Source organism: Haemaphysalis longicornis, unplaced genomic scaffold, assembly GCF_048455015.1.
Source record: "Haemaphysalis longicornis isolate Haplotype H1 unplaced genomic scaffold, Haemaphysalis longicornis Haplotype H1 scaffold_7, whole genome shotgun sequence".
In the NCBI taxonomy this organism is placed as follows: domain Eukaryota; kingdom Metazoa; phylum Arthropoda; class Arachnida; order Ixodida; family Ixodidae; genus Haemaphysalis; species Haemaphysalis longicornis.
This window is the reverse complement of record NW_027526422.1, coordinates 15,184,699-15,328,877: the sequence shown is the minus strand read 5'-3', so window position 1 is coordinate 15,328,877 and position 144,179 is coordinate 15,184,699. Positions and strand designations below refer to the sequence as shown.

The following is a 144,179-nucleotide window of genomic DNA, read 5'->3' as shown; positions in this document are numbered from 1 at the left end:
CTCTCGGTCGTCATTTGCGCCCTCCCTTTTTTGAGATAGCCGGTGGTCCTTTTTCACGTTTCCCTCGCGTTAGCCTTAACGTGTCAAGCAGAGCAGTGGAGCGAAAAAATGGAGGAATAAGTTGAATTGCTTTGTTTTGTTTTTAAAGACGACAGTCTTTCTTGGGCTGTCTGTCTGGCTGTCTGTCTGTCCCTCGATTCAGCCAGACGGCCAAAGTAAACCAGATGCTGCGCAATAGTCTTATATACTCACAGCCAAATCTAAACATATAAGTCCGGTGGTAATGTTCATACTTGCCAACATTGTTGAACAGGACCAAGGCATTACGCAAATAAAAGGGAGAAAACCAATACATGAGTGATATTTATAGGGTTGCTTTATTAAAAAAATTACGGACGCTCGCTTTTTGCGATAGCAAATGAAATACTACATCAACTGCAGAAACCGTCTCCTCCTGTTTCTTGCGAAACCTCGCGGAATTAAAAAAAAAACACGAGTAAATGCAGAGCATTGGGGGTGGTCACGTGGTGTAGGTTGTGGTAGTTGGCGGTGGTAGTTGTAGTTGTTGTTGTCGTAGCGGATGGGTAGTTGGGTTGCGAGACGAGAGAGAGAGAGAGAGAGATAAAGAGAGAGACGAGAGACGAGAGACGTAAGTACGTAACGTGTTATTTATTGCCATCGTTTGCACCCCACCCTCTCTGCGGGGCAATCGGTTGGATCTTTATTATTATTCTTTTCTTTCTTATTATCCCTCTCGGGAGAGCAGTGCGCCATCGTCGAAGTTCATAAGCGATGGAAGCAACACCTTCAACCAGTACCGCGACGCGAGCCAACGTCAGCGTTGCAGTACCAGTTCAAGACATCGTGCCATCCTCTTCATCGACGGCGGCAGAACACAAGGCGGCGAGACGGCGCGCTGCCGACGCCGAACGCAAGCGTCTGAAGCGCGCTGCCGACGCCGAACTTCGCGCACGAGATGCCGCGGCCAAACGTCAACGTGGGGCCGCGGATCCTTCGCTCGGGCAACGAGTATATCCGTAGATCGCGCAGTAGAGGGAGAGGAGGTAGCACCTGCTGCTGCGACGCCTCTTTCAGCGCCGGAGCACGCGCATGCGCGCCTGCACCTGTTGTTGAGAGCGAGGAGGAGTGGGGGAGAGGGCGCAGCTGCCGTGGTGCGGACGCCGAGTTACGGACGCATAACATCGTGAGTTAAAGAAATGCTCTGCATTTAAAAATCAAACGGCAACAGCAACGAACGGTTCCGCTAGATAGGTTTCGCGTTCCTCTTGGAACGCTCGTGGAGTAGGGCAACGTGGTTCTATAAACGTTGTAGTCGGGTGCCTCGATTCGCTCGCGACTCTGCCGTACGGCAGCGCTAGCATCGAGGCACCCGACTTGGAGCGTGGAACACGGTAAATTATATTGACCTGAGCAAACCTCTCGGGTGTTATCTTGGAAGGAAAGAGACGGGAGAGGTACAGCATGAGAGGTGAGCGTGAAAGAGAAGGGATGCATTTACTTGCCAGGGGCAAAAGTCGACTATCGTCTTGCGTCGAAATTTGCAACAAAGGCAGCAGATACACGGCCGATGTTTCTTTTGCCCTAAGTTAGGGCTGCATGCGCGGAACCAAACATCAAGCGAGGCTTTATTGCCCTGTCACTTGAGCCAAAATATATCACGAGTTTTCTGAAATTTGCTACCGTGCTATCACGCGCCTTCCATGCCGTCGTTTTTATTCTAGTCGTCGAAAAAACTTCACTAGCCTCTTATTAGAATTTTTTTCCGTTTCGATTCATTCCAGTATTTCCTTCGCGCCTTTTCACGAGAAGATGACAGAAATGCGATAGAAGTTGCAGTAACGCAAACCCGTTCACCCGTTTTTCAACGACCTCTGCGTGCAGTTAAATGCTTTCCACGGCCCCGTCGACGGTAGAGGGCCCGAATTCCAGCCTGGCGGCAGAACTGCACAAACAGCGGGGAAAGCGCGCGCCCTTGCCAATGCCCTTGCCTTGCCTTGCCAATGCCAAGGCACTCCGCACCACTGCGGGCGCCACGTGTTGAAAATGGGAGGGCTGAAAGAAGACATCCCTCATCTCTTTCATATTGTCGGAGAATGGAGGTATTCGCCGCCTCGGGAGTCGCCTCAGCAACGTGTGCGTATGCGTCGCCGGCTTTTCAAATTTCCCCTTTGTGCTACGACTTCCCTAATATTTCATTTTTCCCGGGCTGTATTCGGGAGAAAGATTCCGCCAGTAAAAGGGCCGAAATGAATGCGGAAACGGGGATTGCCAGTTTTCTAGTCGACAGCGCGTATGATGAGCCCGCATCTGCTACGAACGAAGAATGGCGAGACATCTCAATGTTGCGCCATCGCTTTTACCATCACTTATGACGATAAAATCCCAACTGTCGAAAAAGTGAGTCTGTTAAAAGGACGTAAATGAAGGAAATGTATGGCATTCCTTCGCGAAGATGACCCACAGCCACCTTCCTAATCGGTCGTTTTCAAGTATACGTCCCGTCTGAGCGCCTCAACCCCACCTCCCTCCATCACGTCTATGGCCTTATTTCTCCTGCATCTGCGAACCATTATTTTGTGGCGTAAGCTACACTGGCAGAGGTTGAGCAGTTTCGCGTAGACCTTGAAGGGCCGTGCTGCGCAAGCGCGAGGAGCATTGGATTGGATTCGACTGGATTGGATTGTATTGTATTGGATTTGGATTGGGTTGCATTGGATTGCAAATCCAGTCCAATTGAAGTACGTGCGGGTAGAGAATTGGGTCTGCACATTCTCCGGTCTGCGCATTCCAGACGGGTGACGTCATAGCCGCAGCAGACGCACTGGCGCCGGCGCGTGCCCAGCTGTGCGCCTCCGTTGCGCAGTAGCCAAGTCTGACGCTGCGCCGGAGCCGCTTGAAAGCCATTTCGCGTGGCTGCTGGAGAGCAATGTACTGCGCATGCACGAGGAGCAGTCACTACTGGACTGGACTGGACTGGACTGGACTGGACTGGAATGGACTGGATTGGATGGGATTGGATTTGAAATCGTTTTTGCAGCAGTAGGCATGATAATCAACTAATCCTAAACAACCAGGAAACCTAAGAATAACCAGCTGAACGTTAGCTCACGCTACGTATATCCTGGCATAGACGAGCCAAGCCACTCCTAATTTTTTCGGAGACACACAGGACAAGATCAGAATAACCCCACTAACCGTTTTCGTAGCGCCTGCTTCCGAAGGGAGTGCATTTAATTTCTGCTATTGTCCCAGAAATAAGGCCAACCAACCAACATTGCTACAAGATGTAAAACGCATAACCATTGTGTAGTGGCGTTGTGAAGTAAAGGCTGCTACTGCTTGCGTAACCGCAAAGAGCATACATTACCATGTTCCGTAGAGGCGTTGAGACCTCGCTTTCGCTTCGTGCTTCGGCCGAGCGAAAGGGAAGAATTGCATGAATTTACACGAGTCGCGGCGTCCCAGGCGGCCGGAGTGCCCGAAGTGCCTGTGCAAGCACCACACGTCAGCGTGGATGACCACGGTTCGCTCCCTGTTATTTCCGTTTTGTTCCCGTGCCCTCGGGGCTGCAGCAGCGACTCGTGGAAGGATAAAGACCTCGATCGGCACAACGCCTCCCCGCGGGGATGTTTGCCTAAGACTGCGTCGACAACGCGTGCTTCCCTCGGATCGCTCTCCTCGGCTGGGAAGAGCAGCAGAGAACCGCCACCTGCACGTGTCCGCAAAATAAACAGCGCCTGCGAGGAGTTACATCACCGACGGGGCGCCGTGTGTCGACTACGTCATGAGCAGCTAAGAGTGCGATGCTGAGAGACCGACGACCGTTTACACGACCGAAATTACCATGGTGCGCCGTTATGCGAACATGTTTTAGTGACCTTACCGTTTCTTTGTGGTATGAAACAGTTAACTAGTGTGAATTCTTGGAACTTCGGCTATCTCTTGGTTTATCCGTAGCATCAGCAAGTTCATTCTGGAATTTTCTGCCTTCCTATATTTCCCCCTTCCCCCTGTATTTTCTGTCGCTTCGTGTGTTTCGTAGATAATTTTGGCAGAACGCGGTTAGTGTCGCAAAAACACTTGAAACCCAAATCCCAGCTATTGAATTTGGGTGGTTTCTTTCTTACCGCAAACAGATCCTTATCGTTAATTGCAACGACGCTTCAAGTTGCATTACCGCTAGCTCACGCTTATCATTGTCGCAGGCTGCAAGGCGTCTGCGCTTGCTCTGGTTGGACGGGTTGAGTGGCGTGACATGGAGGCGCCTGAAAGACTGCTGCCACCTGTGCGTAAGAAGAGGAGGAATCTAGGATGCTTAAATGCACCAGTAATACAGTTCATTCTCAGATAATGAATGGCAGCCTACCATTGTCCCTGAAGCAGGAAGTGTATGACAGCTGCATCTTACCGGTACTCACCTACAGGGCAGAAACTTGGAGGCTCACAAGAGGGTTCAACTTAAATTGAGAACGACTCCGCGGGCAACGCAACGGAAGATGACCGGATTAACATTAAGAAACAAGAAGAGAGCGGAGTGGGTCGGGGAACAAAGACGTGTTCAGGACATATTAGTAGAAATTAAGAAGAAGAAATGAACGTGGGCAGGGCATGTAATGCGAAGGCAAGATAACCGTTGTCATTAAGGGTAACAAGGTGGATCCCTAGAGAAGGCAAGCGTGGCAGGGGGTGGCAGAAAGTTATATGGGCAGATGAGATCAATATGTTCGCGGGGATACATTGGTCGCAGTTAGCACAGGACCGGGATAATTGTAGATAAATGGGAGAGGCCTTTGTCCTGCAGTTGGCGTAGATAGGCTGGTGATGATGATAAATACAGTTCGATGAAGTCACTTCAAAAGGTCTTTTAATCGCTGTTCTCGAAATTTTGTAAACATCTGATAAGACAATAATACCCTTAGTTTCGCATTTCAGCTTATATTCACGTGGTATAGAAGAAAGAATTTTGATAAGACGCATGGAACAGGACCGTATTCTATTTCCTAGACAAAACGTAAAGCGCTCCAGTTTTTAGAATACGTTGCCAAGCTGCATCGATTTTTACTAATCCCGCATTCACTTTCCACTCCTCAGCGATGCGCCATCGCTTTTTAAACATTCTTTTCTTTTCTTCCGCTTATTTTGGGGGCGGCAGGAATTTATAATTGTTTAAGAAACAGCTCTATTATGTTTTACGGAGAAAGTCCCAAGTTCCCAATCCTGCGAAAAACTGCTGTCGTAGTGGATTTCTTGAGTAGGTGCTGGTAAAACAGAAACATTGAAACATAAAGCCTCGCCGTAATTTAAACAGACGATAATTATGTTAACTTAACGGGAGTTGTGCGTCCTGTTGGTCGCGTGCTCTTTGAGAAGTCACTCTCAGAAACGCCCGAATTCAACACCTTGGAGACACAGGGCTCCATCCTGGGAGACCCCCAGATCTTAAGCGTAGGATATGGGGAGCCCAGTACCGGTCCCTTCTTGGATTTTTGCGTGAAACTGGTGCAATGTTGTACCTTTAAAACATCCTATTATGCCGTAGGGTAATCTCTCGCAATTAAAAAAAGAATTCACTATGGCTGAATGCAAGGTAGGGTTCCTGCAGGTTCTAAAACAGTGATAATTCTAGCTTATCGCGAAATATGTCTCAAATATAAAACACTCATAAGAAAACACTAACTCGCTCTGTACACCTTAGACCCCTTACTGTATTGCTTTTTGTGTTACTCTGTAGGTTTGGCATTTTTTCCTTGCACCTACCGCGTTGATGTCGCCATCTTGTAAACCTTATATTTTTTCAAACTGTTACTCTACAATTGTTTGAAAACCGCCCGGCTCACTATGCGGTATTTGCCTCATTTACTATTATTTTATTTTGGTATAAACGACTAATTTTCTCTTCAAGTGTTCTTCGAGCATAGGATGCGCTAAAAGCAGCTTTGCAGTTCTCTGTATTATTCAAGCCAGCTTGCCGATTTCGAAGGTTGGACGTCTGATGCATACGCTTCTAACACGAAAATGTTTTTTTTTTTTCGGGATTCACGAAGCTTTCACATACGTCATATCCGTCACGGAAATTACGCCAGTACTATGAAGCAAGCAGCCTGTAAAGGGTGCACCCCTGCACACATGTCTTCTAGCGGGGAAGCAACCTTTAGTGCTAAAGAGCCACAGAAGACCGCGGAAAGACAGCGCCAGAAGACAGCGCCACAGAAGACTGCGGAAAGCGAAATAAGGTTGAGCAACCTTGATTGGAAAAAAGCAGAGAAAAAGGTTTCCCCCCGGACAGCAGTGGGACCGGACGGAATACCAATGCAACTGATAAACCCGCTTGGACCTAAAAGTAATGAATCGTTTATGAGGGCAATAGATAAGGTGATACAAACCAAACAAATTCCAGAGGACTGGCTAGAAAGTAGGATGAACTTATTATATAAATGCAGAGGCAACAAAGCCAGTATTGGTTCATACTAGACCACTCACAGTAACGTCAATTCTGTATAAATGCGTAATGCAGGCGATAAAATCAGAAATCAAGCATGGATAGAAAGAAATGAAATACTTGGGGGACTGCAGAATGGATTTAGACAAGACAGGCGATTGGATGATAATTTGTTCGTGGTAATGCAATGCATTGAAATTGCGAAAGCGCTGAATAAGCCATTATGAATTACGTTCTTGGACATTCAAGGAGCACATGACAACGTAAAGAGAGAACTGCCGGGGGGAATGCTGAAACTCCAGGAATTAGATCGCGAGATAATACAGTTCCTTATAGTAATCTATAAAGACAATAGAGTGCACCTTACATGGGAAGGACAAAAATGCGCCCAGCAGGTCAACACCCATTGGAGACTGAAACAGGGATGCCCTTTGAGCCAAATACTGTTTATGCTTTACATGGCAGAGTTAGAAAAGAAACTGGAAAAAAGTCAAGTAGGGCTCAACCTAACCCATATGCTGCAAGGCGAAGGGGTACAACAGCGTATTCCGGGACTGTTATACGCAGACGACATTGTTCTTTTAGCTGATAACCAGACCGATATGCAACGGCTAATAAATATTAGCGGCCAGGAAGTCACCGACTTCGGGTTAAATTTTAGCGCAGAAAAAAAGGGAATAATGGTTTTCAATGACGCTACCACTGACGCAGGGTCTATCCAGCAAGGCGAATGACCCAGAGTGAAGGAATATAAATATTTGGGAGTGTGGATAAACGAAGGGGATAACTACTTAAGAACTCACGTGGAGCAACTTAAGGGTAAGGGAAAGCGAAACGCAGCGAAACGCAGCAACGAAAACTCTGAGGGTATAACAAATATGAAGTAGTGCGAGGTATGTGGAAAGGGGTAATGGTTCCGGGTCTCACATTTGCGAATGCTGTACTCTGCTTAAAATCAGACGTCCTATCAGGCTTTGAAGTGAACAAGAGAACGGTAGGCCGTTTGGCCTTAGGCGCGCATGGAAAAACAACTAACGAAGCAGTACAGAGAGATATGGGCTGGGCGTCATTTGAAGTTCGAGAAGCAGAGTAAAATATGTTTAGAGACGAGGTTGAGAGCAATGGATGAACGAAGGTGGGCAGGTAAGGTTTTTAAGTACCTATACTTGAAAAGCGTGGACACGCAGTGGTTATGGAAGACTAGAAGGCTAACGGTGAAATACGGAAAGAACAGTGAAGAATCCAAAACAGCCAAGGTAACCAAAAAAGAGGCAAGGCAGATTGAAACGAATAAATGGAGAGAAAAAATAGAAGCTAGAACGTCGTTAGAGATGTACAGGGCTGAGATATTGAACATCAGAAAGGAAAAGTTCTACGATTATTCTCAGGGTTGTGCTTTGCTTTTTGAGGCCAGAGCCGGTTGCTTGCGGACTAAGAGCTCTGTGGGGAAGTATTCACAAAATGATGGTGTATGCGTGGTCTGCGAAAAAGAAACAGAAACTATGCGGCACATAGTGTTATAATGCGAGGGTATCCATCGGAATTTACATGACGGAAATATTCGGCTTCCAGAAGCCCTAGGATTTAGGGGAGCACAGAGGAAGTTAACTTCAAGGCTATCGAGGCGACGAAAAGAAGATTAGAATGCTGGTGGATGAAAAGCAGAGAGGGGAATGTTGCCTAGGACAGTTACCACCTGTAACAAAAAAAAAGTATTTTCTGCCTGATAAGCTTTAGTGCCTGCCCTAAGCAGCGCTAGTATTAAAGCAGGAATAAAACATAGGTATATTAGTCCTTTTTGATAAAATGACATGCAATCACCCCTCTACAAAGGGGAACCAATAGCAATCATCATCATCATCATCAGTACGTTTTCCTTAGGGTTGATCGTTTTCGAGTTTTATATTTTAACACTATAGTGTTTTATGCCGCGACACACCAATATTTCACTGACGTCATATCCCTAACGGAAATGACGCCAGTACACCTTTGTCGAAGCGACCCGCCACTAGGATGTCGCTCACCAAGCACACCTACAAAACAGCCGCCGACCCGAAAATCATGCTCAGCTGCGGATTTGGCTGCCCAGTTCCCTTTCGTGATTTACCGATTCCTATGACAGAGGAATAAACCACAGTTTTTTTTTCTACTTCTATTTTCCAGAGCAAATACCTATTATTCGAGAGTTCTATAATCATTGTGGTGCTCTGAGCTTCCCCATGATAGTACTAGAACACTGAATGATTAGTACTGTTATCTGAGTAACCTGAATGATGGGTAGTGTAACCAGAACGCGCATATATGGGCGCACATAAAGTTGAGTGCCAGGATTTACATCTTTAGTGCATATCATTACGCAAGTCAACCCTTGCCTGTGTCAACTACAGGCACTCATCACGGCGCAAACTATACAAAATAACACGATTTCAGAAAGATAACTAATATTTTCTAACGGTTAGAGATGATAACGTAGCAAAAGCCAACTTGGAGAACCAACTCGGCAAAAAATTTGACATAAACAGGAATGAAATATTATAAGGAACGTCCGCCGCTTGCTTTTATTTTTGTTGATGGTGGAACCCTAGAAAGAACTTTTTAATAATTGCTACTTTACAATCTAGTAGTGAGGCTTGGCCGCTAAAACAGTTCTTGTTCCTTTCTGCAGAGTAATTCTCTCTTTGGTATCAAAATAAATATAGTTTTGCACACACGCGCACGCACACGCACACGCACGCACACACACACGCGCACACACGCACACCCGCACACACACACGCACACACGCACGCACACACAGACGTGCGCACGCGCGCACGCATGCACACGCACACGCACACGCGCACACACACCCGCACACACACACACCCACACCCACACACACACCCACACAAACACACACACACATGCGCGCACACGCACACGCGCACGGACGTGCACGCACACGCGCACGCACGCACGCACCCACACACGCGCACTCGCACTCGCACGCGCACGCACACATACCAGAATGTGTTTTAATGATGTACAAGAAGTGGCCCAAACAACAAAAAACGGAGGAATATTCACGAGCTTGTGTTGCCCAAAACAGGATTCTTGGTTCTCGATGGAGCACAGTGAATGAGAAAGAGATTCCAAAGTAGACAGTTGGCTCTTACAGAGCTGGTGTACAACAACGACGGCGGCGAATAGGCGAGCTCCACAACGGCCGCTTTCCCGAGTTTGTGCACGGTCACTCTCGGGCACTACTTGCGCGGTGCTTCTTCTTTCAGTCGCGGCTATTCTAAGAACCGAAAAACTTTTATACAACGGTAGTGGAAAAAGCTGGTAGTGGAAGTATACGGAGGTCCGCACAATTTCTGTTTTAGATATGACTGAGGGGACGACGGGTCCTTTGCCGATCACGCGCATGGTCTCGTATAAGCTTTATTTCGCATTCGATCTGAAATCGGTAGCCTTGTGACCGATAGGTTACCTATTTCCTTGCTCCTGCCTGGCTCCCTGTTTATTTTCTTGTCAGTGCAAAGTCCCGGAACGGAAGGAAGAAATATTATCACTAAAAAAAAAAGAGACGCGTAGCGCAAAAAAAAAAAGTCCCTTGCAATCGAGCAATTTGCGAGGAAATTGCAAAGAAATTTGTCTTTTTTGATGAGACCCTTCGGTCAATCCATCAAACCAATCCTAAGCGCTTTTGGAACGTTGTAAAGAGTAAAAACAATAACATTATTACCCTTGTTAACAGTTCCGGTGAGCAAGTTCCTAATCAGCACTCCGCATCCCTACTTAATGAAACATTTACTCGCTCATTCAACAATTCGTTAATTTCTTGTGAACCTTTTCCTTCCCAACCCAATTTCCCCCCCTTCCCCCCCATGGATTTTATTGTTGTTGACTACGCTATGATTATAACTATCTTTAAGGGACTTAAGTGGTCATCTTCCTGTGGCAATGATAGAATTATTTCTAAATTTCTTGAAAGCACTTCAGAAAACAGTTCAATAATACTGCATTGCATCTTCAACAAATCTCTTAGCGATGAATGCTTGCCTGCCGACTGGAAAACAGGCAAAGTAGTGCCGCTTCACAAATCAGGATACACGCAAAACCCATCTAACTACCGGCCAATCTCACTCGAATTAGGGCCATGCAAAATTCTTGAGCACATCATTTTTACGCACCTGGTTAACTTCCTTGAATCGAATAATTTATTCCATCCTTCTTAGCATGGATTTCGAAAACATTATTCTTGTGAAACGCAATTTCTCACATTCACTAACGATTTGAACTCATTTCTCGACTACGGATTCGAAACCGATTGTGTGTTTTTGGATTTTGCGAAAGCTTTCGACACAGTTAACCATCAATTTTTAATACTAAAACTCAGTCGGTTAAACATTGATACTCAAGTCTTGAAATGGATTATTGCCTTCCTAACTACCCGAACTCAGTATGTGCTCGCTAATGAAACAAACTCACCTTCAACTCCCGTCAGTTCTGGTGTGCCTCAAGGCTCTGTTTTAGCACGATTACTCTTCATAATCTACATCAATGACCTTTCTAGTAATATACCCAGTTCTATCTGTCGTTTCGGAGATGATTGTGTTGTGTATTGTAAGCAAACTACTAACTTAGATATTGTAGCACTACAGACTGACCTCGATATTATCACTGCTTGGTGTACGCTCTGGCATATGGATCTGAACATTTCCAAATGTAAATCAATGAGAATTTCGCGCAACCAATCATCCTGTCCAAACTGTTTTCCCTTAACTCCGTATTCCCCTCGACTCCGTAGCTTCATACAAATATCTTGGTATACATATATCTAATAATCTTTCCTGGAAATGGTATATCGAGTACATAGTTTCAAAATCGAACCATATGCTTGGATACCTGAAACCAAACTTCCACCTTGCACCGCCTTCACTCAAGAAGCAATTATATTTCACTTACGTTCGATCTAACCTTGAATATGCATCTTGTGTTTGGGACCCCGGTTACGTCACCTTAATTAATAGTTTAGAAAGTGTTCAGAACCACTCAGTCCACTTCATTCTTTCCGACTACCACCGCACAGCAAGCGTTACTAACATGAATGCCACACTTAACATTCCCTCTCTTGACTCTCACAGAATGCTTTCTGGACTATGCCTCTTTCACAAGATATGTTATCACAATCATCTGCTGCGATCACGTTTCATTGCATCCCCTTCCTATACTTCTACCTGTGTAGACCACCATCATAAACTTCGCATTCCATTTCAGCGCACTACAACATACAGTAACTCATTTCTTCCGAAGGCGTGCGCTGATTGGAATCATCTGGCTGCCTCATTGGTTACTATCACAGACACTCATTTTTTTCGCGTTGCACTTACAAACCTTATCTAAAACGGACAGCCCTACGCCTTATCTGGTCATCTTTTTTTCTTTTAATGTTGGTGACGTGAAAGCGCGCGCAGTATGAATTTTGGCACAGCGATCTATTTGTGAGTTCTTGATGCTATTGATGTTTGATGAATTGATGCTAAGAGTGTATTTTTCAGTTTTTGGTCATATTCACTTTATAGTTGTGATTGTACCGTAACATGCGTGTCTTGGCTCATGCCTTCTTGCTGTTGGTGTATTTCTTTGAGTTCCCTTCTTTTACGTGTTGCTGTCAAGTGCTACCGCGCATGTTAAAGCAAAAACTGCAGCTGTAAAGATGAAAAGTCACCCTGCTTGGGAGAGGTCACCGCGGCCGCCGCATTCTCACGAAGGCAATGTGTATGATTTGATACATGGCTACGAGTGTGCCACCTCCTTCCCAAGACGACTTGCTGAACCCGCCACCGCTGCCTCAAATCGATGACGAAGTGCTGGTGGAAGTTTACAATGCTAAGGATGACTTTGCATTCCCCACTCGCAGCGAAGACAACAACTTCTTCGATGCCTATGACGATGATTACAAGCACCGCAACTATGCAAATATCAAATTTAACTATGTGTTCGGAAAGGATCACGTACAACTGCTTCACCGTTCAAGTCGAGCGTGTGAGTGCAACCTTCCCTGCTGTAATTTTCAGTGCACATGGGTATGCCATTCCCACTTACACAATCACAAATATATATTGGCAGTGCCATGAATCCGAACACCCCGGACATATATATGTACACAATAGCGCAGTTCAATTGTTCGAATGCATTTTACGTATGCTTTCAACGATCTCTCACTGATATGGTTATTACACGCTATGTTTAAGAAACGAGTTGATAGCTATTTTGCATTCGAGACTCGTGAGAAGTGCCCAGGTGTCCTCGGATTGTTGTTCTCAGACATAGTAATTTCCCATCTCTGCGCTTTTGCTTCCTTTCTCCCTGTACTAAAGCAGAGTAGCTGACCAGAGAACTACCTGATGACGATCTCTCTGAGATTTTTTTTAAGTGAAGCTTGCTTCTTCTTTTTTTTGGGGGGTTTTATGAACTCTGCCCGGGCGACAGCAGGCATCCCGCCGTGCTTGGAAATATATGATCCAATTGACGAATGATGCAAAAGGATCTTGAGCCGAAATAAAAAGGAGGGTTATTTGCATAACCCTTCCTGCACAGAAAGGGATTATATTGGGGTGATTCTTATTCTACTTTTGTCCCTTTTGGTTTGACCACGTTCAAAATTTTCCTTCCCCGTACGGCGTTGATATGCACTTCAGTTCTTGAGGCCACCATCTTTTATGTCGCCCCGTTCAATGTCTGCCGGAGAGGCCCATCCGTGGGTCACACAGTATCCATTGCAGCAACGTATCATTGACTGGGTGCTCGCAGGGACGTATTGAAAAGCGAAAGAGCCTCAGTCGGTGTTTTGAATGGCCGCGCTATTTCCTGCTGCCTACTACTTTCCGTATTTTTCTCATGTCTGGAGGTATTAAAAAGGCACCAACAATCATAAACTGTAAAAAATAAAGAACCCTGCAGAAACACATATACCTAGAAATAGAAAAACTATAAAAAACAGTGGAGATGAAAACAGCACCCGGCATATTATCCCATTCAGCGGACGGCCACAAAGAATCTTATTCCATTCCCGAGGCAGTTTTACACAATGAATGTTAGAGGTGTTAAAATTGTCTCGACAGGACGGGCCGTAGCCGAAGGAGGCCGAATGCACGACGCGTGCAAGAAATTAGAGGAAAATGACGTAGTAGGCTGCGATGACACCTTGGAATAGAATCTGCTACACAGACTGTAACTCTGCAATGGGCATTTCGCCGCCCTAGCCGCACGAATATTTCGCTCGTTGCTACAGCCGGCATTGCGCTATTTCAAAAAAGCGCAGCCGACCACCAGACGGCTTGTAAAAAAGGAACCCGAAGCGCTTTTGGAAAATTAAACCGTCGGCCCGCAGGTGGTTTTGTAGGCCCCTTCGTGGAATATAAATATGTGAATTAATGCAGTGCACGTATTTTGAACCAACTCTTACAATAAAAACAACTAAATGCCGGATATTATAGCGTTTAAAAACGCCGTTCACGCCAGAAAAATAGATAGCAGTCACTTTTGCAAATATCGCTCAATGGCGGTCATGTATGTAACAAAGGAAGCCCATTAATGCGTAGCATTCTTTGCCGAGTACCCCCCAGACAGGACCGTGTAATGCCCTGAATTTCCACAAAAAATGCCGATATTATGGAAGTTCCACCTGTAGTCGCTATAATAGTGTACATGAAGATAACTGGTCGCACGAAATTTTGAAAAACTAAGAAATAAAAAATTAGGAAAATTTACTGAAAATGGGGAAATATGTAACGCCCTGCGTTTCCACAATAACGCAAATTTCGCGAAAATGAGACCTGTAATCGTTGTAATAGCGTAAATGCACGAAAATGGTAGAACCAAATTTTGAAAAACTAAAAGATAACAAAAATATAAAATAATAACTGAAACTGGCGAACCGTGCAACGCCCTGCATTTCCACAATAATGCAGATTTCGGGAATGTTCCACCTGTAGCCGTTATAACAGCGTGATTGGGGATTATTTGTCGAACGAAATTATGAAAAATAATAACAAAAATATGGAAAATACCGGAAAAGGTAATTCGTATAACGACCTTCATTTTCACAACAATGCAGATTTTGCGGAAGTTTTACCTATAATCGTGATATTAGCGTAGATGAGCTAATTCGTAGAAAGAAATTTTGAAACACCCAAAAATTTAAAAAAATATACAAAAAATACGGGAAATGGCGAACCGTGTAACGCCCTGCATTTCCACTATAATGCAGATTTCGCTAAAGTTCTAAATGTAATTGTTATAACAGCGTAAATGAAGATAATTGGTGGAACGAAATTTTGCAAAACTAAAAATAAGATAAATAATATCCAATTACGGAAAATGGCAAACCATATAACGCCCTGCATTTTAAGAATAATGCAGATTTCGCGAATGTTCCATTCCGAATCATTATAATAGCAGAAATGAAGATAATTTATAAACTTTACAAATAGAATTGGCCTCATCAACAGAAATAGATGCCTGCTGCCTGAGCGCCTAAAGCTCTTGTTATACCATTCCTTAATCTCCCCTCAGCTTGGTTATGCGCACCTAATTTGGGGAACAACCACAAAAAGAATACTAACGAGTTGTTACTTTTACAGAAAAGGGCAATGGGAATTGTAGCAAATGTTTCTTTTTATTCCCACATCCAGGAATTTTTTAATCGGCAGCTAGTAATGAAGGTAAATTACCGTTAGAACTACCGTTTGACATTGTCTTACTGCGTGGCAATAAGAACAATAACTTGTCTTATAATCATCTATCATTGCTACAGAAAAAATCTCACTGGCGCGGCACACGTTTCCCACGGAGAGACGGGGCCGGTTCCGACCCCGCGATAACTATGCTTTTCAATCTATAACCTATACACTGCCCCATCTATAAAATAAATTTACAGAGAACGCTATAGATATATGTCGTCTGCCAAACAACCGGTTGCAAAGTGTTTTTCTGTCGTCTGATTGTGTCATTTCTGATTGCTTGTGGTCCTTTCTATTGTTATTATTTGTGTTGGAGTATAGTTTTGAAATGAATTTGTCGGAGAAGTGTTTTTTTTTCTTCTTTCATGCCATAGTGTAAAACAAGGAACACGTATGTAACTGTGCGACTATCCCAGTGGTCAACAAGGATTCTTTCTTTCTTTCTTTTTCGTGTGTACAACAATGCTTTCTTTTTACGCCCTGTGTACAACAATACTTTTTCTCGTCTGGGACGATGCTTTTATAGTAGGTATTAGCGTTTCTTGGTGGTGTTCCTTGGTGTTTTCCTGGTGAATTCACGACTATAACTGTGTACAGTACTGCTATGTTCGTTGTTTGGGAGTCAGGGAAGTTGCTTCGATAGTATGTATTCCTTGGTGCGTTTTCCACTGCAGTCAATACAAAGGCATCCGCCTCGTCAAGCTATTTCTCACAGTAGCTTTTTACGGCTGCTCCGTACTTTTTGCTAAAAAGGAAAATAACGATTTCAGTTTGTTTGATTTGACAGGATTTAGAAAAACCAAAAAGTTTGGCTGTAAAAAACTCACACCCAAGACAAGCGTCATAAGAATGCTACGCATTTTTAGATAATTTTCTGAATTTCTGCAGAATTTTTAATTGAGGGGGTGTGATGGTGGGAATGAAAAAACAGACAATGTATCGACAATGCCGTTGTTCATACTGACTCTCATGAATGGTCATGGCATTGTTCTTCAGCGGCTGCGAGCCACTGTAGAATCATCGGTATTAAGGTCTTTCCTGGTGGTGCTGCTTCGTGGGCAACGACAACGACCGCACCAGATTACCTCAGGATGATTTTATTGTTAAGGTGATTTAAATGTTGTTGCCCATTGTGAAGAGCAGCGTAAATGGCAGTTCTGTTGTCACTACACGAATGCTTGTCGTAGAGAAAATTGACTGTGTCGTCATGACAGAAATGTGTGTCATAACAAGAGATGGCTTTGTCGTAACAACAGCATCTATTTTGTCACAACAATGTTATTTGTCGTACGACAGGAATTCTTGTTATGTATTTGAGGTATTCCTGTGGTGATTTTAGACTGGGAGGTACAAAAGTACAAACACAAAAAATGGCATTGTAATGTCCACGTTGGCACAATAGCAACCAATCTCCGCCAAGTTTAAAATCTATGGATTCGGGGGGGGGAATATGAAAAAAACCCTTATGTTCAGTCCCACATTGCAAAAAAGCGCTCTTTGAATTTTTGTGAAACTCTCCGAACTTATTGACGCTAAATTTACTTTGGTATGAAAACGAAACAGTTTGCAGCATTTTAGGATACTGGAGTGTGTACATCGCCCCATTCTCGGGAAATGTGCGCAGTTCTTAACAAAATCGAACGATGTTCTTCAGGTTCAGTTTTTGGAGCATCCCCGGGATTCTGTGAAGTGCGGACACTCTTCCTTTTGATATGCTGCTTTAACTGACCGAACTAATCTCTATATTAGGTCGAATATGATGCGACAAACAAACGGGTTCGTCTCCCCTACATGACACATGACAACAAAAACTTCAATTCGGGTGCGGACCTGTAAATCTAGCTTCGGTGTTAACACCTCACAGCGGCGTCACACACACGGAAAATGCGAGATGTTGGCACGAAGCGTTTGCGACCAAACGCCGAATATCGCCGACATTTTGGAGGATTTTTGTGCTTAGTGGGTGGTACATACGCTCGCGAGGTGTCCAGGACCCTTCCCCTATCATACCGTCAGTAGAACGTTCCAAATATTGCGAGTATGGGTGCAGAGTAAAACACCGGCACGGGCCACCAGTTAGCTTTGTGAGTTTGTGTCCAGCAGTTAAGACAGAAAAATAATAATACATTGGAGAGTTTGACTCCAACATAAAAAGGAGTAGCTACTTGAAATTAGGAATATTAAAAAGTACAGTGGCTGCCTTAATCACGGCCGATCGATGAGAGAGACCTCGTTTTCGTCGAGCAGCCGTGTCTTATTGAACAACAAGGTAAGATGATGTACATTGAAAGGGCAGCGGCAGAACGATCACATGTTCAACATTACACATGTAAGCATAAACGAGAAACCTAAACCCAGCGGTGTGCGGTAAAATGGGACGCCCAAAGAACACAGTACTCGGGTCTTTCAAAGGGGCGCCCCGCAAAGTAAACATCTTTCTCGTTGAACAAATTTTTTAGCTTAATGCTCAATTCGCTAAGATGGCTTTAAAAGACCAAGATCACGCTCTTTATCTAAGAAAAAAATCCAGGGCCATCTCGACTAACCTGAAACCTGGGCAGGGGCGAAACATGCAGTGTATAAGTGTATTCTTGGCGCCTCGGCGTTTTTGCACATGGAGCTGAAACCATGACGTGAAACCCGTGGAGGGGTGAAGGATGCAGTTTATACGTGTTTTCTTGGGGCCTTGGCGTTTTTGCCCACGGAGATGAAACTGTTGGGGGTTAGAGGTGTAAAGCTTTGCTGTAAGTCTTGTGTCTTTCAAGCACGAAACGTTCTAGCGCGAGGCGTTCGAAAACGAGTCTCCAGCTGCTTTATCATTGTGACTACAGGATACTTCGATGACATGAGACGACGATGACATGAGACGACGGCAGCCAGAGCCCCTGAGGGGCTTCACCCTTAAAAGTGCGGGCTGGTTCACACGTACAAAGACCCCGCACGGGGCACCTTGAGTAATCTTGGTGACGGTACTGGCGATACCGCGGACCCCGAGCCCCCAAACATAAGCTGGATCCAACCGTGGCGATGTGTTTATAGGTGGAGGGTTAGAAACCACGAACGGTGGCCGTCGGAGCCCAGGTCAAGCTCCGGCGGATGGGCTCCCTGTCTGTTTACCAGGCAGGGAGCTCCGGGACCTCTCAGGCTATCAGGGTAAGGTTTGAGAAGAAAGAACCCCCGTCCCCTGCTTCTATACTATGATGTATGGCATTCTCTAAACCCCCCCCCAAACGTGATCGGTCCCTGAAAAGGGGCCGCACCGAAGTATCTTTTCCATCCCTTCCAACAATCCACAGTCCGAAACCTGACAACTATCCTCGATTCTTGGTTATCGAGGCAGTTGACAAAACAAACCCTGCTTCATCCATGTCCGTATTCTTGATCACTAAGTTCCTGGAAGGCATCATCGGAAAATCGTTCGATGCTAAGAAACTCCGTACCGGTGAAGTCCTAGTCAATGTCAAGACGCAGCAACAAGCCACTAACCTCCTTTCGCAAACCTGCATGGCAGATCTGCCCATCACAGTCACTCCCCATCGTAGCCTCAACAGCTCTCAGGGTGTGATCTCGGAGACCGATTTGTTGAATGAGACCGAAGCTGATCTGTTGGAAGGCCTGAAAGATCAGGGTGTAACTGCAGTGAGGCGTATCACCATCAGACGAGACAATAAGGAAATCCCCACAAAGCATATAATCTTGACATTCAACAAATCAAAACTTCCTGAACACATCAATGCTGGCTTCATTAGGTGTGGTGTACGACCGTACATACCTAACCCGCGCCGCTGCTACAAGTGCCAGCGATTTGGGCACGCTACAACTTCTTGTCGCGGCAAAACGACTTGCGCGAAATGCGCCGCACATGACCACCCTACTGAAAACTGTAACTCCACTACCTTCACCTGTGCAAACTGTCAGGGGCCGCACGCAGCATGGTCCCGCAGCTGTGAAAAGTTTCACCAAGAAAAAAAGATCATCCACGTGAAAGTAACTGAGAACATCTCCTTCCCCGAGGCGCGAAAGAGGTTCGCCTCTTTCCCCTTGGGGAGGTACGCCGACGCAGCTCGCCGGGGGGCGGAGCGGCGTCTTGTTTCGGCGGGGACCCAGTACCACGAGTCGGACTTGGTCCCGCCTCCGCCCCCCCCTGGGTTGCCTCTGGCGACCCAACCCGCCAACGCACCGCCTGCTAAGTCAGCAGCGGCTGTGGTGGCATCCACGTCCGTTGGGGATGCTGCTGCACCCTCTGTTTCCTCCTCTCCACCGGCCCGAAGCACATGCGAGGGCCCGGAGGAGATGGAGCTGGAGGAAACCGCAGCAGTTCCCACCTCCGGCGCACCGCCTGTGCCACCTGGGGCGCTCCTGACGCCCTCGGCGGTCGCGGCCAGAACGAAGGGCACCGCAAAGGGTGCCAGGTCCGGGGGGTCCGGTACGCCGGGTACCCCTTCCAAATCAGATGATGACTTGGATGTGGGACCCTTCCTGTCTGCTTCGCAGCGGAAGGAACGGGTCCCTCCATCTAAACCTCCAGAGGAGGTAAAGAAACCCCGTCCAAGAGTCCAAGCCCCGAAAGACCCTACATAAATAGTCACACTCCAGTAGCTCTAATACATAATAATGGGAAGAGAAAATATCGTTCAATGGAACTGCAGAGGCCTTCTAAGTAATCTTGACGACGTCTATGAGATCCTGCATGCTAATCAGCCGAGTGTAATGTGTGCTCAGGAAACACACCTGAATTCCAAGAACACAAATTTCTTGAATAGTTACCTGGTATACAGAAAGGACAGGGTTGGCTGCACACACTCTTCTGGCGGTGTGGCCATAATCGCCCGCAAATCCTTAGCATGCCACCCTGTCACCTTGAACACAATCCTTGAGGCTGTAGCAATACGCTTGATAATATTTAATAGGTTGATAACGGTATGCTCCATATACATTCCTCCTGATGTTTCACTTTTAAGTTCTGACTTCGAGGCGCTGGTTGACCAGCTGCCCGAACCATACATCCTGACAGGCGACCTTAATGCTCACAATACTCTTTGGGGCTCTTCTCGCACAGATGCCCGAGGTCGCCTTATAGAGAAATTCCTTACATCTTCAGGAGCATGCCTTTTCAACAATAAACAGCCTACATACCATAGCATAGGACACAACACATACTCATGTCTTGACTTGGCGATTGGCTCCGCAGTTCTCTTTCCTCTCCTCGAGTGGGCTGTGGGCACTGACCTATACGGTAGTGACCACTTCCCCACCTCACTCACATACATAGGTAAAGGCCCATGCAGTCCATCTTCCCATAATAGGTTCAATGAAGCACGAGCTAACTGGAATACATTTACAGAGACATCCAAACTACACCACACATCCATAGGACACCTACACGTTGAAGAAGCTACCCAACTGCTCACGGCGCACATCCTCGACGCCGCCGAAAAGTCCATTCCCCACGTCTCTGGTGCCCCGCGCAACCAGCGGAGGCCGTGGTGGAATGAGGACTGTAGGCGGGCGCGAGAGGCCCAGAACAAGGCGTGGGGTATCCTTCGTCGGTACCCCACGTCGGGAAACCTCCTCTTGTTCAAACGGGCCAAGGCATTAGGAAAACGTGTGCGCCGTGAGGCAAAACGAGAGAGTTGGCGTACATTCATAACATCAATAAACTCCTACACAGACACAAGGAAAGTATGGACACGAATACGTAAACTCAAGGGACAACAAACACACAGCCTGCCCCTGGTCAGTACAACAGGGGACACTCTGGAAGACCAGGCTGACACACTCGCGCAACACTTCCAACACGTGTCCAGTTCAGCACACTACACGAACACTTTCCTGAAACATAAAGCCTCTTGTGAAAAGAAGTCTATACACGACAACAACAAATCACAGACTTCGTACAACTCCCTGTTTTCACTACATGAGCTGAGGGCTGCTCTGAGCACGTGTAAACCCTCAGCTCCAGGCCCAGACAACATTACATATACAATGATACAGAACTTACACACAGACACTCTTGTAACACTCCTTCACCTTTTCAACAAGATATGGCTTTCGGGGCACATTCCAAAGTCTTGGAGGGATGCCATAGTTGTAGCATTCTTGAAAGAAGGGAAGGACCCTTCTTCTCCTGCTAGCTATCGACCCATTGCCCTGACCAGCTGCCTGTGCAAGCTTCTCGAGAAGATGATAAACCGGAGGCTCGTGTACTTTTTGGAGTATAACGGCCTTCTCGAGAGCTGCCAGGCAGGCTTCAGGGCGGGGCGATCCACGAATGATCAACTTGTGGCACTAGAGTCGTATATTAAGGATGCCTTCGTGCATAAACAGTTCTGTTTAACTGTGTTTTTCGACCTAGAAAAGGCCTATGACACCGCTTGGCGTTATGGGATCCTTACTGACCTGAAGTCATTCGGTGTTTCTGGAAATATGTTTAACACCCTTGCTAGCTATTTGTCGGAGAGAACCTTTCGCGTCAGAGTTGGTTCTGCACTGTCAAAGGTACACGTGCAAGAAAATGGCGTGCCGCAAGGCGGAGTTCTAAGCTGCACTCTCTTCATAGTAAAAATGAACTCCCTTGGGAAGGCACTGCCGCCTACAATTTCTTACTCCATGTATGTAGATGACGTGCAGATATCTTTTAAATCATGTAATATGTCCATCTGCGAACGTCAAGTCCAGCTCGGCGTCAAGAAGCTTGCCGGCTGGGCAGACAAGAATGGTTTTAAAATTAATCCCGGAAAGAGCTCTTGTGTTGTATTCTCCAGGAAGCGTGGGGTCCACCCGGACCCAGACATCACTCTTGCGAATGTGCCAATTCCTGTCAACAAGGAGCACAAGTTTTTAGGCATTTTATTCGATGAAAAACTTACATTCATTCCTCATGTCAAACAGCTCAAATGTAAATGCCTAAAGGCAATGAATATTCTTAAGGTTCTCTCACATCAATCTTATGGGGCCGACAAACAACTCCTGCTGCGCCTGTACACGGCGTTGGTGGGGTCCCGGCTCGACTACGGCAGTGTCGTGTATGGGTCGGCGACAAAGACCGCACTGAGAATGCTCGACCCAGTGCTGCATCTTGGCCTTCGCCTCTCATGCGGCGCTTTCCGCACTAGCCCTGTCGAAAGCCTTTATGTCGAGTGCGACAAGTGGTGTCTAGGGCATCAGCGGGAGTATGTTGACCTGCTGTATGCATCTAAGATTGTGTCTCTTACCAACCATCCTTTTAATCCCATCATGAACAATACATCAAACTTGCAACTCTTTTTAAACAGGCCATCCGTTTCCTTACCTTTCTCTCTCAGAGTTAGGGAGGAGGCTTCTGCACTCACGGTCCCTCTTTCAGACACGCACAAGACACCCATTCAAAATTTCATCGCACCATGGCATCTTCGTCCTGTATCATGCGACCTGTCATTCACTCTTGTAGAAAAAAATAGGGTACCCAAGAATACAATTCTGCAGCACTTCCTGTTCCTGCAGGACAAGTACAGGTGCGCAGAATTCTATAGCGACGCGTCGAAAACTGGTTCTACGGTATCTTGTGCAGCGCACGGACCAAATTTTAGAGTGATCAAAACAATGAATTTTCATAACAGTATTTACACGGCAGAAGCATATGGCATTTTACTCGTTTCAAACCACATCATCAAACATAAAATTCCCAAGTCCATTGTGTACACAGACTCTCAAAGCGTTGTACAGGCACTGTCATTAGGAAGGTCATCTAAAAACTATGTCATAAATGCTCTCTTCAAGGTACTAATGTCTGCTTATGCCTCAAATCTTGAAATAACTATATGCTGGGTACCAGGGCATTGTGGAATCCCTGGAAATGAGGCCGCCGACCAAATGGCTGGTGATGCTGCTCTCATGACTACAGTTGACGTTACAACAGTACCTTACACCGACCTAAAGACACACATCAGACGACAGCTTCGTAACACATGGCAATTACACTGGAGTCAACAAACAGACAACAAACTACACATAATAAAACCACAACTGGGACGCTACATAACTGACTCACACAACAGATACACTGAAGTCGCCCTGGCTAGGCTGCGGATAGGCCACACACATGCGACGCACTCCCACCTGCTCACTGGAACTTCGGGACCCATGTGTAGCAGGTGTGGAAAGGGCCTATCCGTAGTCCACATACTAATCACATGCAAGGCACTTGACACAACACGACACAAACATTTCCCTGAATTATACAGACAACACATTCCTTTGCACCCATCATACTTTTTAGCCGACGAACCAATGTTTTCTAGTCAACGTGTTTTTAAGTTTTTAGCTGAGGTAAACTTTCTGCAGCTCTTGTCATATCATGTGTAATCACCCTGGCCCTATACACCAGCCATCTCCATTGTCTTTTGTTTTGCATCACCTTTACTTTTAGTCACATGTTTTAGTACTTACAGTCTCATCATTATTCAGTAACTTCTTCTTTGGCGCTCTTTGCCCATAGTCGGCCTTGCGCCAATAAAACCCAACTATCATCATCATCACACGTACAAAGATGCAAATAGGAACCGTTCGTATTCGTTAAACGAAGAGGGATGGGCTACTTGCGTCGACCGATCGCATTAACCTTTGCTAATTTACAAGGAGACCGCGCTGAATTTATATAAAAATGGTTACACACATGAAGTATGACGGTGTAAGCCTCTTTGTTTACGATTACTTGGCGTCGTCGCAATCATCATATTATGCGGAAAGGGCGGCTTTTCGCGAACTTAAAGGGGCCCTGAAAGGCATTTTGAGCAAACTAAATGAACTAGCGCACTCGTTAGATTGGGTCGTCAACGTCAGCTGTGCCAAGTATTACTCTTTTACGCGCAGCGGAAAGCTCACACTTTTGTTGCAAAGTCTGTCGCTTTTTTCTCACCCTTCCCTTCGTATTTTTGGACGCCGCCATCTTCACATGTCTACATCACCAATTCCCAGATGTTCGTCATGAGCTAGACATCCTGCTATTTGGCGGCTTTTTCACGCACTTCCGGCAAAGAGATGAGTCGTCTGCTCAGCGTCGGCTCGCCGGCTGATCTGCCAGCGGAGTGCCGGAGTACTTGGGCATTTTACGACAAACGAAACAAGTGTAAACAAACGCTTAACCGTGTGTATTGAATGCAACACGGCCATAACACGACATGGATTTTATCTTACGTGAGTAAGCACCATAAAGAAAGCCCCGTGGCACTTCTTTCGTGCAATCGCAGACAACACCCTGAGCCGAATGTCCGGGTTTGACGCGTACATTTTATTCAACTTCAAAACAATCCAGAGATGCGTTTCGAACGAACGCAACGTCACAACATGCGTTGCAAGTCTGAACCGCGATTGACAGACGATGGGTTGCCTCCTCCTGCCCGTTTAAATTCGGCACTCACCTCACACCCGGTTTCCGGGACGAACAGCAAGCCACTGAACTCTGGCACGCAAGCGAGAAGGCTTTTAGCCAGGCACACTACACATACCCCATGCGAGGTTGAGTCGTACGTCGTTCGAGAAAGATAATCCAGACCATGGGAAGCACTATCCACCCGCAGTACAACGTCGCATTTCATCGCGAAACGAACGCGTCCACTACACACAGGAGGCGATGCACACACAGAGACACAGTTGGCTTCGGTAGAGTGTACTAGAAGTTTCTAATACACTCTAGCTTCGGTCGCTGCATTGGCTTAGCTGCAGGCTTCGTTCGGACAGTCAGCGATGCTACGACGATACAAAGCTGCGTGAGGGCGACGTGCTAACCACTTCACGTATTTAAAAACACAGGGGCAAAGAACTTGGTTCATCGGAAGCAAAAAATATTTCCTCCATTGTTGTGCCTGAAATATACTGGCTAGTGTGCCGAGCGCGGGCTCCAGGCGGGCGCCGGGAGCGATGTACGCGGCCGGCTGCCGCTTGGGACGCTGCCGTGCGGTAGTGTGCGCGTTCGCCCGGCCCGAGCAGATCGCGCGGTTGCCTCCGCGCTGCGTAGCAGACGGCAGCGGCAGAACTTTCCAATCCCGCTTGCGGCGAAAGCGAGCGAAAGCGACGGGAATTCTGTCGCGCGACGAAAATTTCTCCCGACCATTCGACAAACACGATCGTCGCGCGACAAAGTGACGGAATTCCCATCACTTTCGCTCGCTTTCGCCGCAAGTGCGAACGGGCCTTTATGCGCAATCTCCGCCCCACATAAAACAAGCTCTTGCTTGTCGCCTGAGCATACGGTTGATATCTGACTACGTTACACTGTGCTAGCCAGTGTATTTAAACGATGTCACTAGGTTTGAAACGTACGCGCTCGGCGTGCAGCTTTGTAAACGCAAGCGGTCTCACATACGCACGCTATTTTGCTGCTAATAGAGTTTTAGTACAGCGTTTGTGGCCTTTGCATACGCTAAACGCTAAATTTTTGCGTCCCGCTACGTAAACACCGCGAGGGGAGTTTGTTTTAGTAGAGCGTCTCATCAGTTTTGCGTAGCGACACACTAATGCATACGGCGCCATCTGTGAAATGTTTTCCGAAATGTCTCGCCGGCTGATCTGCTAGCGGAGTGCCGGAGTGTTTGGACATTTTACGACTATCCAAACAAGTGCAAACAAACGCTTTCCCATCAGTGTTGAATGCAACACATGGGTGCAGCTTGCCAGAACACGGGTTCTCGCTGATCGAGTGCGGCGTTGGTTTGCTCTGCGCCTTCCCGTTCATCGCCGCTGATAAAGCGGTCCGATCCGGCGCGTTTTGTGCACGGGTTCTGTGTCGGTTGAAAATGTCTTTTTTCACATGCCGCCGGTAGTAGGAATTACAACCGCCGCAAAATAACACCCGGCACCAGCGGGGCCACATCTGAGACCGCGCTTTTTGGATAAACAGTGCGCGGTGCACCAAAGGGAACGAGCGCACGATTCTCCCCGCGCGGCTGCGAGTTCGCCGCCGATACCAACTGCAGCTACGTACACCGCGAAAGGGCAAGGCCAGGCCGCACACATGCGGCCAGGTCTTTCGTTCGCTTTTCCAGCCTTTAGAGGAGTGTCCATGGTGTCTACAAAGATGAAAAAGCCGAAAGAGCTGGCGCGTAGCAGACGGCAGTCTGTGGGAACGCAATAGAGGAAGTACGTCACCGCTGAGGAGCGGAGCATCATGGGAGGGGAGGCCAACAGCGAAGAAACAGTTGAAAGGAGGAGGAAAACGGCGCGACGATTATGCGCGGTTTTTGATTTACGATTTCTCAGCTAATACTCATCGCTTTAACAAAATTCTTGCAGGAGGAGATTGCTAATACATTGCTTTATTTGGTTACATGTACATCCATGCATCGGCGGAAGGCATTTCAGGACCCCTTTAATGATACTCTCGGCACTAAAAGTTGTTGAGAGGGTGCTGGCTGGAATGCTGTACCCGGCGGCGGCGTTCTTCTTTCTCGCCGGGGGAGACAGTATTTAAAATTGCGAGCTCGTCTTCAAAAGACCAAACTTTTCGTTTTCTGGCAGCCGAACACATCACCTACGAACCGATGCCACAAACAGTAGTGGAGATGAGTGACTAAACGCGGACAGGCGGGCCTATTAGCACCTTTGACAAGGGAAGCGCACCGTAGTCTGCGGTGCGGGCTAAAATCGCTAAATTAGTGCATTTCTCCAGCCATTTTTTCAGAAGAAGGGCAAGAAACAATGCCTAATCGGCGTAGCCAATTCGTTACACCAAGGTTAACCGTCTCAACGCCTTCGTTACATAGAGGTCGTGAACGCATGTGTTTCAATGGGGCTGGCAATGGGGAATTGAAAAGCTTTGTCAAACCCAGGAATTCGGCTCATCCCCGAGACGGGCGACAAAGGGCTGCGCCCTAAAACAACAAGGAGTGGCGTGCATACGAAGCTTCATAAACATACAGCACGCCCATGTAACGCTTTCCACTGCGCTCCACGCTGCACCAAGCTACGCCCTCACTGCAATGTGATGGTTCCCTTGTGGAGACATTATAAATGTCTGCCCAGCCGGCGAAGGGAACGAGGGGTCGTTGTGAGGAAGCAGGCCTTTGCGTCGTAGCCGCCTGCGTCGTGCACGCCGAGATTGCTGTTGCAGGCGCGGGGCTGGCGCTTCTGGGGCGAAAGTGGACGTCGGCAGCACGAGTGAGCTGTCTGGCACCCTGTCAAAGCACTCCAGGGAAACAGCTGTTCCTTTCCTTCTTTCAGAGATAAAATGCATTTCGTGGTACCCAACCGATATTTACAGTCTTGTGCGTATGTGCGGGGACATTATCACCACGTCTTTGTAATTTGTAATATAACAAATTCACCGACGACAGCGGAGCTGCCCAATGCAAAGTTTCAGCGCTGCTTTTTAGGTGCTCTGATTTTTCTATATACTGAGGTGAATACTTTGACTGAGGCATGCATACTAACTTTTACGGAAAATATTACCATGAGTAATCTGCAAAAGTTTCAAACAATATGAAGAGTGAATGAGCCGGCGAGAGGCCTTCGTCTTGCAGTGGACCTAAATATGAGGTAATGATTTAGATGGGGATGATAAGCCTACCCTCTCCAAATGCAGTGCAGCCCCAAAGCACTCATTCGGTCAGAATCGACCCTTCCTTTCGGATCTCGACAAAGAGGTCTCACGAGGGAACGGTCATGAGACCGTCGGGGCCAGGCACAATAACTCCGTCGGGCTATTCAATCCAAATCACCGAATACTGCACGATGTAGAATTGCGTTGCTGCTTGTGGAGGCTCGGAGGTAAACCTCTGAATGAAGCGTTGCTCGTAACAACCAAGTGAAGGACGAATGTAAACTCAATGAGACGAAAAAAATATCTCAAAAGCACACTGAAATGAATTTGTCAAGCTCCCGTTTTTTCTTGCACTGCGTAGACTGGCTTAAATTAACAAACTTTTCATGGTTTATCCGGTCGATAAGTCAGTAATTATTTCATAAAGCCCGAAAGAAGAAAAATTACGCCCATCTTCCCGCGAGGGAACCCTGAAGTGATGCGACGCATCGGGGGGTTCAATTGGTCGTAACGTTGCCTTGAGCGCTTGCGCTGACGCTGGTATTGGATTGTGTCAGCCCACTCGCTGAAGGGACCGTCGCTTCCATCACGTCTTCATCGGAAGAATCAAGTCAAGCATGGAGTCGTCAAGCAAAGTCACGCGGAGTCGAACGAGAGCGAGCGCTGACTGAACCGCCGCAGCGCGCTACCCGCTTTATATTCACAGCGCTTGAAGGAGAGGAGACAACGGAGGAGAGTCGCGCATGCGCGCACTTGCACACACCGCGCGTCGCCGCGCGACGGGAGGAGCGAAGCGAGCGAAGCGCGCGCACGCAGCTGTTGTTTATGATAATGAGACGGAGTGAGAGTGTTGCGCACAGCTGTTGCGCGCAACTGTCGGAGAGAAAAACGGAGGAGGGATGCGGTCGGACGGCGCGACAAGCACGACGCAGGAGGGACATGCCTCAGAGCAAGAGATGCGTCGCATCTAAAAACTACCATGCGCGGTCTGCGGGGGCCACACCAACTAAAGGCTGCGACGTCGGGAGGAGGTGCAGCGTGATTGGACGATGTCCAAGATTAGCATTTAAACAAGTTTCGGTTTCGGTTCCGTAAAACTACATGCTTGACATCCGACGTTATCGTTGGATGGGCATTCCCGATATCTCAATAATCGCCATACCACGCTTCTGTCATGTCGGCTGTAAAATGCCTAAGATAAGCCTCCCAGGCCGGCTTGGAGTCGTAGCAATCACTATCTGAGGCGCACACAGTTGATGAACGCGCTCCGCGTCACCGCAGACGCTCAAATGCCATGCCCGTTTTTCCTATCCTTGGAGCTTGCCTCACTCATGCCTGAATCGCAAAAAGCGCGTTCGCACCAGGCCAAGGGTCTGCTAATTCTGGCCTGTGCCCACTACCCGCAAGCAGTCGGTGCTTATGGCCACAGCACGCCAACGAGAACTCGCTATCGCGTCAGTGTCAGTCTGCGGGCGTTCTGAGAACTCGCTCATGGAGCAGTGAACGTTACGGCCCAAAAATGGTGAACTCAATATGGAAAACATCGGCAGAAAACGAAAAATCAACTTACAAAAAAAGAAGAACGTACCCTCGGGATTCGAACTTCCGACTCTCAAACTAACATACCTAGAGCTCTATTCCTCTCGGACACTGGGCAGGGGTGCCGGTGTTTGAAGTATAAGGCATATAATGTATAACCAGTTTACACTTTTATTTAGTTATAGCATTTCAAGCAGCTTAGATGACTATTTGTCGTATAGCGGTCGTGCAGTAAGCGTCGTCCCCCAAATTTCCACAATATCTCACGTCTAGAAATTGCATTTCTTAGACGGAAAAGCGTTCGCAGATGAGTGGTCGTGCTGCTGTCCGCTGTGCTTGTTCACCCAGCTCAAAAAAGTGCTTTCTGCACCATAGTTTTACGCTGTACGGTAAAACTTTCAGCTGATTTTATTTTATCAGTAGCTATAATAACTTCGCCGACTCTTTTCCCTCCGTCCATTGGCTACGTACCAGTCAGCGAAGCGTCGCATGTGAGCTTGTGCAGCGCCTTTGTGAAGCAACCTGGACTTGGAGCTTGGTACAGTGTGCTAACAAAGCAAGGAAAGGCACGTTCTTCCATTCACAAAAGTGTCGTGGCTTAGTTTCAACTGAGCGAACGAATTGCGACGACCCGTCGACGGCCGGCGGACTAAACGCTGGGCCATCTAACTCTGTCGGAAGGTCGGCAAGCCGTGCAGTAGCGCAGTCAAGCCAATTGATTTCCTCCTGACGTCATACGAAAACGCCCCAGAAAATGGGCGGGGATGCAGAGACGAGGACATCATTTTGGAATTGATATTTATACTAAATAAATTCGCGTAAAAGCGCTCAGAGTGGTCGAAACATGGCCTATGGACTCTGGACTACAATTTGCGCTAGTAATCCCGCCTTGTTTACAAATCATTTCAGTGTGCCTTTAAGCCTTGCGTGGGAAGGTAGCAGTCGCTGCGGGGGAGAATGCACAGAGGAGACAACGTTACCATGCATCGGCACATCATTTGGCAAAAGCAGAACAAAAGCGCGTCAACACACTTATGTCAGCAGGGGCCAGTCGTACAGGCGTGCGTAAAGAGATCGTTATCGCCCAGGGATGGCTGTGCATCGTGGCGGAGTGGGCCCGCCTTTTTCAACGGCATCAGGCGGCAAAGTGAAGGTGGCCGCTGACGCCCACGAAATGAGAGCGCGTGATCCTCTTTACAAAGTCTTCGCATTGTTTGCGGAGTGCGGCCTCGAGTTTGCTGAGCAGAATTCTCACGAAATATATAAACTTCCGAAGGCATTAAAAATGGGGTGTCAGGGCTCTCCTTTGTGCCCTTCGCCTGTTTCGAAGTGGTGAAAGCCTTTGCGGAAAATGAGTTTAAACGGAAAAGGGAAAAGGGTTGTGGATTCAGTTTCAATACGGTCGATTTTTTTCCGCATAGGGAGCAACTCAGAAAATGAGTATTGCGTGAAGGACCAGGCTCAATAACGCGATCATAACCTTTGTGGTGCCAAGCGATCGAAGTGCGCAGAAAGAAAGCACGCTTGAATAAAATTGCACTTGCTTTCCTGCGCTTGCAGCTTAAATACGTACATGCGACTGCAAAATTTTTGTTCTTTATTTAGTTATTCGCTGGTTTATGTCTGCAGCCACTGAGGTAAATATTTGTGTTTCATTTTTCTACGATGCCATTTGATTCGACTGGCACGGTACACGCAACACGTTTTCGTAAAAATCACGTTAAACTGTACCTGATAGACGTCCAAGTTAGTTATCAGCGCTTCCTAAACCTCCAGACCTTTTCTGAGCAAGGACTCAAAGTTCGCTTCCAGGCACGTCCTTTTGTTAGACTGCTGAACCCAAGGACGCAGTATCAATTCCGGCCACGGAAGCCGCTTTTCTGTTGGAGGAGAAACACAGTAATTCGAGCCCCTTCTTAAGAGGAAGATAATTAAAACCTCACGCTTTCTTCCATATACGCAACCTGAGTCAATGTCACAGTGAAAAATCCAAAGTGCTTCGACCGCGTCGGAATGGCTGAATAGGATAAACGTCGGTTTAATGACGCGAGGGACCCAGGTTTGATCCCGACCGCGAAAATTTTTTCTTGAGGCGCTTGACGTGCCTTCGTTATCTTCATCATCGTTTTGTGAGGCTCGATGTGTAAAGTTGGCTTTCCTGCAGAGCGTTCTGGTGCGACATCGGGCGCCAGCGGTGAGGCGAAGGAAGCTTCGAGAGTTCATCCGCAGGTGGTTGGAAATATTCTGGAGACCTCCATTTTCCTTTTTTGTTTTTTTAAAGCGCAGCTTTCTCTGGCTGGCCTCCCGGGCTTCTGGGGTCTCCCAGTTCTGCTACTGCTGCTGCTGATTTCTGGCAGGGCGCGCCGCTGGGGTTTATCTATCACCAGATAAAGCTGGCCTCTGTGCACCGGCCCGAGTGCCGCAAAAGCGACTAGGGGGCGCTCGGTGTAGTTACACCTGCAGGTAACGCTGGTCTCCGAGTATCGCGCCCCTGGAGCATGGAAAGTTTCGGCAGCGGGGAAGCCCCTGCTCACGCGGGTATCATGTTCTCTGCGCGTGTAGCAGGTGGCGCCTGGACAGCATGGTGGCCAATATGAGCCTCTCCGCTGTGCAAAACCGAATGTAAACGGGACGGTTCAGGTGGACCACATGGTAACGGCCCTTTTGCGTGACCATTCAAATGACGAAGAAATCTGCGTCCACAGTAAAATGCAGGTGATGATGTCACTGAACAAGCACAAGTGTAAAGCTTTGTTTTTCGTCGATTCCCACCGGTGTGAGATCCACCACTTTTTTCTGTTTTAATGGCCTATGGCTGGTGGAATTAGATCGAGCTTTGGTATTTCGTTATTTTATTTGTAATTTTGACATTTTTGCCTTTTTTAAGTTTATAGGATGAATACTCTACATTTACACATTTTCGCACGGCTACAAACCATTACATTCTTCAACGCCAGAGCACTCGACAAACAATGCTTACCCATTAAAGCGTATGCATGGCGCTAAGTGCAGCTCCCCATTGTGCCCAATTTTTGCGCGCTCTGCTCGCTTTTTTCCTCTTCATTCGAACCATCGCCGTACGTTGCGCGAATAAGAGCGCACCGCTCAAATAGCACTGCTACAAAGAGGCCGTTCCGGGATGGCGCGCGCCATCGGAGGAAATATGCGTCGTCATTAGTTTGGCCTGCTGATAAGAGATAGGTATAGCACACTACAAGCGGATGCATCAGCAGCGTCGGGCATAAGCTATTGCGACGTCTGGTGCTTGCAGGCCACCCTAATGGAAGCTCTACAACGGCGTGTCGATGGAGGCGTGCTGCAGAAACGAAGAGGCGCCTCCGACGATCCTGGCAGAGGTGCCGGCACGCGGACCCTCGTAGCATTTATTAATGACCCACCTTTCCGCGGAATGTGAACTGCGGGTAAGAGGGTATTAGGCGACTCCTCCCGTTGACGCGGTAGTGCATCGTTACACGAACAAAGTGCGGGGGGCAGCGCGTTGCCCGTTTCGAGCTCTAGAGCTAAGCTGGCGAACATCACGAGAGCTTCTTTCTGCCGGTCGTGCCAGTTCATCACCGTGTCCACAGCACCAATGCCCGAAATACAAGGGAGCAAATGCGTTAGAACACCCGTCGCGCCTGTATAGATGCCGCTATAGCAGGTGCGTGGGGGGGACAAGAAAATAGTGGTTGATGCCTCTGTCATAGGAATCGGTAAAACACAAAACTGAAATGTGCAGCGAAATCTGCAGCTGATCATGATTTTCGGGTCGGTGGCTGTCGTGTGGGTGTGCTTGGCGAGTGACGTCCTGCTGGCGGGTCCCTTCGGAAGGTGTACTGGAGACATTTCCGTGACGGATATGACGTCAGTGAAATCTTGGTGTACTCTGGGATAAAACACTTTCGTGTTAAAATATAAAACCCGAAAACGAACAACCTTACGTATAACGTACTCTTTAGTTCTAAAGGTAAAGGTTGCTTCCCCACAAGAAGCCCTATGTGCAGGGCGCACCGTTTACAGGCCGCTTGCTTCGTTGTACTGGCGTCACTTCCGTAATGGATATGACGTCACTCAAATGTTACTGTACCCCGGAATAAAGCACTTTCGTGTTGAAAATGCAGGAGGAAGAGAAAAAGCAATAAACGAACGTAAGAAAAACACGAATTTAAACGAAGATCATAAACGCACAAATTTTTGGGACGCTGTGTTTGTGCCGCTCTCTTCTTATTTATACTTATTAGCCTTATTTTCTTCATTTTTCCTTTTTTCAGAGCCATTTAACATCAGCAGACTCCCTGTAGGGTCGGTACATCGTCCTACATTTATAGGCGAAGCTGTCGACTACGCGAGACCCGGCAGATTTCTTGCCGTTTAGTTTTTCTCGTCTCTTTTATGAAGCAATTTTTCAGTTCCCGGGGACCTTATATTACCTTTGGTAGAAGCATTTTGTACAGAATAAATCCATCAAGAAGTATGATTTAACCAAACTTGTGGCTGAGCTAGTGGGTACATACTTAAAGAAAGAAGAAAACGTGGCGCAAAGTAGACGTCAAGAAGTGCATATAGGCAACACCTTTCAAATCTACCAGCATTTTCGGTGTGGCTCCTACATGTCAACATTCCTTAGGGAAGAGGCTTGCCTCGGACATTCAAAACTTAAGTGCATAGGCGAAAATACGATTGTTCATTTAATTAAAGATGCATGGCGGATTAGCTCTTCCATAGGCCTCTAAAAAGACGCGGAACCAATACAAAGCGCAACACTCACGCTGTGTGCCCCAGGTGAGCAAAAAACGAAAAGAAAGAAAAATGGACGCCATTACGCATCCCGAAGGTGGACGTCCAGCGCAGGTGTTGTAAACCACTACACATGTTGAAAGTATGAAATGTTACTAGTTGTCTCGGCGGGCTTGTCGCTTGCACTCGGCTTCTCTGGCGGCAAATGTAGGGTCCTATTTGTTCATAACATCTACTGCAACCCTCCGCCAAAAAACCTGACTTCCAGACCGCGACAGAGGAAGAACTAACCCTCTTCGGAGAGCGTCCTTAGTTGATTCTCGGGGAATTGAACGCGCCTCATCAACTACGGGGCTGCAAGGCTGCAAGTACACCACCAAAAAAGGTTGAAGAGTTGTGTCCGCCGTCGAAAACACAACGTTACCGTACTGAATGACCCCCTTACCCCGACTAGAAAAGGGACTTGCACTTCCCGTGACATGTGTACAGACCTCTCTTTGTAAGTGGGCCATTTTGACGTCACATGGACTTCCCTGCTAATGAATCTGGGGTCGCATCATGACATCATCCATCTTCGCATTCGGAACATAACCTACAGGGCACACATAGGCTCTGCGCGGTTCACAAATTGGGATGCGTTTAGGAAAGCCTTCAACAATATCCTGTGTGACCCCAACCAGAAATTTGAAACATGGATAGATGCCATCCTTCATGAAGTCAAGGCCCAAAATCAAACCGTAGCCCCAAATAACCCGACTCAAAGTGTTTATGCTAAACTCCTCCACATGTGGGAGACGTGCCACAGCTTAACCCGCAGCTGGAGACGTCAGCGTCACAATCGTAAGAAGTAAAAAAAGGATAGCCCTTCTCACTCAACAGGGGCATAATTCGCGCAGTTGCTAAGCCAAGAGAATTGGCTTCAGATATGGGACACTTCGCAAGGGACATTAACCACCCGCCAGACATGGCACTTACTCCGCCACCACTTCGACCCCATCAAAAGCAACGGGGAGTCAAACAGAAACATGGCCGGCACCCTTCACGCATATCCCAGCACATCGCAGCAACTCGTCCAAGACCTACAAAACAAGCACAGTGAAACCTCGTTAAACCGTGCCTGACGGGGCGCGAAGAAAGTACGTGCTAACCGGCACTACGCATTATCCGAATGCACTCAGATAAAGGGGCACCGAGTCGGGGATTTGGCTTAACTACGTATACAAAAAGCAACTACGCTTTATGCGAATAAGGCTTAACGAGGTTCCACTGTATCTACGAACGTAAGTCATCGCACTTCCCCCTCCCAACACAGGAAATCTCAATGAGCACCTCGACCGTGACATTCAGTCATATGAACTCAAGGCATCACTGGAGTGTAAGAAACACAGCGCTCCTGGCGCGGATCACATAACTTACATGATACTTGTCATCCTTGTGGATGGTGCACTGGAGACCTTGCTGGCATATCTAAGCAAGTTTTGGTCAACCGGCCGGATACCTACCCAGTGTATGACGGCGGAGGTCTGCTTCTTTCCGAAACTAGGCAAATCCCCCCACATCGAAAACCTACGACCTATTTCCCTGACCTCATATATGCAGGGAAGATATTAGAACGAATTATTCTCAAAAGACTAAAGCAGCACCTCGGAGATACCAACCAAATTCCGGACATAATGTTCGGCTTTCGAAAACCTGAGCACCCAAAACGTCCTACTACAAATAACGGAAGAAATTGTGGCGCCTGCCACGTGTCAGTCCCCCGGACTATTCTCGCGCTATACCTAAAAGAGGCGTTTGATAACGAGACGCAAGCAGCGATTCCCGGCAACTTTAAAAAACTGGCTGTCGAAAACAGGCATACGGCTACATCGCCGACTTCCTCACGGGCCGACGGGCAATTTCCAAACTCGGCGACATCAAATGAAAACCAATCGAAATTTGCAGCACAGGAACGCCTCAAAGGTCGGTGTTATCGCTTCTTCTCTTCAACATCGCTTTACTGAGTCTGCTAGGAAAGAAAGAGGAGACAGCAGCCTACGGAACGCCTTATACGCATATTAAATCAACCTTTGGACGGGTACGGACTCAGTGGAGGCGCTTCAGGAGACACTGCAACTCGCGGAAAAAACAGCGAATGTGCTTGCACAATGGCTTACAGTGCTACCCCCAGAAATCCGAACTGATAGTAATCAGATAAAGGCCAAATCGACAAAAGGAAGATATTTCAGTAACTCTAGGCAGCTACACGATTCATTCCAGTGATTCATTAAAAATTCTCGGGCTCACTATCCAAGCTAATCCCAAGTCTGGCGATACAATGCGCAACCTCTGTAAAGTCACAGATTAAGTAACACAAACGATTCGCCGTATCACTAACAGGCATCGAGGCATGAAACAGAAGGACTCAATGCGCTTATTTCAAGCATTCGTTATATCCCTACCCACCTACGCCGCACCCTACCTTGTATTAGCCAAAGCAGGCATGGACAAAATCGACCACCTTATACGCAAAGACTTCAAGCTGGAACTTAGTTTACCTGTAAGCACGTCCACAACAAAACTGCTTCAAATGGGGCTTCATAATAGCATAGAAGAACATTTTAAAGGACATCTCTTGAGTTAAAGACTTCGTCCGGCGCAAACAAAAGATGGACGTACAGTACTTTACCACATCAAGTGGCCCTGCCCAGGACAGACTCATCTGCTCCCAATACATCTGGCGCCAGCACGATTTCAGTTGAGCCTCTTCCAAAAAAACATGCACCGGGACCTCCATCAAGGCCGACAGAAAGCCCGAAGCAACGCAGAAGAACGAATTTATCGCAGCCGTTCTGACATTGCCTATACTGACGCAGCCTGCTACGACGACAACCGGACCATGGTGGCTGTAGCAACAAACAAAAATGCCCACATAACCTGCTCGTCACTCCGGACGTCCTTTGCGAGGGAAACAGAAGAACTGGCCATCGCGATAGCCATCACCAAATGCCCTGCAAGGACTCCCAGACTCTCAAGCAACTTGCTGGGGGTTTTTGTCGGGACGGGTCTCTCCCGCGGCACTCCGGGAGCTCCAGAGACATTACCCAAAGCACCAAGTCAACACCGTGTGGACCTCGTCCTACTCCTCATTGACGGGTAACAATTTCGCCCATCAAAAGGCTCGCGATCTGGCCCACCGAGCTACAGAGTGTCCATAAGCCCCCACACGTCGCCTATGCCTATCACGAAACTACGCAGTATTACCGGACTACAAGACAGACACCCCTAAGCTATCACACATCATTTAGCAAAAGGGAGGATATTACACTATTACACTGATACTAATTCAAGCAGGCACTTTCATACACCCTGTAAGAATGCATTTATTTTTCCCTGCCGAATGCCAAGTCTATAATCAATTAGCTATTATCCGCCATACCATTGTGGACCGCAAGAAACACCCCGATGTACCGCACCTTCCAAATGCCTTTTCCCCAGAGCAGTGGGAAAGACTGTTGTCTAGCGGTGCCTAGAGGACTAAGCACTCCTTGTAACCCGGGCTACGACGGCGTGGTCGACGCATGGTTTCCTGAACTCCCCTCCTACCTTTGCAGCTCAATAAATATTTTTAGGGGCGAATCCCCTTAGGGTTAGGGGCTCGGGCTGTCGGCGTCTACGGTCGTTGCCATCGTTTCATGTAGTCACGGTACTAAAACACAGGGGCACGCGTTTTTCAACGCCTCGTACTAGAACGCTCCGTGCTTCAAATACACTAGACTTTTACAGCAAAGCTGTATACCCGTACCCTTACCCCGAATGGTTTCATCTCTATGGGCAAAGACGCCAAGGCGCCACGAATACACATAGACTGCATGCTTCGCCCCTCCCCAGGTTTCATGTTAGTGAGGATGGCCCGGTTTCCCCCCCCCCCTCTCTCTCTCTCTCTCTCTCTCTCTCATGCTCAGTTATACTCGCGTGCTTGTCCACTTCGCTGTGGAATGAGTAATAGCCGAGTGAAACTCGTGACTGTAAAACTGCAAGGCAGCTTTATCTGATGGGTTGCTGCTGCACGCCAGCTTCCAATGACCAGCGCGTCACTTGCACGTTCGTACCGGCATCCGGAGGAGGTGGTTGTAAAACGGAAATTTGCTCCGGCAGTGAGACAGGAGTGGCGGAAGAAAGTGGCCGGACTCTCGACTGCCGAGATTGAGATAAATCCTCGACAGCTAAAGAACGGGAGCAGAGATTGGCTGCCCTCCAGGTTGCGTCCTTCGGCCAACGGGCATTTCCGCGACAGCCACGTTTGTGCTGTCAGGGTCCAAGAGCCCGGAGCGCGAAATGTCGCTCGTTCTCGCTTTTTTGTTGGCGAGCGGTGACTGTTGCTTTGCCTTTCTCTTCTCTCCACGCGTGTGGATGTTTTGGATAGGATAGGGTCGGAAATGGGGGCGAAATTTCACAGCCCATTTGCAGTTTCTAGCTACCGGCAGCGCCGATACGGGCGGTGGGAAGTTATGTCAGGAGTGCGAAAAAGAGCACTGGGGGGTTTACAGCCTCCAGTTTTCATCACTGGCAGCCGCTTTTGAAGACCTCTGTCCATGGCGCCCCGGAAGTTATTCGTGCCTTGCTTGCTTGTGCCTGCATCCCCAGTACTGTGGATGGCTAGGTTAGGTGTGCGCTGTCCCCTTAAAAAACAGACGCCTCCTTGGCAATGGAAGAACACATCGGAATGTTGGAGCAAGGTGTGTCTGAGACGAAGGTGAATGACGCAGCGGGCAACAGCTTGCACAGCGAGCTGGCGATTGTGGCGGCGGTCTTCTATCGGCTTTTAGGGGTAAAACAGAGGACACAGCAGCAGTCCCGAAGGAAAACTTTCGCGAGAGACGTCGGGTGCCGTCGGTCTCCCCTCTTGGCAAAAAAAGCAGATTGCCATCGATTTTACGTTCAAGGGTGCGGATGGCTCATCTTCAGGAAAACGAAATGACCCATGCTTGGGATGCTATGCCAAGCGCGTATGCGCGCAAACCCGAAACTTCTCAGCGCATTTTTTTTATGTCTTTGCCTTATGCAAGATAACCGCCAGTGGCAGCGCCATACAGGCGAAAACGCTCCAAGGGCTGCAAAAAGGATACGTGACACGGCAGCAAATAACGCTTTCCCCGTGCAGATACTCTTCGTCAAACGGTGACACACGTCACCGCATGGTGAATTGTTTGAGAAGGAACGCAGAAAACATCAACCAAGCAGAGAATGCGTCTGCGATGCGCGAGCATGGCAACGTAAGAGCTTATTTTAGCTTGGGAGCTCTTCCCATGTTATTTAACGTCCGAAGATGCAGTTACTTGTATTCGATTAACCGAAACTCCGGCGTGCTCAGAGGAACACTATTCATTTGCCCTGCCATAGTTTTGGTCGGCACAAAGACAAACCTGCTGCTATTTTGGACGAGCATCTCAGTCCCGCCAAGAATTCTCGTGGCCCGCAAAGAAAAGCACTAATAAAAATGCCTCCATTTGCGCTCAGTGAAAAAGAGCGCTCCAGGTAAATTATCGACGATTTTTTTATTGATGCGTTTTGTATTGTAATGAGAATCGCTCCATTTTTTTTTTCAGGCATAAAACGCGCAGGCAATTGTGCACATTTGTAGTTTGAAGCCAAAAACTTGTAACACGCACATACATGTGGAATGCAGATCTAACACGAACCGTAGACACCTGAAGAAGACACCTTACGATGTCTGTAACAGTGCAGAACCCAGTAACCACGCAAATGCCAGATTTAACGCGAAATGATGAACGAAAAACGAAAGCGCTTGCTCTTATGGAAACTGAAAGCGCAAAATAGACACGGACAAAGAAAGGGGACAACAGGACGAGCGCTCGTCCTGTTGTCCCCTTTCTTTGTCCGTGTCTATTTTGCGCTTTCAGTTTCCATTATGCATCACCAACAGGCCCAAACCATGACCCTTTTGCGCTTGCTCTTAGAGAAAACATTTCCTGTGTTTTATTATTTATAGAATAGTACCCAGTTACCTTTTCATTGTTTTCTTTTAGGATTCACTAAAATGATGTATCTTTCTTTTGTAGAACTGCGGTTTTCAGTTGTTGCCACATCCTGATACGACGGTTTCGTGTTCAGCGGTACAGCTCAGCTTAGCCGTTACAATTCTTGTTACTTTGAAGTGTACTGACAAGTTTCATTACGCTGCTTCCGTGCTTCCGTAACTGTTTCCGTGAAGTGAAACGCGCCCTCACTTGGATTGTTTTAAGTAACCTTTGCAAGTAAACGGAATAAAGGTTCTTCTAATATTCACCATTAGTATTCAGCAGCCTCTGTTATTCATTCAATTATTGAGTGATGCAAGACTTTTGAACTGGATCCTCTGACAGGGTTGATCACCTAAATCCCGCCTTTACCTTTTTCTCTATAGATAGATTTGGAGGACCCCTCAGTGGCGCGTGTTTTACGAATGGGAAGAAACACTGACGCCATGAAAAAGAACAGGAGGTCCGAGTAGAAAACAGCGAGAGAGAGAGAGACAAACATTTATTGCAGTAATGATCAGGAGGATGTTCTTAGGACCTCCACCCAGTGAGAGGCATCCTTATTCCAAGATGCCTTGGAGCTGGCTGGCCGTCCGGGCCCGTTCCACCAGTTGGCGCTGGTCCGAGATCTCGGAGCTGGTCAGCTGCTCCACCCACTGCTCATATGTAGGGTTGGTATTTAAGGTTAGAGTAGGATTCCATTGGCACTCCCATACAACGTGGTATAGGGTGCCAGCAACAGGGCAAAAGTCACAGGTGGCAGGGTATTGGTTGGGGTACATAGCGTTTAGTAAGGTGCTATGGGGATACGAATTGGTTTGTAGGCACCCGAAAGTGGTTTCTTCGTCGCGTATTAATTGTGAATGAGGTGGCGGGTAGCGACGGCGGTCTTTCTTATACTGGGATAAGATTTCGGTGTATGTGTGGAGTGGTGCTGTCTTTGAGGCGGTTCGGTCGTTGTTTTTTCCTTCTGAGGTAACGGCCCGGTGTGTATGAGCACGGGCAGCGGCATGTGCCGCGACAAGCATGCTAATCAAGAATGGCGAGGAGGACCGTCATAAATCCTGACGGTCTTCTGTCTGGTGCATTCTGTGTTCTCACCCGTCGGCGGGCTAGTGTGGTTCCCACGGTGCCGCAGTCGGTGTTCTATCGCCAACTCGTTTTTGTAAGCCTCCAAAGTATACATGACCAAGAAAACTGAAACACTCGTAAACCCAACTTGGCTTGTGCACGGTCGTCCTGTGAGGTGCTCCGCGTCAACTCCGCGGCAATCAATGCAGCAGCCGCTGCCTTAATGCTTCCTTCAAGTCGCTTGTTCAGAAATGTTCTCCAAGCGGGAGGCGCACCGGACGAATTGGAAGCAGTTCAATTTATTTTTTCAGGTCTTGTTTCAGTCCCTTCCGAACTTGAATCCATTGATCCTAGGCCGGGCTCGAGCACATAAAGCTGAGGGCAGCGCACTTTGCTTCCGAAGTAGGAACTGCCAATGTTGACCCGTCAAGTGGAAGAGCCGTTCAATAGTGGCCTTCGACTATCACCGTAAATAGGAAAAGGATGACCCCGCGAATCAAGTTTAGGTCCCATTTTTCGCTCTCTATTAGAAATTACTACGCTCGAGCGACGAGTCGGGAAAAGAGAGCGCCCATTTCCCATCGATTCGTCCACCGCCTTACCGGGGCCTGTTTTTCCTGCCGTTGCGGGCGTCTCCAACCTCGGCCTGCGTATCACGGAAGCTGGTTGCGGAACATACAACTGCCTTCCGATTTCGGTGGTGGCATTCTTGTGAACGCTTCCCGTTCATTGCCGAAGAGACGCGTGAAGAAGACTGTTCTGATAAATGCCTGGAAAGCGCTTAGCCATTTTATCGGAGACATCCACCCCGGTTCCTGAACTTCCCTTTAGGCAACATTTGTCAAAACGGAAGGTTCCTGGTATTCTTAGGTTTTGCTGCCTTCTTTTATTTTTCATTTCGCACACTGCAGCTTTGGAAATTATACCTCCTTTACTTCGCATCAGTACACACACCCACTACCCTCTGTTTTCCCCAACTTATTTGGAGTCGTCAGAGACCTTAAAATCTATGACTGCATTTGGTAGCTTTTCTTATTCAATGTCCGCTCTGTCTTTCTTACTGTTTCTCCGTGTTGTTTGAACCTATTGGACGTTGCCGTTTGTAGATATTTTAAAAATCGCTGCGCACTCCACACATGCTACTTGTCCGTAGGGCATTTGTGTTCCTTTGTGACATTTTGGTGGATCCTAAAATAGGAAAATATGTTTTTCCTTTTTCGCTCTTGTGTTCCCCCTGGGGGATGCGATAGCCACGTAGTTTGGCACGCTCATGTTTTTAAAGTGTGTAAAAGTTTGTCAACAATTCCGACATACACATTTGACAATCGGAAACGATGAGTGCGGTGTTTGATTTGACACTCAGCGGCATGAGAACAGTCTGTTACGAACTTCGTTTACGGCCGCTGACTCAACAAGTGCCGCAGCAGTCACTAGCAATGCAGGGGGCTCCGCGCGCCGCACGGTGGAACCCATAATGCACACATGCGTTCGCCACTTTAGCATTTTTGTCTTTGCATCCAAAACTCGTAATAAGTATTTGGATGGCGTAGAACCATTTTTTTTGAAGGAGCTTCGTAAAACATCGTGGTTGCGCGACATCAGAGGACAATGGAAGTATGGACTGATCAGGACACATACAAAGAGAGCCGTCATTGCGAGCAGAGGCGTAGAAGCTTCCCCATTCAGAATGCTGATTCGTTCACAGTGCTTACAAGTACTAAAATGCATGCCGTTGAACTTGAAAAGAGAAATAATACTTCAACGCTAGGTTGAGCGGCCAAGTAATTTAGGGCTGAGGAAGTGCAGCTTTATTGCGCCGTTGGTGAGGCAGAAAAACGACTACCTGATTAGCTGCTGCACTTGGGTACACCCGGCACGACGGGTTGCTACAAGTGTGAGGGTGCGTTGATGCCATGGCCCGGTCCAGTACGTCGTCTTTGAAGCTTCGGTACGCGGTGTGATCCATGGGTGCGCTCAGAAGGTCCGCGAGGTATTCAGCAACCTCAGGAGGCAGATACGTGGCTGCGCTGTAGAACCGGGTCGTTTCCTAAGTTAGGCGGCAGAAATTAAACTGCGCCACGATTTGCGGGAACCGGATGTATGTGTACTTATTACAATATGCCGGGAATAACAGTTGAATAAGCGGCGACGTTCCATTGCTTGGAAGCGGAGCGAGAATGGACGTTATCGGTCATGCTGGATGCCGGGAACGTAGTATGTCAACGCAGGCCAAAAAGGAAACCTGAGCAGGGGCGAATCATCCAGTAAGTGTAATCTTGGGGCCTCGGAGTTTTTGCCTATGGAGACGAAACCATTGGGGGGTAGAGGCATGCAGCTTTGCTGTGAAACCCTCGTGTTTTTGAAGAACGAAGCGTTCTAGTGCGACGCGTTGGAAAACGAGTGTCCAGGTGTGTTCTTTTAGTATGCATTTTTGCCCACGGAAATGAAACGTTCTAGCGCGAGGCGTTGGAAAATGAGTGCCCGGTGTGTTCTTTTAGTAGGCGGTACGTTCTAGCGCGAGGCGTTGGAAAACTAGTGCCCCGGTGTTTTAGTACCGTGGCTACATATAAAACGACAGCGATGACGACAGCAGACGCCGACAACCCCAGCCCCTAAGGGGTCTCGCCCCTAAAACGGAGTCGTAAAAGCAGCCAGTTTACAAGGCTAGCTAAGGCTCGGAATTGCTGTTCATGTGAGCCCGAGGTGGTGGTACAAACCTCACCTTCTTTATTTTCGTGTTTTGACGTCCATGTGTGTGAGGCACCACCTGACAGAAAACGCGGCTACAACTTCTTCCACAGGGGACGCCCTCTCCTGCCGGGTTACCACAGTGGGTGTGTCAACACCTCCAATTGATGACATAGGCAGCACTCGTGGATGCACGAACTCAAGGCAAGCTACATGTAGTCCTGGACAGTCTCCGCCCTCTGCAACTTTAGTTCATTCCACACAATGGGCGCCAAGTTCTTTAGACTAGAACAAGACGACGCCTTTTCCGCGCCTCTACGTACCTCTTTATGGCACAGCCTCAGCCATGCCAGGAGGCGCGCAACGCAACGGCTAGCAAGCCAGCGCCACACGTGGGTCCACACGAACAATGAAGTTCGGTGTGGTCTCGGGCTTGTGTTAACTGGGTCGGAATATTTTCATTTTTCCTGTGAAGTTCGCTGCATTTTCTCCCCTCTTCATCGCACCACACCTCGTTACATTGCTCCAACTTGTTTATCGCGCCCTGGCACTGCTCCAATTTTTTAAAAATAAAATGAATGCTCAGGAAATTTTCAGTGTCCACCTAAAACCCCAAAATACATAAAGTAGATGCCAATCTTTTTCAAATGTTTACTTGACTCCAAATACAACAAAAAAAAAAGAAACAAATGCCCGAACATTATCTTTGTACTACCTCTTTTACGTGTGCACTCTGCGGAGGTTGTAACTAGCCGCGAAGAAGCCCACAGGCACTACAGCCTTAGAGAACGGAAACACCAGCAGACGACTGCGCGCCGCACGCGCGGAAATAAGAGAGGAAAATTTTTTTGCGAAAGAGCTTTTTCCAGAAAAACGGACGGTCCTTCCGGGAACCTATAAGTACGAGGCCGGCTCTAGTTCGGATCCCTGTCCCGCCGGTCAAACTCAAGACAAGCCTCCCTAATAGCGCTGGCGACGTCCTCTTTTTTTTCTTTCATGTTTCTGCCGTTTTTTATTTCTGTGTAGGCTTTTACTGCTCTGCCTCAACCTTCGTCCGCAAGGTAAGCCTGCTCAAGATCTAGGCTGTTTTCCGAAAGCCTCTTCGATTAGTGAAGTTCTGTTGGTCGAAAACAGCCCCGACCTTCTGACGCTGCGGTTAAGGTTTGGTGCTGAATTCTCATAGTCGGTTACTTGTTTAAAAGTTTGCGTAACGTCATGAAAGTAAGAAGATGGCTGTGGCGTATTTCATTTCTGCTTCATAGGCCATGTCTGTTTGATAAGCTATGACGATTTCGTGGGCTTAAACGATGGAAACGAAGAGGTCTGGAGAGATTTTTAAAGACAGCGCGCGAGGAAAAGGGGAAGACATTTCTCTAGACAACACAAAGAGAAGGGCGTTGTTTTCGGTGGCTGATCTGGCTGCCTGTGCACAAGAATTTATAGCAGCACAAGACCGGAACATGATGCGATTTGCGGATGTTGTTGCAACGCTGGCAAGACGGGGAAACATATTCTAATTGAATGTCACAGTACTCAACTAGCCCAACAAAAAATGACTCTCCACCTTCCTAAGGCCCTCGGTTTTACAGTTGACGGTATTTCTAATGACCTACAGTGAATACTTGGAACAGATGAATAGAGCGGTAAGGAAAGTACAGAAGATATCACTAAAACACCCGTAGTTTGAAAATGTACTGATAATTAAATTTTATTTTTACTTTTTTAAAGACGATAGTCTTTCTTGGGCTATTTAAACCCAGAAATTTTGGTCTGTCTGTATTTCTGTCTGTCTGTCTGTCCGTCTGTCTGTCTGTGACTCGATTCAGCCTCCCGGCCAAAGCAAAACAATGCCTGCGCAATAGTCTTATATAGTCACAGCTAAATCTACCCGTCTAAGTCCGGTGTAATGTTCATACTTGTCAATTTTGTTGAAGAGCAACAAGACATTACACATATATAAGACAACAAATTAATACAGAAGTGATATTTGCAGCGTTCCTTTATAAAAAATCGTACATGTTTGATTTTGGCGAGATTAAATACTTCATCAACTGAAGAAAAAAAAATATCACTCCGCCGTGGCCTGCTGTCACCCGCGCCATATAGCTTTTGGCGGCATTTGAAGAAATCAAGTGGCAAGAGTTACGAAAGGTTCCACTATAGATAGGTTCCGCGTTCTGCTTGGAACGCACGTGGACTGGGAAAACGCGGTTCTATAAACGTTGAAATAGGGCGCCTCGATTCACACGCGTCTTCCCCGTACGGCAGCGTTGGCATCGAGACACCCGATTTGGAGCAGTGTAACGCGGGAAATTTAAAATGATTTAAGCAAACCTTTGGCGTCTTTACCTTGGGAGGAGCGCGACGCACCAGGAACAACATGAGAGGTGAGCGGGAAAGCGAAGGGAGGCATTTACTTGGCAAAAGTCGATAAGGACTATTGTCTTTTAACGACATTTGCAACGAAAGGAGCAGATACGCGGCCAATTTTTTATTTACAAATACTTCAGGCCCTTCTCGGGCCCATGCTGGAGTGAACACAAAGAAATACACCGACATAAATGCAACATACAACTCGACAATACATCAGTGTTGCGTGACGTAAATTTGAAACGCAAAACACACATAGGTGGAGGCGTAAATATGCTGACACAAACGGGGGCGGACAAGTACACAGTGATAGTGTATACCAATTTTGAAACAACACTTCAACCAAAACATATACTATTACCAATACGTTGAGAAAACACTTCTAACGACACCGAGTTCACTGTTTCTTCAGGCAACACATTCCAGTAAGAAATAGCACGCGGAAAATGATTAATAACTGTATTTACCCTACGAGGCACCATGGCACACCCACCACCCCGATTCGAATACGAAGTTATCAGCATATTCATTCAGCATATTCAGCATATACGGAAGTATTTCTCTGATATACACGAGGTCCCAGTTGTCACCACCCCGAGTCAGCGCTGTGCTTTCCTCCACCGCGTTACGAACTATACAGGCTCAGGAGAGAGGGATGGCATTATGTGCTCTGTGACATGCGACAAGCTCTGGTTTATAAATTTCTGGCGGGAAGGAACTATGTGAGGATAAGAAACCACTTTTATTTGGAACTCTGGTTTTAGGGTGGGGGAGTGGCGCTGGCACAGAGGGCCGCCGCGACGTCGAGAGCCCAGCCGGTGACCAGTTCTTGGCAGTCGCGGTCCGACAACCCCCGAGCATGTTCCCAGATGGTGGGAGCCGGTAGAGGGGGGAAGGATTCACGCGGACATTGACTGGTTCAAATGCGGTTTTCAAGGTGCGCTGGTTATAGCGTCGGTGCAGGCGGCTTTGGATAATAAAATTCGCTCCACTTAAACTGATGAAGCAGCGCAAATGGCCCTTATTGGATATTTTTAAAATTTTCAACGCAGAATGGTCTCCTTTATAGTGGAGTGTTGAGTGACAACGTTCCGGCATATTGCTTAGAATGTTTCTTACTCTGGCCATCGTAACGGCTCAAAGGCTGCGCTTCCACGACAGGCCATTCGTCTGTCGGCTGCCGACCAACAGTGAATTTTTCTGCATGAGCTGCTCCGTTATGAGTGTGGCGCATAAAAAAAACTAATTTGAATTTGAGAAAAGAGAGAACTGTAAGAAAGGGCAGCTGCGCCGGCTCTCAACCTGCTGGTATGCTTCGCTTTCGGTTTTCGTTACACAAACATACTTCCTGACTCGACCGACGACGGCGTACAATATACGCATATGACCGGCTTGGGCGCCCTTGCTTAGCAGAACGACGGGGTTCTGTATACCGCTGGAAGGCCTAGCCCCAAGTAAGAATCGGAAGATCTTTCTCTAAAAGCAGTGGAAAGTGTAATTTTTCTCTTACGTTCTACAGCGCTGCTTGATATGGAACCAACGAACTAAATTGGCGAGATTTTTTCGCATTAAAAAGCTCGAACGTTATATCTCGTTTCTACACACGGACGAACATTTTTTCTTGCTTATTTATTCTCTTCGAACCATTACAACTAAAAATTAGTATGACACTTAAGCATTCCCATGTTGTTTGGAATACAAGATCATTAGTTTTCGATTGCAGAAAAGGATAGGTTCGTATTGAGTTTTTCGCCCTAGCGTCCTCGAAGCCTGGTAAGTGGTGCGCCTCAAGACGAGGCAGCGGCGATGTCGTGAAGCTCGGATCGGCGGGAGAGTCGAATTTACGTGTCCTCGCGTATTTGTCATTAATTTTGTTCCTATCTGTTTGTTTCTTCTCGCGTTACTGTGATAGAAAGCTAATTACAACCGACGATATGCCTATATACAGCTAGGCTTAACCTTATCAAGCCGCAACGTTAAGCGTAACCACATGGGGAGCAACGCCGAATAATTCTACGTAAAACTTCAGATACCGTTTGATAACGCCAGAGCTCAAAGCGGGACGTTAGGCTATACGTCAGGCCGGCACCTACCCGCGCGTGCATCGCCAAGCAAGGAAGGCATTCAGCGGGTACGTGGTTTTGCGTCTCGCCTAATTGCTAATTCTGTAATTAGCATGTAAAATTAATCAAGTAGAAATTATTATCCATACGCCTAAGACACATTTATAAATCGAAGACACCAACGCATTCAATGGGTCTACCCTTAGTCAGCTGGCGAAATCGAGCCGTCGTGGAGGGGGGATGTGTTCTAGCCTTGTATTGCGGAGGCCCTGGCATCGATTATAATCCCTAATCAAATTTCTCTTTTTTGTTTTACTTTTCCATTTTGCGCCGTCGCCAATATTTTTGCTACCTGTTTGCCAGGGACGCTGGATTTTTGACCCAGCGAGTCTTATCTAATGCTTTCGTGCGCAACCAGTCCACAACAACCGGTTCACCCAATTGGTCTATTGGACTGAGGCTCGAGAAGGGCCGTGGGGTTCTGCACCCGGTTGTCGTCTGCCTAAGGAGAGAGAAGCGACTGCGGAGTTTTGCGCCCGCTTATGCGCCGCGATGAACAGAGCGTGGGAGATAAAGAAGGCGGTTCGCCTCGGTGGAGAACCTGCATACCAGGCAAGGTCGATCGATTGCCGACCTCCATCCGCCCTTCCTCGCCTGTTGCTCCTCTCAAACACGTCAGCGGGGTCCGCTCTTTCGGAGCTGCGTCGTGGCGCACTCTCTGGCGCTTTCTCTCCGTTTACTCCCCGAACAGGGCTGAAGCTTCCGTGATCCGCGCGTTTTGGCGAGGCGCGCTCCAACTTAAGGCCTTTCCTTTAATGTGAAAGACTTAAATTTGACTACCATTAAGCGAAAATACGGTGTCGGCCTCAAGTCGGCGTTGCCGCTGGCACCTGAGTCGGAAGCCGAGAACGACTCCCGCGCTACTGGGAAGCGTTCCATAGAACGAGCTTCGTCCACATTAAAAAAAAAAAATAAAACCAGAGCCCCTTTCCTACGAGAAAGATGATTAAAACGCGAAGCTTTCTCCTATGCAGCTTGAAGCAGAGTCAGAGTCCAAATACAAACTGCCTCGTGGAAATGGCGTAATGAGATAGACGTCGGCTTCATAGCGCAAAGGAATCCACGTTTGATTCCCACCACGGGAAGCGTTTTAACAACAGAGCTGGTTAATCTTAAAGGGGTCCTGAAATACCTTCCGCCGATGCATGGATGTACATGTACCCAAATAAAGCAATGTATTTGCAATCTCCTCCCGCAAGAATTTTGTTAAAGCGATGAGTATTAGCTGAGAAATCGTAAATCAAAAACCGCGTATTATCGTCGCTCCGCGTTTCCTCCTCCTTTCGACTTACTCTCCGCTGTTGACGGCGCGCGAGCCTTGCCTCCCATGATGCTGCGCTCCGCAGCGGTGACGTACTTCCGCTATTGCGCTGCTCAGACTGTCGTCTACTACGGGCAAGCTTTGTTGACACCATGAATCCCGGATCCGCTCAAGGCTGGAAAAGCGAACGAAAAGTCTGGCCGCATGTATGCGGCGGCCTGGCCTTGCCCTTTCGCGGTGTACGTTGCTGGCGGCACATGACTTTTTATCGGCGGCGAACTCGCAGCCGCACGGGGAGGGGCTTGCGCTCGTTCCCTTGATGCACCGCGCACTGTTTATCCAAAAAGCGCCGTATCAGATGTGGCCCCGCTGGTGCCGGGTCTTATTTTGCGGCGGTGGTAATTCCTGCCGGCGGCATGTGAAAAAGTCATACTAAACCGATACAGAACCCGTGCACAAAACGCTTCAATCATGTGAGCAGTTCAGCTTGGGGCGACGCGTGGTGGAGAGCGGCAACGTTGGCAAAACATGCTCCGGCGCGGCTCTGAGCTTTCTAGCGCGGGAGTGAGCGCCATTTCTTTGACAATCTCAAACATCCGTTGCCTTGGCAACAAGGGACAAACCGCCCCAGAAGTCAGTTACGGTTGCGTGATCCCGGTTCAGCTTGGGGCCCCACCTCGCGACATATGGGCACTGCAGGCGTACCACTCACCCCCTTTTGGAAGTGTGAGATGCGTTTGGCATTACAGGAGGCGATGGTGTGTGTGTGTGTGTGTTGTGAACGCCTTTGTTTCGCGATGAAATGTGACGTTGTGCTTCGGCGGGTGGATACTGCTTCCCATGGTCTGGATTATCTTTCTCGAGCGACGTACGACTCAACCTCGCATGGGGTATGTGCAGTGTGCGTGGCTAAAAGCCATCTCGACTTGCGCGCCAGAGTTAAGTGACTTGCTGTTCGTCCCCACAAACCGCGCGCGAGGTGAGTGCCGAATTTACGACGGGCAGGAGGAGGCAACCCATCGTGTGTCAATCGCGGTTCAGACTTGCAACGCATGTTGTGATGTTGTGTTCGTTCGAAACGCATCTCTGGATTGTTTTGAAGTTAAATAAAATGTATCCGTCAAACCGGGGCATTCGGCTCAGGGCGTTCTCTGCGATTGCACGAAAGAAGTGCCACGGGGCTTCAACACTTTCTTTATGGAACGTACTCAGGTAAGAGAATATCCATGTCGTGTTATGGTCGTGTTGCATTCAATACAAACGGTTAAGCGTTTGTTTTACACTTGTTTCGATTGTCGTAAAATGCCCAAGCACTCCCGCACTCCGCTGGCAGATCAGCCGGCGAGCCGACGCTGAGCAGACGACTCATCTCTTTGCCGGAAGTGCGTGAAAAAGCCGCCCAATAGCAGGATGTCTAGCTCATGACGAACATCTGGGAATCGATGATGTAGACATGTGAAGATGGCGGCGTCCAAAAACACGAAGGGAAGGGTGAGAAAAAAACGACAAACTTTGCAACAAAAGTGTGAGCTTTCCGCTGCGCGTAAAAGAGTAATACTTGGCACAGAGGACGTTGACGACCCAATCTAACGGTTGCGCTAGTTCATTTAGTGTGCTCAAAATGCCTTTCAGGGCCCCTTTAACTGGCTTCACAGCTAGAGCGCCTCTCTGCAACCAAGACGGGACGCCGGATACTCAAGACCCTGGGTTGCAATCCCCGAGCAGCGGACCGGCAGTGGAGCGACATCGGCGAGGATGCACGGGCCCACATACGAGTGGACCCGATCCCCAAGAACTTCCACCCGGAATACAACGAGGAGCGGCGAGCGGCGCGGGCCAACACCCTCGTCGAGCAGCACGCCAAGGACAAACACGCCCGTCGCCTCGACGCGGCGGAGTACCAACGAGAAGGTTTCGTCGCGATGGCCGTCAAGGCTAGCACGGGTATCACGACAGCGGCAGCGAGCGCGCGGTGCACGGGCGCCAAGGACGCCGAGGAGGTCGCCATCGCTCTGGCGATCACCGAGGCCGAGTGTCGCACACTGCTCCGCGACTCAGGAACCACCATGCGCCAAGGGTCGAATGTGCGCCCAGGCGGCAGCCATCATCGGCAAGACCAAGTTTCAAGACAGAGAAGTCCGCATCAAGCGGTTCCCGGCGCATATGGGCGAGTGCGCAACTACATACAGCCACAACGAGACGGCTCACTCGGAAACGCGTGCACTTACCTTCCGCTCCCGCGAGGCCGACCGTTCGTGGTGATTCGAGACCAAAGACCGCCTAGCAAGCTACAGCGAAATCACCAAGGCCTACCGCCTGGCTTGACGGGTAATGCCCCCCCCCCCCCCTCCCCCCCTTCCACCAGGGACTGAGCCGGGAAGAGGGCGTGTTGCTACGGCAATTCCAAACCGGAGACATGCTGGCTCCGGGAACGCTGCACGGGCTACATCCAGGACTTTATTTCAGTGGTCGCGGCAAAGTGTGTAAAGTGGGTCTGGCAGACCAGTGGCACATCTCCTGGGACTGTGTCCAGTTTCCAGTCGAAGCGAAGTCAAGGGCTTATCCGCCGAAACTCCACGAAGAAGTGCGCAGTAACGAAAAGGACGTTCAACATTAAGCCATCGAGCAGGCCCGGGGTGCGCTCGAAAAACGCAGACCAGGCGACCCGGCAAAGGAATGCGTTGGCGTCGTGCAGAGTAACAGCAAACCCTAGGTCAACGCCAGGCCCGCGTTGCGGCGCGTAAATACCGTCGCATTGCAGGCACCAATAAAGTAATAGCAAACCTAACCTATGCTTGGTCCGGTGGCATTCGCAGAAAAATACCTGGAGAAAATACCGAGCGTACGTGACGTGTGCCTCGTGAGGAGCGCCCGGTTTCCGAGAAATCTCTGCCCAGTGTTCGTGGCTTGATCTCTCGCGGGCTCTGCATCTGGCCAGTTCACGAGCATTCGCGCTTAAAGCGGGAAGCACGGAAAAGCTTGGGCTACCGACGCCGAGTTCGCGAATCCGGTTGCTGACGGTTGTAGCGCGTACTAACGCGGTCAACTTGAGGGGAGATGTCAACGGCTGCGGACAAAACGATCCGGGTCTGCCAGCCATGGAGAAATTTCAGCGGTAAGTTCGGAAATCCAACAGCGGGGTCTCCGACGAAGGGAGAGGGGCCGCAAGCTCGGCAGTTTCTCCAGTTTTGCACCACTAGTGCAAGCTGCGCCAATTTTTTTGTAAATCTTGAGACGTTCATTGTGTGAGTTGGCTTCCCTGCATTTTGTTTGGGCGTAACGGTGGACGGCACTAGTGGGGGATAGAAAGCGTCGCTTTAAAAACTGCGGGGGATGGCGATAACTTTTAATAATGTGAATTCGAAAACCTGGTTGTACCTTCTGCTGAACATTGCGGCCGTGCGCGTCACCACTTGACCAGGACCCTCCGAAGCTCCATCGTTCCGCTCACTCGCCATCGCCAGGAGCCTCCCGTTCGTCCCCGTCCGTGCCTACACCTCTCCAGGCGGCTCGTACTGAAAGCAGCGGCCTATTCTGCTCCAGCACTGCCGTTTCCCTTCCCCGGAGTGCTCTCCTCAGCTCGCTTTCGTAGTTTTTGTACCTCTCAACGATATTTTGAACCTCAAAAAGAGTTTTATGAGAAAGATTGAAGTTCGCCCTTAAGGAAATACTGACACGTAATTTTCGTGTTACATTCTTTTTCCTGTTATGGGTGCTGCCCTCCCACTAATCATAGAATGGCACATTAGGCGGTCGAGCACAGCGTAAATAATTGTTTACGGCCCCATTTACTTACGTCAGTTTCGGTTTCGGCAAAACGAACACCGAGGCGGCCGCCATGGCAGGGCGGCGCTCGTGAAGTCATCGTTCTTGTCGCACCACGGCCGGTCTGGACGTGCGCGCGCACGCGCGTCCAGAGCTGCCGTCGTTTCCACCACCTCCACTCACCAGGCAGCATGGCGTCAGAAGTTTTCGAAGATTTTTGTCCTAACATCTGTCCCGTTGAAACACCAGTACAATAATTCCCCAGCCAAGCACATGAATGCCAGCGAAGAGGGGCATCTAGCAATCAGAATTAAATTTGCAGCCCACAGGCCCTTGGGAAACACAAAGCTCTCTCTTTGGCACTCCAGCCACGGCCGCTCGATGGACCAGAGTTTCCATCGAGCGGCCGGGCTCCAGCAATACTGAAAGCAAGCAACTGCCATCGGCAATGGCACAAGCTGTCTTCGTTACAAGGAATACCGAATCGTTCAACAAAAGTGCATTTTAAGATCAGTTACCCCAGGGCCTTCATTCCTCAACAAAGTTAATTAGTTCACTGTTGTTGTGGTCGCTGGGAAGTGCAGGCGTATATTGAAATATTATCTTAATTTTCTGGTGTTTCAGTTCACCACCTAAGCAAGGGACAGCAGCTGGGAACAAAACAGTGCGAGGAAGGAAAAGTTGGGCCTAGCTAACCGCCTGTCTGCAACGTGCGGCACTAATGGGGAAAATCGGTCGTCTGTCAAGTTTTGTTTATTTCACATACACTAGAATGTAGAGGCAGGCTTTAGTGAAAGCCGAATGAAAGCAGAAAGAAAATTTTCCTTGCTGTTATAGAGGGTTCAAGTTTCTGTTCACGTGTTCTATGACTACAATCTCCTCGTTATAAGAATAATTGCGATAAGTTTTGTACGTTTTCACAGTTGCGTCAGAAATGGAAGGAACAAGGGTGAAGACAAGTGTTGAATATCCTTTAGCTAGTTTGGAGGCACACGAGAAGAAAGCGGACTTTTGTAATATTTCACGTTTTGCGCAAACAAGTTCATAAGTATTACGGAATCGCCGAAACTGTAGTTGGAAAAGTCTTTCGGTAAAATGAGACAGGTTTCTTACACGGACGCAACCCTCCTCTTAAAAAATGCTTGTATAACCACATTCCGTGTTTGGCAAAAAAGAATCACGGTTGAACTTTTCAACGGTTCAAATTTATGTTATTTTTGAGGCATTTTATTTTTCTCTTTCCCTCATATTTCGTGGTTTGGTGGTGATCTATGCATTTATAGTCATGATCGGGTCAAAAAATGGGCCAGATGGCAATGTACGCCGTGTGTAGTGTTTTTCTTTTTTTCTTTTTTTTTTGCCGTGTCATGTTAAGCTAACTTAGTCAAACTCAAATTGGGACCTCAGATCCAAGTAATGTTGAAGTTGTTCGTCTTACACACAGCACTAGCCTTCCGGTTCCATGGGCAGAACGAAACGGAGCAGCGTCATGCACGCGATGCATGCACACGGAACGACGTGGTTGCCGCCTTAGTTGAGCGAGCAACACAGCATGGGGATTCAATTGCACTTTCGTAAAATGAGGGGAATACACAGCACATATCAGCAGCCATTTTTGTAGCACTCAACATAACCGTCTAATACTTAAAGTCGTGTATCACGTCGAGCATAGCTCAGATGCAGGGATGACAAGCAGTAGCAGTCCCTTCACGCACCAATAGAGCTAAATTGGAATGAAGAGCAAAAATGGCGTGCAATAAGTTGTGGAAGCAATGCTGGTCACTTTCCGCTTTTGATTTCGTAAGAACCTTGTTTTGCGGAAATATTGGCATTTCCCATCGATGTAAGGGTCTCAACACTGTACGCAACCGGGAGGGTTCGCTGAGTTCACATTAAAATTACGGGTATACTTTGCTCATCATGCTTGCGTCTCTGTTGTTTCGCGCTGTTTCTCAAGAGTTAGTTGTATTCTTCGTGAACTGTTCTTTTCCTGCGGAATGCGTGTGTGTATTTGTTTCATGAATTCGTAAGACAAGTTAACAGCCGCCCAATTTTATTTCAGCAAACAGCAGTGATCACCACTGAAGACTACCACATGCCTCTAACATTGCCAAAGAAATTGCCCGGAAGGCTTCCCACGTACTGATACCGCGCTTATATGCTGAGCAAGGGAAAATATCCGGCTCCGAGGGCGGTTGTGGAGAGGCACAAGAACACGAAATGGAGTATTTTTTGCAAAAATGCAGCGAACCTTGTAGCCCAGCCGCTGCACGCCGTTTTTATTCAGGGCATGCATATAGTGAAAAGTGAAGAAAGTGATACGGCTAAAACCTTCGTAGCGCAAGTCCAAATCATATTGGTTGGAGTTTACGAGTGGAGATATTTCTTGTGAGCCAGTAACACAACAAAAAAAAAGGAATTGATGAAATTAGGAATGCTATCTTGTTTGTGATAATAACAAAAATTTAAGGCATTGCGAAATCAGTTGGCAGTACAAACACAAAGCTAATTGAAAATCTCAACAAGGTTCGCAAGCCAAGATCTTGAGGAATTCCCGCCCGCGCATCAACGATGCAGCTGTCGCCAGAATGTCGACAAATGTTGCATCTTACATGATAAACCTCGTCGTCCACACCCGTCTTCTCCTCCGCTTTGAATATATTGGCCCCGCGCACCACTCGCTGCGGGCGTGTTCAACACCGGCTGGAGAACAAGACTTCATGCCCGTATTCCATTACCCACTCTACGTTGTCAGGAAATTCACTTGCATCACGAACTCTGGCCGACATGTGCTGAAGGTATTAAATCTCGCTTCTTCCCATATCAACTGAGCTGCATGCGAAGAAAGATGCTTTCTCAAAGCCGTGCTTGTACCTGGCGGCTATCGCCGCGATGCGGCAAAGCGTGCCACATCCCAGGCGAATTCGTATGGCCTCCGGGAAGGAATAGAAGCCCAACCTGCGCTCTGGGGAAAAGTCAGCTTTTCCTGATCTCGCCCTTCACTGACGCGTGAAAAGGCAGTGCGACTTGCGCGAAGGGGAGACTCTCGGATTTTAATGTCGCACTGAAAGCTTTGCCCAGGCTTTCTGTGACCCGTCCTTTGCGTTTAGGCAAGAGACGGCCCTAACGTATGAGGTTCAAGTGCTGAACAGCCTCCTGGACCTCTTTATGTTGGGTGGGAATAACCCGAACGATCCGATGTATAAAAATAGGCAGGCGCGACCGCCGGCTTTCCGTCTTATTATAGGATGTGATCAGTGGCTCACTCTGCGCATAAATTTCCGTTCGTACGTTGACGCATCGTCATCGATATCGCTATTATTGAATTCCCTGCTCTGACCAGCTCCTCACTTGCCTTAAAAACACAATTATGCGAGGGACTCCACCAATCATAAGAGATGTTGCAAGGGAATTTCCGATTCTCACGTAGTGACGAAAAAAAAACATTTTTGGTGAAATGCTGCTCCAAATTTTGTTTCATTCTTATTTTATTTAGGTGTGTCTGAAGGAGCACAGGCGGTGTATGAACTGCGCTCAAGCAATGTTGCGAGGGTCGTCTGCCTGTCGGGCCCTCGAGCCAGCGTTGTCCGAGGAAGCGGGTTTTAATTCGATTGGCTCGGCCCTCGCGTTTCCAGTTCTCCGCAACAGTTGCCAAACATAGGTTTCTTCTCAATTCAGAGAGGAATGTTTGATCAAGCAAGAAGCGCACTTTGGACCGCTGTGTAGTTGTTCAGAGAGAGCTGGTGTGACAACGAAGAAGTTGTGCAGCGCTGTCCTTGTGATTTTTCTTTCTTTATATTTTTCTCCCGTGCTATTCACTTATGTGTTCTAGCCCCGTAATGGGAAATTCTATGCATACTAGTGCACTAAAAGTCGACCCGTACAAAAACGAGCGCAAGGGAGGCAATTGCTTGCCTGTGACCATTTTTTGCCCTGACCTATGTTTGTATTACGCAAATACCAACTAGCCCGAACCTGCTGTTTTTACGTATTCTGATCAGTTAGAAAAGTCTTGTTGTAAGCCGTAAAGACGCGTTGGCAACCATACTAACAAGCGAAAATTCGAATGCGCTGACATGCAACTGAAATCTCCTCCAGGTCAGAATGTTATATTATCTATAGCGTTTTGAAAGGTTTACACAAACCAAGGTGCTCATAGAATAACTTTGCATTATAGATTGGGGCTGAGTTTCCACAGAATTAATTTAAATTACATAAAATGGGCTTGTAGTTTTTCTTGGGCTTCCAGAATTAGTTTGTTTACATACCCTTCTTTTTTGGCTAGAGACGTTGGCTAAAAATTGGTGCAGTTTGCACTAGTGGTGCAAGGTTGGAGAAGCAGCAGAGCTGGCGGCCCCTCTCCCTTCGACGGAGACCCGGATGTTGCATCTCACAATTATTTACGAACTTGCCGCTGAAAGTTCTCCATGACTGGCCGGCCCGGATCGTTTCGCCTGCGGGCTTTCACATGTCTTTCAAAGTGGACTGCGTTAGCACGCTCCAGAACCCGCGGCCACGTCCAAAGCCAACGTCTACGCGAAGAACCCAAAGAAAATGCTGTGCGCCCGGGATACGACGATAGCTCAGCCTAATAGACGCCGGTTTCATAACGTGAGGGTCCCAGGTTCGATTCCGACCACGGAAAGCGTTTTTTTAGGGCGGAGCCCTCTGGCAGCCGTTACTCGGGTTTCGCGGCGTTGGCGCCCCCGGCGCCTGCGGCGTTAGCTCCGGTTAACCGAGTGACCAAACGCAGCAGCGACGGCCAAAAAGAAAACGGAAAAGAGCGTCGGCGAAGGGCGAGGAAGAGGGCGGCAGGCGTGGCTATGGCGTCATCTTTCTCAATGTCTCCCCCTCACTTTTTATTTCACGAGTTACCGAACGTAGCAGCGACGGTAGAAAGAAAATGGAGAGGAGCGTCTGGCGAAGGGTGAGGAGGGCGGCACGTGCGGCTATGGCGTCCTCTTCTCACTGCCTCCCCCTCACTCTTGTTTCATGCGTCCTCCCCAAGAAACGCCCTAACCACCCTCCCCCTCCCCAGACGCTGTTCCGTTCGCCGCTAATCCAAACCACGTTACATTTGTGCGGGAGATTCAAACCCAATTTGTAACAACATGCTCGCTGCTTCCCCTTGTGTGACTAATCCGAACCACGTGACATTTAAGCGCGAGATTCAAACGAGGTCTTAGCGCTGTTAGAAGAATGCAACCGTACCTACTCGATCGACTTTCCGTTACTGCAACAATACGCTGGCCGGCGGCGGCTATGCGCTGCGAGATAAAAGCAGAGAAGCGCGCGCGGCCATGCGTTCTCTGATCATGCGATCACTTCCTGAGACGCAGCAGATATGAGCCGTGACCGAGAAATCGTCAGTGCATTTTTTACTCTTTTTCTTTCCGGTTGGTTACACATGTTATTGCTCCCCGCCGCCGCTAACCTTGTATCCTTCGGATCTTTCGGGTGGCCCAGTGGTTAGGTTACCGGTTTCACGGCATGAATGTCCCTGGTTCGATTCCCGGTAATAATAATAGTTGATGATACATGTGAAAAAAATTTAAACCAGTGTGTAGAACGGGTGAAAGAATGGTAATGGTAATGACGAATAATATGTTGGAGTATGCTGTGGTCTTGTATCTAGGCCAAGTTTGTAGCATAACAACAGAAAAAATATACGGCATTAAGACCCTTTTTAGATGCGACGCTGAGAGCATCTCTTGTCGGCGGCCCTGTCCTTCCTGCGTGCGTCCGTCGTCGTTGTTGCTGTCCGCACCGCTGCGCCCCTCCTCCTCTCGCCGTGATAGCGCGCCCTCTCCCCCAACTTATGTGGCGCGCGCAGTGCGGCGCGCTCTCTCACTCCGTCGGTGGGCGGCGCTGCGCGCGCTGTGCGCATGTGCAGCGCCCTCTCTCTCCGCGGTCTCCTCTCCGTCGGTCGCGCAGCGCATATAAGCGGAGTGCCGCGCTCCGGCCGGTCTCTCAGTCGACGGTCGTCCGCGCTACGCTTGCTCTCTCTCTCTCTCTCTCTCTCTCTCTCTCTCTCTCTCTCTCTCTCTCTCTCTCTCTCTCTCTCTCTCTCTCTCTCGCATTATCCGACGATTGCTCACGCAATTCGAGTAATCGACCCAACGGAAACGCACAATGGAACCCTTCAGCGTCGCATCACACCACGGTTCCTGCGAGGGCAGGTGGGTGTAATTTTTCTCCTAGTGCTTGAATCACACCAGTTTGCATGAGCTCAAAAACAGAATCCGCGTAACCGTATTGTGCGACTATAGCTATAAATCTGAACAGTAAAGAAATGTAAGATGTAAAAACTTTCTCCTTGTCTCATATTTGAATCTCATCACCTTACGTGATCTCACAAACACAATTTTTGCAATTATATTTAGAATAAATAAAGTCAACAGCCTTTCTTGGAGCCTTTTAAAGCAATTCAATATTATTTCCTCTATAGGGGTCCGAGACCATGCAGGCATACTGAAGTTTCTATCAAATTAAAGTAGGGTACAAAAGTCTAAATTTTGCTGGTGCATCGGTGAGTTTATACTTTATAAAACAGATTTCACGACAAGATGAGGAAACATTGGTTTTTATATGCGACTTCAACTCAAGTTGCTGGTTTATGCAATAGCTAAATAAGTACATTTCTGAGCTTCGGGCAACAGTTTTCCTGAAAAAGGGTGCAAAAAATGTGAGTGGATTCTTTTTGTCGACGATGTGAAGGGAGATTGGATCATCGGGTTTTAATCCCGTAACCCATTCATGACTCCAGGTGGGGATATTATCAGAAATGGGGAAATTTCCTGTATATAGCCCAATCTGGATGGGCTAATTTACAATCGAACCAATTCATTACAGAAAATTTAAAGAAAAGACCAAGGGCGCTACCATGGGGACCATTGAAAGCACGAGAAGAGTGTCAGCTCTAGTCACTCCAATCCGAAAAACAAGCAGCAACCCAGGCTACAAGAAAGGAGCGGGGAGGGTGGGAAGCAATTTGTGAATTAATTTTTTGAAATTAATTCGGCCAGACGGCTGGTACCACCAGTAAGTACAGGTGGTGGGTCTGACCTGCATCTGTGAGTGATTAAAAAAAAAATCTTCCATTCTCTCGTATGAATCCCTCCTGTGTTCAGGTATATGGCCACCATATGCAGACATGTGTACGGGCACCTCTTTTTAAAAACGCTGGGCCCGGTTTGAAGCCCGTGCTAATTTGCATACAAAATCTGTAATGTCGGAATCAGCATAATTAACTGTAAACAACTGTAAACAACTATGCAGCAAAGTGTTAAATGCGCCTAGTTAGGTTTTCTCTGATCGTTATTTACTAAATCAAACTATTGACCTGGATCGGAGCCTTCGTACAGTCGTCCAGAAAAGGTAATCTTGTTGTAGAACACTAGAACGATGTCAAAGCCGGCATCGCCACTAAAAAAAAAAAAATAAATAAAACACCGCGGCGCCGGTCGGTGGAACTATTCCTGTTTTTGCCAGTTACTGGCGGTTACAGCCAGATGGCTGGCTGTCGCAGTTCCACAGATGCGTAATGAAAAGATGAGCACGTAAATATGTGTTTAAGAAATGCGGACGTGACGTTAAGGTAATAACTATGCTGCCGCTATTTCCGTATGAAATTTTGTACCCTGCGTCGCAGAATTTAAAATACTAGCGCTCATTTCAGTTGATGAAAGAAGCGCTAACATTTGCCGCGAGAATGCAAATAGACAGCCCGTGCGCACCGTATCAGAATGCGATGCGCTGAACGGGAGCTTGTTTCTGCGTAATCATAGAGCGCTGCTACGTGGACGCATGTTACATTGCTTGGAGAGCGGTTATGCTTCAAAGAACAGTTTTGCCCCATCACATTCGGAAAAGCGGGAAATATAGATTTTGTGCCGTCGCTGCTTCATAACCCGACCTAGATTGACCCTGCCCGAGCCAAGCTGCACCTGCTGCACCATCGCAGGGCATGCACCAGTTTATGGGAAGGGCTCCAATGCGCTTGCGTCTACATAAACGTTACGGGTGCTGGCTGATTACGTCTAGCGATATCAACATTTCCGCCATGCTGAGGAAAATTAACTCAAATTTTCTTAAATTACCACAATAGTTGTTTGAGCGTAAACAAAAAGTACTATAAGGTCCGACGAACCAATCACAATATTTGATTCAAGTGACGTGTTTGGCCCGACACTGCTGTCGGGGTCCTGCTCCCGAATGCAAAAGAAAACGTCCGCCCGACGCGGCCTCGCGTGTCAGCCATGTCAGGTCCGACTTGCCGGACGAAAAAGAAAACCCGCTTTATATGCGGAACCCCTGAAAAATTTTCGCGGAAGGAATGACCAAAAAATTGAATCAAGACCTTCGGGGAGCTAAGCGTATGCGTGACGTGGACCCAGTAGAGGTAATAAATAGTTCGGCAGTGCAGCTGCCTGTGCCTGGCGTTTGCGATTTCCTGTGCGTTGCTGCAAGTTCGCCCGCTGCTCAACAAAGGTGGTTGATTTTGTCATGCTAATCGGCAAGCACACCTCGTAGCAAAAGGGGTATACGGCCTTCCACTGACGCTTGAGAAGAAGCGTGTGTTCAGCTACTTCCATTCACATTGTCATTCAAAAAACATAAGTTTTGGTTATGAAAGAGTGAAGCAGAATTAAGGATTTCTTAATGTGCAATCAAACAAAAAAGCGGTTACTTTATAATCGCTTAAAATATTATTTTATGCGGCCACTGTAAGGCTTAGCACCAGACAGTCTGTTTCTATTTCCTTTCTTGACCCGTCTTTTTTTCCTTGCGGAAGCCCTGAAATGGGTCCCGTCCTCTACTTTTCGGGCCACACGTTACGTGTTGCGTGTTTTGCGCTTTGTGGAAAGAAATAGAGAGAGAGAAATAAACTTTATTGAAGAAAAGGAATGTCAATGCGTAATCCTCTGGTGGAATTTCAGGGGTTCAGTTGCGGTTACATTTCATCCGTTCAAGGAAAACACCAGTGAAAAAACACGCTACACACGAGCAGAGGCAATACAAGGACAATCACTGCCTCAGCTCGTGTGTAACGTGTTTTTTCTCTGGTTTTTTTCCTTGAACCTCAACCAACAGGCCCAGACTTCCACATTGGTACATTTCATCAGTACAAGAACTAACGGAAATAGGAAGCTTAAATTAAGATACAACCGTGAACGGGGACAAAATAAAATTACTTTTTGAGATTAGCAAGGATTAAACTTTGCTGAACCCAAAATTCGTACTCTAAAGGAAGCTCCTACTGGGCCCACGGTTGTTTTTCGGTACATGGCTGCTTAAGTAGTACACTGGAAACTACGGTATTGCAAGGCCATGGCACCGAACATCGTCGCTTTCTCAAGAGGAACACCATACTCCCTGAATAACTTTTCGCTGGGAAGGTTCAAAATAGTCTGTCCGCGAATGAGCAGTCATTTCAACAAAGTAAACCAACCAGCCCAGCAAAATATACACCATCTTCCCGCGAGGGGAACAATGGGTAGATGCGACGCATCGGGGGGAGGGGGGGGGTACACGCTGCGTACAATGGAAACATAACAACCATGAACATGCTAACATAACGGAAACGCAACGGACACCCACATAGTCTCCATTCAAATCATCGGTGGTCATCGGATGTCATCGGCGGAGCGGCGCGGTGGAACGGCGGCGGAACGACTGAATGGAGCGGCGCAGTTACCGCGTTTATATGTAGTGGAATGAGAGAGAGCAGCGCATGCGCATGTGTTTAACCGAGCGCTAACGCGCGCTGACACACAGCTGGCACGGCGACGCGAGCGAGCGCCAGCGAGCGCTAAACGCAGATGGCGCTGCGGTGAGAGAGCGGCGTTAGCGCGCAGCTGGCGTGGCGAGGAGAATGGGGGAGAGACGTGCGGACTACGCCGACTACGGCGGACAAGGCGAGTTAAAGAGATGCGTCGCATCTAAAAACCAGAATGAACACCATAAAGGTCTTGTTTCGAACGACAAGATCACCTTACAAAACGATGAAATAGATTGAAACAAACAAGCACTCAGACGTTGCTCACACAACTGTCAGCTGGCGGCAAAATGTGTAGAGCGAAAAGAATGCCTACATCTGCCCTTGGCGGCGTAAGAGAAGAAACAGGCGATGAGGCCTCGTGAACAGGATGCGCCATCAAGAATTACGATGCCACCGAACAGTAGGCAGAAAAAAAATCGTGTGGCGGAGTGAACTTGAAACAAAAGACGGGAAGCGGGTAACATGCCTAGAGGCCAAGTAGGCACCGCGTTTCGGGACTGGGCGTCGGGTGCAAAAAAAAGAGCCGAGGGATTGCTTCCTTTAAATTTTGATTGATTGATTGATTGATTGATTGATTGATTGATTGGAGGGTTTAACGCGCCAACCCAACGCAGGTGATAAGGCACGCCGTAGTGGAGGGCTCCGGATTAATTCTGACCGCCTGAGGATCTTTAACAAGGGCCGAAATCCCGTACACACGGGCGATTTTGCCTTTCGCCTCCATCAGAAAAGCGGCCACCACGGCCGGGAATCGAACCCGCGACCTCGTGCCCAGCAGCATAACGCCTTAGCGACTGAGCCAACGCGGCGGGTTCCTTTAAATTTTGACCGGCAGGAGAGGGGGTTACCTGAGCCGCCGTCAGGTCTTCTCCCCTTTTCTTCGCGAAACTCTAGACATCACGAAGCAGCAGCGAGCGATAAAACCGGGGTGGAAGTGATTCTATGCAGAAAGTCATGAGTTAAATGAGCAGAGTAACAACCCCCCAAAAAAACTTCCCAAGAAGGCTGAGAGAGAGTGACAAAACATGTTTATTAAGAGCATTAAGGATGTTCTTGTAACCGTGATTTCCTTTTCATAGAAATCCATGGATTGTCTTAGTATCGACCACTTGCCCAATGAACCGGAGCTGATCCGAGAGGCAACGGCTGGACAGCAATGTCTTCGCTGCCCTTGGGGGCTTAGGTGCAGGGAAGGGGTGGTAGGGGTGTGTTTCTTCTACACTACATGGCAGTATGTCTGAGCGTACTTGGCTGTTGACAGTATTTACATTCTGGTGGAAATTAGCTGTTGTGGTCTATTTGGGTGAAGGAATGTGTCAATTTGTAGTAGTCCGAGTTATTTGTTGGGAGTGCATGACGTTTGGGTGAGGTAGCGTGAGTTTCTGGAGAATAAGCTTGTGTTAGTTCTTGGTATTTTACAAGTGGGATGGGCTTCTCCACGTCCTTCAAGGCCTGGTCAGTAAGCTATCGGTAAGCTACCCGTAGTAATTAAGCTATCAGTAAGTAAGCAAGCTATCAGTAATAAGCTATCAGTAGTAAGTAGTATCAGTAATAAACAGTACTAGTATCAGTAACCAGTAGTAACAGTAATCAGTAATAGTATCAGTAATAAGCTATCAGTAGTAAGCTATCAGTAATAAGCTATCAGTAAGCTACCCGATGTGGCAGCGATGGCGTAGAGATACAGTATCCGCCTCGCGTGCAGAAGGACCATGGTTCGAATCCCGCTGCCGGACAATTCCCACCGGATTAAAAAAAGAAAAAAAAATCCGCGTATTGATGGAATTGCACAAAAGGGGCTTGGGGTGAGGCCTGACCCCGGCGACCAGTGCCGGTAATGCACTCCCTCAGCAGAGCAGAGCAGGAGGGCAGGCGAAGCATTTATGGTGCTGAAAAATGGACACGTCCTATGTTACCAGGGTCTAGAGGACAGAAGAGAACTGGGAGTGGGACCTCTAGTCAATAAAAGCATAGCTGGCAACATAGAAGAATACTATAGCATTAACGAAAGGGCAGCAGGTCTTGAAATTAGGCTCAATAAGAGGTACAAGCTCAAGGTGGTGCAGGGCTACGCGCCCACATCCAGCCACGACGACCAAGTACTGGAACGCCTCTACGAAGATCTGGAATCGGCAATGGCTAAAGTAAAAACACTGTATACCATAGTTATGGGGGACTTCAATGCTAAAGTAGGCAAGAATCAGGCTGGAGACAAGGCAGATGGGAACTATGGTCTGGGCTGTAGAAATAGCAGGGGGGACCTACTAGTTGAGTTTGCAGAACGGAATAACCTACGCATAATGAATACTTTCTTCTGCAAACGGGAGAGTCGGAAGTGGACCTGGAGGAGCCCGTATGGGGAGCATAAAAATGAGATAGACCTTATATTATGCGATAACGCTGGCGTCGTGCAGGATGTGGAAGTGCTCGGAAGGGTAAGGTGTAGTGACCACCGTATGGTAGAACTCGAATTAGGCTAGATCTGAGGAGGTACCGCAACAAGCTAGTACGAAAGAAGCCGATAAATGAGCTAACAGTAAGACGTAAAGCAGAAGAATTCAAGATCGCGCTGCAGAACCGATATTCAGCTCTTAAAGGGACACTGAAGTGATATGTAAACATTGCGGGATTACTAGCGCAAATTGTAGTCCGGAGTCCCTATGCCATGTTTCGACCACTCTAGACGCGTTTACGCGATTTTATTTAGTAGAAAAGCTAATTCGCAAATGCTGTCCTCCTCTCTTTACGCTCGCCCATTTTCTGTGGCGTTTTCGTGTGACGTCAGGAGGGGATGAGCTAGCAATTGGCTGCGGCGCTACTGCACGGCTCCCCGGCCAACACAGTCAGTCGGCCCAGCGTTTCGTCCGCCGGCCGCCGGCGGGTCGTCGCAGTCCAGGAGGTTAAAAAAAATTGCTTGGTCGCAATTCGTTCGCTTAGTTGAAACGAAGCCAGGACACGTTTGTGAATGGAAGAATGTGCCTTTCTTTACTTGGTTTGTTTGTACACTGTATCTAGCTCCAAGTCAAGGTCGCTTCACACAAGCGCTGCACAAGCGCACATGCGACGCTTCGCTGACTGGTACGCCAGTATGAAAATATAAGGCCTCTTGAAGGCGGGAGAAGAGTCAGCGAAGTCAATATAGGTACTAAGGAAATAAAATCAACTGATATTTTTACCGTACAGCGTAAAACTAGGGCGCGGGAAGCACTTTTTTGCGCTGGGCGAACAAGCACAGCGGTCAGCAGCACGACTACGCATCTGCGAACGCTTTTCCGTCTACGAAATGCAATTGCTAGACGTGAGCTACTGTGGAAACTCGGGCGACGCTTACTGCACGAGCGCAGTACAACAAATAGTCACCTAAGCTGCTTGAAATGCCAAAACTAAATAAGTGTAAACCGGTTGTACAATATATACCTTATATTAGCCGTGCGTTCGCATCCCGCTCCGTGGCTCAGTTGTCTGAGGCGCTAGTTATGTCACCGCAAGTGTTTTGCAAGTCACGAGTTCAAATCCCCGCGGGTACGTGCTTTTTTTTTTGTAAGTTAACTTTTTTGTTTTCCGCCGATGTTTTCTATATTGAGTTCACCTTTTTTTTTGGGCCGCAACGTTCATGGCTACACACGGCCGGGCTGGAGGAGCGGCGGGCGCGCAGTTTCAAAGTGCGCGCTCGCCGCTGCTCCAGTCCGGCCGTGGGCTACACGAGCTAGTTCACAAAACGCGCGCAGGCTGGCACTGGCGCGCTAGCGAGTTCTCGTTGGCGTGCTGTTGCCATAAGCACCGACTGCTTGCATGCAGTGGGCACATGCCAGAATGAGCAGACCCTTGGCCTGGTGCGAACACGCTTTTTACGATACAGGCATGAGGGAGGCAAGCTCCAAATATGGGGGAAAAGCGCACGACATTTGGGCGTCTGCGGGTACGCGGAGGGCGTTCATGCACTGCGTAGGTCTCGGCTAGTGAATGCTACGACTACAAGCCGTCCTGGGAGGCTTATCTTGTGCATTTTACAGCCGACAACATGGCAGAAGCGCGGTACGATGATTACTGAGATATTGAGAATGCCCATCCAACAACGCCATTGGTTATGTTTTACAGAACCGAAACCGAAACCGAAACTTGTTTGATTGCTAACCTTGGGCATCGTACAATCACGGCGCCCCTCCTCCCAACGTCACAGCCTTAGTTGGTGCGGCCGCCGCAAACCGCGCATGGTAGTTTTTCTTCTTTCGCGCTTTGTAAAATAATTACCGATTTGTCAACCGGATAAACGATGAAAAGTGTGCTAATTTGAGCCAGTCTACGCAGTGCAAGCAAAAATGGGAGCTTGACAAATTCACTTCAGGGTCCCTTTAAAGATGAAGCCGAGCTTACGACACAGGAAGCCAGCGACAACCTTACACTCATTATCACGGAGTGTGCAGTAGAAGTCGGGGGCACTATGGCTAGACAGGATACTGGTAAAACTTCACAGGAGACGAAAGATCTAATTAGGAAACGGCAAACCATGACAATCTCTACCGCAGCTGACAGAATAGAAGCAGAGGAGCCTTCGAAGTTAATCAATAAGCGCAAGACAGCTGACATACGGAAGTATAATATGGAGAGGATCGAATACGCTGTAAAGAACGGAGGTAGCCTGAAAGCAGTGAAGAGGCGTCTTGGCGCGGGGAAAAATCAGATGTATGCACTTAAAGATAAGCAAGGCAATGTCATCACAAATAGGGATAAAATAGTCACAGTGGCTGAGGAGCTGTATAAGGACCTGTACAGTAGCCGGGACATCCAGGATAATGCCGGACGAGACAGTAGTTCAGAGGAGATAGACATCCCACCAGTAACGACTGAAGAAGTAAGGCAGGCTTTGAAAGTAATGAAAGGGGGCAAAGAACCTGGTGAGGATCAGATAATAGCAGACCTCTTGAAGGATGGCGGAGAAATTGTACTTGAAAAACTGGCAAACCTGTATACGCAATGCCTAATGACCGCAATGGTACCGGAATCTTGGAAGAACGCGAACATCATCATAATCCAAAAGAAAGGCGACATGAAGCACTTGAAAAATTACAGGCCGATCAGCTTACTGTCAGTCGTCTACAAGGTACTTACCAAGGTAATCTCCAACAGAATTTCTGCAACCTTATATTTAAGTCAACCTAAAGAACAAGCAGGCTTCCGTAAAGGTTATTCAACAATGGACCATATTCACACGATCAATCAGGTGATAGAGAAGTGCGCTGAGTATACTGAACCCCTATATATAGCCTTCATAGATTATGAGAAAGCATTTGACTCGGTCGAAACCCTAGTAGTCATTCAGGCATTACGGAACCATGGGGTAGATGATCATTATGAAAGAATACTAGAGGATATCTAGAGTGGGTCCACAGCTACCATCATCCTCCATAAGGAGAGCAGTAAAATACCTATAAGGAAGGGTGTCAGACAAGGAGACACAATCTCTCCAATGATATTCACAGCATGTTTACAAGAAGTATTCAGAACGTTGGATTGGGAACAGGTGGGAGTAAGGGTTAATGGAGAATACCTGAGTAACCTCAGATTTGCTGATGACATTGCCTCGCTAAGTAACTCGGGGGACAATTAGCAAAGCATGCTTTCCGCGCTGAACGAACAGAGTAGAACCGTGGCCTGAAAATTAATATGCAGAAAACTAAAGTAATGATCAATAACCTCGGGACAGCACAGCGGTTTGAGATAGGCGGCGAGGCAGTGGAAGTGATAAGCGAATATATCTACTTAGGCCAAATTGTGACCCCAGATCCCAACCATGAGGCAGAGATAATTTGGAGGATCAGAATGCATGTGGGGTGCATATGGCAGGCATTCTCAGATAATGAATAGCAGCCTACCATTGTCGCTGAAGAAGAAAGTGTATGACAGCTGCATCTTACCGGTACTCACCTACGGGGCAGAAACATGGAGGCTCACCAAGAGGGTTCAACTTAAATTGAGTTAAATTGAGAACGACTCAGCGTGCAATGGAGCGGAAAATGACAGGTGTAACACTAAGGGACAAGAAGAGAGCGGAGTGGGCCAGGGAACAAACACGTGTTAAGGACATATTAGTAGAGATTAAGAAAAAGAAATGGACGTGGGCAGGGCATGTAATGCGAAGGCAAGATAAACGCTGGTCATTAAGGGTAACAGAGTGGATCCCTAGAGAAGGCAAGCGTTGCAGGGGGCGGCAGAAAGTTAGATGGGCAGATGAGATCAAGAAGTTTGCGGGGATAAATTGGTCACAGTTGGCACAGGACCGAGGAAATTGGAGAATAATGGGAGAGGCCTTTGCCCTGCAGTGGGCGTAGTTAGGCTGATGATGATTATGATGATGATGAACCTACCCGAAAAGCAACAAATTTTAAAACCATGGTTTTAAAATTTGTTACTTTTCATCGAAGCATGTGCAGCAGTGCACACAAGTCTTACTCTTCTACCGGGGGTTTTGTGCGTTGCTCGTGCCCAAAAGAGCGCAGAACTCAGGAGACAGTCACATAGCCTTTATCCCTCTTTCATCCGCGTGGTAATTTTGTAAACCTCAAAGAATTTAAAGAAGTGACTATTCAAGAACAGCTGAAAAGGAAAAAAAAAACAGTTTATTTGTTTTCCCCATACCATAAATATACCAGTTGTTGTACAGGAAGTAAGATACAAAAGCGGTTGGGAGGAAGGGGGGGGGTCATCTTATGGTTGATTTTGTTTGTTTGCCTACAGTCGAGACCCAATTCCATTTTATAGCGACTGAAAAATATGTCTCCTTTCACTGCTACAAGCCCGTTAACCTGGACAACCTACGCCCAATCTCTGTAACGTAATGCACCGGCAAACTACTAGAGCACCTTGTCACACGCCGCCCAACTGCCCACCTCAACGATTCAGAACGACTCCCGCACACCATGTTTGGCTTTCGGGCGCATCTAGCAGCACAAGATATTCACCTACAACTGAAAGAAGATATCATCGATAAGCTCAGCAAGACGCACCCAAGCACCATATTGACATTGGATATTAAAGGAGCGTTCGACAACGTGTCCCACAACGCGATTCTCGATCAACTACAAACTACAGGCTGCGGCCAGTCCACCTATAACTACGTCCGCGCGTTCCTAACCGATCGTACTGCCCCGATAAGCATCGGCCCCCATCGGCCCGATCGCTTTAGCACCCCGTCCAAGGAACACCACAAGGGTCAGTCATCTCGCCCCTGCTATTTAATATTGCTATGGCCGGACTCCCACACTGCTCTCAAACATCCCAGATATCTCCCACACACGATATGCAGACGATATTACAATTTGGACCAACAATTTGGCGCCTCATCGCCATTTGCTGTCCAACAAGACAATCTGCAGCAAGCTACCGACACCGTCACTTCATATCTCCGCACATGTGAACTTACTGCGCATCAGCCAAGTCGGCACTCCTAATACTCTAAAGTAGAACGCGGGGCCACCCCCTACAACCAACACCAGACCCCGAAATATCAATCGATGGCCAACCAATGCAGACGATATTACAATTTGGACCGACAAAGGCTCCCCAGGCCTCCAACAAGACAATCTGCAGCAAGCTACCGACGCCATCACTTCATATCTCCGCACATGTGAACTTACTGCGCATCAGCCAAGTCGGCACTCCTAATACTCTAAAGTAGAACGCGGGGCCACCCCCTACAACCAACACCAGACCCCGAAATATCAATCGATGGCCAACCAATGCAGACGATATTACAATTTGGACCGACAAAGGCTCCCCAGGCCTCCAACAAGACAATCTGCAGCAAGCTACCGACGCCATCACTTCATATCTCCGCACATGTGAACTTACTGCGCATTAGCCAAGTCGGCACTCCTTATAAGTAGAACGCGGGGCCGCCCCCTACAACCCACACCAGACCCCGAAATATCAATCGATGGCCAACCAGTTCCTAAAGTACCCACACTACGCATCCTCGGAGTGCAATATCACCACGATGTATCGGGGCAGCATTCCGCCCCCGGCTGCAGAAAACGGTGGCTCAACTCACGCACCTATAATACAACGGGTATGCTCTCGCCGCCACGGCCTCAAAGCGGCAGACACGTGTCGCATACTCCAAGCCATGCTCACAAGTAGCATTACTTACGGAGCACCCTATCTGGCATTGAAACGACGAGAATGAGCAAAGATTGACATCCTCATACGCAAAGCATACAAGTCAGCGCTAGACCTACCGGACTACACATCCACAGATCGTCTCCTCCAGCTGGGGCTCCACAATAACTTGTCGGAACTGAGTGAAGACCACACTACCAGCCAGCTTCAACGACTTCAAATCACTGCTACTGGACGACACCTCCTGAAACGCCCGGGGCCACTTTACAGCTTCAACCCCCGAAAACTTCTGCAGCCTTTCTACACCAGCCCGAGATGCCACTCATGTCCTTCCACTATCCAAACATATGCACCCCGTCTACAACGTAGGTCGCCGCCAACATCACGCACGCCTACTCCTCAAAAAGTACGGCGCCGACCCCGATACCTACTACACTGACGCAGCCCCATACCGCACATACCCGGCCCATGCCACAGCAGTAATCCATTCAACGAACATCATCACAGCTTCTGCCACAATACCGACCACATCCATCGATACCGCAGAGGAGGCTGCAATGGCTTTGGCCATCACCAACGCACCTTCATCGGACATCACAGCGCTGACCGACTCCCAGTCTGCTTGCCGCTGCTACGCCACGGGACGCATCACTCGCATCAGCTCCAACATCCTAGCACGCCGATCATCGCTCCCAACGACCCGTATAGTGGGGATTCCTGGCGACACATGTCTTCCTGGGAACGAGGTGGCACATGCCACCGCCCGCGAACTCACTTACCGGGCATTCTCAGGAGAGTCCAACGAGGTACCGGCCCACGAAGACCTAACCCTCCACCCCATGCCCCCAACGTACCCCGACATCTTAGCCCACCACTGGAATTCCCGACGACTCTATCTCCCCCCCAACACCCCTCCCTCACGACCACCGACGCCCGCATATGGCGCCGCCTACAAACACAGACGTACCACAATCACGCTCGCCTTCACTATGTCTCCCCCACCCTCCACCCATTCAACTGTCCACACTGCAACTCTCCCAACACCACCAGCCACCTAGTTTGGACATGTCCATCCAATCCCCCCCTCCCCACCCCTTTCTCCCCCTCTCCTGAGCATTGGGAGGGCGCGCTGCTCTGTGCTGCAGCCAGCTCGAAGAACAGGAAGCCCTGATTCTCCGGGCGAAGACTGCAGCCACAGCCCGCGGCCTACAGGAATAGGATGGCCACCTATTGCTCCGATTTTTAACCCAACTCCCTTGCCTTCTTTTCTTAATAAACGTTTTCAACAAGAACAACAACAACAACTTTCACTGCTGCAGTAATTGCTCCATTCACCGCTGTTGCCACGGTATGCGTTCCTGGCAACTCGGCTACCCATCAATGGTAAGTGACGTTTTCCGCAAGGCCGGCAGTTTTGCCAACCATCACTGATGGCGCAATTGAGAGGCGACCAGGTCATTGGGCGTCGTTTCTCTCTCTAAAAAAAACAGTTTGCTCGCATCGCCTCAGAAAGTGAGAAATTAAGGATGTCGCTCTTCTCTTCCAATAATGTGGGATTCTTATACTAGCCTTCGACATTCTATTGTTACGAAGTCGGCCTTTTACCATATTTCTATCGTCCCTGAAATATTTCATCTCCCGTGCTGTGTCTTTGTGGGACAACAAATGCTGATAGACGGCGAAGTACCTTGGTAGAATAAGATGCTGGTTGAGTGCCATAGACCGCATTGTTCTTCCAGCGCTGATAATTTCATAAGCACCCCACACTTAAACAGCAACGAAGCGACACTAATAGCAGTAGCTTCCTTGAGGAATAAGTGCTGCGTGGTTCTAAACTTGCGAGGTAAGCTTCTAAGCTCTCCCGGCCCCTATGCTCGCCACTAATGCCAGCAAATTAGATTGTGGGGAATCCCTGGTCACACGCGGGTAAGAGTACAAAGTTTCCGAACAGCGGAAACTAAATGACTCAGCCGGCACGCCTTAAAGCTTTAAAGAGATTAGGTGCATTCGGTAAAATATTCTTGTTTTTCTTTTTTGTTCAAGAATTTTCTCGGACTTTTATTTTATTTTTCGGCGAAATGTCAAATTATTCCCGGTAAGCGTAGAACTACCGTCCCGACAAAGAACAGAGTTGCAAAACTTGATCTTTGAAACAGGGCATATTAGTTAGAAGAGAAATGACTCTTCCATAATCGGGTTGAGTGGAGAAAAGAAAGGTGTCAGAAAAGAAATGGCCACGGCGGAGAGGTCAAGCGGCAGAGTTGGCTGATGCTAAGCAAAACCCGGTGGCAACGGTGCAAGAAGAAGGCAACAAACAGCTACATGGTGCCGAGGCATATATTGTTTCTGTGTAATTAAGAAGCAGCTACAGAGCATGGTACCGATATCATAAAAAAATCTTTCAGGCGAAGGACATAGTCCCTTGCCAAGGTCTGCTTCGAATTCAACCTAAGCTAAAAACATCACCACAAGACGGAAATATTGTAGGCCGCACAAAACTCGCAGACAATCTTATCCTGCTGCTGAGCGAGCAGTTTAGGCCCAAGTATACGAAAGGTGTTTAGCGTGTAAGGATACTAAATTGTTTATCTCTTGCCCGCGTAGTAAAAAAATAGTTGTCCTGAACACTCTACAAAGCGCCCCCCCCCCCCCCTCTCCCGAACTCCACATAGTCTGCACCTCAGGCCACGCATCCCTCGAGGGGAATGAAGGGGCCCACGGCACTTCCCCCGAGCATACCTTCTGGGGCTTCCCCTGGTTGGCAGACCGAGATCGATGACCTCCAGTGACGACATTCCAAGAAGATACACGGATGTCCTCTCCCATTACCGACTGCAGTGCCGCATATCTACCCCCACCACACTCCAAGATGACAAAAGAGACGCTATTGCCCTCAGACAGCTGCAAACTTACACCTACCCCCCCCCCCCCCCCCCCCCCCCACGGAACACTACTCCATGCCATCTACCCAACAAAATACACATTCACTTGTCAACACTGCCCCACACCCAACCCTCTCTACCATATGGTCTGGGCATGCCGACAATCACCATCATTAACCCCCCTACCAAACACAACCCTGCAGTAATGGGAGGACCAGCTGACCAGCTCACGCCCTGAAGACAGCAACGACTGGTGGACAGGGCCCGCAGGGAAGCCAAGGACCAAGGCTTCCTGCAGCCGGAAATCGGTCCATGTGTCCCAGCTTCAGCTTCGCCCTGCGGCACAGCGAGCCACGCAGAAAAAGACGCCTGCGGGCGCTGCGGGGACGTGACACAGAGGCTGCGGGGTTCCCTATTTACGAGCTCCCATCCCCAGAACAACCTTGTATGGGCGAAATTAAAGTGAGTGACATAGGACAAAAAATGAACGGTTCCCATCTGTTTAATGCTTTACTTGAAAATGGTTTTACAGAAACAAAGAAAACATTTGAGCAAACGGAAAATTTTCATTTCAAGTACTTTGGGTACACTGTGATTGCGTTTAAGGATCCAGGGAACAAAAAGAAAACCTGGAAACCAAAGAAGCGCAACTACTCCGGAGAACTTCCTGGTGCACCGTAATTTCCCTCAAACTGCGTTCCGCTCTCCAAATTAAAAGTCATACCAGAAGCACAAAATTCTCAATTCCGGCGAAGGAAGGCCTGGTAAAAAAAAAGACTTTTAATGAAAGAGATTGCTTCTTTGTGCATTTCTATCTAACTTGGCCACGCGAAGTAGCCAGCAAATGCGAAACGAAATTGGGTGTACGGTAGGCACACGCTAACATGATATTACGCTTGTGCGCTAAGGAAGCAAGACTTAGGAATGCAGAAAAAACCAAGCATTTCTTTTACCGTTCCATTGCGTAGTGCCTGAACTGTTTGCACAAATGTTTTCTGAAAAGCATGATTGCGAACGCGCGCTACTTTTTTGACGCTTTCTCTTATGTACCGTAGCTGCGCAAGGCGTCTGTGTGGTAGGCCCTACCTGTACCGTTATATAACACGATGCAAAGCCATGACGCTGAATGAAAATTCTTGACGTAAATGGTAATTAAACAAGAAAGGCCTAGAAAGAGCTAAGAAAAAAACACCTCTGATTTCACCAGTGTAAGGTGTCTAGCAGTCCCTGCAGACGTCACATATCTTATTACCATAAATTCCGCAATATACAGGGTGTCCCAGCTATCATGCACCAAGATTTGAAAAAAGAGTAAAGGCGTAACTCGAAGGAAACGAGGTGCATAATGTTTGCAGTACCGTGAAGAAGCGGACAGTATTTTTTTCTTTAATTAGACCTAATTAACTAATCGTAATTAATTATCTAACTCGAGAAATACTGGACTAATCACTAAAGTGTCAATGAAGCACTTGTAGGTAACCACGAGGGGCATCTAACTGCGGTATTTTCAGCGATGAACTAATTGCGTACACATTTATTCTGACTGATAAAGGAAACCCGCGAAATATGAAAAATACCACGTGACGGCGCCTCCGAGCGCACCGTAAAGCAACGCCCTCAAACAGGCTGCCTCTGAGTTAGCCAGTATGAGATAAACAAAATAAAGAAAGAATAAATCGTGACTGAGTTTGTTCCTTATCTGCACACGCGTCCCGCGAACTTTGCTGCTGCTGCTCCTTCCATGCATGCTATTATCAAGGTGATGCGCTGTCTTTTCGGGCGGGTAACACGCGAAGCAGTTGCTTTCAATCAGCTTTGTTTGGGGACGCTGCTTTACAATGCGCGCGTAAGCGTCGTCACGTGGTATTTTTCATATTTCGCGGGTTTCCTTTATCAGTCAGAATAAATGAGTACGCAATTAGTTCATCGCTGAAAATACCGCAGTTAGATGCCCCTCGTGGTTAACTACAAGTGCCTCATTGACACTTTAGTGATTAGTCCAGTATTTCTCTAGTTAGATAATTAATTACGATTAATTAATTAGGTCTCATTAACGAAAAAATTACTCTCCGCTTCTTCCCAGTACTGCAAACATTATGCACTAGGTTTTCTTGGAGTTACGCTATTTCTCTTTTCTTGGTGCATGATAGCTGGGACACCCTGTATATTGGTCCCGTAATATATGGAATTGTTTTTTTCTGCTAAATATTGCCTGTACAAATCCGTAAGAACAAATTCAGCGATGTCACCCAAGGAGGGCTCTCAAATAGCGAGCGGGGATTTCAACAAGTACACCCCTGACAAATGAAAATTCCTACGGGGTAATAACAACACCTAATTAAACTTCTGCGCCTAAATACGTGAAGACTACATGGTATATTTCTGTCAAAGCGTAGGCGCTAATGAAGTTTCGTTACTTTTAATTCCACCCCTAAGGAAGTAAATGAAAAAGACTAAAATGTTTATGAATATTTGATTATCTCGTAGGGCTGGTCAGATCTCCAAGTGCTCTCTCTTGACAGGTGTAAGGCTTACCAATGCCTACAAAGTAATTTCAGGCTCTATTTCAAATGAGACTCAATGGGTCGAATCTGAATTCGGGGCCTAGTCATGCAACGAATCCGTCAATATGTGCTATTGTATTTTATATATAAACGCACCCGTCCACCTGCGGGTACTAGCTCAAGCAAGTCGCCAAAAATCACGTAACATTTGCACATAATCTGTGTCATCCGTGGAAAACGATTCGACAAATCTGATCTCTCTTCTTTAATCTGTTTTTTTCTGCACTGATATTGTGAAAGGTGCCTTTCATTATAACATCCCATTTCTTGACTACATTGAAAGTTATATGGTTTGATGAAACGGTGCTTTTCTTCTCGTCCTACTGGGAATTAGAAGGACGTTGGGGGGAGTTGTGACAACGGGCCATTTTGCCAGCGCCGTGTTTCATTAAAGCAACGCACCCACACACGCTCGTGGGAACGAAGAAAAAGCGGAAGGGCCTCGACAGGCGGTTCGAGCGCCCCGCTTATTCCGCTTACACCTGTCCTCGGCTCCTTTCGCGTTCTACCATAACGAAAAAACAACAATGCGAAAGCAAGGGGAACGGTAGGGGAGTACAAGAATACAAAAGAGAAAAAGAGCCGGTCAGAGAGAAACAAGAGGGGGACGAAAAAATGGCGCATGAATTGGATTTGAATGGCGAGGCGCGCTTTTCGCGATGCACGCAGGCAGACATTAAACTGTCAAAACTGCCTGCCCTCGGCAGAAAAAGGAAGACGTGTACGTAGGACACTCAACAAAGAAGCAGCGGATGCAAACGGGGCAAAATGGGCCTTTCGCCATCGTGCTCTCGGCACGGGCACACGTATGCTGCCTTTCCGCCGTTGTTCTGGAGCTGCATGGAAGTCCACAAAGCTGCCTCTCCAGGGGCCGAACCCGCGTGATCATTTTCGCTTTTTTGATGGCTACCGGTCCATCTGTCCACGGGCCGCACAATACTGCGCTCTTTTGGCGCACAGGTGTGAGTAACTAAGGCGGCCCCAATGGATCTTTCTGGTCAAGAGATTGCCGTAAAATGGGTGACGAATAGCACACAAAATGGGCGACGGTTGAAAATAAAAAAATGAGTCAAACCCTGCCGTAACCGGCATGTAGTAAGTGAAACGATCCTGACCAATCCCCCAAGTGGGTATGCGCCACAAACTGCGCAGGAGGCCGCCTGGTTCTTGCTGCGGCAGGAAACTAAACATCCCCCTCGCGAGGGGCACGATCAAATGCAGAGCATTTCCGGGGGGCGCACGATGTTAAGCAGTTTTTGTTACGTTAATGTTGTTGCACTTGTTGCTCTTGGTTGTTGTATTGGAATTAAATGAGGAGACGTAATTACGTGGCCACGCGACATCATTTATTAGCAGGTGGGTATGATTACTGTGGCGCAGTGGGAAGAGCACCATGTACCGCGCGTTCCGCCCACAGGTAGTGAATGCGTTGTATCAGCAGCTTCTTGACGTAGTTTGAATGAGTCAAGTATATAATGCGCGTTCGTAGCCTTCCATTTTGGGTCGGCTTTGTGACGCAGTGGGTAGAGCACCATGTACCTTGCGTTCCGCCCGCAGGGTCGTGGGATCGAAACCAGGCGCCGGTAAGTATTATTTTTTTTTATCTAGTGTAGGGGGAGGGGTGCGGACTACGATGGACAACTAGAACGGGTGAAATCGTGAGTTAAAGAAATGCTCTTCATTTAAAACTGGTGAAACATTGCCCCCCGTGACGCCACATTTATCAGGGAAGCTTCCCTGCATAAATGAAGTAGCTGTGTTCAACAAAAAACAATATTAATATACATCAGGGTTACTGAATTGTACCCCGGGCCTCCAGCACGAACATGCATCCTTAATACCATCACAGGTGAATGATTCTGGATGGCTAAAAGTGGACCTAGTAATTTTGTTGTGGCCTTCCTCGTTTAAATGTGTTTTAGTGACATGTTTTGATCCTCAAACGAGCAATTTAAGGACGCTAATTACAGAAGTAGCAATTAGGCAAACACCAAAATACATTCCCGCTAAATATCCTTTTTTCTTGGCAATGCGAACAGATATGTGCCACGTCATAGTAGCACAAAGAAGGAGAGCTAACGCAAAGGGAAAAGGCTGATGATGACAATAAGAGGAGACGTTCGACAATTGGGCACTAATGCTTTCGTAACAACAACGTATTAAGGAGTGCCTGGGTGTTTTCGTAGTTTAATTTTTTCTCCGTTTTAGAGGAGTCAACCACACTGCAGAATCGCCTTGAAATTGTTTTGAATTTTTGGGTAAAATATAGTTTATAAAGTGACTTTACTGGCAAAGTAGCATCAAAAGTCAGGAAAAAAAACAGTTAACAGAAGCTGCGCAACCAAATAGGGCTACTGACAAGGGGTACAGGCATGTATCTTAATAAAAGCTCTACCCTGATGAGATATGCAACAAACTCATGTTAAACCTCGTGTCCTTTCCTTGGTTGGGGCTTTGAGAAGTCAAGTCGCAAGAAATATTCCTTGGGTTTAGTTTTTGTGACCGCTCGTAGGATCAAACCTCATAGCAAGCCTTCTATTCGCGATCCCTGTTTAATCGCAGGGGGTAAAAAAGCGCGCGAAGCAGACGGCTCTTTATTCTTTTCCCCGTGGGCGACGCACCCATTTACGACCGACAGCGATATCATTGTAAAATGCTCGGTTCAGCGTAGTTTCTTAATAATCATCCCAGCTCGAAACGAGTTGCTTGCTTTAACGCAACGGCCATGGCGCGAAAGAATAGTTCCAGGCTACAGCTTTCCATGATAAACGAAGCCAGGTGTGAATCGTGAGGTAAGGTTCGGGCACCTTTTACCGCCCTCCCTATACCATGAACTTCTGGACTACTGCTCGCGGTACTATATTTGCATTACCTCTTCTTCAGCCCTAATGTTAGCCCTACCTCTGACATAACTTACCCATTAGGCATTTTTGTACGGGCTCGGGAACGAATATACTTACGTTTGCCTCTCGGCGAAATTCTGGAAGCCGACGTAAGGGTGCGCTGATTATTTCTTCACCTGCGACTCCTGTCGGCAGGCTCCCCTAACTGGTGTCTCGGTATGTCAAGTGGGAACGGGGATTCAGGGAAGTTGTCGGTGACCCATTAAGGATGACGTGAGGTACTTGGAAGGAGCGCCCGCTACAGCCTTGCAGAGGAAGAGAAAAAAATAATTTGCAAGAACTGAGGCAGCTAGTCTGTCGCGATCCTTCCGACTCGCGCGACTGCTCTCGAAGCGAGATACGACAAAGATAGCATACCAGAATAATTAGGCATTGCGAAGCTTTGCTGATTTTATCAAAACCCATTAGGCTCGAATAATATTCATGCCGGCCACGAAGAATATATTTATGATGGCATGGTCCAACGCACTGTTTAACCAAAGAGTCCGTTTTCAAATTCTTGGAAACGACAAGTCCACCCCCTCCCCCCACCCCCTTTCTCTCTACCGCGGTGGGCGGGACATACTCACGGGGAAGCACTTTTGGGGTTGAAGCTCCATATATGGAGGAGCTGTCAGTTCGAGAGCGGGGAAGGCGTCCCTCAGTCACGAGGGAGACTTTAGGAAACTGTTTGGGTTGGAAAGAATCTCCCGTTGTTTCCATGTGTGCTTCCGCGTTGCTCGATATCCCTTTGTGTACAGGGACCCACTGTGTAGTAATTGTGCCGCCGATCTGTCGTAGATCTCTTGCATTTGTGCGGATTCTTGTGATCGTTCGGCTTCGCGTGTTTTGCTTGCCGCTTTCTCGTACGGCATCGTTGTAGTCCGCATATACCACAGAAGTTATTAGTTCGAAGAGAAAAGAAACAACCGGAAGCCTAAAGCTCAAAGGATTTTGGCCCTGGCTACATGCGGGTGGTGCTTCTCCTAAACTGGTATGTGTAAATCTTTTGCCATCCGAATTTCATCCCCTTGTCTTTGTAACTCTCATGTGGGTCTGAAACTATGTGAAGAAAGTGCTCGAGTAGACTTGACAAATAGAATTTTTATATCGCCTCAAAGCAGTATGAGTCGTTCCTGGTTCACCAGGTTGCGAATGACGACTTCCCGCTTGTGTTATGACAGCCTCATCTTTCGAATACAGTTGTGCCATAACGGTGAAGGCGTACGAATCCTGGTCTGCTTTCTACAATATGTCTTTGTATTATCTTTCTACCTATGTTTTCATCCAAATGCCACGCCATTGATCAGCCTTGAGCTATCAAGAAAAAAATATTTTTAGCAGTCTTGTAGGTGCAGTTTATTGTACAAAATCAGTTTATCCTAGACTGCAGCCGAAGAAAAAGAAACTAAAACCATTCTGATATCCTGGCGCTGGGTATTTTATCTGCGTACAAAAGGGATGCAACTGAAAGCATGCAAGACTGCCCGAAGTGTTTGAGCCCTGGAACAGGAGATCTGCAGAAAGTCCCTTGAAAGAAACGGGGGAGGGCAGAATGCGCGTCGAGAGAGTTAGTATTACGGAAAAAGCCGGCGCCGGTGCCCGTTTCGCTACCCAAAAGACGCGTTCTCTTATCCCTGGGCTTCGCTTTGTCATCTTGGATGAATGCGTCCTAAGGGAAGTCGGTGGACGTCGCGTAAAAACAGCGCGTTTGGCGCGTTGACCGAACCCATCACAGGAAGCCAAGTGTGCGAAAACTCTGCTGGCTGCGAGCAATAGCTTCATCATTCCCGAGGCTTCGTACGTTTTCGCAGCATCTTCCATCTTTTGTTTACCCTTGTTTGTACTTTCAGTGTTCGATATTTTGTATGCTATTGGTTCTTTTTTTTTTTTTTTTCAGGCGGCGGCTGTATTGAAAGGGAGGCACTCTTTGACCAGCAGAACGCTTTTATTAAGGTTGTTAAAACAAACAAAATTTGGGTTAGGATGAACCACGCGCGACGACTCTGGACAAGGAGGCACAAGGTAAGAAACAATTGCAATGACATTGGTGCAGTCAAAGCAACAAGTGCGCTGTCGACAGGATCAAACGTAGCGGACTTGGAGGGATACATTTGCTCAGTGAAAGCGAAAGGGGGCCTCCAGACGCACAAAATGAAGATGAAGGTTATGTGTTTATTCGAATCAGAACAAACGAAGACATAACAAATTTGTTATGTGTTCGTTTGTTCTGATTCGAAGGAGCAATACAGAAAATACACCTTTGTTATTTGTGTAAATGTTACTGTCAGTATACCTTATATTTTAGCGCGAGAGAATAAGTTACCTATTAATGCGAAGCTTTCAACCGCTCACTGACGTCGTCTGTAGTCCACCCAAAACGCACCTCACGAAAGCCAACTTCCATGCAGGGGATGATGATGAATGTGGACGAAGTCAAGAAAAATTGAAACTCTTCCCGTGGTTGGAATAGAACCAGTGTCTCCCTGGGGAGGAAGCCGGCATCTATCTGATTGCGCCATTCCGTCACGGCTTTTTTTTCTAAGCAGTTTGGATTTGGTAAGGCGTGCATGAACATGCAAATTTAGACAGAAAATCCACCTCTCCATTTCACGAAGACGATGGTTGAACGCGAGGAAAAGTCATGGAATGCCGTATCTGTAAAGCACAAGAGAGCACAACTTTAGTGCAGTAAACCACCCGATAAGAAATCCCAAGAGAGCACAATCTCAGTGCAGTAAACCGCACTGATAAGTCGATAAGTCATATATTGTGTTCATGGTAAGGTGGTGTGATGTGAGTCCGCTCGCTGCTGGGTTGGGTCATTTGGTATTGGACTTGATTTTGGAAAGCTTCGCGTTTCCCCATCGGTGTCGTTTCGCCAGAGGGGTAGTTGATTTTGTTAATGTACAAATCCAGCGTCAATGGCAACCAAGATATGGCTGACTGCTCAAAGGATGAAAAACAAGTCAATGGATGCTCGGAATGACGCTACATTTGTCATGGAGGCTTCTATAAAAGCAGCAAATTCGGTAAATTTTACGTTAGGTGTGACTCGAACTAGAGCCATCTCGGGCGCTGCTAGAGAACAAAAGCCCTACGACACCCGTGCTTTTTCGAATTTTTACTGCGAGGCTGTATACCTCCTACAACCGAGGAAATTTTCGTGTCTCCGTCAGCAGAAAACTCCCAGGCTACTACTGGCTACACAAACGTACATCCCAGGCTGCTACTGGCTAGTACAGGCTACACCCTGGCTCCCCAAACGAACTGCTGACACCGCCAGGAATCGAACCTGACCCGCGTAGAGAAGAGGAGCGAGCGCCCGTCGTCTTGCTGGCTAAGCTACGCCCAGACGTGTAGAAGGAGGCGACAGACGGTTGTTTGGATTCAGCGCCTCGGTGGGGGAGGGCGCTCTCTGGCGGTGAAGCATGAAACAACAGTGAGGGGGAAGCAGTGAGAGAGATGAAGCCAAAGACGTAGTGCCGCTCTCTTCCTCACCCTTCAAAAGACGCCAGAAGCGGCCGCCAGAAACGGCGCGTTCCAAACTGCGCAGTTAGGTGCTTGCACGTGCAACATGAAAGCAAGAAAAAAAAAAAAAAGAACAGAACTCCCGCTCGAGCTGTTCAGGCAGGGGGTGCGCGAGCACTGCGAAGGCGGGAAATTCGAATGGCATTGTCCAAACCTCCCTTCAATTCATCAAGAGAGGAGTGAGACACGGACGCGAAGAGCGTGATGGGTGGTAGCAGTGAGCGGATGCGACGTGTGTGAATTCAAGTGACGCCGCATGGGTAATCGTTGTGGGTGTCGTTTATAGCTTCGCAGCGCAACCATGTCGACAGCGTAAATTGGACCATTTTTTTTTTGTAAACCTAACTTTTATGCGAAATTCCCGCCATCCCGCCCTGCGAAAGTGGATGTCCAGCGTAGCTGTTGTAAACCATTACACATGCTTAAGCCTGACACACGCGCTTGGCGTCTCGGGCGAGAACTGCTGCGTTTTGCCCACGACGCTGTTGAGCAAGACGATTTTTCTCCCCTGGTCGCTTGTTGTATACCCGCTACTCTTCGGGAGTATTTACATATTGTGGTCTATTAATGTCAGCAGTGTAATAAACGGAAATGGGTTGCTAGTTGCACTTCACAGGATGGCTTGGTATGACGTCAACCCCCATTTTCGAGAGCAGCCCCAAGCCGAATCTTTACCAGGAACACCGGGAGGGGAGGGGGGTTCCTGTTGTACGCCTGCTCTTTATCGTTTCTCACGCGGTTTTGATGCTTGTATTGTGGTCTTTTTAAAGCGAATTTCGAGCTCTGTACCGCATGCCTGATTGCACAGAAACATATGCCGTTTGCCTTCAATTGATAGCCAGAGGTTTTTGCTTACAACAACGACACCAGATTTCCCGAACAACGAGAGGCTAACAGCTTCGCTGTAAAAATGTGGGTGCAGAGACGCGTCGTGATTGCAGAAGTTTCAGAGAACGAAAAAAAAAACAATATATTTATACGTATACAGAACACTATGCATATTCGGCAATTATTTGAACCAAACTCAGCACGTTTTGCCAGGGAAGTGTAAATCAGTTGAGGGGTAATACCACCCAGTAACCAAAGATTACGCGGGGTTGTCGAAGGAATCACATTTATTGGAGCGAACTGCCTTCCCAAACTACCTTAGGAATACACAAGCGTCGATGAAGATGCACAGACGATCGTCGGCGAAGTGATCTCTCCGGGTAATTCTTTCTGTAACCATCGAATTATATTGATAACTCTGGGGAGTAAACAGGAGAATTGTAGTCTAGTGCCGAAATGGCGATTCACTCTCTCTATCAAATAATATAGCCTTCGCGTTAAACAAAAGAAATGGAAGGAAACACGTGCTTAGCTTCGAATACGGATAAGGCAGCCGGGGACGGTCAGATTCTGGCAACAAAACACAAGTGTAAACAAAACTGAAGGCATGGTTCGCGTCAATGCTAACAAACCCGCAGAAAGTAGGCGAGTTTGAGCTAGAAAGATTGGCGGATGGGCGACTGGGTTATTTGTGTACATTTTGAAGGGAACGGGAGAGGAGCAAAGGGAACGAGGACCATCGCTGCCCGTTGTTGCTGTTGTTGTTGAAGAACTTTATTTTGAGCCTGGTGATGTGGGAGTGGTCCCTCATTCCAGGAGACCATGGGCTCCAATACAGAAAGTTGTGTTACAGACATGTACTTAGTTCTGCAAAAAAAATGTGAGCAAGGTAATTGCGCAAGCAGCAATTATGTGGGCAGCAACGCACGTTCGCGCTAATAACGTATATGTATCCTGCCAACAAGAGGATTGGCGAGGGCTCTCAGTCATAATAACAGATTAGGGAGAAGACGTCGCAGAGAAAGAAAAGGATGATGATTATGATGACGATGTCGTCAGGGCAAATCCGTACAACTGGACACGTGCCACTGTATACGCACCACGTCATTACCGTGCCTAGAGTGAACCTTCCACGTGCCACTCGTTTTGCAAATTTTCTTGGTGCGGTGTATACGGCGACGGACTGTGAACCCTCTTCATACACACTAGCTGTGAAACATGACGGCTGCCACCATACCGGCATGTCGGTTTAACAATTCAGCACTAGTGCTTTCGCATTCACTTCAACATAAGGAGTGCTTAGTTGTCCTTGAATCTTTTGCTCATATTCTTAGTAGCATCCAATACCCTGTTCACTGGGTTCTGAAGAGGACCCTTTCACCAGGTAACTGAGGCGGACGGAGTGTGAGACAAGCATGCTGGATAATTCTAAAAAAGCAACGCTTGCAAACCATCCCCGAAGGCTCCAACCATGCCCACTCTGCCTGAAGAGTGGCCAGACGCTTTAACGCGCGTGCACGGCAGGACACCGCTTTAGCGGTCGAGCCTTCGCCACAGCGGGCTGATGGAACGGCCGCCAGGGGGGCCCGAACTTCGTTAACCGGCGCTCAACCCCCATGAGCACTGTTTGGACTCGAGCAGTGACAGCACCGATAGCGAGCCCGGCCATAGCGCCGTTTGAGCGCGAGCGTCATTAGAATGTCGGCAGCCCATGTGGGCCTGCGCGTACGCCTGACGCACAGGAGCAAGATGCCTTTTGCCGCTGTGGTTCGGCTCGCGGCCCCGTTTCAGGTTTTCGTTTGCAAAAAGTGCGTTTATCCTGGAAGTGCCGGGCCAAGGGAGTATCGATGTTCCTCGAATCAAGCGACTGATGGGAAAATGATTGTAGACACCAAACCGGACATTCGTTCGCTGCATCCTTCTGAACAAGGAAAGCCGTAGCGAGCAAAGAACTTTTTTTTGTACAGTTGCGCTTCAGCTATAGTTCCTGTTACTATTTTGGCATAGACATGCCTGATTTTGGGACAGCTTCATCGGAGAAGGTTTCTTGTGTATGATTGAACGCGGTTATTTATTTGCACTATTCTGTTATCTGAACTTATTCCACCTATTTGCATCCCCCCCCCCCCCCCCCCCCCAAAAAAATGCAAAAAAATATCATTGCCTCCCATCACCGCGAGAGGGTTAAACAGGAAAGAAATTCGTCTGCCGCTAAATGGGCTCGTAGACAACAAAATCTCAATGGCCCAGCTACTGCTTGTAACCCGACACGCATTTTACGCCGACAGCGTCACCATGTGATGCCGTGAACGATTCCTTAGCGTGCAAGAAACACGTCACGACCAGCTTTGAGCTTTAAACATAACTCACGCATCATGCAGGCTTGACTACCGCACCAGATAAGACCAAATGTATGGTGACCAATTATGTCAAGAAAAAGGCGACACTCACTGGTCCAGGTCATCGCCCTGCCGGCACAGGGTTGACGCAACGAATGAACGAATCTGGCCGTTAGCAGATTTTATGAGGGTTCACGGCAATTCTAGTCCACAGCGGCGTCTGCAGGTGTAGCTAAATGAAACGTGCTTTGTTTCATCCACTCTAACCTATTCGAGTGATTCTCCTTGTGAGAGGGTAGGCTCGGGAGTCAGTTCCGCATCTTGTGATTCCATGTAGATATGTTGAAGGTTATCTTCGCTGTCTCACGTAGATTTGGTTACGTAGAGAACTTAGCGGAAAACACGCCATCCCCATAAACAAGAGTTGACTTTTGGGCGCTCCCGTTGGGCCCCGTAAATAGGGCATCCACGCAGTCATAAGGGTGATTTTTAGGCAAAGCTAGAAATTCCTTAGCTTATACTGCAGCGCACTGAGGGCGTTGTAGGATGACTAACGAAGAGGCAATACTCATACTTTTCCATTACGTCATCGTGCATATAAGTGCGACTGAAAATGCCACCCGTTGAACCGAGCATAGCTTTCGTATTTGATGAGCGCAGTGTTAATCTTCATCGTCATAATCCGATTACTTCCGGAATTTCAAAAGCAAGGGTATAAATATGGTGCAAACGCCAAGCTTATGGAACGGTACTTAAGCATGAGCAGCCCAGTGTTGCCAGTTTTGCCTAAAGAGGCCTAAGCTTCTGGCGGAGTACAACGAATCCTGTGACACACCATCATTCCTCCCTGCGTGTGCGCTCTTGTCCAGAACGGGGGATGGCATAATAATGGCGCGCCTCCAATATTTTGAGACAGAGGGATGAAAAGTCATGAAATTCCTTTTATGCGGCCATGTATGTAGCCCACGGCCACGGACATTTCGCGCATGGCACCTAAATGCAACTTTTATATTACCCTACGCAAAGAATTCGGAGGTTATTGCACACCAATTATGCGGTTTTCAGTGCTGGCGTTAGCTCTGAGACGCGATAGTGCTTACTACAAGACGTTCTTCGGCATGCGCCGGTTATTGGGGTTAGCCCGCCAACCTTTCCCTAGTTTAATGCGACAGCATATACGTCTCATGAACAAACTATCTGGCGTCGTCGCTGCCAGATAGCCCCAGAAATTATCGACGGTGCAAAAAAAAAAAAAAAAAAAAAGAACGCGTCAAAAAAGCTAGAATTGACGTCAAATTTCTCAGAAAGATTCCTGTAAGCAAAATCAGTAGTGGCTTCAAAAGCATTAGGAATTTTTTTACACTTCGGTCTCGGTAGTAATCGATTCAGAGACTCATAATTTTGCGCGGGAGAAGCGTGCTTTCCAGGCGACATGTAGGCTCCCCGTGCTTGGCTAACAAAAGATGTGCGTATTGTTTGCGTCACTGAGCACGTGACGGCGCAGCCAATGGGAAGAGGTGCACGTGAGTCCGACTGAGGAGAACAGATGCACCCCAGCCACGGAGAACTTGTTCTGAGGAAAGAGTGGCGGAGGCCGTCGGCAGTCTGCCTGGCAAAGTAAATTCTCGCCGAGTCTCGGGATGTAAAGTACCCGAACGTCGGATGTGCTGTACCGTTTAAGCGCGGTAGACAACAAATATTCGAAGAAGGTCGAATCATGGGAGGCGGAAAATGGAGTGACGGGAGTCGAATGACGAAGGAAAGATAGCTTAGCAAGACAAAGCAAACGCCATCTACCAGTAAAGCAGTCATTGATATTGTCACGAGGCCAAAGATGACGCAGTTGTCTTGAAGGAAAAACAAAGTTTATAGGAGCGAACTTGTGCTCCCTTAACAACTCAAAGAAAACAGAGGCGGCGAAGCAGCAGTCAACAAAGTGACGTGTGCAGGCGAGTGTCGGCGGATCGAATGCCGCGGTGTCTGCTCCGCGGGCATTTATCTTTGGGCGCGCGTCTTTCTCGAACCATCGAATTTCATCCAGTACACTGTAGATCAAAGAAGATTATTCTCTGCTGTTCATGTTAGTTCGAAACGCTCTCCCTGTCAAAAGAGATAGCACGTGCGACATAGAAAAAAACTCCCACCTCCCTTCGCGGGAACCCCTGTGTAGATGCGACGCATAGGGGGTTCACGTTGCAGCATTGGACAGCGGAGGAACGACGCTGGAACGATGGAGCGGAGCGGCGCAGGCACCGCGTATAATAGCGTGCATAACGGTGAGGGGACGCGCCGGCGCCAGTGCGTCTGCCGCGGCTATGACGCAACACAATCCAACACAATCCACTTTAATCCAATCCAATCCCAATCCAATCCAATCCAATCCAAGCCAAGCCAATCCAGGCCAGGCCAGGCCAGGCCAGGCCAAGCCAAGCCAAGCCAAGCCAATCTAATCCAATGCCCCTCGCGAGAGAGCGTTCGCTATCGGAGAGGAGAGGGGGTGAGCGGCGGAGAGCGCAGCTGGCGCGGCGAGGAGAATGGGGGAGGTGTGGACGCCGACAACGCCGACAACGCCGGATGGATGCAGGGACAAGGCGAGTGAAGGAGATGCGTTCGCATCTAATAAAGAATGGAACACGCGCTTCACTTGGCGCACAGATAACGGAGACCGGCGCAGCCGGGCGGTAAAAGCAAAACATGAAGAAACCCAATGCGTGGTACGTGGCAATATGTATCTTGTGGGGAAGAGACAATGTTTTCGCACTTAAAAGCTTTAAGCAGTCTTAAATTCACCGAGGTTTTAGAGCGCAGCTGTGAAGCGTTCGCTCCTGTGGTTATGCGTCGCCGGCGGCCCCGATGTACCAAACCGAACCAAGGAGACCCCAAAGGTAGACGAGATAGAGCAAGCAGGAAAGCGAAGGAGTAAGGAATGGCGAAAGTGGGAGGGGGAAGGCGGTATGCCGAGGCCGCGCGAGACATGCTCGGCGACGGCGACGGGCTGCGAGATAACGCCAGATTAACGCGCACTGTTATGCGTTCACTGATGACGCCCTTACTTCCTGAGACGCAGTAATTATTCGTCGTCACCGAGAGGACTGCAGCTCGCGCTGCACTGAAATTTCGCATTGAGAAGTATCCTAATAATTAGCCACTTTTGTTGTTTTCAAGCTCTTCGGTTAGAGGAATTTGCATGTTGCTCAACTTTTGCAATACTAAATTGTTTTGTAACGCAAGCAAATTTGCTGAGATATATGCATGGCATGCACCAGCTTTAAAGGCGAGAGGATGTATCTGTGCCCTTAAAACCGCCTTCCATTGTGTGTCGCAAGGTCACGCGTTCAATTCTGTGCCACGGCGGCTGCTCATCTGAGGGAGTACAAAAAGAAAAACGCCCGTTTGTCGAACTTGCGATGCTCACTTAAGATCTAAAGGTTTTGTATTGTAATTCGTATACCCTCCACTACCACGAGACTCATTGCTTACGTGTTGCTTCGGCGCATATATAATTACTTCAAGCTGGGATTCAGCGGTTTCAATAGCTTGCGGCTAGTCCGAGTACTCGTATTTGACAATACGGATCATTAAAACACACTTGAAAAACAAATAGCGAATTGTGTCTCCTAGCATCTGCAGTCAGTCTGGGACCACCAAAGTACCGCGTACAGGGCACACGGAAAGAACTGAGCCGTCTTGTGAATTTCTTCTGCGTCCCATTATGAATACATAGTTCACGCGCCGCGGTAGCGCAGTGGCTAAGGCGTTGCGCTGGTGAGCACGAGGTCGCGGGTTCGATTCCTGGCCGTGGCGGCCGCTTTTCTTGTGGAGGCGAAAAGCAAAAACGCCCGTGTGTACGAGATTTCGGCGCAAGTTAAAGATCCACCGGTGGTAAAAATTAATCCGGAGCCCTCCGCTACGGCGCGCCTCATCGCTTGCGTTTCGTCGGTGCGTTAAACCCAACAATAAATCAATCAATCAAGAACTGAGACGGCCGCTGTTGAGATCCTAGAAACGTCAACTGCACCAAAGAATGAAACACCCTTGTGCAGACAAAAGCCGCTACACTCCGTTCCTATTCTGGGGAAGAGACACTAGGCGTGGCCTCCACCCGGTGGATGTCCTTGAGAATGAATATCATTTAGCATAGGATATCTTTTAGTCCTGATGTGACAAGACTCCTAGCTCTGTATGCCCCGCTGGGACGAACAAGATAGCCCTGGAAGGGAACAAAGTTAGGGTCGCGAGTTGCTCCGAACTGCCGTAGGATGTCTGAGGAGTGTTTCTTCTGGAGTGAACCAACACACGCCGAAGTGCACGCTCTCTCTTCGATTGATCCCCGACGAGGCCGACGCAGCTCGCCTCGCGACCGGCTTCTTCATTGGGAATTCTGCACGGAGCGCCCCGTCTGGCTCGTTTGTCGGTGTGGGACGCCTCGTTGCACCACATTTTCCGGATCGTTGGGTTACCCAAAGTACAAACAGGAGCCTTACGCGACGAGCACATAGACGTCTTGGAAACTACGCCGCTTCTAGGGGACGGTCTTTGAAACAAACGTGGCTGTCGGCCGAACGTTAAACCCGCTAAGGATGACAATGCATAATTATTTGCGTGGTTTGTCATCTTCGTAATCAAAATATTTCTCCTAAATTATTTAAAAATATGGTGGTCATAGCCTTCTTCTTCATCAATGTTATTGCATGGTTCGACCGGAAGTCTGCAGAAAGCGCAGTTGCATTTAAAACAGGGCTGTTTACCTTTCGTGTGGGTCACACCCACGTGAGCAGACGTTGCTATTCGGTACACATTATAGGAAGTGAAGCGTGGTGTACACACGAAAATGCGTTTAAGAATTCATTTAGCATTGCTTCTGTAATACGTCTCCTTGCTTCACTAAGCACCTATTCTGCCAGCTTGTCAATTCATGGCACTGCTATCCCAACATGCTTTCCCCGTACGGACAAGAAAGACGAATACATGAAAAAAATCAGTGAAAGTTCCAATACAGGTCTGCTAGTTGACTTCTCTGGAGGCGCTCGCACAACCATCTTTGTGAACGGCCAACTCACCACCGCAAGCAACAGGCCATATTCGGAAGCCCTAGCACTAAATAAACGCTGGATGACGGAGTTGTAAGCAATTAAAAGTTCCCTCTGCTTCCGATACGTGAGCTTTGATGGGAGTCGTCTGGTTACAGAAAACGGCTGTAATTCCTGTATTATCTCAAAAATTCCGAATGAAATTATATTACGTTAAACTGCTGGAACTATTACATACCGTGACGAGTTCTGTCTCTACAGATGTGATAAACAGCCATCAGTTGCAATTTTTACAGAAACAACATACAGCCCCCGCTCCTAAGCCGTTCCAGCCGCGTGCGTCACAAAGCGACCATCGAATGAACAGCGCGATGTGTGTCTGCTGGGGTAATTTTGCAGCACTTGTAAATTTTGCTACAACTGAGAAGTATGTGAAATTTGAAATTACAAGCTATCGGGGTTCCGTTTTTTTTTTTTTTTCTTGTGCAGTCCTTCGGACTTCTCCCCGGTCAATCATGGTTTGTTTCGAGATTTAGTTTGGCTTCGTCGTCGAACCACGTCCGCACCTTCGATTGAGCGCACTTTTTTGGGGGTTTAAGCCACTTAGTGGTTCGGCATGTCGTTCGGCATGTCAGCGTCTCCTGTTGTCGTCGTCTCATGTAGTCAGGGTAATAAAACACCGGGACACTCGTATTCAAGCGCCTTCCGCTAGAACGTTGCGAATACTAAAAGAAAAGTGTATAATGAATAAAACCAGTTCAAAATAAACTAGCATGATGTAAAGATTTGTGGAATGCTGCGACTCTGTTTTAGAAATCGTCAAGCACAAGCACAAGCTGTTTGTAGACGGGTTATAATTTGTATTACGCTCAATTACCCGCCGGCTCTCGACGTTACGTCTTATCGGTTCGGGTGGTCGGTCGAAGCAAGAAAAGGCATACTTACCTGGTGCCGGCGCCTCGTTGATTACAGAGGACGCGCCCCCAGGGCTAACCGCGGGCACTGAAGTGCGCTCGCGTTCACCCCTGTCGCTACCCCAAACTGGGGCAGATGGGGCCTGCAAATTGCTTAAATCCGGTTCAACACAAGAGAGGGCGCCACCGCCTCCGCCAGCGTGCGATTTCTCCTCCAGCTAGCGCTTCTCCGGCACCCAATCAGCGCGCGCCATGTGGCAAGAGAGAGACTTACGATCGTTGAATACACCTATGCACTGAATGCTTCGCTCCTCCTCAGGTTTCAAGTTAGTGAAGATGGAGAGCTTTCAGTAGTTAGTCGTTGCTGAGTTGGTAAACTGTTTTTTAGCTTTGGCCGTCACTGTCTCGCACCAGCTGTGCAAGGCCACTTTAGAGCGCAGATATTTGCACTGCTCAGTGGCGACTGTCATAGCAGCGTTTCACAATGTTTGGTTGTCTACGTGAGCTTTTCTGCTTGGCTATCAGCGTTGTCAGATAATGGGACCTGCGTTTGTAGGGGCGAAGCACCTTAGGGGCTCGGGCTGTCGGCGTCTCTTGTCGTCTTATGTAGTCACGGTACTAAAACAGCAAGACACTCGTTTTCCAACGCCTCACTCTAGAACGTAACGCGTACTAAAAGAACACACCGGGACACTTGTTTTCCAACGCGTCGCGCTAGAACGTTTCATTTGTATGGTCAAAAACGCGCACTAAAGAACATACCAGGACAATCGTTTTCCAACGCTTCGAGCTACTTTTTAGCATACTTCTTAGCCTGTCGCGGCGTGTGACATGAATGCAACTTACGGCCAGTCTGTCTCTCATTTAATTGCTTAAATCCGGTTGAACACAATAGATGGCGCCGCCGCCTCAGCAAGCGGGCGATTGCTCTTCCTACTGGCGCTTCTGCGACGCGGAATGAGCGCGCCCTGTCTGGCAAGAGAAAGACTTACAGTCTTTAAATACACTTATACACTGCATGCTTTGCCCCAGCCTTGGTTTCGCGGTAGTGGAGTTGGCCCGTGATTTTTTTTATCATATGAGGAACGAAGAGCGACTGCCCCACTGAAGAGACGCAAGGGATTGGCAAAGACGGTAAATGCAAATTATCACAACGGTCATTCATTATTATCGCTGTTGCTCTCTTCGACGACTTGCGAGGCGAGAAGGAAGGCGACCATTCCCTATTTTATTTGATGCGGTCACTCTTCGTCGACATAGGGTGCTCTATGATGTAGGCGTAGGCCAAGCAATATTCGTACTAACAGTCATTGTATTTGTCGACGCAGAAGATTGCCAAAGAAAGTAAATGTTATGCGCATTCTAACTTTGTTTTTTGTCCTGATGCGCGTCATTCGCTGCCGCATTGCAACTCATAACATGCGTTGCCCTAACCAGAGACGCTTGGCGGTCAATTTGAACGTCAGTCAAAATAAACTATGGATGCTCTCGAATCGCAACACACTTTGTCTAATCACCTGCCATTTTTTAAAATAAAACCATGTCGGCAACAAAAGACAACAGTTCGTTTTGTATCAGTTTTATAACCACCACTTTTTAAATAATCATGCAGCAGAATTTTCGTAAGTATGCAAGTGGTACCAAGGTGAGTCAGATAAGACCACACGTTTTTATAACATTTCCTGTGACCAAGCGGAACCGGGTTGTATACGTTTTCGCTAATTTTTCGGAAACTGAATTTAAGCTTGCCAGCGCTTGTAATGTTCTGTATTGCTGCAGAAAATAATTCGTTCGGGAGTGTGCGTAACAACTTGTGTACCGCGTGATGTAGCTCTTTGCCAGAACACATTTCTTCAGAATGGACGTTACACCTTTTCCGAGCTTATGACTAACGTCGCAGACGTGCTACTGTCATATAAAGACCTCACCGCACCGAACCTTTTTTCTGCGGTAAGGTTTGATACCTTGACTAAGCAGAAACCGCACAACAGAACGCCGTCCGTCTTTAGCGAAAGTAAATAGCGGAACGGGCATGGTCTCACTGTTTTATTGTCGGAATTCATGCATCTATTCAATCATCTGGACATGGTTAGAAGATGTTTGCGAACGTACAGGCTACAGGCACCGTTTCTTCACCACTGTAAAATGATTTACAACTTATACCATTGAAGGGCATCCGCACTGTCTATAACTGACACCTTCACACCTTAGCAACCCTTTTAAAAGGTATTTTATGGCTAATACACTCTTTAAAAGATGTGGTTTTTTGTTTTGAAATGGTATAATGGTGTTAGCTATTGACAGAAGTGGTGAAATCACATTACACTGCAGCTGCAGCCATGATTTCTTCTTCGAGTTGGATCGGGCTGAAGCAAGTCTAGAAAACAAAAACTAAGAGCTATTTGCTGTGAAGCTGTTGCTGATTCTCTGAACTAACGCGATAAGTAGCTATTTTATTCCCTAATTTAAAGACGAAGTGGCCATGTCAATAGTGCCTGTCCAGTATTAGCACCTCATGACAAAAACTTGTAGGACATCAGAGTATATTTGCTGCGATATTAGCTGCCCTGTACAGCTTGAGAAAGTTTATTTTTAACGCGACTCAAGGTACCCATCCACCTTGATAGAACAACGTTGCAATGATATTGCTGGCGCTGATAGACAAAACATAGAGTGCTGTATGTAAATCTGAAAGGCACAGTGACAGACACCCGGCGTAATAAATGGCCGACGGTTGGGCTATTAGGTTCAGGTTATATGCCAAAAAGCGCCCATATAGGGCTGGTTGTTGTATTGCTTTATGTGCTCCTTTATGGTTTTTCAGCGCGTCATAAAAGCCGGCACGAAGCGGCGGAGCGGCCCAAATCCGTGCCGAGACAGAAGACAGTAAGCACAACAAGCATCATGCGGTAAGAAATAAAAAAGCGTGTTTCCGGTCATTTGAACTCAAAATATCCGGCAACTGAACAGCGCTATTATTTTGGCGCTGCTTTTGTTAGGTGGGAAAAGTGGCTACGCACCGGCTACCGAAAAATTTATCTGTTTCAGGCAGCTGCAGGAACGAAAGCATTTAGTTGCATTCACCAATACTCTAAAGGTTATGAAAGTGTGGACCAACAAATATTACTTTATTTTTATGTGATTTTCGCAGAACTCTGCTGCTGGTTAAAGGAAAGTAGTAGTGCAAAACGATTTTTTGCACGCTAATGCTCCTTATTTTAAGAACAATTTTACAATGAGGCTAATTAGCGTGTTGCTTCTTTTAAACTATTTCAAAGGCCATTTTAATAAGAACATGCAAAGATACAAAAGCCGCCCCTAGATGATGTATTCCTAACATTGTGTAAGCGACGCATCGTTTTTCCAAATCGCATAAAAACCGGTGGGGTAACAGCCCTCATAGGCCGTCTTTCCCACTATTTCACTCTTTATGCTGCAGAGCACGCTTTACAGGGCACACATCAACACGCCATGTTCACGCTGACCGCAACGATAGTAACCTCTAAGCTAAAAAAATAATATATATGAAAATCGTATTGCGCTTTAGGTAGCTGCTTTGGTGATGTACTAAGAGTTGAAAACGAGCGATATTTGCAAGAACGAATTCACATAGTCGGTAAATCCTTGCGTGTTCATTTCAAACGGTGTGCTGCCGAGTAAACACAAATTACGCCGCCCCAGAAGTCGCAACTAGCCTATGCAAGAGGGCATCGGAAGAGACGAAACGAAATAAAGTGAAGTAAAAGTCTGTTGCATTGTATGGGTTTTGCTTAATATTCAAGAATGAAGGCAAACAGCCTCCCTAGCAAGTTTAAGCTGCAGTACTTACCTCTGAGATGCTGGCATTGTGGGTCATGTTCCCAGACGGGTTGGGATTGGTGGTTGAAACGTTGGCCCGGCGTAAACACCGAATACCTGCATCTTATTTGCTTTGGAACTTCTGAGTAAACACAGTAAGCTACAAGAGGAATGATCACAAAGACAGTGAGGTTGAAAGGAAACCTCTTTATTCCTCAACATTCGTGCCATTTTCTCAGGAATACAGAAAGCGAACCATGCCAATGGTATAGCGCGCCTCGGACAGTTTTTCCTCGAAGAAGTCTTTTAACACCCACACACCTTCTTTAGGCCTCGAACTCCTGTAGGGTGAGTGATGTGTACATAGTACATGCAAAAATTAAAAGAAGAACCATCTAAGTAAGGAATTTATTTTATTGTGGCAGCCGTCAGGTTTTGCAATGGTCACGTACGTCAACGGATGCTTATCTCCACACGCACTTTATGCTACGCCCTGGACATGCATGCCTTATTCATGCCGATAATCCTTCCATTCCATTATAAAACTCCCTTAGAAACTCAAAAGAATGGCAATAAGTGCAGTATTCTCCCTTTGCTGTTGGGAACCGCCTCCATAAAGTTGAATGTTCGAACTGCTTGCCTTGCTCTCGCAAGAAATGAAGCTTTGTAACCTCTTTTGCCATGTTCACAAAGACCAAATAATTTGCAACTTGAGACTTTGGTCCTTAACTAAGGTACGTTGCCCATGACGGCCTCTTTGTCATCTACGAGTACGAGAGAATGCGCTCGTCACATCTGTCGTCACTCAGAATGCCAGCATCCCGCAATAGCCCGATCCTTACGTTGCTGTATCCAGATGCAATGATCACAATACTGCCAATTGGGTACGATCTCAATAATTCCGACTTGCCGTCGGGTGATTTCTTGGGCGCAGGCGACAAAAAACCGAAACGAAACATGAGACGGACGACTGAATATAACTGCTTTGTTTGAAGTTCAAAAGAGTCTCGTTATTCACCCCAATATTTTTTCTCGCTCTTACAACTATACTACGGCGCGAAGTAGCCGAGGACATCGTCCTGGTCGCCGTCGTCGCAGCTAGCTTGAATTTCCTCCGCACTACTTTTAAGTGTATGTATCTTGCACATATAAATTGACTGTTTTGTGTGGCTTATAGGGAAGCAACAAAAATTATGAGGTGTTCTCCTAATGAAAACAAAAACAAAACAAACAAAACAAACATAACAAATAGAGAGAGATAGATAGAGAGAGATAGAAGTCATCGTAATCACAAATAAAGTTTTGGTTAGTACTGTATAACAGAAAGTCTGCGATTGTGTATGACCGCTGCTTTGCAAACGGGGCTGATATTTTTTTTGCAAATCAGTCATCACTGGAACTTCGTTGGCTTTGCGTACTGCCGCAGTTAGGTACAACTGCCTTATTTAAAAATAAAGCAATTACGTGAAGGGGGAAGGTGGGGTTGCGTTGAAATTGTTATAAACAGAACAAGGAATCAAGAAAAAATGATCAAATTCTGTTATTTCTCTTGTTACAACTCCCCTACCCTAATGATACAGTAGAAGTTCACCTCAGCCACGTTTTTCTTGACGCATATATGCTATAATTTCTACACCGCTAAGCAAATGGGAGATGTGCCAATGTGAACGTTATTTCTCTTCCATTAGGCACTGTCGCTAAACTTTGGGAGCATGCGACTGAACATAAAATGGCACACTCGCCTGTCACATAACCGGCAGTTACTTTCCAGCCTATCCGTGGTATTTTTATAACATTTCATTGCGAGAAAGTACATGCACTTGTAAAATATGACATTGCCCGGCTTATCCTTTCAGGTATACACAGCGTTCCTGGATAACAACATTTCAATGCACGCCAGTTTCAGTAAAAAGTCAATGTAAGTTATGCTCGAACAAACTTTCTGAGGGAAGCAGCAGCACAGATTCAAGGAAGGAAAAGACGCTGCAAATTATTCCTCCAAAAACGAAAGCTAAGCTGAAAGTTGTGAAATAGTGTACTTTGTTTTCACTAGAAAGCTGTCTAACCACTGCAGTCAGCCTGTGTGCGAAATCAGCAAATTCCACACCGTGGTAGTGCGCGCGGGCAATCACATCGTGCTTCAAGGGCTGCCTGGTCATTCGGGAATAGAAGGAAATACTACATCTGATGTAGCAGCCAGCGCTGGCCACTCTCTACGTAACACGACACAGCTTCTTTTCTCTCGCGAGGATGGTTGTGCGAACTGGGTGTAGTGAGCAAATGTTGAAGTTACAGGACCCTCGCAGCGGATATCCACTTGGCATTGACCCTCTCTGCATATACCCTGACTCTGGCATGGCATTGACCCTCTCTGCAAATTCCGTGTTCTACCCGACCTAACGAAAGCGTCTGAAGGTGTACTGCATCGTTTCCGTCTCACCCGAAGCTTCAAGTTTAAAATAGGGTTGGAGGATTCACCACTGTGCCCCACGTGTGCTGTGCGTGAGGCTACCGAGCAATCGTTGTGTACCTGACCGCGATTTGCCGCTGAGCGAGCAACAGCTGCTAGCTGCCTGTCTCGTGCACGACATGGAGCAACGCTTCAGTTGTGTCACTTTCTTGGACCCTGGGCCAACAGCAATGACTCATCTTTAGAGACAAAAATTCTGCTGCGTTTTTGCGGGATCCTGGGCTAAAGAAAACTTTGTAGTTCTTGCATTGGGCGCATGGCTAAACCTGTACGCGTTTGCGTCGTCATGTACATTTTTCATCCTTTTTGTTGTTAGGCGCTCTGGGCTTCCTGGGCACCATTATCCCTACTTTTTACTTAAATTTATTTTTCTTTTCTTTCTTTTTCTTTTCTTTTCTTTTCTTTTCAGTTCTTTTCTTGCATTTAGTTGCGTGCCATTTGTATTAAACTTTTGTTTTCTCTCTGATTGTTGGCTTCCCAATCTCTCACATTGACTTCACTGCATTGTAATCACCCCCATCTGGCGTAGCAAGCACTGCCGCTAGCAGAGCTGACCTCTTCAGCCCACATTTAAGAGTTCTTTCTCTCTCTCTCTCTCTCTCTCTCTCTCTCTCTCTCTCTCTTAATCTTTGCCGCGGGGTCTTGAAACAAATGTTGTCCACAACACTTCACTCCGATTCGCAAAACAGATAGACCTAAAAGGCTCTTTGTTCGTTTTCGCAATAGCGTGGAACTCACACGGTATCTTTTAGCCTCTGATATCGAAAGTCCACCCTAAATTACGCTCACTTGCTTGTGCACGCAGTGCGGGCATCGTAAAGCTCCTGTCGAAGACTCGGAAGACAATTCGAGGTAAAGCCAAGGAGATGGGTGAAACGAATGTAAAAGCTCCGAACCCATTTTCGGAGTAATGACGACAACGTACATTATTAACAATGCGCAGAAGCTACAGTGGACACAGGAATCGTACCGAACTTGCACTGTACACGCACTCGACTAGTCCCCCGAACACTCCATATCCAACGCTCACACTCTAATGGGAAATTCCGAGCATGAAGAGTATACACACGCCCCAGTGATGGTGGAAGTGGTGCCACGAAGGTGAAAGCGCGGCGGGGACAAGATCCACGAAGAGGGAGAACAGCGGTGAGGTGTCCTGGTCTGCCTTGATCAAACTTTGTGGTTTTGCTTCCCCACAATGCATTTAAGTGACTAATCAAAGCCCTCACCCCCACCCCCCGCACTAATACGTTAAAAAAAAGCGGGCAAATTAGTCCAATGACGACGCGGATAATGGCGATTGAACGCGAGAAAATATGGTCTGCGCTAGGACATGGCACTGCGAGCGTGAAGTCTTGCATTGTGGGTTCTGACAGCCCAGACCTATTTTTACAGTATTGCCTGTATGGCCTTCCCATTCGTCCTTTCTTACCCTCTTCATTGCAATGTTTATTGTGGTGAAGCAGATCTAACGAAACATTTAGAATGTATTGCTCTTTTTACGGGACATTACAGGGAATTCACAAAACGGTTGGCTAGCTGAATCTTCGTTATCCTGATCGCTCAACGAGAGAATAAAAAACAGAGAGACGCACTTGGGGTGGGTTCACGCATTTTCATGTGCGCGAATTTTCTGCTTTTCGAGTGGACCACTGTGGCATGACACCCGTCGTAGCTATAGCTTGAGAATTTCTCTGCTGATTCTTTGCCGCGTACTTTGGTATGATTACTGCAAGATGTTCTACTTCCACCTCGAGCATAACCACCGTTATATTGTATTCACCTGCGGCTAGGTGCCAACAACTACAAGTTTTTGAGCACTGCTACAAAGTGGTGACTGTTATCTGAAGAGATATTAGAGTTGTCTGGCTCTTTTGGCGGTGCTTATTCCTCTAGGCCGAAGAGGCATTCGAACTACGAGAACTAGAGCTAGAATGAAGCATGATTGCGAAAATTGCTTCGGCTACCCCGAAAACAGGACTCGGCACACGCGAGACCCCGATGGCATTTCGGTAGGGAACTATCGATTATGTTTCTATTGTCTTCCCTACGAGCAGTGGCCGGCACGGCTGACCAGCTCCGACCTCCCCTTCCAGCGTAGTTTGGTGGAGAGGGCCCGGGTGGCCAATTCAGGCCAGTGTATCCCGGACATCAACCCAGACATCAACATCTAAGGCTCGCCTAAAACAGTTTACTCCTCCCATCCACCCGGCCTCATTGTGACGTCAACCTACAGTAAACAAATAAGATGTCAAAGAAACAGAGACCATTATATTTACCTAACTTTCTGCCATTACTCCAAAGTTGGTGTAGGGAAAAAGTTCAGCAGAATAAAATTGCCAAAAATCTTGTGGGCTTTGAGGTGCGCAACTGTTAAGCTGCCAGTCTGGCTCATTTATTAGCAACATTTCATTAAAACAATGCGTAAATTAGTGGCAAACCCGTCCGCGCGATGCCTACAAAGTGAAGTCAAGGCAAAGGAGCGGCCCCGCTAGGAGCGCCGTGATCGGCACGCACATGGCCGTGGGCACGCACTCCAGAGATGCGTAAAGGCGGCCCTCGCGCCGCGACCGCTGAGTACGAGGGTACGTTTCCCCCTTTCCCGATGGAATGTTCTTGCGCTCACAGAACGCCGAACATAACGCTATACCTGCTTTCGACGCACGTGACTGCGGGCCCGTTTCGTTACCCGGTCGATTTGGGTTAATCCTAGAGATGTATGTTTTCATAAAATTTTTAGGGGCGTGAAAAGACGGGTTCTTTATGTTTTTTCCGGAAAGATATGAAAAATTGAGAAAAGATGGTTCCGCACAGATCCATAACAAATTCGACACACTTCTTGAGGAGGAAGCGTTAGATGTCTTATCAAACGCAAAAAGTGGCCACAACACGAATGAAGACAGATTAAGGCAACTGTAAAAAGCAGATAAGTAAATAAGATAAACTTAAAAACTAATTTTGGTTCGAATGGGATTCGAACTCGGGTCGCGAAGAGCCCCTGCCAAGTGTTTTGACTACAGCACTAACCCTGTACCTGCCGGGATGGAACAAGACTTGTCCGGATGCGTGCCGCATGACAGGGGAACGTGACGCCACCGCAGACACGATGCAGCAGTGACGAAGTCTTCGACAATGGCTGGATTTCGCCTCCAAAAAGAAACTTAAGTGCGCGAGAAATTTTTTTCCGTTTACACCGAAAAGAACATAATTGTTTCATGCGGCATGATAAATGTCCCAGCAGAGGTCCCGGTCTCAAAATCTGCGCACGATTTCACGTCAAGGCCTTGACTTCAGGAAGCGTTTTTATCACTGCAGATTGGTCGCATCACAACAAATTTCCCCGGGGGAGCTTTGTTTGTTTTCTTCAATGTAACCTTGCTTGAAAAAAGAAAACACGAAGAAAACCTGTTTTTTTATTGCTTTTTTGTTTTTTTCCAACCACTCACATCTCTAGTTAACCTCGGCGTTATGGTTGCGCGGTCTTTCGCCACCCACTGTCAGTCCGGTGTCCTTTTGTGAAAACTTTCTCGGAACTCCTTTTCGGCGAGTGAAACGACGGCCGAACACCGCTTCCGAAGTCGCGATAATCAACCGCGATAGAAAAAGCGGTCGAAGAGGAGAGAAAGGGCCTCGGTGTGTCTTAGACTGCCACATGCTACCTTTTCTCTCCGGTCGGGTGACATCGATCGATTTCGAACCATTCCTTCTCTCGCTCTTCCAAACCCACCTCGTTGCTTAGGAGCCCGAGAACAGCGTTCGTCCGGTGCTTTAGCAAGCACTCGCGGTTGGTTTTCCTGCAACGACTCGTCTCACGGGAACCGTCGCCGCCGCATCTCGGAAATCTGAGCTGCAACAGCCGGCTGTTGCCCTCTATGCAGGAAATCAGGGGCGGATTTGGCAGCTGTGGCAGCGGGATACAGAGAGGCCTTGAAGGATTTTCGCTGCTACGAGTCACGGAGCAGTCAAACACCCACGCCAGGTCTCCGCAGAGCCCCGTCACACAACGCCCCATCCCCTCACCCCTGCTCCTTAAGGAGGTCGGTTGTCTCAGCGAGTACCTCAATATAACGGGAGCCCAGCTTGTTAAGGTCATAGGGTTAAGGTCAGTGCGACGACACACGCGTAGAGCTCCTCCGCTGCACTCGTACCATCTCACTGCAGTGCTTTTCCTTTACTTGTACGACACCGACGCTTCAGTTGTAGTATATCCTACGTCACTACTGGTGACTAATTCGGCTTTGAGACGCCCATTCCAATGGCGTCAATTCTTTGTTTGGAAGAGGGGGGGGGGGGGGGGATTTCCGCCGCGTGCGTTGATTGCACCGTCAGAGACGTTCACCGCGTGACGTTCTTTTCTGCATTTTTCAACACAAAGGCGTTACCCGACAAGGTTGGAAAAAGCGCGTGTCCAGGTGGTCCCCCAAAGGCACGAGCAAAAGCCGCATCCAGAAAAAACATGATCCTCCCACGAAAGTGACGCCAGAGCCAATTCCTACCGCATTTAAATTACGCCATGCAAGTAAGAAGAACAATGGCAGGGACGGGAATCGAACCCATAAACGTGCGCTGACAGGCAAGCGATTTAACGCTTGCTCTATAGTATACGATGACGCCAGTAGAAGCACGGCCTTTGAGGCTCCCTGTGCTATAAAAAGCGAGCGCAATAACCGTTCCAAGTTTTTATATTCCCCGTCTGCCGATTCAGGCGCCTGTGGAGCCGCACGTGTCTGAAAAACCTTCCTAAGTGAGTACGCGTCATCTCAAGAAGGGCTCCACGCAGCTTCCCAAGAAGACTTCGGGACCGTGCTCTCATTCATAGTTCGAACGGCTTGGACTACCCACGACGACGTCTGGTGTGATGACCCTAACTTATCTCTTTCAGCTCTTATTATTTGCATTGCAGGGGTTCATTTGCTACGTTATGTGGATAACAGTGAGCAGTGTGAACAGCTGTGGAGTGTTATTCATAGCTTACTGGCATCTCTGCCTGGCGAACCAACCGAAGGGGTGTAGACCGAGGCAGCCCCGTCATCATTGGCTGTGCTCCCGCCCGCGTACACACTCGTATTCGGTCGCCTTCGCTTGAAGGCATTTCCGTTGGCGTACCGGGTAGCGCAAGGCGTTTGATTTGCGCTGAGCACGAGAAGCCTCCGGTGTGCAATGTTTTCTTTCCTATCAACGTGAGAGCAACCTTTTTCTTACTACAGCTACGTCGTGTTACGTAACCTAATTTTAATGCACTCTGGCCCGCCTGCGCCAACTCCGCGTTCTTGAAGACACATTTCTGCCTTTTTCTTCATCTTCGCTTTGCGGCCCCAGCAGCGTTTTTCGCAAGCTAAGTGAATAGCTGGTGTGGGCTTTTTATTTCACCTATATGGAAGAAGAGAGGCGAAGAGAGGGCACTAATGCACGTGCCATCGTTGCACAAATACAGTGAAGGCCTCCCCTTCCCGTCGAGAGAACACGAACCGAGGGACAGGCATAAAAAAAGCAGCCGCAATACCGGCCCTCCGGCAGAGCTTCGCGGAAAACAGGCGCTTTTGAAATGTTGCTCTATGGGGCAGGTAAGCCATAAAGCCATCTGCAAGAAGCCTCCGCCTCGGGGGCTCAAATCGTCCGTGGTTGTCGTCAGCATCGACCAGCGTGGTCTTCTTCGTAGTGGCTTCCTTGATCATATACATTTCCCGTCTCCGAGAACTATGGACGCACATCGTGTGCTCTCTCGCACGGCTCTTCTTTTACGCGAACCTCGGAGAGTGGCGACCTTATGGACTTGAAAAAGAGCGAATCGGGAGAAGCGCGCAGAATCTTATCGGCAATCATTCGCTGACGCCGCTGCCTTCCGCGGAGGCCCCTCAAGTCGCGAAAGACCTGTTTCTTAGCGAGACGACAGGAGACTCGCTGAGAAAGGTTTCCTTTACGCCGCTCCTAACCCTTTATGAGAAAACGTAAAAACGAGGACAAAAGGAAGACGTTAACAACTGACGACGGGCCATTATCGTTGCGAGCTCTTAACAGGGCGGAAAAATGAAACGCGTCATTGGGCCCAGATGCGGTCATTTATAAATTCGTTGCTGAAATCAAGATAGCTTCGTTAGAGGATCGCGTAGTTCAATGAGTGCTGAGTATACCAGGCTCCTAAGTCTTCTCCTGTCGGAGCTGCAAGGGAGAAGCCCCACAAGGGTCTCAAGTACTGAAACGTCGGCCACGAATAATCTGCTTTGATAACTGGGTAAGACGTTGCACATTTCTTTTGAAGACACAGAACAAAAAAGGCACAATGTCACCACAGGAGTCACGTGGCTCTACGGCATTTGTTTTTATTTCTTTTCAGGTGTTTACTTCTGCGCTCTGCTTTCCTGTGCTATGCGTCACAGAGGCGTCGGTAGCAAGGCTTTGTGCTCCGCACAAGGACACGGATTCAATTCCAGCCCTCAGTTACTGTATTTTATACTATGGGTAAATACGAAGTCCAAGCCTAAGTGTTTTATTTGGGAATTGTCACGCCGTACGTATCGTTCCTATAGGTTGAATCGCCTTTACCGCGATTTATTGCCCGGCAGTTTTTTCTAACGCTCTGCAGGGCAGCTCACCTGTCACAAGAAAATAGGCCGCTAACGTTTTCTGCGTGTCACGCGTAAGGAATCACTTCCTTACAATCACTTCCACCTCCGCACAAGGACACGGATTCAATTCCAGCCCTCAGTTACTGTATTTTATACTATGGGTAAATACGAAGTCCAAGCCTAAGTGTTTTATTTGGGAATTGTCACGCCGTACGTATCGTTCCTATAGGTTGAATCGCCTTTACCGCGATTTATTGCCCGGCAGTTTTTTCTAACGCTCTGCAGGGCAGCTCACCTGTCACAAGAAAATAGGCCGCTAACGTTTTCTGCGTGTCACGCGTAAGGAATCACTAGCGGCATATAGTGGCCCATGCCGCTTTAACCACATAACAACGCCGCTCACGGGCCTTGCACTTGCGGCAGCGGTAGGGTGCTGCTCGAGCAGACAGCTCCGGCCAGGGTATTTATGTTTCGTTTTCGTTGTATTTGGCTCCCTACGCTATGGCGCGAAACAGAGCCTTTGTCTTGGTCTTTTGTTTTTGTTCGGCTTTTATCTCGCGTGTAACTTTATTTGGTAACATTCCAAATAAGAGTGTTCCATGCGATTTCTTTTCCTGGGGACCAGAGCCCTGGAATGCAATAGCCATTTAGCTTACGCATGGGGCTGTTTAATTAGCTGATGAAAGCAAACGTTATTCGCCTCCAATAAAAATGTTAGATACAGGTGTGTAAACACTGAACAATACAAAGAAGTGACATGGTGGCATATACTACGGTTGGCTTCAGACTATGTAGACCGTTGGAGCTAATTTCAACGTAAAGTAGAAAAGATTTCTCGATAAGGGGGTACCAATTGTTGGTGATGACAATTGAAGTGGTCGGTTTTTTAACAGCGAAGCTGTTTAGCAAATCGTAATTTTTTTGTGTCTGCAGTTAAAACTACCAAACAATTGCCGAGTGCACGCACGTGAACACGCGCAGGGGAGCGCGGGCCTTGCAGATACCACCCCACAGTCAAAACAACCAAAAAAATGCCTAGCGCTCATGTGTGCCTGCCTCGCGACGGCCGCCCAGCGTCGCCTCTGCACGTCTCTCAAGCCAAGCATACCACTTGGGGGGATTGGCAAAGATTGCGACGACCACCCGCCAGTTAAAAACACCAAGAAAATGCCCAGTGCTTGTGTGTGCGTGCCTAGCGATGACCGCCAAGCGACCCCGGCGCACGTTTTTCAAGCCAAGACTGCGTTGACCTCCCGGCAATCAAAAAACCAAGAAAATGACAAGCGCGCCTCACGCTGACTTTCGAGCGCTTTCGGCGCGCGTTTGTCAAGACAAGCATACCCACCTAGCAAAATTGGCCAATATTGGCCAAGAAAGCTCCAGCGCTCGCCGTAATTGGGGCGACACTTGCTCGAAACGAAAAAGACATGTCATAGCGTACGCCCCTCCCAGATGAAGTCCAATGATTTTCACTTTAAAAAAAATGAAACAAGCCCACGCTAATAGCACCAATGATAGAATAAATGTCGCTGCGGCCGCGAAGAACAAGCAAATCGGCTGAAATCGTGGACTTAAACCATCGTGATGGTCGGAAAGGTTGCGTACAGCTTAGCCCCCTTCCTTCTTCTGACGCCGGCGCTCGCGCGGCACGTGTGTCCGGACCTCTACGAGAGTGCTCGGTGCAGTGTGTGTGAACGCGAAACTGCGACCCTGACCCATATCATGTGGGGCTGTGACTGTGCAGTGCGCGACGGTGGGGGGGATAGACAGGACCCACAGGACCCGTACCCACCGGACGTGCGCGAATGCGTGGGCTCTGCGAAGCCCCAACAACAGAGGAGGGCCATCCAGCGGCTCGAGGCGGCTCTGGCTCTGCAAAGGCGAAAGGGGGCCCCGCGTCCCGGCACTCCGCCCTCCCATGCGGGAGGTGGGGGTCGGGGGCCGACGGTGGCAGCCGGGAGCGCTCCGAGTAGCTCGAGCGGACGCCGAGACCAACCGCCTCGGGGTCTAAGCCCGACGCCCTAGGACTTTTGCGACTTAAGGCGATTAGATAGAGGGGACGCGACCGAGCCCTGCGTGGCCGGGAATCGTGTCCTTTGCACGCCGGATGCCTGAATAAAGTTCCATCTCTCTCTCTCTCTTCCTTCTTTCTGTCATTTTTTTTTTTTGCGTTTGAAAGTAAAAAGCTTAATACACGAAAAACTTGAAATCTCCTGCAGCGAGTTCCACACGCAATGCAGCTCCCATGATGCCAGGCACAATGAAGAAACATGGTCCGGGGAACGAGTTAGACACAGGATTTGCGCTGCGAGAGAACTTGTTGAGGCCCACTATATTAAAAAGGAACCGAGTTTTTACGTAAGCCGAACTGCTGCATTGTACACCAGCGAAGAACATTCTGGAAAAGGAATTCACGCATCTCCACGACGTAAATCATGGTGAGTGGGCGAAGCACTGGGGATCGTTCTTACCGTAAATCACCCGTGGCTTTGCCCACTCGCGCATGTAAATGAGTGACAACGCGTGTGTACAGTATAAACAATTTCAATCCAATCAAATCCGATACAATTCAATTTAATCCAATCCCATGCAATCCAATCCAAATACAATCTAATACAAATACAATCCAATCAAATGCTCCTCACGCATGCGCAGCACTGTGTACACGGACGCCAAGGGAGAAGCCACGGACAAAGTGAGGTCCTGAGGTGCTTCGTCCCTAAAATGCTCTGGATTTCGTCAACTTTCCTTTGTTATGGTCATTATCTGTACAAAGTACCGTTTGCAACACCTCCACAAACCCGATTTCCTTAAACGTCCGCGGAATCGTAGTGCCTTTAATCAAACGATATAAATGTTAATGAAAGGTTTAATTAAATAAAGGTTTAATGATGAAATAAAGGTTAGTCTGACCTTCGCGGAACTCATACCCATTACCCCTGCGCCCGCTCGTGTTTATTCGTTTCTCTTCACAGCGTGGGAACTCATCACCAACGTTGCACCTGCATGTATAACGCTGCTTTCAGTTAATTTCTGTTATCATTCGCTTGTTTTCGTCTCTATCATCCAGTGTGCCGCTACATGCTTTAGCGTGTTGATCAAAACGCAAGTTGGTAGTGTCGGCGTTAAGCACAGTTTTTCCACTTTTATTATCATTTTTTGCATTTTACCATGTCACATATTCACCAACAATCTGAAGTAGCGACCGCCGCATTGTGCACGGCTGGCATCCTCGGTCTCAATATAGAGTCCCTCCCTTCCTCCCTCCCTCCCTTCATTTCTGTTTCTCAGTTTGACCCCCATCTTTTGCAGCTTCGATTTCGTCTAGGCTATAATCTGAGGAATGGAGAAGCTTTGAGATCAAATACGAGAGCGGTTTCCTTTGCAGGGTGAGCCTCTCGCCGGTGTCGGGAGGCAGCGTAAAACTGAGCAGCGTCATGGATGAAATAAGCACACATTGAATAATGACGTTGCAGCCGTAGTAGAGTGTGCGCCGTCGGATGTGGATCGTGTACGTGATGTCGATGTATGGCTTCGGGCAGCACGCGTACTCGCGCATATTCGGGACGCCCGGCACGGCTCCGACGGAAGGAAAAAAAATGAAAAGCTTGATGAAAGTAGGAATTAGAGAACATAGATTAGGTGGGGGAGGAGGAGGAGGAGGAGGAGGAGGGCATTCACGGTGCTAGGGTGGTAGAATGATAGGGGGAAAAGGGAGGCTTCTGATTAATGTTTAACATCTTTGTCAACCAGGAAACGTTGACGGCTTGTGTACGCAGTTGCGTGGTTTCCTGTTGGCCTTCAGAATCAAGACGAATAGTCATTATGGCGAGTAACCATAGCGGAGGTTGGTCTAAGCATTCGGAGCCAAAGTGGAGACTCTTTTGGTCTTCGAATGATAAGTGGACGGAATTGCACGGCGTTAACAAGAACGAGGGTGCTGCTTTGGGCCTGTTGGTATGACATGACGGAATCTTGAAGCGCTAGGACACAGGGACAAGCGAGTGGGACAACACAAGGCGCTACCAATGGTGCGTTTTACAGGTAACGTAGAGCTGATCGGCTTACAAGAACGAGGGAATTTTCGACTGGTGAATTCTGAAGATCACTAGTGCAGTTTTGTTGCGTGTACTTTACCGGAAGAAAAGAACGTAGGTAGAAGCATCCGCGCTCCAACGAATAGCTCCATATTAGAGGCTCCACTTTTCTCTACTTAGAACTGTGCTTTAATGTTGCTGTTCAACAATATTCTGGTAAAACAAATAGCTTCTAGGGTGCATAGGATCCGCCTAACTTATCTCAAATTTCGCCTGGCTTTGAAGGCGAGAAAAAGTTCCAAGCTTTTTACTGCAGGAACAAATTTTCACTCAAGGAAAATGATTTCCCCGGAGACGCAGCAATTTCGAAAGTGGCCGAACAAACGACACAGAAAGCACACCGCTATAAAATGACGACGAGGACATTATGTTCTACTAAAGGGTGTACTGCGGAGTACGGGTATGGCGACAAGCACGCAAAAATAAAATATTCGCTAAAAAGCAATCGAACTTCTACAACAGAATTCACTGACGAAGAAATAAAGAAAAGAAAAACACTCAAACTTAGAAGCTTATACTGCCTGATTTTTCAGTACTCCAGACAATACATTCTTCGTTTCTACTGCAAGGAGGCTCGTTGGGGCGCCTTGAGTGCAAGGAGAAAAAAATAGATCAGCAAAATAGGGCCTCTGTGAATAACATTTGTTTCTTTAATAACTGGTCAGACTAGTGCGAGAGGCGGGCATACCACGCTGGAGCAGCCAGATTCAGAATCCGAGATCTTGATACACTCCAAGCAGCACATCGACAGCGCATTCCAGATTCCGCACCTCGGACGAAACCCGCACAAATTGAATTTCGTGTACGGCACACCTTATCGTTGAGTCCCGACTCCGGCTGCGCTATGAATAAATACATTGACTGGCCGAGCACCCTCTTCGAGCGCGGAGGGTACCGACTCAATAAAATATCGCCGCAGCAAACGCCCTCTCACCCTACCAGTGAACAGTTCGTCCCGCTTTATTCCGACGGCTCTTATGTACTGAGGCTTCTTTACAGTTCCCCAGCTGTACAATATCAGCCTCTTCTGAAAGGCGGCATTACAATGAAGTTTTATGTTAGGCACAGCAATATCTGCTGTCAATACATACACAAAAAAACTAAGAAAGAACCCCACTCGTTGGCTTCCGAACGCTGCGAAAGGGAAAACTTTTCTCGCACTTGCCTTTCACTCGCGCGCGACAAAGCATAGAAGCGGTGTGTATAGTGCAAAAGGCTGGATTTAAAAGGCGCTCTCAGAGACTGCTCACGCCCGTTGCAGCTTCGCGCTCTTCTTTGCATTGGTAAAAAGTCGGCGCTTTCCTTCAGACAGTTTTTGCGTGGCGGTGGATGGTTGCTCTTCCTCGAAAGCAATGCCGAGGTAGAAGATCCGTCGCATTAAAATCCCCTTGCGCGTCAGTCGGCATCCCCCGGTCTCCCTTTTGATTTGCAATGCGAACCGTTCTTTCTGTAGACCCCTCCAGCTTAACTTTCTCACCTCAAAAGCCGCGCTTAAGTATCACCGCCGATGCAAAAAGTCCGAGAACACCTTTAAGTACTTCTTGTGTGTTCTGAATTGCGAGAACGCGAATGTCCAGTTGAACGCCTGAAACGCTTTGCTGCCGCCCCGCTATGTCGAAGCGCTTTGTAAACTTGCCGCTTGAGAAGCTTTGCTTTGCGATCTGCGTTACTGCTTTCGAATTGCCCCGATCTGTTTCCTACGCGTTGCGCCGCTGCTCGTCCCTGTCGCCGTGTAATAGGCAGCAAGATGACAGTGGCGAATTCATCTGCTTGTCTATGTTGGCACATTCGGGCGCGTTCTTCCCCATCTCCATCTGCGGTGCACCGGCGTGAACGACCACCTTTCACTGCTTCCGAGTCTAATACCCCTGACAAACGTGCCTATGTAAGTGCATTTTCATTGAGGGCACTCGGCTAAAATGTCATTCGGGTGCAGCTAAACCGCAAAAGCGAGTGACACTTACCACCGAACGCACTTTAAGCTGAGTGTCTTCCCGAAACACACTTTACCCATGCCGGCTCGCCGAGTGAGTTGTCTCGGCCGCAGGTGTCAAAAGTAAGAAAAAGTAACATAAAAGAATGAGAGTTTAGATGTCTAAAAATTATCTTAAAATTTAATTATGGATGTATTGTTCATTTATTTCTACTAAAAGGAAAGCAGCGAGAATAAAGAAGAAAATAATTCCTGATGATGATGATGACAATGATTAAGGGCCTCCCCTATGAAATGGGGGTGACGGCATGCGCAGTCTAGCCTATCTTAGTAAATTAAATTAAGTTAACCCACAACTCGTATTTCTTTTTAATTCTGCCCTGCCGCTACCCCTGGCTGGCGTTTTTGTGGACTTGTAAGAGACGCCGATTGCAGTGTTGAATAATGTAAACACAACGAAGTGTTCAGATTGTCCCCTTATTGGACACAAAGGTGAAATTTCAAATAATACTGCGGAATATTTACGACAGCTATCGTCACTGACATCAAATCCAAAGGCACTTCATTCCGTCGTTTAGCTGCGCGCAGCCAAAGTGTCATTCAGGGAGCTCGAGTGCACTCGGCCCAGGTGCACTAAATAGGCACGTTTGACAGGGGTATAAGCTAGTGGTGTGGGACGCCTCGTGCTATGGAATGCTTTCAAATGAGCCACCTCTCGCCACTGCAGAGTTTAGGCTTGCGCCATAGAACACTTGGTCGTAGGGCAGGCTCTGTAGGAAGCCGCTTCTGTTACGGACGACAGACGACGGCTTTTCCGCTGACTGGGCTATTTAAAGGGATTTACAACACTTTTTTCAGCTTTTTTGATATCTTAAATGCTTGCAGAACGTAGTCACCCAAGACACCCAGTACTTAAATTAGGCGGTCGCAGAGTACATCATCCCAGAAATGGCCGCATCTCCAATCCGTGGATGATGGCGAGGGTGCGGAGTACGGGGACTCTAAATGAGATCCAAGTTGCACCCGAGTGACATCCGATTTGCTCCCCGACCGTCATTCCATTTGAGCCGTCAGTTGCACATTGATTATTCCCTAAATGAAACTGCAACTCACGAATTTCGCTTGATTTTCGCTTGATTTTCGCTTGATGGTGGTGTGCGCTCGGACGGACGCGGACGGACATTGCAAGGTCCTAAGGTACTCCGCACCGTTGCAAGCGAGGCAGTAAGACGTTCGACACACGGGTACTAACTCACGGTCGTAGCACAATGCGTAAGATGACTGACACTAACTCTGTCTCGTCTACCAGACACAGGCTCGAATCCTGCCGGTGCCTGTGTGATTTTTTGCGATTTTAAATAATATGCGCGGGGACGCGGATGGACATTCTGCGGTCCTAAGGTACTCCGCACCTACAATTACTGCCCTATGGCCATCACATAACTTGGAAACTTGCTCAAAAGATTTTTCTCTCTTTCCCGGTCTTGACGTTCTTCGACCGCTCGAATTGTGTCATTAAGGCCATGTAGCGGCTATTGGCCGGTTTTCGTTTAGTTGCAGCAACGAACGCGTTTCGAGAGCAACTTTAAAAATACAACAACAAAAATAAAGCAGAAATGGAAAGCGTATTACGCGAATAGCAAATAACGCAGTGCCGCTCTGGGCTGGCGATAACTGCAGCTGTCGCAGTGGTTACAGACGCGAAGGAAAGAGTGAAAGCGCTGATCGAATGTGTTGCCGGGTCTCTTTAAGGCTTTCACATTAGAAATCACCAGTATATAGACAAGCACGTTTTTCTACCAGTAGTATTGATCACTCTATTTCTCCTTTATACAGAGTCACATAAACTACGGCCGCCATCTCGTGGGGAAACACTTATCGATGCCACTTAAAATCGGTACAATAACCCTTTCAGTCACGAAATGTTATATTCCCTGCAGAAAAATTTTATACTTAGAGGTTTAGCAGTGTCAAGTGTCTAAAGGTAAGAAAAAAAGGTTCAGTCCCTCTAGAATACGTGTTACGTAAATGGCGCCATGTCCTCATACGGAGACACCATTACTCAATCCTGCTTTTCCCTATAAAAATAATAGATATCCTGCGGCAGTTTACACACACTGAGGTGAAATAATAATTTCTGCACATAAAAGAGGGGTTTCTAGCCTTTATAAATAATTTATGCCGCAGTAGAAGAGAACTTAGGACGGCAACACACTGGAGCTCCCACGGAACTTGGTGGCGTTCATTTTGAAACGCTGTTTATGAGTGCGGTTCCGCCATTCCACGTCACATGGTGCTACCTTTCACTTCCGTTGGCTTCGAACATCAGCCGCACCGCTTTTCAGCATGAACTCTTTTCGTTTTCACGAGGAAAACGCCGAAGAAAGTCGCGTCTCCATATGGGGACACGGTGACTGAAAGGGATATATTCAAAACCAAGCGATACGTATCATTTCTCGTTACTGGGTAACCAGTTAGGTATCTTATCCATTGATCACTTATTTCAGTATAATCTTGCAATCATGTTATTTAAGCTTCTAAACATTCAACTTTCTTCTGGGTTCATAGACATTCATTCTGTGCGCAATATGAACCCCACAAGGTTTGCTTCCCGCAATAATTTTTTTCTCCTGATTGTTCATACAGATTACGGGAAAAGTACCGACTTTGCCGCTATTCAGCCTGCCTCGTACTCTCAAATCAGCAATGTCGTTGCCTGTATTTAAAACAACACTAAAGGTATTATTTGAGTGCAATTAGATGTTTTTCTTACTTTCCCTAACCTTTGTATTTGCTCAAACTTTGTAGACACGGTACAATCTATTTTCAGTGAAAGAGGAGAACATTTTGTAGTAGTTGTTAAGGTGTCAGTAGATATTACGAATCAACATGATAGACTTGTAAAATTGAATTGTTGAAATGGCTAATGCTTGAAGTGCTGCATTTATTTCCATAATTATTTTAGAATACCAATTTTGTTTTCGCTGCAATTACATGCTACACTAGTAATGAACTCCCGAGGGTACCGTTTCAGCCTGATGGCTTCGGGACCCTCGTTTGTATAAACGCATGTATGTAAAACGTTTTTTTTTTAATTCAATAAACCTTTGCAACCTTTGAAAAAAGAAAAAAAAAACTTTGAAGTCAGTCTCAAGCACGCTAAATCAGGGACGCCCCCCAGATGTTCTCCTATGAGTTCTCCAGTGTTAGCTATATGCAAGCTTCGAGCAAACATTTGGCTTCTGCAAGCAGAGATACGAGCTAACAGACAAAGTTCGTACAAGCCTTATACGAATAAGATGGGCGCTTCTTGGAGCTGGCGTCCCAAAAGTTTCCAACTAAATATGTTTACTTCACAAAAATGGTAACGCGAGTCCCCTGGCGACCACAAGTGGGTTGTTTCCATTCAAAAACACGCAATATTGAGGGGAAGATCATTTGCGGCAGTACATAAAAACAAACGCAGAGCCCGAAACCTTAGACTTCTATATGTCAACGCTTCCTGTTGCCCAATCGGCTTTTCGGGTGGTAAAGGGCCGAAACCAACCCCGAAGTTATTTTTTTTTTCAGGCCGAAGGTGTGCAGACAGTTCTCTAAAGAGATAAACACAGAGAGAGAGTACGGAATGACAAAAGCAGGCCTGCCTCTAACCGGCCCTCTCATCTAAACAGGGCGCTTTTTTCGCAGAAAAAGTTTTCGCCGCTAGCTAGAAGCAGAAAGTTTAGCTCCGTATACTGTTCGGACGGAAATATTTATGTGCTAGTATACGCCTGCTATTTGTAAATTACCCAGCATCGCTGTTTTTACGTGTTTTGTGTTAAGAAGGAGCTCGTTCACCAACGGGAAAAAATCTCCAGTTCAGGCGTTCTGCGTAACTTTCTGCTAAAGATTGGAACCATAGTAATCAAGAGTGAACGGGTTGACATTTGGGCGATGCACCCGAACTCGGCCGTTGTCTAATGGACGTGGTAAAATAAAAATATTCACCGTGGCGCTCCCCCATCTTTTGTGAGTCCGCCATCATTCTGGTTACACATGGGTTTTCGGAATGTTCTCAGAAGAATAAAAGAACAAAGAGAAGAAGCTAGAGACAAGTTGCCGTCGATAAACGGCTGCAGTAAACCTGCTACCTGTGTTTCACTCTGAACTAACCCCCAGGCTTCTAGCAGTAAAGAGGAGAGTCCCAGTGGCACTCAGTGCAGCCGGACCAGACGATCCAACATAGGACTATTTGCCACACCACGTATGAAAGTGGAAGCTTTTCCCCTTTATGAACTAGCCAATCGTTATCAATGGTCTCGAAATCCCATGCACACAATTTGCAGCTTTGAAAAGCGAAAGCAGACGCCCATTTAATTCTTTCTGTAAAGAGCAAAGTGTAGGGGGGCAGGTTAGAATGATAACCTTGCATGGAGCTAAAACTTCAGTCTGCGTAGAATAGCTAATAAAATAGGCTGGTAAAATAGCTTCTGTGGTCACTGATTAGCTCTAGAAGGGCCGTTGTCGTTTCCTTTCAGTAAATGCTTTCCCGCTGAAAAGCCCCAAGGAGTCGGGTAAGCGTGATCAGCTTGCACGGATAATTTGCTCTACTCCACTGCGAAAATTCCCGTCTGCGTAGTCATATGGAACATCAGCTCAACAATAGCATGAATTGTCAGAGATTCGTTCCAGAGAGGTCCGTGTAGTTTTTTTTTTTTTTTTTCGTAAAGGCTCTGCCGCTCTAGAGCCCCTGGGCGCTCATGTTTCAAGATGTCCAGTCGGTTCTTGGCGCGTGTAAGAGGGAAGAGTTCACCTATCAGGTCCCTTTCCCCTTCGGGAATGTATGTAGACAGGTCCCCGCCTTCTTCCCTGTTGACGCGAAGGTCCAGCTGATAGCCGTGGTAGGTCCAGAAGCCGAATTTTAGGTCACACTTCTAATCGTCGAAGGGGAACCACGTGATGCCGATCTTGCACGCGCTCTTGAAGATGCCCGGAGGGATGCAGTTGCAGCTGCCGTTGCTCCGAACAACCACGTTGGTCGGGTACGTACCGTCAAACTTCTCGTCCGCACTGCAGCAGCAATAGCGAGGGAAATAAAGGGGAAAGAGGGAGGGAACAGAGATAAGCCGCTCTGATTCCACGCCCTTGAATCGCCTGAAGGTAGCCCTGTGATTCGCAGATCTTCTCCTCAAATCCCGGAGTGCTATGTCTTCGCCCAGTCTCTCATACACTTACGCCTTCATCGTTCTTCTTACGGATACTTGTTTTTAAAGCACAGCTTTACTAATTTCGTGGATCGGTTTCACCGTCGCGGAGGTTGTGACCTTCATTTGACCGCAGCTGCGTCGTTCTTTAGGCAACGCATCGCGTGAGTCAGCCTCCACGGTGGCTCAGCGGCTAAGGCGTTGCGCTGCTGAGCCACCCTGGAGGCTTACTCGGGTTCGATTCCCATACTCGGTGAAAACTTAAGAACGGCACTGGAAGTTGCCGCTGTGCCTTATCTCCGTAGCCGGATGTTTCTCCGTGCGGCGCAAGTAGGGCGCTACTGGGAATATTTTGAACATGACATGAACCGTTCCGGTGATTTTTTTTTACTTAATATGCTTATAAACGACTCCAGTGACGACAAACAAACTGCGTGAGACAAGGCAGACGATATCACGCATTCACAGCAAACCCCTTTCAAAGCGCGCGCGCACTGACGTCACGGGTCCGACGCTTTGGCGGAGTGATACACTACATGGGGTGGTGCCGTTCTTGTAGCGGCGAAAAGCGAAAACGCCCACGTGTTCGAGATTTCAGCGCACGTTAGAGATCCCCAGCTGGTCAGAATTAATCCGGAGCCCTCCACCACGGCGCGCCTCATCGCTTGGGTTGTGTCGGCACGTTAAACCTCATAATAATCAATAAATAAGCATCGCGTGAATCGCCGGGCCGAGCTCTCCCGATAACCGCGTTCCTTGGCGCCTGGCGCCGAAGCAGCAACTGCCCGCTTGGCGCATGCGCTCTCCGCAGCTGGTTCGCAGCTTGGCCACGTGACTCGCCGCGTACATGCGATCTTGGCCATAGATGAGTGCGGTGCCGGGCCGTCGTTTCTTCTCTGAGCGTTGCTCGTGAGCTGCAGGCTTTGAGCCGTCGTTTCCAAGCGGCGTCTGACCACCTCGCGGATATTGCTCGGCGAGCTGCTTCACCGGAGAAACGCCAAATGCGCGAAGCCAACGTCGGAGACCAAGAAAGAGCGAGCCGTTCGTCTCAGAAAGCCCCCAAGCGGTACCACCACCATAAACAAAGGCACGCTTTGGACGAATAGTATAATATCTCCACCTAATGTAAAGGTTAACCAAGGCTTAACCAGGCTAAGCCAAGCTTTGGCATCGCAGATCCAAGGTTAGCTGAGCTAAGCCGCAGTCATTTTTGTTTCGTTTCTCATCCGCTGGCATACGCTCGGAGAGGTGTTGGGGCTAGGCGAGGTTTTTAATGCTTAAAGCTAACTAAATGATTGCAAGGGTGCGTCTAGCCAGTGGTGTTTCGAAAATATATTCCAAACACATTTTCCAGGTATATATTCCGAGTTCGGGCGGTCTGAGATTCTCTTAATCTTCTGATTAACGCATTAAGCAGAAATTATCCAGCGATTTTATAGAAAGTCACATTGAAGGAAAGCTGTTCTTATAGCAATCACAATGGTGCTGCTAGGTCATGGAACCTACAACAAGTATCTCTTACGTTTATTATTTTTTTTTGTAAAAACGGGCTTTGGTTGCTAGAATTAAGCTCATTGGGTTCCCAAAGGCTAGTTTTCTTGACTTTAGGAATTGTACTTTGTGTTAATGCTGACTTTAAAACAAGCCGGTGCGTACCAGAAAGTAACGTTTGCTCGTGCTTCCTAAATGTTCATTCGGTTCATTGCGCGGGCATACACTGGACTTGAGACGTTATACTATTCTCTCTTGCCTTACTGATGCTACGCAGTATCGAATGCAAGCTTCGATTGCCGGACTAGACAAGTTGTTCGTGGAGGCAGTCAAGGCCGCTCCCCTGTTGTACATTAGAACGTCCGGCTTCCCGACATTATTGGGCAGAATTCGCAGGTCTTGCACTCCACCATAGTTGTTTGGGTTCCCCCTATGATTCCCCTCTATCCAGTCCTTTTCGGTTTCAGTCGAGGTGGAGAAGCGCAGTTAACGACGAGCGTGAAGCCGTACACAGGGAGGAGGAAAAATGTTGTCGGAATTGAGCGAATGACAATCAAAAATAGTTAAATAGACCTATAAATCTTCTGACACCTTCATAAATTAAGCTGCTAGCACATGCGGCAATATAAATTAAAATAATTTTTTTCTATCTCCAACCATTTTTATGACATGAGCTTCAGTGAGCACTGGAGTTAGAGCTTACGGGCAAAGCGAGAAAGAGATTCTTGCCTACGATTCCATTTATTCTAGCTGTCTTCAGGGCCGACCTTATTCGAAGGGAAAGAACCATATAAAATATACGGTCGCATGACTTATTCAGTATTTTTGCGTTGTTGCTTTTGTTTTCAGTATTTATTAGGCAAGAGATCGACCGTTTTACAGGTGACGTGCTCAGTCGCGCGGTTGTACGTAGGTATAGTCATGAAATAAATATGTGATCACACACGTTTTTCCGCCTGAAGCGTTAGCCAATAATAATGATTTACAACCGCTGATCGGAATCTAGCTTCCTTGAATCCTCAGTCAACCAACTGGAAAACCTTCCTCTAGAGTGTTTAACCTCGGCGGCTGCACAATTTTGCTGGCTTTTTGTTACGGTCAGTGGATCCCTTCAAGGCCCGAAGTCCACACCCGCGCCCAAGAGGGGAGCGGAGGGGAGGAGGTCTGTACAATGCGACCATCTTGAAATGATTATTTACTGAAGCATATCCATCGGAAGAGCGGTGTGAGGTGGATAGGAGTCTTGGATTCTGCAACCCCAATCTTCAGCACAACCGTGACCCGGTGGTGCTTCCTCGGCAGAAGACAGCCTTCAAAGCTAAGGTCAGATCGAAGAAAAAATAATAACACGGTGGTCTTAACAATTCGCCGTTTTCTCACCTGCATGTGTACGCACTTTCTGTTATTACAGATTGAACTTGTCTGCTATTTACAGGCATGCGAATTAAACGCGATTTGCTCACTGTCAAAACTTTGTCATTTGGGTCCCATATTGACAAGCAGAAAGGTGTTTTAATTACTTTTTCAAAACAGGCGCAGTGACAGCCTAAAAATCAATAATCAGAGAATTCGGCCTTAACGTTTTTTTTAAGCGCGTCTCACGAAGTAAAATTAATCTGAATATTTGACTTCATCCCTGCGAAGCGTTGGGATTACTTCATCTTAACGAGAACAGCTTAAGCATTCCCATGTCAGGCATACAGCCTGAAAACTGTGCTCTTAGATATGAAAGATTCTACTTCAATTGAAGTAACAAGAGAACATAAATTGCTGCTCTTGGGGGAATTGTTAACATTCACTACAATTAAGTTCGAAGAAAAAAACTGTTAGAAAATAACTTGCTGCTGTTTCACTCAGCCCTAAAGCAAACGATAAATTATGCAGTAAAATGCATGCACGCTTTGTTTAACCTAATATAAGTCTCAAAGAAGTTGAAGGCCATTAGCCCAGTGGAGGGACGAACTAGGGAAATTCAGGCAAAGATTGGACCCGGGCCACGCAGGACTGGAGCGGGTGGAGATGAATAGGGGAGGCCTTCGTCCTGCAATGGGCCGAAGTAGAGCGTTATTGCTGATGATTTGGAGTCCCAGAAGAGGATCAAGAAAGAAATGGTAGAATTTTGTTCCGTTCGTTTTGGCCCCATTATATCGGGGTAAATGTCAAATTCGCAAGACTGGCAAACTACGCCGGATGCTACGGATGCTCAGCGTTCGGAGCACATTGGCTCAGGCATCACTAAAGCAAGCGAAAAGATTTTAGTGCGTAAGCATTCTTTACTAAGTACCACATATCCCCAACTGTGTAATTCCTTTCATCTCCAGAGAAATCTGCCATTTGCGGCTCTAACAGAGTTCTTTTTTTTGTATGCGCGTTTATTTTGCAACAGCGGAGGCGTCGTCTACGCGAAGGCCTGTCGCCGCAAGATGCGGCGATCTCGTCGGGCGCAAGGCGACGCAGGACCACAGCAAGGGGGGAATTCGGCGATCACGTCGCCTTGGGAGAGAGAGAGAAAACATTTATTGCCCAGTCACCGACCTAAGTCCAGGTCAGCTAAACGACGGATCCTGAGGCGTCACTGTCTTCATAGTAGTCCAGAATGTCCTTGGAGATCTTCTGGATATGAAGGCAGAGAGCCTCCTGGGCGGCCCGAACGTCTGTTCCGGGCGGGGGAGCCAGCCAAGTGTCCCACGAGGTGATGCGGGAGAGGGAGGGGGGAAGCTTCGGGGGGTGGCAGTCCCAGTAGGAGTGGGGAATAGAGGGGTATGCGCCGCGAGAAGGGCAGGTTGGGGGACCGGAGCACTTGCGAATGCGATGTAGAATGTGGTGAGATGGGAGGGAGCGGGTATGAGCCTGGCGGAGAAGAACGGTTTGGGCGCGAGTGAGGCGCGGGTCTGGAGAAGGGTAGACTTGGCGGGCGAGGCGATAGGAAAGTAAAGTGAATTTACGGGTCTCGCGATCATGAAGACGAGTGGAAGGAGGATGGTATGAGGTTGGCCAGAGCATAGACGGACCCGGGGATAGATCTCGGGAAAGCGCGTTTACTCTTGCGTTGCCGTCCATGTTAGCGTGGCCAGGTACCCATACCAGGACAAAGAGGTGAGAAGGATGTCTGTTGAGAGTGTCAGTCACTAAGTTAGAAGAAAAGGGGTTGACGGTATAGCGTAAATAATTTCGGATGGCGGATTGCGAATCTGTGAAGATATAAGTGGGGTGTTCGGTGGAGGTTGTGAGAGCAGCATGCTCTATGGCAAGAGCGATGGAGTGCTCTTCTAGGGAGGTGGCATCTGGCGGGCAGAAAAAAGGCGTTTGTGCGGAAACCAGCGCCGAGTGGCGTAAAAAGGCTGCGGTTCCTATTTGCGTAGAGGGAAAATGACTGGCGTCTGTAAAATATACCGCTGATCCTTGCTTTTCTAGAAAGGAGACACGTTTGGTGAGGGCTTTACAGCGTAGAAAGCGGCGGGTGGCATGCCTGGAGGGGTTCATATTCTTAGGCAGGGGCTCTATGCGGATACGAGGGAATGTGGCGCAAGGCGGGGAAGTTGTGGGGGTCGCCTTGGTGGCACACTGGGCAGCCAGGGTTTGTAAAGGAATCTTCGAATTAAGGCCATTCGCTGGTCATGGCGGGAGTTAAGGCCACCCCCGCCCGAATCCTCCTAAGCGCAACCTACTCGGCACGGGTAAGACCCGGGGGGAGGGTGGAAGCACGGTATAGAATGAGAGCACGTGTGCGGGTTGCCGGATGTGTTCTTTTCTCGTCACCAGGAGAGTAGCATCATCCAGAACTAACGCAGAAGTCGGTGATAGAACCGAGGCCGCTAGTTAGAACAGTGTAAATGTAATTGTTTGTCGGATGAAATAAAAAAAAGACAGAGATACACGAAAGGAAAAGCTAAATGTTTGGATGTAGGGAGAATGCATGAGCCTTAAGCAGCTACAATTAGAGGAATAGGAGAGAGAGACAATAAACTTTCATTAAATACGAAGCGTTACTGCTGAGCAAGCATGAGCAACTGCAGGCGACTGAAGCGCCGCATGCTGCCAGGCTTTTTTCTTTTTCCTTTTTCTTTTTGCTTGCCGAGATTGTAGGCTCTGTTGTGGAAGCCTCGCAGCTTTTAGTATAGAACAATGGGAGAGAAGCGTGTCGGCTTGCAAGCACAGTTTAGAGGTTAAACCCAGACAGGTGAGAGCAAGTTCGTATTGTTTTTAGATGCGACGCTGAGAGGAGCATCTCTTGCCCGCGGCCCTGTCCTGCGTGCGTCCGTCGTCCGCGTCAGCACTGCTGCGTCTCTCCTCCACTCACCTCCTCTCCTCTCTCCCATAGCGAACACTCTCTCCCAACATCTGCGGTCGCGCTGCGCGCGGCAGCGCACTGTGCGCATGTGCAGTACTCTCTCTCTCTCCGCGGTCTCCTCTCCTTCGGTTGCGCTGCGCATAGAAGCGGAGTGCCGCGCTCCGGCCGGTCTCTCAGTCGACGGTTGTCCGCGCTTGCGCTTGCGCTTGCTCTCTTGCCGTACCCGACGATTGCTTGATGCGACGCCAATGGAACCCCCTTCAGCGTCGCATCACACCACGGTTCCCGCGAGGGGAGGTGGGCGTAATTTTTTGTCAGTGCGATAGCTTCTGCAAGGCGCTCGTTGGGGATTTCCCGAAGCTATGGCTGTTCAATATGTGTTCTCAAATGCGTATTTGTGAGCTTAATGCAGATTCCCGTGTGCAGAGATCTTTACACGGTGAACACTGCACCTGCAAAAGATATTTCACCAGTCCTAGCTTCGAACGTACTTCGTGGTTGCCACTTCAAGGAAACACGAGGACGAGTGGCTGCAGCTACTACCAGAACATCTTAACGGCGCGGCGCTGAAATATCACACCGAGGAGTATGACTCATCGCTCGCATCACGTCTTAGGGGATGGCGCGCGTCGTCTGCTACGGCGTGCTGCCGGCGCTAAAGCTACCAACGTTGTCAGGGCCGTGAGCGACGATTGCAAATGCTGTGGAGCTGAAATGATTTAGTGTTTTCGTGCCATCAATAATTGGTGAAGTAAAGCAAGAACATATTACTGCTCATTCCTGCGACGAGTGTCACCTCATTGCGGCCCGAGCTATCGCCACGATCCACGGCACACGCCGCAGCAGCATAGCCGGGGCCATAACTTTCAGCAACCCAGTTTAAAGTAGCGAGTACCTACTAAAGCTGAGTTTAGGGAGGATAGCGTTGATATCAAATGAACATCACTGACGGTCTTGTCGCTCTGCTCTATAGCGATATCTTTTGGCCTGATTATTTCAATGAGTCTGGGGAATAAATGGCAGAATAAAAAAATGGCGCAGCTTGCACTGGAGAAACAGCAAAACTGGCAGCCCCTCTCCCTTAAATTTGCTGGAGACCCGGCTGTTGCACCTAAAAGTTATTTCCGAACTTGCCTCTGAAAGTTCTACATGACTTGCAGGCCCGGATCGCTTCGTCGGCAGGCTTTCACATCTATCCCAAGGTGGACCGCGCAAGGGCTAAAACCCGCGGCAACCGGCTTCGCGAACTTGGCGTCCGTAGCGCGAATTCGGCGTCTCTAGCGCAAACTCGCTGTCTATGCTACCCACTGAAGGCGCGAGCGCGCACGTTAACTGGCAAGGAGGACACCACGCGAGAGATCAGCCGCGAACGCAGTCGCATAGAAGCCGGTGTTATCACGCGAGGGACCTAATTAAGGTTCCGACCGCGGGAAGCATTTTTTCTCTTGGTTGTTCTCTTTTTGTTTCCTGCGACGGTGATTTTTTATTTGATTTCTGTTGCGCTTAATTTTGGGGTTAGGTTAACGCTTTTTTTTGCTCTTTTGTTAATTATTTCCAACCTCCCAAAGACGTAATGAGGCGGCCGGGGAAGGCAAAATTGCACGCTACGGGCGGCTAAATTCGTTGTTAAGTTTATTTATTTTTCCTTTCCAATTGGGTGCACAGCTTATTGTTCCCCGCCGCTGCTTGCCCCGTTTCCCTCGCGTCTTTGGGGTGGCCCGCTAGTTAGGTTGCCTGTTTCAGGCGTAAAGGTGCCGGGTTCGATTCTTAGGACCTCCCTAACCCCACGTTTTATCTGGAGGCGTGCACTCCCAACCCCTACTCGTGCGCTATTTCAACCCTCGCCAAATTTCCTCACACGAGGTTTTTTTGGTGCGACGGACAGATAACGCTCGGCCTAAACAGCTCCGCTGTTAAAAATGTAGTTTTTGGTGCCAAGTTCCATTGAGAGTGCTTCCATGTGCCGTCTGAAGGTAAAAAGAACACACGATTTGTTCCGGCTCACGGCCAACAGAAAATTGACTGCTTCTTCATCGTGAAGAGCACCCGAGTAGCAGGCGACACGCGGCCGCCCCGATGACGGGATGCGAGCGATGATTGCGTACTATTACGGGTTCCGCAAAGTGAATGCGCGCTGTTTCCGCAGGCCACCGTTAAGATACTGGGTTAGTAGCTGCAGCCTTGAGCTTTCGTGCTCCCTATAAGTGTCAACTCAATAGTACGTGTTTCCCCTTCTCGAATTTCGTGTTTTCTCGTAATTTTAGTACTGATTTCCCAAAACAGTGTTCCTTCTTTGCGTGTTGATTTATTGCAATTCTAGCAATAACCCTTACGAGCGCCTAGTGTAAGGTGTGAGTCAACACGTGGTTTTAACCCAGGGGCCACAACAGTTTTTCATAGCAAAGCACTACAAGAAAACAGCGAGGCTGCAGCACCATGCACTATACTGACGCGGTTGCTCAAATATTCAGAAATTCTACAAAGCTTCAAGCCAATCCGAATTTTGGCGTCTTTCTACACAGATACAATCCACATTAGTTCACAGAGGCGGTGTCAGGTAGATTGATTGATTATTAGGTATAACGCGCCGACGCCACACAGGCGATGAGGCGCACCGTAGTGGAGGGCACGGAACTAATTTCGACCACTTGGCCATCGTTAACATCGGCCGAAATGTCGAGCACGCGGGCGTTCTCGCTTTTCGCCTCCGCCAGAAGAGCGGCTGCCGTGGTGACGTCGGGTAGCAGCATACAAAAACAGTTTATCCCTTTTGCCTCCCCAAAGCCCACTAAAATGCCTCAAATCCTTACACAGTTGTACACGTCAGTCGCCTTTGCGCAATACATTGTGCAAAATAACACTTTACTTCAACGGCCAAGAAACTGCGTGTTTTTTAAACGTTCTTAAAAATCATGCATCTCTCCGTCCAATGACGACGATGGTTGAACGCGAAGCTTTCTCGCGGCGGATTCTGTGGCTGTCGTCTTTTTCCGAACCACTCAGACCATTTTGAAATGGAGCAATATGATAGACACCGGCTTCATAACGCGAGGTACCCGGGTTCGATTACGGCCATGAAAGCGTTTTTTTTTTTCATTAACTTCGGCGTTTTCGCTTTAACGATGCCACCAGTGGAAACACTAAAGCTTCGGTTTAAAAACATCGCAGCTTTTCTCAAAGCAAGTGGAAGCCCCAAAGAAGAGGATCAACATAGCAGAGTTCTGCGGTTATGTTAACTTTTTTCCTTCTATCGTTAAGAAAGAATGATAAGTTCAGAAGAATAAATACTGGCACGCCAGCGCCCATGTGTCTTTGTCCTTTACCGAAATATGAAACTTGTTAAACTGTTTAGCTACACAATGGTGCTACATGTACAACAACAAAAAGTTTATGACGGTATAAGATAACAATACACGCACGACAGGAAACCCAAGCATGCCTTCTCCTGTAGACGTATTCCTTGTGGATGTTATATTTGCCATAGTTACACCATCAACGTCGTTTTTCCAAGAAGCAAAATACAAAAGGGCCTATCAGGTCACTTTTATGTGGCCTTCTGTTAGGTTGGCATACTCCACAATCGTGAAACTAACCAGTGGAAATGGATTTTTTTTCGACAAAGACAATAACCCACACTCCCTGCCTATCCTTGTATGCACAGATGCGTGCTTAGTGAAACTCAAGTTGGGCTCTTCAGCTTGCCTAAGAGCACAGAACGCGCAGTACAAAATGCATATTGGCGTCTGCCTAACCAGCTCACTAGGCATAACTATCCTCGCGCTTCAAAGTGCGGCGCTGAGAGCATCAAGGGCTCCGAATGTGTAGGAATGAGGGTTCATATACACTAAACCTCGACATCAAAATCGCTTTGCCCTAGTGTGCCAGTCTGAAGTGAACAGTGAACGTTTTGCGAGTGTGTGCGCGTGCATGCGTATAAAAAGTGTAGTCAGCGCCTTCGACAGCTATATTCGGGTGTGGATTTTTTTGGAATGAACTGTTGTCACCGAGGAACTAGAGTAGAAACCGTAGGAAAGAAAATTACTGCAAGCTTCAACTGTGGAAACAGGTTCAGCAAAGATAATTCAAGTAAAGAAAGAGCGATTCGCAGCATACAGCCACTCCTCCTGTAGTGGCTATAGTAGCTGTAGTGGCATATTTCCACTCCTCATATAACCCCTCCTCCAACATGACGGAGCTGTTTACGAGACTATGGCATACGAGTACAGAGGTTCGTTTGAGCGGAGAGTGCGTGATCTGGGAATTATTAGCGCACGGGTTTTTCCTGCGATGAAACATGCAACTTAGAACCAACCAGCCTTCTTTCAACATTTACTTTTTTAACTAGAGATAAATTTTTGCAGTACTCACGGACGAAATAAACCCTCGTCGCTTCAAAATGCAATGAAGGCGAAATTCATCCTTGTTTAATTTGAAATAACTAGACATTGAAACCTAATCGAGTAAATGTAGGCTCCGATGTACGTTTCCACAAAAAAAAAGGTAAGAAGCACAGTAAATTTCCAAATCGCTGGCAACACAGCGGCACAAGCGAAGCAAAAGGGAAAATGCTAAAAACACGCGTTTCAGTGAGCTAATCCTACGTTGGCATACATTTTATTTGTTAGGTTAGTTAGGCGCGGTGAGTTCAAACGGAGAAACCCGTGCGCTCTTAATTGGCAGCTCATACGCAGTCAGCTTGAAAGAAGCTGCCGTATGCCGTAGTCTTGAATGCAGCTCCATTAAATTGGTCAATCCGGTCGTTACCGAGCACAAGTTGAATATTTTCACCCCACATTTTTTTATTTGTTTCGAAATATCACAGCCTTCGTCTCGTTAATCTTCAGACAGTTTTCATTGCACCACTCACTAAGAAATTCTAAAAATGTATTGCCATATATTAATAATTTAGCAACTGTAGCTCCTGTTACTAGCATTTTAAGGTCACCAGTATAAGCAATAAGATGAACTGAAAGAGGGTTATAAAATATATAATTTATATATATTAAGAACAAGAGAGGACCCAAAATAAGACCTTGTGCTACTCCAGACAAACTTGACTTTGCATTTTATTATGAAGTATTGCAGCCTACAACCTGTAATCTGTATTTCAAATACGGCTCTAGAGTGGAATGGCAGCAGCTTCCTCTAATGCCATAGTGACTAAGATTACACAGCAGCAACTTATGGTTGATGAGCTCGAAGGCTTTTGAGAAATTAATATAAATTCCAACACAAAGTAATTTCTTTTCAAATGAGTTAATAATTATATCTGTCTGTCTAGTCAGCGCCATTTCTGTGGATTTATGCTTTCGGAATCCAAATTGAAAATCGGAAAGAACTGAGTGCTTAAGGAGCAAGTTATTTTTCCTGGTTCGAATATTTTTTATAGTGCTTTCGATAACAGAGGGAGTGTCGAGACCCGCCTACAATTAGAAAAACCCGTAGTAGGGTCACCTGTGTGTATTGCGATTACTCTTGCAATTTGCATCTGTTTAGGAAAAGCACCATTCGTCAGTGACAAATTGTATACGTGTATCGAGACTCGAGCCAATAAATACATTACGTATTTAAACGGCTGAATTTGAAAGCTATCGATATCATTAGCTTTACTGGACCGTAGATTCGTGAAAGCTGACAACACTTCTGCTTCACTTGTTGGGAACATAAAAAGGGATTGTCCAATCCTTAGCGCCTCAAAAATACCAAACTAGCATTTTATCTTCATGTTTTTTTTAACCATAGCCGTCTCAGTCGACCTAAGGCGAGATTATTTCTATTGTGCATAATGCGGCAGAGCGCAGGGCTGCCTGAAAGGCAAATCACATTGTCGTCACTTGCCCTGAAAGTTCGGCCAGACCGCTTCATCAAGTTCAAGTTCAAGTTTGTTTATTGTCTGTTTTTTATTTTCACCGAATACATGCATGAATGTCTGAATCCTTAGCCTACTGGCTAGTAATGGATCAATGAAAAACATATCACAAAGGAATCAGGGGTTATGATACGTACAATCACATGTTTGAAGGAAATGCAGTATGTACATTGTCAGTAAAAAGCATGTGTAGGAATAGGAAAGACGCATTCAATATTAATTACTGTTAAAAACAAACGCTGGGTTCTGTACAGACAAAGTGAACACTGAATAAGACAACTGTGTCTATTACCACATTGCAATAACACACGCGCAACAGACCACACATCAGGATTGATGTACATCGTCAGGGGCAAAAAGCTACAGATTGTTGTCCCCAAGACACCAGCAGTCAAAATTATTCGCAAGGCACTGTAAGTCTATGCTATTTTCATTTTTTCTTACTTTTTCTCTATCGATATGTTGGATATTGTTTGATGCGAAAAAAAGCCTCTCAAAGCATGATCTACTCTGGTTGATCGTAAACCGATGACGAAAAATCATTCCAAAATTTATCTCCGGCGTACCTGAGGTGACGTTGTCCGTATGTGTTACGAGATAGAGAGAGAGAGAGAGGGGGGGATGAAAATTTACCCTCGGAGGCAAAGCGGCTACTTGTACCTATATGTCATTTTATATCTCGTTTTTTCTTATATCTCGTCAACTTATATCTTGTTTTCTCTAAGCTTTACAACGCTTTTAAAAGCAGTATCCCCTTGACTTTTCACGATTGTAGATTCAACAGCCGAGGCAAACCCCGTGCGGTACTTGTGGGCGAGCAGTATAAAGCAGTACAGACGTTCGACCGTCCGGAGAGCATGCAAGAGGGGGCGGCCAGGCCTAACACAAGGGCAAAATAGCATGCTGATAACAATAGGATCGAGACGTGACGTTTCGGTCGTCCCCCATTTGCGTTCCTTAATGGGCAAGATTAGTGTGCGCCTGGTTTTTACAAGCAGAAAATGGCAGCTAAGCCCTGCCACCATGCGATAAGATAATGATGACTTGTTTCATTGTCACGTGCTGCCCCGCTAACTAAGAACCGCTATAAGTTGAGGAAGCTAAATTCCTAAGATTGGAATTTTCACCTCTAACAAAAGCTGCACCCCAATTTGTTTTCTCTTTGCACGACAGTCGACGTTTCTCAATCAGAAATTTTTCCGCGCGGTAAATTATTCCATGCTCGCTAACGGCACAACTTACTATTTATGGTTAGGAAAATTTGCATTCAAATTTTTCTGGAAGAAAAAATAACTAGAACTCAAATGGGTGACGAGACTCAGCCGCGTGTTTGCGCCATCGCTTCATGGTGGCTTTTAACGAAATGAGCAATGCCGCTACTACAATTTGCCGAGACTTGGAAAGGGGCTGGCACAAATGGATACCTTCTGTCGAGTTCTAACGAAATTTTTGTTAGTCAATGATCATTGTTAGAGGAGGCAGTAACCTTGGCCGTCGTAAAGAAACGAAATCCGACTTGCTGAATAGTAAGATTTCGTCCTCGAAATTTCTTCACGTTCATCCGGTGATCGTAATACAAAATTCGCGATCCGCTATAAGGTTTATACTTTATTTTTCCATTTCCCTTTTCAAAGTCATGAGCGCGGAACAGTTCTGGCCTTTGTTCTCGGCAGGAGCGAAACGGTCGATAGCGTTGATTGGGCCAGCGCTTTGACAGGACGATACACGAGCCGCCCGTTCGCTGCCGTTTGTTTAAACCGAAGCAGAGCAGGGGATAGGGGGGGGGGGCAAATATTTCATCTCTAATGCTTTCCTCACGACGACGTGTTTGCTGAGTTAGGACGAGAAACGCTTATTAGTGCGGCCCGCACACCGAAGCCCGAATCTCGAGTTATTTCATTTTGTGTCAGCCTGCGAAACGAGCAGCTTTTGATGTCTGATTTGCCAGCGTATTTGACAAGAGCATTATCGCCGTCGGTAAAGAGGACGTACACTGATTGCGACGAGCGCCTCTAGGCGCATTTGGCCTCAGTGCCCATGCCTGGCCTCTTTGTTTACTGAACAAGAACCAATATTAAATGCACAGACTATACATGCCTTCGCCAAGCCCATGATCACTTTAAAGTGTGATCGGAATTAGGTGCGCGCAACTTTGAATGATTGCAATGATGTCCATGTACGACTAAAACTGAGGCGTGCCTTCGAAAAGAGGACAAACAAATCAATCCGTCACGCAATCATGCAATCAGATTTTATTTCCAACATTCGGGTTTTGAAGAGCCTTCAAACAAAAAAAAGTTTAGAGACAACTTCAAGGGTTCTTGGCAGCCCGCTTACAAAGCAGCTATTTTGCAACTTGGCTTATTTTCCAACTGCCGCGCCCTGTTTTACCCCACGTATTGTCACTTAAACGCTCTTCATTTTTAGGTTCTGCTCGTTCTACAGAGACAGCTGGGCTAAAATATCCGTTTATTCTGTCTCGTCCAACGCCATCCAATATTTTAACTCGCACGACGTTATTACGCAAAATTTGTGCCAGAGCTTGATGTCGTACGAAACGTTTTTTTAGAACGCTCGCTTTATACGTTACAGTATTACCGAAGAAAAAGTGCATAGAATAAACTCTTCGCGCATGACGACTAGCTTCCCTCAAAATTCACCCTAAATAACAGTCTGTAAGACCTAGAAGGAGCGTGCCATAACGAGTGAAAGAGTGCAGTAGAATTCACTGCACCGCCATATTCACTAAAACATTACACCCCGCTCGCCTTATTATGCACGTGCGTGACGGGAGCAAGAAGGTTGCGTCTGCGTAAATTTTCCAGCCATCATATTCTTTACACATCAATGGGCATTTTTTTATAGAACAGGGGGATATACATCGATACACATGTGTCGCTTAGTTTAACGCGATTATTTTTCTTATTTGCAAACTACGAATACAGCAGAAATGACCAAACTACTGCACACTTATCCGGAAAATAAGCCCGTTTTGGACATAAAAACAAAAGCGGTGGTATTAAACTAAAATGTGCATTTTCGCACTTCTGGCACCACGTTTTGTTTTTAGTGCCCAGCGCGGGAATCTGCCACAACAAATGAATGTGCGACCCACATTTTCGCCGTGGTTGAGATTGTACCAAGTTATTAGAAAATACGGTGCGCGAACGTGAGTCGCCGAGTCAGCGTGCCTTTTTGGTTACCGTGAAACGAAAGTCGAAACACGTTCGGGTCATGGAAAGCATAGTCATGGAAACATAGAAAGCAGGCTTCGCAAACCACATCGAGCATCAGATATATTTGTTTTTCTTGTTTTTCTTTTTCGTTTCTGCACACGGGTCACACCAGAAGGTCAGCCACCTGCCGTCACTTTGTGTGTTTGCGTCTCCCGCCCCGCAAAACACGGTCGATACCACGCTGATTTACGAAGAGACAGGGAACACCGATCTTCTTGTTTCTCTGCGTGTACATGCGTATGTGTGCATTTTTACTCTTAAACATCTGCGCGCATGTCACCATCGACGCCAGATTAATCCACACTTTCTCCGTATAAACTACCACGCAGTTCTTTCAATGTTGTAATCGGTGGTTTCTTATGACGGACAGAAGCGCGAGCGAGCTCCACCAGCATATTAGTTCACGGGTTGATGAAGGAGTATAATTATTGAGACGATGAAGTTACGTTTAGTGTGCGCGCTTTGATCAAGAACCCTGAGCGGGCGTATAGGCGCACGCCGGTATTGTAGGACGAATTTGTAAATGTTTTCCTTCAATCAAAAATTTTCAAAGTCCATCGCTTTATCGGCATAACGCATCCCTGATCAAAAGGCGCGTTTAAAATGCATCGAGTGCAGTTGGTATCTATGAAAGGATGAGACTAGGTGAAGACCCTTAGGGGCTGTTGGCGTCTCCTGTCGTCGTCGTCGGCGTCATAATCGTTGTCGTGATCGTCGTCTTATGTAGTCATGGTACTAAAACACCGGGAAACTCGTTTACGCCTCGCGCTAGAACGGAACGCGTACTAAAAAATTACACCATCTTCCCGTAGGGGAACCCTGAGTAGTAAGCGAAGCAGTCATGGGGTCGACTGAAGTCCCCATTAGTTTTCAGTTCGTCGTTTCCGTTGACGTTCAGCTTCGCGTGCCTTCGTTGTATCAGTAGCTTCTTGACGTAGTTTGAATGAGTGAAGGACATAAGGCGCGTTCGTAGCACATGCTCCCATCTCGGTTTGTAGCGCAGTGGGAAGAGCACCACGTACCTCCCGTTGCGGCCAGAGAGTCATGGGATTGAAACCGGGCGCCGCCTAACTAATTATTTTTATAGTGGACTGCGCTGACGTCAGCCCAAACGCTGACGGGGCTGAAGAGACGCGCATGCGCAATAGAGTGCGGACGGCGGACAGCGACAACAAGGGAGGGAGGGACACAACCCCGAGCATGAGATGCTTCGCATCTAAAAGCACCGGAGCACTCGTTTAAGCCTCGCGCTATAGAGCATCGTGCTTCAAAGACAAGAAACATTTACAGCAATGCTGTATACTTCCGCCCAATAACGGTTTCATCTCCGTTGGCAAAAACAGCAAGGCACCAAGAATACACTTATACACTGCATTCTTCGCTCGCCCTCAGGTTTCACGTTAGTGGAGATAGCCCGGTATTTTTATTTTGAGTATGCGCAGAAAAGCACTGTAGCAAGGGCGCAAAACGACAGGAACTGCTACCCGTCGTTTTGATTGTCGTTTTGCACTCTTGCTACACTGCTTCTCTGGGTCGTTCTCATCCCTCCTCAACACCTCAAAGCGGTGCCTCAGCCAGAGAACAAATACATTTGCACGGGGCTGTCACTTCGTTTGAAAGTTGCCCCCGTTTTTTTGGAGAATTGGGCCCCTGGTCTCCAAATGGTTGCTTTGGAATGATACTGGAGTGTTGTCACATTAGCAAAGTCGACTAAAGAGGGTGCTTTAAGCCTGTGAAGCGTGCTCTGCCTCAGAAAGACACTTTATGCGGCGCAGCGCCCCTTCGGTGACTGAGCCCATGTTGGTCTAACGTTCTTTGCTGTTCATGCGCATGTGGCGAGGCTGGTATGCCTAGAGCATTAACCAAATTATTAGGGACCAAGTGCCTTAGGTTCTCTGGCTGTCGGCGTCTCCTGCCGTCGTCGTCGTTTCATGTAGTTACGGTACTAAAACACTAGGACACTCGTTTTAAATGCCTCGCGCTAGAACGCAACGCGCACTAAAGAGCACACCAGGACACCCCTTTTCCAACGCCTCGCGCCAGAAAATTTCATCAAAAACGCTTACTAAAGAACACACTGCGACTCTCGTTTTCCAACGCCCCGCGCTAGAACACTTCGTGCTTCAAAGACACGAGACAAGCTGTAAAAGTCTGTATACCTCAACGGTTGCATCTCCGTGGGCAAAAACGCCAATGCGCCAAGAATACACCTATACACTGCCTGCTTCGCCCTTCCCCGGGTTTGAGGTTAGTGGAGATGGCCCAGTTTTTTGTTGTTGAACACGCCTCCGTCCGCCTCGGAGCAACAGTGACGTAAGTATTTGTTATTCGCCAAGTTCTTGGTCATTTCTAATTCCATCGCGGCACTCGAGACGTGACTGTACGGCGTCAGTTTTGCGGTTTCCGATCTTTTTCTTGAGCAAGCTTTGGAAACAAGATCGTGTTCCGCACTGTGCTTGATTGTAACAACCACACGAAAAAAGGGAACCTGTGACATAAATGCTCGTAAACTTGGTTTCTTGTCGGCCACCTGAGCGATTCTTTCAAAGCAGCAGTTCACTGGTACTTTAAACTGATTTTAAATCAAAAGTTCTAAATGTCATATTGCCCCAAATGCACGTAGAGGTCATAAAAAAATTCACACATCTCCACGAAGTGAATCATGACGAGTGGACGAAGCATACGGGATCGTTCTTACCGTAAATCCCCCGTGAGAGTGCTTCCAATCCAAATCCAATCCAAATCCAATCCAATCCAATGCTCCTTGCGCATGCGCAGCGCAGCTCTCCAGGAGCACTCTCTCTCTCTCTCTCTCTCTCTCTCTCTCTCTCTCTCTCTCTCTCTCTCTCTCTCTCTCTCTCTCTCTCTCTCTCTCTCTCTAAGCTTTTGCGAACAATATATTTTGTTCTTGTTAACCTTTTATGAACCTTTTGCCTTTTGTTCAGAGCTTTTCGATTTACACGGTGCTGTGCCGTGAGCACGGACGCCGGACGGACGCCGGATACAGCCTCGGCCTTAAGGTGTTTCGCCCCTAAAAGCATATTTGGAGCTTATAATACTGCATCATGGGCGTTAGAAAGCGCAGCTGACATATCAACTGCGCTTGGATAAAAATGGAGCGAACATTTTCTCCCTGTAAACAAAAATGTTTGTTAAGCCAGCTCCCGAAAGTAAAAACGTCGCTGGACGTTGAATTTATAACGCGAAATGGTATGCTCTCATCGCAAGATTCGCTAAAAAACTCGCTTGGAGATAAATCCTGTTTCCTTTGTGAGTACGAGGTTTCCTATAAACGATACATGCAATAGTGCGTACAGATTTTAATACAACTGACATCATTCAAGCTACAGTTTCAAGCTACATTAACTGTACGGATTCAATTTAACCTACATTTAATTTGTCCTAGTCCAATAACTGTTTATTTAACTTAGATTAATCTGTCAATTAGCAGCCACTGAGGCTTTCAACACGGCTGTGTGTTGCAATAGTGTTGTCTTACGACATTTGTAATGTTTCCACTTGAATTATGTCGAGCGCGCCCTTTTCAACGTACGTTGCGCCAAGCAGGGTGGCTTGTGATCTCCGACAAGAGTAAACCCACGCTGTGTCCTAGGAATTTACACAAAGCTGCAACTACAAGGTGAAGGGGAAATTCAGGAATACATTTTCTGGAAACTTCCCTTCCATTTCCACAGAAAACAGCAGAGGAATAGGTGAGCCCGTCCAAGTTCCTCGCTTGGTCAAATATCCTTCAGCGAATGGCGATCACCCACGTGCCTGGCGCCTCCCGCGGTCGGCGGCACCGTGAACAACAGACAATCGCTTCACGGCACAACACCGGTGCACGAGGGAACAGGCGCCCGGCTTCCAGCGCCCTGCTTCCGGGAGGTGACAGGCGGACACCGCTCAGTCGATCTCGCCGAACTAAAACAAAATAGATGGGGAGGGGCGAGAGGAATGATTGCGGGCCTACGAGGAGAATGACGTTGATGTCGAGCATGTTGGAGGACACTTGGCATGCCCGCCAGGGAAATCATCGGGTTCACCTGTGGACGTGCTACTTCGCGACCTATAGCGCTGCGGCCTCTACAAGGGAACACGCTGCCGCGATAAACGAAGCGAACACTCGAGCAGGTTCATGCATGTTCGGTTCTTGTTCCTCATTTTAATATCGACTCTACAGGCTTCATGAGCACTTCCGTGACAGCAGAAATTTAACAGAACCTTACTTGCTCCGATAATAAAGGAGATGAGCAACCTATCTAGTGTAGGGCGGCATGGACGAACACATCTGCATTTTATACTCTGCATGGGCGCTCTCATTAACGATAGTCGTTCTGTCCCGCTTCCTGGTGTATAGTCAAAATCGCGCGCGTGGAAAAGGGCAGCTCGCGGCAATGCACTCGGACGGGCTCGCCTCGGGTTAGATAAACCACATGCCTCTACAACCGTTGGTGGCAGGAAGACAGATATTGAAGGTCGATACGGAACTTTCTGAACAAAACTGGACTGCATGCCGCCCTATAGACTCGACCACTCATATCACTTTCCTCACTGTGATTTTCGTACCCCCTCTTTTACTTACTTTCGCAGTTTCTTCTATATTGCTTTCTCCAAATCTCCTTTCAAATGCCGTGAAGCATATGCACCGAAGAAAAAAATAAAGAACACTGGTTCTTATTCCGACTATGCTAACCGTAGCTCTAGAACGCTACACTGAGAGCAAACTCGAAGTGCTTAGGGGTGCAAACAGCGGCGCGGCAAGACAATTTGACAGAGCTAATTTTAGTCAAAGCAGCTACAGACAAAATAGCATATTTCACAAAATATGGTTGGCAGAATTCAGAGGCGTTTTGTTCATTTTGCTAAAAATGTTCTCGTGTTCTCATTGCTGCACCCAGGCCAAAACCAAGCGTACCGCCCGCTCGCACCCCGGTGAAACAACACTCCCCGAGTCCCACCAACATTTGTGAACTGGTTCGCCCGCATAGCGTGATGGGAGAGAGTGGAATGACCGAAACATTTCCTAAATCCCGATGCAAGAAATATTTCAGAGAGCTGGGTTCTTACTGCACACAATGAGTTGCCGTATATATACTCTTACTTCTGGGCATGCAGGTTCTCACTTTGTGAAGATTGATGAAGTTGATCGCGAACACTTTAGATAGGGGGAATTCTTTTGTTTTTCTCAGTACTCGTGCTATCAGTGCCACTCAAGATAGTCCGTCTGTGGGGCGGTAGCAACTAAAATAACCTCATGCAATGTTTACGTTTGCTGCGGAACAAATAAACGACATCAAGTTTATTTTGTGATTACTGAATTAATTTCTGCATATTTTAATACCTCCTTATCGGCTGAGTACTGGAGGTGTGATCAGCTTTTCAGTTCCTCATGTTGGTCATTATCATGGTTTTTTATTTTGCTTTCTCGGCGCACAATTTGGTATTTTATGAACAACGGTCGACAAAAGAAAAACAATTCTAATCCTAAACTCTAATGTATTGCTATTATCCGCGATAAGGATTCCTGAGTTCAGGCCTCACAGATTGATACCAAATAAATTATCCTCAAGTTTCCAAAAGTGTGTGATGGTAGGGAAAAATCGCCATCGAAATAATTTTTGCAGGAAATGCCGTTCATTTAACAGCTCATCCACCGCCTCTACCAAGCGGACGACTTGCGTTGAATTCTAATGGTTGGAATGATGCTTTAGGCTTGTGTGATTTTGTTTTTTTTTTGCCGTTGAACTGAACAACCAGTTAATATAATGATCGGCTGACAACCTTTCTAACAGTTCTTTAAATCGTGTGGAGGGTGAGGTGATCATATGCCATCTTGCTGCACATGCTTCCATGTGGAAAAACGTTTAGCCATCGCATCAACGACACTTCCGGAAGCGTGACTTCCTTGGATTCAAAAGAGAGATGCACTCAAAAAAGAGAAAAGGGTACGGTTTTCTAATGTTGCAGAGTGCTTGAAGTCTTAGTGTCACGTATTTCTTTGACGCTGTGTTAATTCCTGTAAAAATTTCAACATTAATTTTTTTCCGGCTTGTTTCGTACATCGGGACGGACGGGTCACTAGTGCAAAGGTTTCTGCTTTGCCTAAGAATAAGTATTAAGAGTGGCTTCTCTAGGTCCAATCTTTCGGCATTTCTCTTTAATAATTAAAATTCAAAAGTAACATCAAAGTATTCTGCTTTGCAGAAGAAAAAGTATTAACAGCGGCTCCCATAGGTCTAATATTTTGGCATGTGTCTTTAATAATTGCAATTCAAAAGTGACAGCAGAGTATTCTTTCTACTTTCTTCAAAGCACTTGAACCTAAAATTACAAAAAGCGATGCCGCAAATTCTTCTAAACCGTGCTAGACAGCGCTGCGTGCACCTTTTTCAAACCCGTCCTCTCTTTCGCCCTCCGGTGTGGTCGAAAGGCCTAGCACATCGAATACTAAAATAAAACTGCACGTTTCATGCATCTCCCTTTACTCTGCGTTGCTTAAGGGACCAAAAGTTTATCCCTTTATGAGCAAGGCTGGCAGATTAAAAGAACCCCACCACTGTTGACACACCTAATGGTTTCTGTAACAGACTCCTTTATGACACAGCACGACATACTTAATGTCTGAAAAGTAATGTTTTCTTCTACCGTTCGGCGGTATTTTTGCATAGCAATTTAGTGGCTTGTAATTGTCCTGGTCTTGTGACCATTATCACACCGTCCAGTCCTAGCCTGAATATTTTGTCGATGCCATGGCCTTTCAAAATGCCGTGGGAACGACGCGTGTTGGGCCATTCCTGTCGGTAGCTCTGCGTTCAAAACAAGCGTTACGTGGAGTAGATGCTTTGTCTTGCTTTTACTCAGGAATCTGAGCAATACAACCAGATGTCCTTGGGTCTCCGGCAAGGCAAAGCCAGACGCAAGCTGTACAGCTTACTCGGCGCTGAGGCCCAGTAGGTAACATGCGGCCATTCCCCGGGTGCCTACAATGCGGTTGTACGATCATAACCATGACAGGAAGATAAAGGGAGTGGAAGACGATAAAGAGAAGAGGGGTTTTGCGTTTTCTTTGTTCGACCCTGTGTGCAGGCTGTGGAACTGCGTGCATGCTATTCGGCGCCGACATCGATTCCGGGGCTCTCTTCTCTACACCTGAGGCGTTTTCGCGGTAGGAAGCGCTCGGCCCAAGGTTCGGCCACCGTTACGGGGGCTGAAAAACATGAGCTCCCGGTCTGCTCCTGCACTCGCGGCTGCTTGTATTGCCTGTGTGCGACGGCCTTTGTCGGCTGCAGGAGCGTTGCGCTGTCGCCATGGCAACCACTCCGCAGCATCCGAGCAGCCGGCTCTCCCCGGCTTTACGCGCTATGTCGGCGGCGATCTTTACACCGCCGAGGTAATGAAGCAGCCTACGCGATGTCTCTAAGCGCAGGGTAATTTTGGAAACGTGATGGCTTGATTGCTGAACGTGAAAAAGAGTTAGCATTCGCACCCTAATGGAAGTGATAGCTTTTTTGAGAGAAATGCGACGGCGCTCTTTTCTTGCAGCCTTCTGTAACAGTGGCGACGTTGTGTCCCGTTCCCGAAGACAGGTGTTTCACGCTGCGGCGGTAACTGCATCCACAAAGGTAGCAGCAACACCAGCAGCCGAGAACGCATCCTTCTCTCCCTCTTCCTCTGCGATTATCCCCCCATTTGCCTGGAGTCACGCTGTTTCAGACACCCTCTCCCTCCCGCCTCCTTCGACCACTCTCCCATCTTCTCTCTGGTGCGCATGCGATTACCTGTCATCGAGCGGGCAAGGCGACGGCCGCTCAATATGCTCCTTTGTCTGGGATGTGAAATAACGCGCCCCGTATACGTGCCCCCGCCTTCTTCCTAGCGCGGCGTTGCGACTCCGTCCCTCGACTCTTCGGGTTCCTGCCATGTCTCAGAGAGCGCGCCTGCCCAGTCATTTATTAAATTTCAACTTCACTTTCTGCGGGTAGTTTTTCCTTGTCCGCCAACTACAAGCAGATGCGACATCGTGTGCGCTTGATACAATCCATCTGCGTTGACAGAATACACGGGCACACTGATGTTTAGCTGCTTGCACAGCTTCATTCCTTCCGCTAATAAATATCTCTTGGTGATTTTCTCGCCGCAAGCAGTTAAGTTCTATTAGATGTAGCGGTCTGCAAGAAAAACGTGTCTGAACTGACCAAGCGTACTAACTGAGGCACACCGTGCGTGTGCAAACAGCACTGGAATAATTTTGGCTGCCGGGTATAGTTTATAGTTATTTCCGCTGTGACTTTTTCATTTAGGTCAGTTTCTTCCATTACTCTTCCATTTACGTCTTCTATCTGATCCTAAATGAGTAAGTGCATGGTCAGATATTTAAATGACAAATAGGTTTTCTGATCAGATTCTGTGCTATATAACATATAACAGCCATAATAGAAGCTGTACGCAAACGCCCACTGTACGCCGTTTAAGATATTGCATCCACCTGTACCCCTCGACACCTAAAACGGCAATATGACGCCTACACAGTCTAAAAAACTTGCCATGCAAAGTCAGAGATTAAAATGATGAACTACGTGATGCGCTTTGGGCAATTCGCATCTGATGCTAAAACAACATTACTAGGGAGAAAGACCCGTATCTGGTCGCCACGCAAATAAAATGCACAAAAAATGAGCTCCGCTTTTTGTTAAACTGTTACGAGGAAAATATTCATGTAATTCGTGGAACAAGTGGAACACAAACCGGAACATTTAAATTTGCCGTAGCCGTTGAAAGAGAAATATGCGGGGCATTCCCAAGCTGCTTGCGTAATTGATTTTCCTCAGTGGTTTCCACCTTTGCGGAAGACACTTACGCCGAATCACCACCTTTGCTCAGACGCCGGGGGCGCCAGAGATAATGCACTCTGTGGGCACGGACGTAAACGTGCTTAAAATTCTTGATCAATAAAACATTGTGACCCCTCCAATCCGATAACAGGGGTGCAGGCGAAGTTTGACCTCAGTGATAGCCCAAACGACCAAAATTGAAACGCAATGACCGCGAAACAAAAACGAAAACGCCTCTGCCAAAATTAAAGACAATGACCTAAATAAAACTCAAAACCATCGATCGACCAAAAAAACTCTGTTATTTCGCTGAGATATCTGAACACAAACGTTAGTATACATTATTGTAGATTATTGTTCAGCGATTATCGGGAACGGTTATGTTCTTCCATGAGTGCCCGTTGTTCCGCGGAGTAAAGCACACGTGGCCTACCAGTGTCGCGCTGGAAGTTGAACTGCCTGACGATAGTGAGCGACCGCACCTGCTATGTCGTGTGACGCGAGGGACGACGCTAATTGGCTCCCATCGTGGCGTTATAGCAGGACACTTGTGCGCCCGCGCCCGCGCTACCTGCGAACGGCAAGCGTGAGCTGCGTCCTTAGAGTACCTAAATCTATAGGCTCCAACAGGGGCACAGTGAGCACTTTGTCTGGAGCCAATCCCTCCGAGTTCGTCCGCACCAAATACTTTCAGGGATTCATCATCATCATCATCATCATCATCATCATCACTAGAGACGTGGATGAAGCTGGCCTAATTATGCCGCAAGGCGTTTTGGTGTACGCCTCCAGCGACAGTGCGTCAGCCAGTACAAGCATCAGTTGAAAAATGCCTACAGCTCACATTAATAGCATGCACAGCATGGAAAGCATCAAATAAGCAGACGCAGCAAAGTGGTTGATTTGGGAAAGCTTCTTTGAGCAGAGAGCAGTGTCAAGATTTGGAGGAAGATTGGGACGATTGGCGTGATCACGAGCAACGACCAAGACGCCTGAAATCTAATGGGCGATCCACAGCTCTATTCTTTCTCGTTAATGTGGTCACGAAACTGCCGCCGCCATGGAAAGCTCCACCGACTATAGGCCTCAGTTGCAGGTTGCCCCCGGCTATCAGCGAAGCCAGGCAACGCTGTTTCACCAAAATTGCTTGGCGTAGCTCTTGCCCGCATTGCCAGTAGCTAATGGGTGTTGTGGGTGACTTGTACTCTGGACTGTTTCATTTTCCGGAAACCATTCCAACTGATCTTTGTGACTGCCCGTCCCTCGCAAGCCTGCCAGAACCTCATATTTAATGCGACCCCTCAGCAACACTCTGCGCCACGTCCAAAGACCCAAGGAAACAAAGCTCAGCAATAAATACATAATAAGTAATCACAATAAACCTTTTTTATGAAACAAAAATGCAACACAAACCCGTCCCACAATGCAAACACAAAGTTTCAAAGATAACAAGGGCAACCAGTCAAATTGGACGACCATGCGGTCAAACTGCCCCAATGGCCATGCATATTATTCCTAAGGGAATAGTAGCACTGCGAAAGCACCTGAATATCTCGCCTCTTCAAATCCGCACTACAGGCACCCCCTCGTGCCTCCAGACTCCTTATTGATCTACCCGCGATGGCATGGATCGCGTATTTGCGCGCAGAGCGCAAGTCGACAAACTGGACCACTCATTGGTATGCACTAATTAATGAGAAACACTTGCGCCCCCGCTTATTTTGGCATGGAGCAAGCGGTCCTTTATTCGCCTCAAAGAGCTCCGCCGCTTCCATTCGCGCCGCGTGTGCTTATCACTGTGCTAATCGTATGCGTCTACTGCACAGCGACGCCTCGGCAGGAAAAAATATCAACGATATTTGAATAAAAAGCAGTGCCGAGGAGCGATCGACTTTCCTTTCCCGAAACTTTTTCTTTCTTTTTACCTGTCTAGCGGGGGAGCAGCCATGGCTTCACGGGAAGTGAGAAACGCTGCTGTAGAGACGCAACAGGCCTATTGTTCATGCGTTCGCGCGCATAAAATGTGTGTTTTTGTTTCCCCGGGGCGTATTCGTCAGTTCTACTAGCGTGCGTGTGTTACACCTATGGGCGGAACCCGACCGGGCGGGCTCAAGTTAATGCTCAAAGCGCCACGAACAAGCTTCATTTAACCATCTGCCTGTGCCCTTGCTCCTATTTATTTATTTATTTATTTATTTATTTATTTATTTATTTATTTATTTATTTATTTATTTATTTATTTATTTATTTATTTATTTATTTATTTATTTATTTATTTATTTATTTATTTATTTATTTATTTATTTATTTATTTATTTATTTATTTATTTATTTATTTATTTATTTATTTATTTATTTATTTATTTATTTATTTATTTATTTATTTATTTATTTATTTATTTATTTATTTATTTATTTATTTATTTATTTATTTATTTATTTATTTATTTATTTATTTATTTATTTATTTATTTATTTATTTATTTATTTATTTATTTATTTATTTATTTATTTATTTATTTATTTATTTATTTATTTATTTATTTATTTATTTATTTATTTATTTATTTATTTATTTATTTATTTATTTATTTATTTATTTATTTATTTATTTATTTATTTATTTATTTATTTATTTATTTATTTATTTATTTATTTATTTATTTATTTATTTATTTATTTATTTATTTATTTATTTATTTATTTATTTATTTATTTATTTATTTATTTATTTATTTATTTATTTATTTATTTATTTATTTATTTATTTATTTATTTATTTATTTATTTATTTATTTATTTATTTATTTATTTATTTATTTATTTATTTATTTATTTATTTATTTATTTATTTATTTATTTATTTATTTATTTATTTATTTATTTATTTATTTATTTATTTATTTATTTATTTATTTATTTATTTATTTATTTATTTATTTATTTATTTATTTATTTATTTATTTATTTATTTATTTATTTATTTATTTATTTATTTATTTATTTATTTATTTATTTATTTATTTATTTATTTATTTATTTATTTATTTATTTATTTATTTATTTATTTATTTATTTATTTATTTATTTATTTATTTATTTATTTATTTATTTATTTATTTATTTATTTATTTATTTATTTATTTATTTATTTATTTATTTATTTATTTATTTATTTATTTATTTATTTATTTATTTATTTATTTATTTATTTATTTATTTATTTATTTATTTATTTATTTATTTATTTATTTATTTATTTATTTATTTATTTATTTATTTATTTATTTATTTATTTATTTATTTATTTATTTATTTATTTATTTATTTATTTATTATACCTCAAAGGCCCCGTTAAGGGCGTGTTACATGAGGGGGTAAACAAGCCACTGGAGGATGATTTGTGCGATGGCTTCTTTGAAATGAGTGATGCAGGAGTGGTGCACGGCGTCAGAAGGCAGATCATTCCAGTCCCTAGATGTTTGAAGAAAAAATGAAGAATGGTGTGCGGCAGTATGCGCACGAGCAGGATAAACAGCTTTCGAATGGCTTAGCCGACATGAAAGGCGATGAGCAGGAATGAAAGCCTGGTTTAGGTGTATGGAATGATAAAGCGATGAAAAATGCATAGTCTGTGAAATTTGCGCCGCGACACTAGGTCAGCAAGATTAGCTCGAGATTTGAGTTCGGTTGCGTTGGTTAGATAGGAGTAATCTGAGTAAATAAATCTGGCTGCACGGTTCTGGATCGATTCAAGTGTGTTAGTAAGAGTGATTTGATGGGGATCCCAAACGGCACATGCGTATTCCAGTTTTGGGATATCCCATACCAGGGCCTATTGGCATCTTTGCTAGACTAAAATCATCTATTTTCCTGGCACGGTGTTTCAGTAGAGTTACGCACGCTTGGTGTGCACCTTAGCAGGCGCTTCGAGCGCTTCAAACACTACACATCTACTGTCCTCGGTGTTGCCGAGCTACGTGTGTTCTTGCTCGCTCTACATTCTTTCTTTCTATAGGAACTTGATGTGTTAAAGGCTTCTCACGTAAACAGAATGGCATCGCTTCATTCTCTCTAGGCTGCCGCTAATGCATGCTGATGGCTTTAAACACCCCCACATTCATTGTACGACGACACGCGCTCCTGCTTGGTAGGCAAAGATGCCCCCGATGCAAATATTCAGGGGAATGGGGGGGGGGGGGGGCACACATGTTTTTCTATAACCTGGCCCCTTGGGTTCCGCAATGATGTCTAGGCCACAACTCTTG

The 144,179-nt window shown here is 47.3% G+C and overlaps 1 pseudogene; it reads right to left on the bottom strand.

Annotated features, from left to right (window-relative positions):
• Positions 1-71,288: 71,288 nt before the first annotated feature.
• LOC144145073 (neuronal acetylcholine receptor subunit alpha-7-like) lies at positions 71,289-119,067 on the bottom strand (annotated as a pseudogene).
• Positions 119,068-144,179: the final 25,112 nt, after the last annotated feature.